Source organism: Mesoplodon densirostris, chromosome 14 (assembly GCF_025265405.1).
Source record: "Mesoplodon densirostris isolate mMesDen1 chromosome 14, mMesDen1 primary haplotype, whole genome shotgun sequence".
NCBI lineage: Eukaryota > Metazoa > Chordata > Mammalia > Artiodactyla > Ziphiidae > Mesoplodon > Mesoplodon densirostris.
This window is the reverse complement of record NC_082674.1, coordinates 80426221-80568899: the sequence shown is the minus strand read 5'-3', so window position 1 is coordinate 80568899 and position 142679 is coordinate 80426221. Positions and strand designations below refer to the sequence as shown.

At 48.9% G+C, this 142679-nt stretch overlaps 2 protein-coding genes and 1 non-coding gene across 8 annotated transcripts; 2 read left to right on the top strand and 1 right to left on the bottom strand.

Moving 5' to 3' along the window:
* The first annotated feature begins 1425 nt into the window (after positions 1-1425).
* On the top strand, positions 1426-34313 carry ATOH8 (atonal bHLH transcription factor 8). Of its 3 annotated transcripts, XM_060117511.1 has the most exons (4): positions 1426-2315; positions 11737-11928; positions 12644-12732; positions 33248-34313. In XM_060117511.1, exons 1-3 carry the CDS (start codon positions 1560-1562, stop codon positions 12722-12724), a joined length of 1029 nt encoding a protein of 342 aa, XP_059973494.1. In that variant the 5' UTR covers positions 1426-1559; the 3' UTR covers positions 12725-12732; positions 33248-34313. The 3 variants fall into 3 exon arrangements, with proteins under 3 accessions (XP_059973494.1, XP_059973495.1, XP_059973496.1); XM_060117512.1 differs by lacking the exon at positions 12644-12732; XM_060117513.1 differs by lacking the exons at positions 12644-12732; positions 33248-34313 and having other exon boundaries at positions 1426-2352; positions 11737-11883.
* Positions 34314-76751: 42438 nt separating this feature from the next.
* On the bottom strand, positions 76752-124693 carry ST3GAL5 (ST3 beta-galactoside alpha-2,3-sialyltransferase 5). Of its 4 annotated transcripts, none has more exons than XM_060117140.1 (7): positions 124508-124693; positions 100939-101062; positions 97500-97611; positions 86537-86880; positions 82887-83073; positions 81265-81423; positions 76752-77985 (listed from the first exon to the last, which is right to left on the bottom strand). In XM_060117140.1, the coding sequence occupies exons 1-7, from the start codon at positions 124596-124598 to the stop codon at positions 77737-77739; spliced, it is 1266 nt and encodes a 421-aa protein (XP_059973123.1). In that variant the 5' UTR covers positions 124599-124693; the 3' UTR covers positions 76752-77736. The 4 variants fall into 4 exon arrangements, with proteins under 4 accessions (XP_059973123.1, XP_059973126.1, XP_059973124.1 ...); XM_060117143.1 differs by lacking the exon at positions 124508-124693 and adding an exon at positions 123960-124019; XM_060117141.1 differs by lacking the exon at positions 124508-124693 and adding an exon at positions 123853-123929.
* Positions 87717-87789, top strand: TRNAY-AUA (transfer RNA tyrosine (anticodon AUA)). The gene has a single exon. It is a non-coding gene; the product is annotated as a tRNA-Tyr (tRNA).
* Positions 124694-142679: the final 17986 nt, after the last annotated feature.

Sequence of the window (142679 nt, the reverse complement as noted above, 5' to 3'; positions counted from 1 at the left end):
TACCGCAGAGAAAGGACCTGCGAAGAGTGAAGGACCGTGTGCTGGTCCTCAGGGCAGCCTCCGGGAGGTGCGCTCGGGTGAGGGCCCACGAGTTTGCCCTTTATTTTCCCCCAGAATCTCCAGTGGGATGGCACTGGGACCGAAGGTCTGCGCAGTCGACCTCTGTCCCCTGCCAATAACAGTGGGCACCTGCAAAGCTCTCACTTTGTGCCAGGCAGCTCTGAACGCTTTGCACATATATGCTCAATTAGTCTTCACAGCACCTCGGGAAGAAGGTACAATTGTTACTTCCATTCTACAGACGAGGCAAGGGAGGCACAGAGAGGTTCCGTGACTCGCCCAACGTCACTCAGTCTGTGACTGAGCTGGCACTGGAACCCAGGAAGTCTGCCTCTAGAAGCTATCCTGCCTCTGTTATTAATGATAAGAATAACCAAAGCTTCCATTTGACTGGTACCCGCTACGTGCCTGGGGCTGAATTCCCCACAGCAACGTAGCGGGCAACCTGCGGTGAGGTGACTTGAGATTCTCCCAGATGCCGCGTCTAAACCCAAAGCTTCCACGCTGCTCGGCCTCTTTAACTCGCTGCGTGACCGTGGGAAAGCCCGTTCCTTTTCAGAGCCTCAGTTTGCCTGGCGCTTAGCCCTCCTGCTCCTGGTCTCTCTGCTCCAGCAAGTGACCCGAGCGGATGGGGCTGCGGTGCAGGGGGAGTGGGGGTCTCGGGCAACCCCAGAGCCTTTCCCTTCCCTCGTCGACCTACCCCCCACCCCCGCCCCCCAGGAGAAGTCGCCATTCTGTTTCTTTCTCGATTGGCAAGCTGGGGTGGAGGGCTGGACGCGGAGGTGCTGGGTGCGGAAGGCGACGCTGCGTCACCGAGAGGTCAGCAAGGCCAGGGAGACAAGGCCCGGCTGTGATGTGGGGAAGGGCCGAAGGGCCCAGAAGGCACGTGCTCGGGAGCGGACTGTCCTCTGGGGAAAGAGAAGCGCCCCGGACTTGAGGAGGGGGCGGGGAGGGAGAGTCAGAGGACCAGGTTCTGGGCAGAAGGGATGGGGGTGGGGGGAGGTGGAGAGGACGCGGACAAAGGAGGCGGCCGGCAGCCCAGCTGTTTTGAAAAATGCTTCCTGTTTCTTTAAAGGCGCTCGCGGCTCGGGCGGCCGGGGCTGGGGAGGCTGCGGCGGGAGCTGCCTCCTCTCCGGGCGGCGGCGCTGACTGATCTCGCGAATTGGGCTTCTGTGTAAACTGAGGCTAAACAAACACAGATGGAGCGCAGCGGGCGTTCTCCAGAAATGCTGGCACGGCGGCAGCGACTTCAGATGACACTCTGAGCGCTCCGGGAACGGACAGCCCGGCGGCTTCGCGGAGCCGGCGGCGCAGCTGCCCCGGACGTGGGGGAGAAAGGGAGGGAGGGAGGGAGGGAGCGAGCAGGGGGAGAGCTGGAGACTCCGAGGCGCTGAGCGCCGCGGCCGCCCGGGCAGAGCCGGCGCGCAGCGTGTAGAGCGAGCGCGGCGGGCGCGCTTCCCGGGCAGCCCCACGCCCCTGCCTTGCGCGCTGCCCGCGCCATGAAGCACATCCCGGTTCTCGAGGACGGGCCGTGGAAGACCGTGTGCGTGAAGGAGCTGAACGGCCTCAAGAAGCTCAAGAGGAAAGGCAAGGAGCCGGCGCGGCGCGCGAACGGCTATAAAACTTTCCGATTGGACTTGGAAGCGCCCGAGCACGGCGCCGCCGCCACCGACGGGCTGCGGGACAGGACCCAGCGGCTGCAGCCGGTCCCGGCCCCGGTGCCAGCCCGGGTGGCGCCGGCCGTTCCCTCAGGTGGGGGCGCGGACACGGCCGGGGAGCGCGGGGGCGCCCGGGCTCCGGAGGTCTTGGACGCGCGGAAACGCGGCTTCGCCCTGGGCGCAGTGGGGCCGGGACTCCCCACGCCGCCGCCACCGCCGCCGCCTCCAGCGCCCCAGGGCCAGGTACCTGGGGGTCCCGAGGCACAGCCTTTCCGGGAGCCCGGCCTACGTCCCCGCATCTTGCTGTGCGCACCGCCAGCACGCCCCACGCCGTCGGCGGCCCCTGCTCCCCCGGAGCCCTCAGTGCGCCCGGCCCCCCCCACGCGCCCTGGGGAAAGTTCTTACTCGTCAATTTCACACGTAATTTACAATAACCACCCGGATTCCTCCGCGTCGCCTAGGAAACGGCCGGGCGAAGCTACAGCCGCCTCCTCCGAGATCAAAGCCCTGCAGCAGACCCGGAGGCTCCTGGCGAACGCCAGGGAGCGGACGAGGGTGCACACCATCAGCGCAGCCTTCGAGGCGCTCAGGAAGCAGGTACCGGCTCCCAGCCACACACCCTCACTGCGCCCGGGTATGACTGCGGGAGTGGGTGGGTGAGTGGCTGGGGGACTTTAGGGAGGATGAGGGCGTGGGTATGCGGCAAGTTGTCCCCGCCCGGTCGGCCCCAGGGCCCAGACAGCTTTGGGTCCTCCTGGGGCAGTGACCTTTGCCACAGCGTTGGTACGGCTCTTAGTCTGCAAAGTGGGGGTGAGGGTTCGAGACCTCTGGCTCGGGCACGCCCTGGTTACAGCCACCCCCATCCCCCCTGGGGTGACCCTGTCTGCGCGTCTGACTTCACCCCTCATAGTTCACGTTTATGGCAGCGAATTATTTGTCTCCCGGGGTCCCTTGGGCGCGGTGGGGAGTGGAGAGGGGCAATGTGGGAATCTGTCTCCGGCGGGGAAAGGGGGAAGACCCTTACCCTTCCGGCAGTTTGGCGTGGTCTTGGAGGCCCGGAATGCTGCGGAGGGGTGGTCCTGGTTTTGCCAGAACATAAGGGTCCCGCATTCCGCGGGAACCTGTCAGCCCCTCCTCAGCCTCCACCTCCCAGCAGGGATGCCCCTGAACTCAGGTTGCTTCTGCGCTCTGCACCCCTCGCTCCTGGTGTCCTTCAGGACCCAGGGTACAAGCCTGAGTCCCCTCTGCAGGGGCGGCCTCAGGAATTGGCTGGAGAGGGCCTTCCCAGGAGATCCCCTCCACTGCTGCCCACCGCCACCCGCCGCATGTTGAAGCAGGCAGGTCTGCTGAGGGGACTGATTGGTTCGGGGAATCTTCAGAACCTAGTTCTGGGGTGGGTTAGGGGCTTCTTAGTTTGGGACAGGTGGGGGCTGTCCTCACCAGACACTGTCTTCTGGGGCCGATGGGAAAGAATATTTGTCCAAGAATTACCCATAGTGGGGAGTGGCAGTCTTACAATTCCACGTAGACAAGATTGAGACTGCCCCGGGATTCTAGGCTGCTCATTTTCACAGAGCGGAGATCTAAGAGGAGTGTGGTAAGTGCCCCCTGCCCCCACCCCACACAGGGCATGGGGAAGGGTTGGGGGGGTGGATGTGACTGGTTTGAATGGTCAGGATTTTTGCTTGCTCTGCAGCTGACTTCCTGTGTGACTTCAGGAAAGTTACTCACCCTCTCTGGGCTTTAGCCAACAACAAAGGATTTCAGAAAACATGATCCTCTTTTTGGATCACACTCTCTCCTCTTCCTCCTGTGGGTGGGGCAGGGAAGGTGCCTGGGTCCATCCATGGGAAGGGAATTAAACTCCTGGGGAAAAGAGTTTCTATGACTTTTGAGCCAAAGTGTCACATTTGGGCTCGAGTAAGATGATTGGTCAGTGAGGTGGAGTGGAATGGAGGAGTCAGATAACTGTCATAGACAGTTGGGACCTTGGGCAGTGGGCCCAGTGGAGAATTCAGTTTCACCCTCAGGCAATGGCTCTGTGTCAGACGGTGGCAGCCTGGAGGGCATCCTGCTACCTACCGCCCAGGCTGGAAGGATGAGATGGCAGAGAGATGACTGTCCACCTGCTCACCTTGCAGCTAGGGCAACCCCTCTCAGATTGGGGAGGCCACGTGCCCAGAGCATCACAGCTGGTGAGAGGAAGGTCAGGGCTGGCACCTCGGTCCTTTAACTGACAGTTCAGTGTCCTTTTTACTCCTCCAGCTGCCTCTTTCAGTTCCGAGAAAGTATTCACGGTCTCTGTGTGTTCAACTACATCTCATTTGTCCAGTGGCTTTAACTTCTTTCAGGAACAAATTCCATCTTATTTGATCTTAACATCCCTGTCGGTTGAATTAGCTTTCCATTTAATGGAATGGAAAACTGGGGCCTGGAGAAAGAAGGAAGGAAACGCTTCCAAGATCACCTAGTGGGTTAGGGAAGGTGACAGAAGTTTCTGGAATGCCCGCCTGGCCAAATGCTTCTCACAATGTCAGCTGTATCAGCGCTGTGGGCCCTGCACTCGCAGTGTTGTTAAGTCGGAAGGTGGGTGTACACATGGCTGACTCTCTGAGATGAGATTGATAATCGTGGTTTCCTTTCACTTCTGTGCTTCTTGTGCGGAAGTTCTATATAAGAGGGACAAATTCAGGGAGAAAGCGCGCACACACACACACACACAGGTACACACAGCTGTACCTGTACACACGATCAGTACTCGTGGCCAAGAGCACACACAAATGTGTGATCAGAAGCGCCTGCTCTGGTTTGTTGCCCCCCTTGCCCAGTCCATCTGTCCTTTCCCCAAAAAGGCTGCTGGTGGGCACCGGTCTATTGTCTGCGAGGGAAGGAAATATCGCTAGGGCACACTCAACATCCACATCACAGCCCCCATCCGATGGGGAAAGTCCTGTGTCTCAGAGGCGCTTCTTCCTCCTCTGGACCTCAGTATCCCACCTGTAGACAGTGCGCACGTGAATACACACACACACTCGTGTGCGTCTGTGTGTGTGCGCCCCTATCCAGGCAGGCTGTGACTCTGGATCTAGGCTTAGGCTTGACTGTCTGAAATGGTCCCTGGGAGAGGAGGGTGAGGAAAAAGGATGGTTTCTCCTGAAATGAGATCACGGCTGTTGCAGCACCGAGGTCAGTTCTGGGATTGTGGCTCTGGTCTGGGGCTTCATTTCTCTGAGCAGCTTCCTGGTAGGGTGAAAAGAGCCCTGGGCGGGGAGTCCGGAGGCCGCAGTTTGAGTTATACCTCTGCCGTATGCGTTCTCTGTGACCACGGACAAGTCACTTTCCCTCTCTGAGCCTCAGTTGCTAAAGTTGGAAAATGGTGACAATGCTTACCTCATACAGCGCTTCTCTGCAGAGAGCGAATGAAGAAAGGAATGGGGGCCGTAGGAGGAATGGACGTTTCTCGAACGTCTGCAACGGCCTCAGTGCTGGGCAAAGGCCTTGACAGATGTAGAAATAAGAATTCTGTAGTCATTTTAATAATAATCATAGAAACTGCCATTTATCAGATGCTTCCTTTGTACTGGGTCGTGTGCTAAGCGTGTTATGCGTATTAGTTCATTTAGTGAAGTAGGTATTGTTCCCACCCCCATCCCCCCGCCCTCATTCCCACCCCTGTTTCACGGACGGTGAGGCCGAGGTTCAGGGAACTTCTGTAAGTTGGTGGAGGTCTCGCAGCCTTTGGCCACCGCATGAGGCCTCCTGGGTTTTGCCCTGCATGCCTCCCCGGCCTGCCATTCACTAGGCTTCAGGGTGCCGGCGCCCTCCGGGGCGTGGTGCAGTCACAGCCTGCGTGGCTGTGTGCCGCTGGCATTGCAGAGCCTGGATTCGAATCGGAGTCAGCGAGTCGCTCCAGGGCCCGGGCTCCTGACGGCCCCGCTTTTCAGCCTGGTGACCACCCCGGAGCTGTCCACCCCCAGCAGGGGGAAGCCAGACAGTCTTCTGTGTTGTCCAACCCATCACGCTCTCAACCAGGAAGGGAATGGGGTGGGGGGCCGCTTGGCCATGAGAAGTGCAGGTGGGGGAGAGGGAGACCCCCGGCAGCGGGGCCAGGGGGTGTGTATACGGGGCAGATGGTCCGGCCGCAGCACATGCCACCAGCCCAGCTGCTCGGGGCCCTCCCCGCCGCCTCACGTGAAGGCCATGTGTGCATAGCTGGGCCTGGCCCATGTGCAGGGCTGCTCCGGGCCGGGTGGGAGAGGGTCCAAGGGAAAGCCTGGCCTTGCTGGGCGGGTGAGGGGAGGGGCCAGAGCTGTGGGCCTCGGCCTCCCCCGCAGAACCTTCTGGTTCACAGGCTGTGCTCACCCTCGGGGCATTGGGTGTGTGTGCAGATTTGTGCAGATTTCCTCTCTCCCCGAGAAGCAGAAAGCCCCTCAGCATTGATGGAGGAATGGCAGCCTAGCCGGGCAGAGGCCTGGGGCAGCAAGGAGAAGCCCTCAGGACCTGCTGAAGTGTCAAGCCAGTGGCCTCCTCCTCTGCTGCGCCTGGAGTGTCCCAGGGAATCCTCAACAAGTGAACTCAGGATGGCCCAGGAGGGGGCATGAGGATGGCACCCCCAGCCCAGCACCTCCCTCAATCTCAGACCCCATAGGATGCCAGGGGCCCATGGCCCCACTGCACCCTGTACCCCCCTCCTCAGGGAATGGGGGACGGACCTGCTTGCATCCAGATGGGAGAGGGGTGACAGAGGCCTCTCTCCTGCCCCCTCGCATCCACAGTCACCAGGACAGCAGCTTGTTGAGCCTCACTGCACGGGGTGAAGTGCCTTACCTGGCCCTGTTGTCGTGCTGCCTTCCCATTTCACAGATGGGGATGCTTACAGAGGGGGAGTGAGGGACCAGGATTTGTCCTGTCTGGCCCTGGGCCACGGCTCTTAACTACTCAGTCCCAGGTTCTCAGGGTCCAGCCTCGTTGCTGTGTAGCAGGTTGGGATTTTGTTTAAATAGAACTTGACAAGGACCTTGAACAACTCTGTGTAGAGTGGCTTCACCCCAGGGAGCCAACGCTCACTGACACGAGCCGATTAGAGAAAAATTTCAAATGGGATCAAGTGCTGGGCTGTGTGCCGGGGATGCAGTGATGTTGGAGCTCTGTGGGTCCAGGAGTCCCAGTGGGCGTCTTGGGCTGGGTCTGAAGGGTGGGTAGGAGTTGGCACAGAGGCAAGAGGGTGGAGGGCTTCCAGGCCTCCCCTGCACTGGCTGGTTGGTTCCTGGCTTTGCTTCTCTGTAGCGCCTCCTTACATCTGCCCATGGCGGTTCCATTCTGAGGTAGCAGGTATTCTGATGCCCATTTTATTGGTGAGGAAACTGAGGTCCCCTAAGGTTGTGGACCTAAGATCACGTGGATGGCCCGGAGTAGAGGTAGGTCCTCAGAATCCCAGGCCGGTGCCCTTCCTGCTTTTTCCCGCTTGCTGGAGCCAGGAGAGGGTCCAGCTTGGGGTAGGTGGGATGGAATCTTTTAGGGGCACGTGGGACCTGGTGAAACATCCCCATACTGCACCTGCTTCTCTGAAGCGTAACAATTCTTGTGGGGCGAGCGTGAGGCAGGTGCTTTTCCTTTACAGGAAGTGTGGCTGCCTGTCAGGAGCTGGCGCCGAGCGGCCTTGCTGCCTCCTGTGGCTCCTGTCCTCTGCCCAGGCTGAGCAGATGACTGCTGTGTGGTCTCCGGCAGGTGTTGGGATGGCTGGGCTCTGGGCCTCGCTGTGGATGCTCAGACAGGTAATGCACCAAGGCTGGGGTCCCATGGAGTCCAGAACTCTCCATCCCCTGCTCAGAAGAGTGGGCTGCCCACCTCCCCACCATAGGCTATAGATGCTCATCCATACCCCTAAGCCGTTGCTTCTGGCTGATTGGAAAGAGCCCAGCTAAGGTGTGAGTTCAAAACCCAGCTCATCTTTCATCAGCTGAGAGATACAGGAAGTTCTTACACTCCCTGGGCATCAAATGCTTCTCTGTAAAGTGGAAATCATCATTTCTACCTCATGGCGCTGTTTAAAGATGAATTATATTCACAACACCCAGCCCTCTGCCTGGCCTTAGTAGATCACAAGAAACAGCAAGGGGATGACCTGGTTCCAACAGTCATCCAGGGTACCCAGGCATTATTCCCACTCTCCAGATAAGAAAACTGAGGCTCAGAGAGGTGAAGCTGCCTGTCCAAAGTCACCCCGCTGTTTGGGATTCAGACCAGCTCTTTCTGCCTTACCTTGACCTCCTAGAATCAGATCCTCATAGGCCAGGGTGCCTCTGAGCTGGGCTTTCGGCGGCCCAGCTGCTGTATCCTGGGCCGTGGGCGCCAGGATCCCCACCGCTGGGGGTCGGAGCTTGGAGAGCCCGCCTTCCTTGGGTGATAAACACACGAGCTTCTGGCTCCAACCGGGTCTTAGCTGAGTGACCTGGGGCCCAATATGTCACCTCTCTGTTTCCTCATGTGCAGATGGGGTAACAATCTTTATTTGGGGGAAAGTTTCAATGGGCTGAAACTACCTGTAAATAGTGACCACGGTGCCAGGTAAACAGCCAGAGCTCAATAGATGATTTTTTTTTTTAACTCCACAGTTGCTTCCTAATTTATTTTATTTATTTATTTATTTTTGGCTGCGTTGGGTCTTCGTTGGGTCTTCGTTGCAGCGTGACGTAGGGCTTTCTCTAGTTGCGGCGAGCGGGGGCCACTCTTCGCTGCGGTGCACAGGCCTCTCATTGCGGTGGCTTCTCCCGCTGCGGAGCATGGGCTCCAGGCGCGCGGGCTTCAGTAGCTGTGGCGCGTGGGCTTAGTTGCTCCGCGGCAAGTGGGATCTTCCCGGACCAGGGCTCAAACCCGTGTCCCCTGCATTGGCAGGCAGATTCTTAACCACTACGCCACCAGGGGAGCCCCCCCCCCCCGCCTCAGTAGATGGTTTTCTTGTTAGACCTGGACTTGGACACAAGCAGTGGGACAGAGTGACAAATCTGGGGCAAAACTGGCTCAGAACTTGGCACGGGAGCCCCTAGGTCGGCCTTGACCTCATCTGTTGCTCTGTGGTCTCGCAATGACCCTGGATCCCCATGTGCAGATCCCTTCCAAGATCCCTGCTCCCCACTGGCAGGGAAGCCCAGCTGCTCAGGGCCCAGGGCTCAAAGAGCTGGGTAACTCCCAGCATGGCCTCTGGGTAACAACACACTCGGCCCTGTGTCACAGAGCTGTGCTCAGTGTCCAGAGCCTCCACCAGGCAGGCACTCCCTCCCTGGGTGCAGGGGAGGCAGAGGTGCTAGGATGGTTCCTGAGACCCATGCCCCTGCCCCAGGGAACCTTTCTGTGCCACAGACCTTGTTCATTTGTTCAGGCTGATAAAGCAGGATTCACTGGACTCCGGATGAGAACAGGCAAAGTGCATTGTTCCTCAGGCTTTTCTCAGATGGGTTTGGAGCTGTGGCCAGGGCTGGGAGGGGGAAGGGGAATGCACAGGAGTTGGTGGTCCCTGTGTCACCTCCCTGCCCCTCCCTGCGTTTCCTGGCCTGGTGAAGGGCACCTCCTTGGCTGCTGGAGGATTTTGAGAGGTGACAGCCAACCTCACCTCGGGCCTACGGTCTCAGGACCCCCACGGGGTGGGGCATGAGCAGGCACTATGTCCTGGCTCCACATCTCCTGCTTCTCACCCTCTCTGGAGCCCCTCTTTAGAGACCCTCTGCAACACCCACCGTACTAATGTCACTGACTTGTATCAGGCTTTACTGTGTGCAGCACATATGCCATCTTCTTTAGTCCTTACCACGCCGTGTGGTCAGTCCTGTTAGCAATATGACAAAGACACCAAGGCTCAGAACGGTTATGTCTCTTGCCCAGGGTTTGTAGCTAGAGCCAGGAGTTAGCCCAGGTGACCCAAAGGTGTACGAGCTTCACCTCTGCACCAAATAACTAAATCTTTATCCTCAGAGAATTTTGGGAATTCCCTGGCGGTCCAGTGCTTAGGACTCCATGCTTCCACTATAGGGGGCGTGGGTTCAATCTCAGGTCCGGGAACTAAGATCCTACAAGCTGAGCGGCGTGGCCAAAAAAAAAAAAGAGAGAGAGAGAGAGAGAACGGTTTTTGAACCCAGTTCTAAACCTTCTGGAGTCACCTGATAGATATGGAGGGAGAGCATTCATCTGTTCATTCATTCCCTCAGTCAACAAACCCTTTGGAGGCCGGTGATGGGCAGGACCTGGGCTAGGCTCTGCATACAGAGGCCTTCCCCTGACAGCTCACACAGAGACTGACCATTAAATGAGTCACGGTAATCAAGAGTTAAGGACAGATGGCGGGCTATTAGAGCACCATCAAGGGGACGCAGCCCTAGTCCCCGGGGTAGGGCTGGGTGGGAGGTCAGGGGAAGCTCCTGGACGAAGTGAGCTTTAACGTGAGATCAAGATGTCGACGCGTTTAGGGTCCTCATCTGAAGCGGCTCTGTTTTTTGGTTTGTTTGTTTTTTTTTTTTGCGATACACGATACACGGGCCTCTCACTGTTGTGGCCTCTCCCGTTGCAGAGCACGGGCTCCAGACACGCAGGCTCAGCGGCCATGGCTCACGGGCCCAGCCGCTCCACGGCATGTGGGATCTTCCCGGACCGGGGCACGAACCCGTGTCCCCTGCATCGGCAGGCGGACTCTCAACCACTGCGCCACCAGGGAAGCCCCTGAAGCGGCTCTCTTGATTATGCTTTCTCGACCACAGCGCTGCTGACGTTTTGGGCTGGGTCATTCTTTGTGGTGGAGGCATCGTAGGATCCTGAGCATTGTAGGATGTTTAGCAGCATCCCTGGCCTCTGCCCACTACTGGCCAGTAGCCCCTCCCCGCCTGCTCCCCAGTGGTGACCGTCAAGAATGTCTGCAGACATGGCCAGCTGCCCCTTAGGGACAACATTGTCCCTGGTTGGGAACCACTGGTCCAGAACAGTGCCCGGCATACTTGTTGAGTGGTCCCTGCAAGGCGCCCCACTCTCTGTGGGCTGAGGGTTAGTACCAGGTAGCCGTGGTGGGGATGGATGCTGCATGTAGATCCTGGAGAGCCTTAGAGAGGAGGATACCGCAGCCTTGGTTGCAGTGCACGTCTGGGCCATTTAGGTGAGTGACGCATCAGAGCAGCTCTGTTGGTTAGCACCTGTCGGGTGGACTTTGTGGCGATGTCTCCGTGTTACGACACAGAACTCTGCTGCAGTCTTCGTAGCTTTTTGCTCAAGCAGCAGGAGCATTGGTGGACAATGTTAGAGATGCCATCGCTTCACCCATACAAACTCCTGTGTCATCAGTGAGTGTCTAGTTGGTGATGAATGTCAAGGCTGTCAAGTGTGGTTGGGGCTGTCCTGTTGCAATGCCCAGCAGCGCCCCAGGTCCAGAGGGCAGAAAGAGGAAGAGAAAAGCAAAAGAAAGCCAGTCATGTGTGGGCCCCCCAGCTGAGCACTGCCACTTTGCTTCTGGTCTGTTGCCACAGTCCCGGGCACCTAACTCTGCTCTGACGTTATAACATCTGTCTTGAGTGTAACTTCTCTGATGGCAGGCCCGAGTTATTATTTGTTGTTGGACCCCAAGTGCCCAGCAAGACAAGTGCCACTGAATGCATAAATAGACCCTCAGAGCTAAAAAACCTCGGTTCTCTCTGAGACATTCCTTCTCAGGGAGGGAGGTGGGTGGAGCTCTGTCCTGGGGGAACTTACTGTACTTCGTGCTCACCGACGTTCGGGCAAGAGCTAAGTCTCGGTTTCTTCCCCTGTGACACGGGAATGTGGATGCCTCCCAAGGTTGTGAGTGTGGAGACAGCGGGTGCTTAGAACAGGGAATAAAATCCGGGTTGTGGGATTAGATGGGCCACCTCTGCCGCCCCGCAGTCCCCTGTCTGGCGGTGCAGATGTCAGTGTGAGGGGCCCTACACCTGCCTGGCGGAGGTGCCCCCGGGCCGTTCTCAGCAGAGACCCTGGCAGCCCCTCCTGACGCCTTCTCACCCTCCAGGTGCCATGTTACTCATATGGGCAGAAGCTGTCCAAGCTGGCCATCCTGAGGATCGCCTGTAACTACATCCTGTCCCTGGCGCGGCTGGCCGACCTCGACTACAGCGCCGACCATAGCAACCTGAGCTTCTCCGAGTGTGTGCAGCGCTGCACCCGCACCCTGCAGGCCGAGGGCCGTGCCAAGAAACGCAAGGTACGTGCCAGCCACGCAGGCAGCAGCCTCCTGGGAAGACAGAGAGGTGGGGACAGGAACTTGGGGAGCCCCTCACTCCCCCAGGCTTCCAGAGGGACCGGTGAGCTCGGCCTTGAGGAGCTTTGCTGGGGTTCGTGCCAGCTTCAGGGCTCCTCAGGCCCCTGGGGTTGTGTGTGACTCGACTCCTGGTAATGGGGCTGCTGGGTACCTGGGACAGTCACCCTGGGCCTGCGTTTGTCCATCACTTCAGTGAGGAGGACAGCTCATCTCTGAAGCTCTTTCTGGCCTTACATGCTCTTAGGATGAATCCCCCATGCGACCCCTGATTGATGTCATATCAGGGTGAGATCTCCTGAACTGGTAACAGCCCAAGAGAGCCCTTCGGTGTGTTTTGGTAACGTGACTTGGCCTGTGGGTTACCTGAGGCCACGCATTAAGGCACGTGATACTCATTCATTCATTCATTCATTCTGAAGAGACTTACTGAGCCCCAGCCTTGTGCCACGCTTGCCGGTCAGGGGTATAAAAATGATAAACATATGGTCGCAGCACCCCTGCAGCTCACAGGATGCTCAGAGACCCTCTTGCCTGTGGCTGAGGGCAGAAGAGGGTAGTAAAAGTGGCCCCGGAGGCCTGTGCTGGGGTAGGGGAAGGCCAGGCAGAGAAGGGACCTCTCCTGCCCAAGGGAGTTTGAAAGGTCATCTTTGTGTAACAGGTGTTTGAGCTGGACACCCAGGAGGTCACCGGGCAGATGAAGCAGGAACAACATCTGAGGCAAAGGGAGCAGCCTGTATAAAGCCTGATGTGTGTGGAGAAGTATGGGCAGGAGGAAAGGTGTCGGGCACAGCTATGCTTCCCAGATGGCCTAGGCTTCCAGCATTTCCAGTTGGGGGTCATTGCCAGGCTGTGCAGAGCACGGCTTATGGCAACCCTCTGGATCTCTGTGCCCACGAGGCTAGAGGGAGAGAGACAGAGGGTGGGACCCAGTGTGCATCCATGAAGAGGGTAGAGGTGGTTAGAGATGCCTGACTCCCCTGGGCATCCAGGGGTGGGGAGTGGGGTTGGGGGGGAGCTCAGTGACTCTGGCTTCCTCCTTTCATTCCTTCCTATCACCTCCTCCTTCCTTCCTGGCCGGCCCCTCCCCGCATCCCTGACATTCCTCCCCCGGCCCCGCTTTTCAAGGAGGCCCCTCTCTGGGTTCTCCAGGTTTCCCAGGGGCCCCTTCAAGAGGCTTCCAGCCAGGGAGGCTCTCTGTGGACTCTCCTGCCCACAGCAGGGAGGGCCCCCGGCCTGTCCCCACCGCCAGCCACTGCCGCTGCTGCGGTGATGGCACGTTGAGACCCTGGGAGTGATTTAATGTGGACCAATTAGATGAAATCTTCATCAAGTGGGTAAGAGAGGAAGCGCCACTGGCTGCTCGCAGGGCGGCTTTCCTCTGGAGAGTGACGCGGGTAAATTAAGGGCCTGATTGATGGCTCCATGCAGCGCTCTGTGACAAAGGAGGCTGTAAACTCCCGGTGAACTTCCCCTGGCATTCGGTGGTGGTCGGCCGGAGGTGTGGATGGGCAGGGTGGGCAGGCGCCATTTCCCCCATCTCTGCCCCCATCCCCCCCTCCCCAAGTCCTCCCGTCAGCCACCAAAGGCCAGAGTGCTGGGCCCCCCTCCTTCCCTGTTCTTTGATTGGAGCAAGTGCCCTGGGCTGGGGAGGAAACTAGATGCTTGGGAGGTGACGGAAGAAGGGGGGTGGTGGGGTGACGATGCCCAGCAGAGACGAGCGTTTGGCTTCCCCTGAGATCACATCAAATCTAAGACACCTTAGAGACTCTCTGGTCCAGCCTCCCCATTGTCCAGATTGGGAGACTGAGGTGTTAGATTGTGGGTAAGAGCATCAAAGAGCCCTGAGTTCAAGGCCTGGCTCACCACCTACTAGCTGTATCATTTTGGACCCATTTCTTTTTTTTCCTTCTTTTTTTTTTGCGGTACGCGGGCCTCTCACGGTTGCAGCCTCTCCCGTTGTGGAGCACAGGCTCCGGACGCACAGGCCCAGCCGCTCTGCGGCATGTGGGATCTTCCCAGACCGGGGCACGAACCCGTGGCCCCTGCATTGGCAGGCGGACTCCCAACGACTGCGCCACCAGGGGAGCCCCTGGACCCATTTCTTGACCTCTTCTTGCCTCGGTTTTCCCCTCACTGAACGGGGATGGTGGACGCATCAGAGATTCCCAAGACCCTTTCTAGTCTGACTCCACAAGCCGAGGTCCTGCCTCGCCTCCGAAGGGCGAGGGGCCCCTTGCATCCTGCAGCCCCTCCTGCCGAGTGGGCCGTCCTGAGGCTGCCATCTCCCGAGGACCATGCCTGGACAACCACCATTGCCCAGAGGACTTAGAGGGAGGGATGGGACAGGGTCTTGGGGCTGCTGGGACATCGGAGGCCTTTTGGGCCCTGTAACTGCCCTGGTAGATGGGCAGGTCACAGCAGCACCCCACTCCTGGTGTGTGTGCCTTCCTGCATCTGTCACCATGCAGGTAGGTGAGTTTCAGTGTGCCCTCGGGGATGGCCTTCAGTGACCCGCCCAGTGGCCCTGAGGGCCTGGGATAGGCCATCATTTTGTTAACCAGAACCAAGGGAGCTGGTGTCCCTGGAGACGCATTCCTTCATTTGTTCATGCATTCATTCATTCAGTGTTTATCGAGCACCGGCAGTGAGCTCCGTGTTGGGGAATCCCATCCTCAGCACGTGGGCACTGTGATGGGTATTTGCGATGGTGCGGGCCTGACCCTCCCTAGTCCCTGTAGACAGGGCAGGTGGGTGTGAGGCTCAAATCAAGGCCCTGTTGCCCCTCCCCTGCAGCCATTCAGGGCAGCCTGAGGGTTTGGGGATGGGAGTGAGCCAGGCTTACATTTCTAATGAAGGATAAAGAAAGGAAGAAACTAGAAAATATGCTGATGTCAGTGACCAGCTGAAAGGAAGTCCTCCATAAGTGATCATGACCAACGCCACTGATGGCGATCTGAGCCATCCCACAGAGCGTGGCTCTCTCACAGTTCACGTGCCCCAGAGGCTGGGCGACCCTCTTCCAGAACGCCACCTTGACAGATTGTACTCAGTGTCCACTGATGAGCTGCCTTGTCCCTCCAGACCTGTGTTAAGAATGGGATTTAAAGTGATCCTTACTTACCCTCTAGGCCCCAGGCACATCCTTTTGCCCATCTCAGCCCTTCCTTGCTGGGGGTGGGGACCCATATCCCTTGAGGGGTGAGTCCTCTATATCTGGGCCTCACAGGAAGTGATTTTGAGGATCCAGGGTCCGTTTGGAAGCCCTGGTCGTGCAGAGAGGCCCGTCGGAGGCTGCCAAGCAGAGAGACAGGTGGGAGGAGTGGAAGGGCTCCGCAGATCTCAGCTCGAGCTCCGGCTGCAGCCCGAGATAATGCACATTAAGCACCTGGCTCTGGGCCATGTTTCCGCAGCTCCTGTTTTTAAAGCAGCAACTCCTGGGAGCTTCTGAGGCTGAGAGAAGGAAGAGCAGCAGAGCCGTTCCACACCTGGGCAGGGGGGGCATTGCCGGGCCTGTGCGATAGGAGAGGACCAGTTACCCACAGTCTAGGGCACTGCCTTCCAGTGAAGAATAATTAATAATAATCGGGGCCTCCCTGGTGGCGCAAGTGGTTGAGAGTCCGCCTGCCGATGCAGGGGATACGGGTTCGTGCCCCGGTCTGGGAGGATCCCATATGCCGCGGAGCGGCTGGGCCCGTGAGCCATGGCCGCTGAGCCTGCGCGTCCGGAGCCTGCGCGTCCGGAGCCTGTGCTCCGCAACGGGGGAGGCCACAACAGTGAGAGGCCCGCATACCGCAAAAAAAAAAAAAATAATAATAATAATAATAACAGCGGCAGCAGCTACTACCGCTGATGGCATAGCTTAAGCCCTGGCGATAAATGGCCAGTTAGTTCCTGCCCCCAGGTTTCTCACAGGCCCCCGGTTGGCGGGGTGGGGTGGGGGGGGAGAGATAAGTGCATTATGGTGCCCTGAGCTAAGGGCCCTACCAGACACCTGGGCACCGATTGGTGACCCCGGGGCTGTGACTGTAGCCGCGTGTGCCAACTGGGCAGGGAAGGCTGGCTCTGCAAGGCCAGAGGCTGCTTCTCACCCTGTGGGTGGTCCAGTGCCAGAGGAGGCACCGCGGCTGGCATAGGTCGACCGCGTCTTCTCTCTTCCTGCTGCTTTCTGGGTAGGGGAGGCTTTTCGTGGCGATGGCAGGTTCGAGGGTAGCCGGACTCCTGTTGGGAAGAGCATCTTGGGTGCAGACTTCTGTATTTTGGTGCTGGGGGCCAGCTGAGGTAGCGCATTGGTTTTGGGTTGCGGGGTCAGTGGGAGCCGAGAGGGTTCTGTCTGGGTGGCTGAAACCAGGCCTCGGACAGGACCTGGTGGCACCTGCTCTTTCTGTGGTCTGTTCCGGAGCCCCAGAGTATGTGAGGCAGGGTCTCCAGCACCTGCTCTGGCTGGATCCAGCCCCTCGTGGGCAGGGTCTCCTGCATCCCCAGAGTCCCCATTGAGGGACACCGTCCTGTCTCTGTCCCCACCTGCCACGTACACAGTCACCCCCATTGGGGCTTTGGTCTCCACTTCTGTAAGGTGAGTGGACCCCGGAAGTGATTTCTAAGGCCCCTTCTGGTCAGACTTTCCGAACGGAGGTCACCTCAGCTCCTTTTTCTGTCTAAATGACAACAGGCGTTTACTCTCCCATCCCCTCTGCCCATCACGGGCATTTCACACAGATCTGAAAGGTGCTCACAGAGACTGTTGGGACCCCAGTGCAGTGCACCCGGAGAATACTGATACTACCTGACGTTCTTAGAGCCTGGGTGCTGGTGCTTAGTACTTCTGACATATCACCCCATTGACTCCTCCCACCACCCCTTCAAGGTGGATCCTGATGTCGTCCCAGGAACAGTGAATCTGAGACTCAGAGGCCCGACGAACTGGCCAGTAGGAGAGGTGCCCGGGCCTCCTACCACTTCCCTGTCCTGCCCCCCGCATGGAAATGGGGTGGTGAGAGGAGGTCCTGTTTCCACATCCTCCAAGCCATGTTACTGAGTTAAATGCCATGTGCTTTCAAAGCCCATGGAGTCCGTCTATGCTGGGAAAGCAGGGGGGTGGGTGGGAAACCACCATCAAATTCCCTTCTCGTCGTAAAAATGGATGCAATTTATTTTTTCTGGCATTCCGATTACATAGACGTTTGTCGCCAGCTGTTTGTTCTAACACGGAGTGTTCTCTCAGCTGCCGTTTCTCCTCTCTCAGTTGACACCGTTAGTCCACACGGCTGGCAGGGACTGGGATGGAGGGGTCGTGGGCTGGGGAGCCCCCCAGGTTAGCTTGGAGCTGGCTTCCTTGGAACGCAGAACTTGGCCCTCTGCTGTTCCCCGGGTGGTCCCGAGGTGGGGGAGAGACTGGGGCGCTGCCTTCCCCTCTCCTTTCACACTGTCTTCACCTCCTCCTCCTCTCCCCCGCTGACACGCACTCACAGACCCCACCCTTCTCCCCACCACGCTGTGTATGAATGAAAACTTGGGGTCTCGGACAGTGAGAAAGAACCAACCTCTCATGCTCAGAAAGTCAGAGACGTGAAAAGTCCCCTCTGATGCCCTAACCTCCAGGGCACCTCTTCAAGCCAGGGTGTCCCGCTGGAAACCCCTTCAGAGGCTCGGTGGTCCAAGATGCTATAGGTGGGTGTTGAGTTGAGAGAACCCTACATACAGTTCCTTTCAGTTCTCTCTGGTGCTGTCGTTTAACTTTAAGGCACATACAACAGGGAGACCCTTGGCGAGACCATGAAGTAGGGGAAGGGTAGGCTTTGGCGCTGGAGACCTGGGTTCGAATCATGGCACTGGTACTTCCTACTCATGTGACCTCGGGTGTGTTACCTAACTTCTCTGATCCCCTGTTCTCTCGTGTGTAAAGTGTGAGCTTATAAACCTTCCTCGCCACCTTGCTGGAAGGATTAAAGGAGATCCAGTAGGGGAAAGGGCTGGCCTTTTCTCAGTGCCAGAAGGGAAATCTCATGAATTTACAGCCGCAAGGTAACAACTTCATATGGAATCCCAGGAAGGATCATCTCAGGAAAGGGCAGTGCCTGGAGTGGATGAATGACCAGACAAAAGGCAGATGAGGGCAAATAATTCTGAATGGGGGACTCCTGCTTGTCTAGCATTCGGGGCAAACCCCCTGGCCCTGCATCCTTAAAGGGGGGCAAGCACCTAGCCAGCCCAGAAATCCCTGGGCTTTCACAGTTCACGGATTCATACCAAAGAACATGCATAACGTGTGGCTGTACATGGTAATAATGCTAATAAACAGACTCTCACCAACAATCGCGCTGACCGAGTGGGGAGTGCCCACTGCGTGCCGAGCACCTCCCATACTTTATCTCTACCCTTTACGCTAACCCCACAAGTTAGTGCCACTTCCCCATTGCACGGAGGGGAAACTGAGGCCAAGAGGAGGGCGGTAGCTTGCCCAAGGCCATGCAGCGAGGCAGTCAGTGGTGGAGCTGCTTTGAGCACGTGTCTCTTCGCTTCCAAACTCCGAGCTCTTCAGCTGCGCCCGGGCCCTGAAGCTCACATACCGCCCAGCAGGGTGGCCTGCGCCCGGGGACCCCCAGCAAATGCGGGTGCAGGGCCTTGTCAGGAGCAGCAGCTCTTATGTAAGCAGCCGGGCTGCGGCGCTTGCAGGCTCCATTGAGCCGCGGGGAGCCCACAGACCGCTGGGGGTGGCAAGGGGTGGGCCGGGCCGGTGGTGGGGGGGTGTCAGCAGCCCCCCGCCCCCAGTGCCGCCGCCAGCGAGGCCTGACACGGGGTTAAGTCGCCCTGGCGGCCTCTGGCTGCAGCTGGGAGCGCGCCTGGTTCCCATTCGGGCGCTGTGGTTTTGATTAGCTGTTCCACAAGGCGGGCCTGGTGGCGAGGCCCTGGGAGCTCCGCTGGAACAGAGGGTCCCCCGCCCGGCCGCCGCGGCCCCCCCTCCTGGCAGCCCCAGACTCCAGATGTTCCGAGCGCTCGCTGGGAAGGCCTGCTGGCGCCACGGAGGGCAGAGGGCAGGGAAAGCACGCGAGCTGGAAGCCCAAGCACTCAGTCACCGCAGGCCCTGGCAGCCCGCCCAGCGCTCTGCTGGCACATTCCCCAGCTCTCCCCTGGCCATCTGTTCCCAAAAAACCCTTTCAGAGCCTCATCATCTCTCAGGATACAACAGCACAAGCAGCTGGTTTGAAGGCAGCAGGGAAAACCGTGCAAAAGGTCCTTTGTGAGAGAGGAAACCCGCTTATGAATAACAGGGCTGGACGCCGTAAAAGTTGGCGGCTGGAATCCGTGTTTCTCCGGCGCCGCTGTTTTCTCCCGACTCTTTATCTCTGCTCTTTATTTGGTTTCCCCTTGTTTTCTTTTAATGGTGTTTCTTCCCTTTCTTGCACCAGTTGTGACTTTTCTTCCTCCTCTAAGGTGCCTGAAGGCCACCTAATTAGGTATCCTGGACGCTGTCAAACTGTTTTTCCTTCTCAAAGCTCTTCAAATGGGAGATGGTTAGAAGTGACTCTTTTCATAAAACCCGGGCTGGAGGAGACGGGGCAGAAAGAAGGTGCCCGGGAGGGCACGGTGTGGGCAGGGCAGCAGAAAGTCGTCAACCCGAGGAAGGGTCGGGGGCAGAGAGGGTGCAGAGACTGCCGTCAACTCATCAGAAGGCAACGCGGAGACCCTCTGGAACAGCAGTGGCATGAATGAAACGCTCAGCGCCTGGCGCCTCAGCTGATTGCAGTATGACAGGAAGCCTTTTTTAAGAACCGCCGCCACCGCCAGAAACTTCTGGGAGATGTCTGCCTGGAATCTGGGCACCTCCTGGGAGCAGTCACCGGGTGGCCTGAGTGGGGCCCTTGGGCTGTGCTGGGGCAGGGCTGGCAGCTGGGAGGCCAGCGTTGGCGGCGGTGGGGAGGGGAGGGCAAGGCCTGGCCACCTTCCTCACCCCCTCCTGGACCCCTGAGGGGGAGCTGAGAGTCAGGCCCAGGGCTGCCAGGTGGAGGTGGGGAGAGGGACACCTCCCAGGTGTCAGATGGGCGCGACCTCATGGGGGAGTCACGGGGCAGGAGCAGGGGACTGGGGGCTTCCCCTTTCCTTTCTCAGTTCCGGCACCGCTTTTTCACTGCCTGCCCCAACGCTGTCCCGTGAGACCCAGAAGCTCGGCTCCCCCTCACCCCAGCAGTGGAAAAAGCCTGTCGTCCACATCGCTACGGGTGGCCGGTCCTCACAGGCGGAGGCTCGGGCTTTGGAGGGCGTTTCATCTGCGCTTCACTCAGGGGCCGTACTTCACTCCTTTCTCCTCTCTTCCCACTTTCGGTTGGAGAGGTAGCCGCTCTGGCAGGACAAAATATATATAAGTTTTATCCCAACTTCAGGGCCATTGATCTCCCCGTCTGCAGGGCTGGGCACGGGCCGAGATCCCCCCTCCCTGCTAAGGCCTTGGTGGGCAGCTACCCAGTCTGGACTCTGAAGCTGCTCTCGTCTCTGCCCGGGGGCTGCGTAACTGGGTGGCCTTGCTCAAGTGTCGTATCCGGGAGACGCCAGCCTGACTGCCCACCTCTCCAGGGGTCAGTGGCTCAAAGGATGTGACACTGTTTTGTGAACCCTGTCCTCCCTCCCGTGTCTCCTGCCTGAGAAGTTGGTCCCCGTGGAGCCAGAGGTGAGGAGGGCCTGGGGAAGGAGGAGTGGCCGCTGGCCCCAGGCCCCTGGTGATGATGTGCGGTCCGACCAGTGACCAGAACTTGCTTTCCAGCCCTGGGGCTTCCAGAGGAGCAGTGGGAGGAGAATGGAGGGCAGGGCTGCCCTCCCACTGGAGTGACCAGGCCTGTCCTGCCCACTGCCCAGCCTTGAGGCCCTGCCCCTGGCACAGTGGATCGCCTGGCACAGGGGGCGCCAGCAGGCCCTGGTCGTCTTTTTCTACCTGCCCCTGCAGGCCGGAGGCTGGTTCTAGGGGAAGGTGTAAATCCCTGCCTTCTTGACCTCCTAGTATAAATGTTTCTAGAGGGTGAAGCAGGGAGCCTTTGCTGCCTTCACGGTGCTTAGTTCTCTGCCCAGACTTCACGGCCACCTGGGGCCTGGCCCTGCCGCGCAGCTGCTCCCTGGCTCAGTTCATACCCACCTGAGCCCCTCGCAGCAGCTCTGCTGAAAGCCAGGTCTGACTGCCTCACTCCCCCTGCTCAGGACCCCTCAGGGGCTCTCCACAGGCCAAGGGTAGAGGCCAGACTCCCTGACAGGGCACCTGCCCCTCCCCGCAAGTGACCTGGCTCCAGCCGGTCACTCCCAGTGTCCCAGTTTACACTCCATCAACGCGGAACTCCTCGCCCAGAGGGGCTATTTTTGGCCTCTGTGCTCATGCCGTCCCTTCTGCCTGGAACGCCCTTGTACCCTGTCTGTCTGGCTAAGTCCTGCTCATTCTGGAAGGCTTAGCTCCTCCTGGAAGCCCTCCCTGACCCCTACCCCAGCCTCCACCTCAGGGCCCCATAGCATGGCCACCTCCCTGCCCTTACCACAGGGGTGTGTGGAGTCTAATTCAGGAGAGCATCCTATGATACAGTATGAAGTCATGATATAGTATGTGATACTCTATTATGTGAGACTTTAGAGCTCATTTTATGTCATTATATTATATGTTTAGGTGATATGTTACCTGATAAATTATGTGATATTAAAACTCTATACTACATTACATTATGTCACACAGTGTGTGTTCAGTACACCTCTCTAGCTAGACTGTCAGCCCTTTCATCTTTGTGTCCCAGCTCCTGGCACAGAGGAGGCTGCCAAACAATGCACAGCATTCCTTCCACGAAAATCCACGCACGCTGGGGCTGAATATTCCTGAGCTGAAGGCAAAGACTCTAGGGAAGAGTGAACTAGGGGCTTTAGGACACAGACAGGGAAGTGCCCCTGGGCTCCCCCAGGCTCCTGTTTGGGGAGTTTGGGAGTTTGGGCTTTTGTTGCCTTGAATCAGTGCAGAAAGCTTTGCATTCCAGATCACAGAAACCCCTCTAGCAGCAGCTTAAACTAACAGGGCTCCTGTTTCTTCCAGTTAGGAAAGGTGAAGTGAGGAGACTGTTCCCTGGCTCCAAGGCTCTGGTGATGCTAAAGCTTCGGGCTTCTTTCTTGGTCTTTACCTCATGACTGCACAGTGGCTGCCACAGCACCGGGCACTTCATCCACACGCTACATCCAAGGCAGGGCAGGGCCATGCCGGGAAGAGCGTTTCTCCTCACCAGTTCAGTCAGTCCTGTCCGGACCTCCCCTACCTGCCCTGGAAGAAGGGATGCTCTCCCTGAAACTGAGGAGGACATTGGGGCCTCTCATCCGGGAGGACAGCAGGGTAAACGGCCACGTGGCTCATCCCTGGACAGTGGACCCTGATTTTTGACCGAGTGGTTTTCTTCCCAACGGGGCTGACCAATGTCATAACCTCAACCACAGAGTCAGAACCCCACCTCTGCGAGTTTACCTACTCCTCCCCCCAGCCCCGCAAAGTGAGGGCCAGTAGCCCTGTTTTCAGTTGACAGCACTGGGGTGCAGAGAACCTAGGTGACTAGGCCAGGCCCCTGGTGACCTGGTCCCTCTGCACAGTGCTTTTCAGTTTGCAGAGCCTTCTCATGCCTCTTATCCTCCTGAGTTTTGCAGTGACCTCCTGAGATCCACATCACTAACCATGGGAGCTAGATGAGGAGGCTGGGACCCAGGGGGGTGAAGTCACTCAGTGCCACACAGCTGGGTGGGGCCGGGCAGGACCTAGGCTCATCCAGCCCCGTGAAACAAGCGCTCCTGAATCTAGACCATCACTGCCCTCTGTTCTCCCAAGGTGAGGGGGTCTAGCAGTGACGCGGGTCTGTCTCAGCGCAGCCACTCATGAGCTCTGTCAGCTCGGGCACTTGCCTTCTCCAGGCTTCGCTTTCCTCATGAGACATGGATAGAAATGTCCATGGGTGAGGAGGGTTCAAGGAAATGATGGCCATGAAAGGGCCACATCAACTGGATGCACTACGCAGTCACCGGGGCTCCTGGAGGACGCTGCTGTCCATCCGGAAGGTTGGCAGAGGGACCTCGAGTGTCCCCTCCCCACCCAGGGACTTAGACTGGGTGGACTTGACTCTGTTGCCAGGCAGCAGACACCGAGTCTGTCCTGCTGTGTGTGTGTGTGTGTGTGTGTGTGCAGGTTTGTTGGGGCATCTGTAGGCACTGTCTGCCAGGATCAGATGGAGGGCCTCCCACCTGGTGGACTGAGTGTCTGGCACTGGGGAGGTGCCCGGAGGTCTTCAAGGGTTTCAGAACTTCCCCTCTCCCCCAGGGGTCAGGATCCACTTGGGCACCCACCCCCTCCACGTATACACGCAGTGGTGCTTCATTTATTCAACAGAAGCAGAAAAAGATGAATTAAGCTTGAAGGACGCTGTACATTTATTTAAGAATAAACAGTTTTGAGTGTTTACTATGTGCCAGGCATTGTTTTAGGTGCTGGGTCACTTTGGAGAACAAAACAAAGGCCCCACCCTTTGGAACTCAGGCTGAACGACACAAAGGCCAGGCAGGAAAGCTCACGGGAGAGCCCTGCAGGACCTTCTTCCGAGCCCACTGTGCTCAGCTCTGCGCACAGTTCTCACAAGCCTGACTCCCTGCAGGCTCAGGTCAGAGCAGCTGAGCAGAAACCACCAGGAGACCAGCTCTTGAAGCAGGTGCAGCGACAGCCCCCAGAATCACAGCCAGTGGCCTGCTGGCGTGGGAAGAAACAGAGAACAGAAAAAGCAACACCAGGGGCTCAGAAGAGCCAAGAGGCTTGGAGCCATTTAGTGTCGGGGTAAAGGGCCCCAGAAGCCTCAAGGACCTGGGGAGTCTTCTGTAGACTGACGTTCCCGGGCTTGACCTTGAGTTGTCAAGAGGAAGCTGAAGTACATCCAGTAGCGTCTGACGGAGAATGCAGGGAAGTGCATCAATTATTGGGAACTGGGACCTGTCCAAGCTGTTTGGGCACAGAAAACACACGGCTTCCTTTCTCTAGGGAAACTCGCTCCTGCTCAGCGGCTTGTTCTTCTGCGGGGGCAGCGCTGGGGGGGTCGGGGTCCTTGTCTAGTTTGCTCACTGCGGGGGGCCCCCCATGCTCCGAATGGAGCCAGGCACAGTCTGAACACTCAGTACATGTTTGCCGAATGAATGGAGGCGTGAAAGCCCAAGCAAGTGAGGCGTTTCTAGCTGTCTTCCACATAATCTCATGGGCAGCTAGCTCCTCTCTGCCGTGTCCCCAGTGGGGCCCCGGCCACCTGATGAGGAGACACAGTTCCTGCCTTGATGAGCTGACGTGCAAATGGGGGGAGACCCCACACACACATACATACACACGTGTGTGTACTGACACGTGGCTGCCTAACCCTGAGTGCTTGGCTTCTCAGCCTTTGTGATCTTTAATCTTCTCTTCAACCTCAGACAGTAGACTACTATTGCCATTTTATAGGTGGAGAAACCGAGCACAGAGAGGTTAAGTAACTGATCAGAGTCCCACGGCTGGTGGAATGGGGAAGTCAGGATTCACCAGAGGCTGTCTGATGGCATAGCCGCCATATCTAACCACTACGCCGCACTGCGTCAGTGAGGGTGCTGTACGTCAGGGAGTGTATGTACGTGCGCTTAAGTGTGTGTGGGGGTGAAAGATCCGTTTCTCTTCCCAGTACTTTTGTGGTGTCACTGACGGTCAGGGTGGTGCTGAGTAAAGAGCCCTGACCAGAGATGTCCTACCCTTTCCTGAATCCCACGGTAGCTCCAGAATCTAGCTATGAGGGGCTTAGGGATGATGGGAAGGGCCAGAGGAGGGGTTTGCACACTTTTTTCAGAAATCATTTGGTTATTTGGGCTGTCCAGGGGCCTCGTGGCCTCTCCCAGCCACCCCATTATTGCCCCCACTGATCCTGAAATATCCACAGCTAGACTCTTCCTGGGGGTCTCCTGAAGACATGCTGTGGGCTTTGCAAAGGCTTGTGGGCCAGCACCTTAGCATGAATTGGCTTGTCTGGCTGGTGCCCCATCACTCCTACTGTCGCTTTGCTATAAAGATTGGGGAGGGGAGGGGAGGGACTTCCCTGGCGGTCCAGTGGCTAAGGCTCCGCGCTCCCAATGCAGGGGGCCTAGGTTCGATCCCCGGTCAGGGAACTAGATCCCACGGGCCACAACTAAGAGTTCGCATGCTGCAACTGAAGTTCCCGCATGCTGCAGCGAAGATCCTGTGTGCCACAACTAAGACCCGAGGCAGCCAAAATAAATTAAATTTAAAAAAAAAGGATTGGGGAGAGGGGAGGCACAGAGATATGCAGAAGCACGATGGGGGCCCCGGGGACCCCCGACACTGTGGTTGGGGGTGTGTGTATATGTGTAGTGTTGGCGGGGGGGGGCGCGTGTGTGAGGGTCATGAGTCGGGGCCCGAGGGACCCTTCCAGGGAGCAGGACCTTCCTCACCTGGCTGGGCCACCTGTCTGCCCAGCTGTCGGCTGCCCTCCGGCCCGGGTGCCTTCGCTGGCTATGGGGTGAGGGCAGGAGCTCCTTGAGCTTCTGGGGTCTGGACGGGCAGCGTGCAGAGAAGTGGAATTGGCTGGACAACGGCAACCAGATGGGAAGCTGCAGCAGCTGGGCCTCAGGCCTCACCCAGGCCAGCTCGGCCCTTGCCGTGCCCTGTACTGTGGGTGGGGTGAGGTGGGGACCTAGAAAGGCAGATAGGCTGACAGACGTGGAGAGAGAAGCAGAGGGGGGGCCAAGAGGGAGCTGGCACAGAGACGCGGCTGGAGCACGGAGAGAGAAGCAGAGATTGTCCGCCTGCAGCCCGAGGAGGGTCGGCCCGGCGGCGCCTGGGGTCTCCCTGCCCGTCCCCTGCAGGCGCGGGTTCTCCCGCTGAGCTCTGGCCCGGCTCTGCGAGCACGGGGCCTCCCACCTTCCCTTAGGCCCCAGGGGATGAAGGCTGAGATGTTCTTAGCACCAAGAGAGGTGGCAGCTGGGGGGACGGCTTGAGGACTTTCTAGTGCCGATTGCCAGTGAAGAAGCCGAATCCTCTCGGGACTGAGGGGTCTGCCTTGCTCTGCTGCATCCTAGCATGTGACCTAGGGCCTCCATTTCCCCATCTGCAAAATGGAAGCAGCGACAGCACCTCCCAAGGACTGTACAACCGCACGTGCAAAGGAGGGTGTTGGGCTCCGGACGAGGCTGCCCTCAGCCAATTCACCGACTTCTGTCCCCAGGCCTGGGGGGACAGGGAGCCGAGGACGACCTGGCCCCCTCTCGTGGTGGAGCTGTGTGGGGTGAGCAAGTGGGTAACGGCAGTTGCACCAACCCTAACTCGAGCACAGAGGGCTATAGGAGGAGTCGGTATGAAGTGCTTGGAGGCTTCAGAGGGGAAACACATTTCCCCAGACTGCAGTGAGGTGGGTCTCGGGGCAGGCAGCTGGACTGGAGCCCCCATTGTCCTGGACTGGGGACACAGCAGGGACACAGCCAGCAGAACCCTGCCCTCCTGGAGCCTCCGTTCCCGTGGGCGGAAGTAACTCCGAGCAAGGCTGTACTGGAACACAGGGGACGCCCGGGACTGGACGGTGCTCTCTTAGTGCTGGCCCGGGTGCCTGGGTCCCAGCTCCAGCTCCAGCATCTTAGCACAGGAGGGGTCCCCAGTGTTACTCAGTGGTTGTTTCCTACAGTAGGAAAGTTCTTCTGCATGTCCTTGACTGACCCTGAGGTCTGAACATAAATGTTGGCCTCAGTCAGCGAGCGCTTTAGACTGCTGGAGCCACCATTGCTCCTGACCTGGGCCGGCAGGGCAGGACGTCCTCCTAGCATCACAGGAAGCAATCCGCACCCTGTAGCCGGGAGCCCCTGGCAATCGTATTCACTTCTCTGATGAGTGGCCTGGAGGGACACGGGGTGGGCAGGGGGAAGAGGTGACTCGGCAGCATTTACCAGGATAGCATTTTGGTGGTTTCTGCTTTGCCCTGGGGTTAGACTGTAAGCTGCTGCAGGGCAGGGCCTCCAACCCTGTTGCCTGTCACAGAGCTGAAAGGAGGAACTCAATAAATCTTTGATGACTAAATGAATTTTTCCCCCAGTTCATGGTCCCCAGGCGGATTCTCCTGGCTCACAAGGGGCTCTGGCTATAACTTTGCAACTCTTAGATCCTGGCACCTTGAGAGCCCTCCCAGCCTGGACACAGTGTGGTCGTTGATTCACACTTATGTTCCCGCCCTCAGCAAAGAGCAGCCAGCTCCAACTGCTCATAAATTTCCTGCCTGTCACCCGTGGCGCCCAGGCCAGGCGAGGCGGGAGGCGCTGGGGGTGGGCTGGTCCATACCTGCTTCCAGTTCCCTGGGAAGTTTGGAGGCCAGAAGCCCAGGCCTATGCTTGTGCCCAGAATAACCTCAGCAGAGCCTGGCCCTTGGAGATGTGGAAGCAGATCTGCCAGATGCAAAGATGTATGGGCTGGAGTGTTGGAGAAAACACAAACATCAGCTTGCCGTGCAGTTTGCACAAGCTGATTTCACTCCCATGAAATCCAACATAGGTCTGCCTACGCATAGGAAAAGTATGTGGATGGATGGACCTAGAGATGATCATACTAAGTGAAGCAAGTCAGACAGAGAAAGACAAATACCATATGATATCACTTATTGGTAGAGTCTTAAAAATGATACAAACGAATTTATTTACACAACAAAAACAGACTCAAAGGCATAGAAAACAAACTTATGGTTACTGAAGGGGAAAAGGGTGGGAAGGGATAAATTAGGAGTTTGGAATTAACAGATACGCACTACTATATATAAAAGAGATGAACAGTGAGGACCTACTGTATATAGCACAGGGAACTATATTCAATGTCTTGTAATAACCTATAATCGAAAAGAATCTAAAAAGAATATATATATGTACATATATATGTATATATATATAATGGAATCACTTTGCTCTACAGTTGAAACCAACACAGCATTGTACATCAACTAGGAAAAAAAAAAGGAAAAGTATGTGGAACAGCAATCACCCAGCACTATTATGGTTTCTCTCATCAGGGAGATGGAGGTGATTTAAATGGTTTTCTTCTGTTCACTCTTCTGTGTTTTCTAACTTTTCTATAATTAACAAATACTACTTACGCGTTTACAAAAATTTTAACAGTTTTTTTAATTGTAAATTTATTTATTTATTTATGGCTGCATTGGGTCTTCGTTGCTGTGCGCGGGCTTTCTCTAGTTGTGGCGAGTGGGGACGACTCTTCGTTGCGGTGCGCGGGCTTCTCATTGCGGTGGCTTCTCTTGTTGTGGAGCACGGGCTCTAGGTGCGTGGGCTTCAGTAGTTGTGGCACACAGGGTCAGTAGTGTGGTGCACGGGCTTAGTTGCTCCGCCACATGTGGGATCTTCCCGGACTAGGGCTCGAACCCCTGTCCCCTGCGTTGGCAGGCGGATTCTTAACCATTGTGCCACCAGGGAAGCCCCAAAAACTTTAACGTTTTTATTGAGATTATAGTCTACCCATTTAAAGTGTACAATTCAATGATTTTTTTAGTTTTTTCACTAAAATGTGGCCATCACCCCAGCCAATTTTAGAGCATTTTCATCAACCCCCAAAGAAACCCCATATGCTTTAGCAGTCTCCTTCTCCCTCCCAGCCCTAGGCAACCACTAATCTGTGGATTTCCCTGTTCTGGACATTTCATGTGAATGGAATCATGTAATACGTGGGCTTTTGTGTCTGGCTCCTTTCACTGTTTTCAAGGTTCATCCAAGTTCTGTCATGTGTCAGAACTTCATTCCTTTTTACGGCTGAATAATATTCCATTGTATGAATATACCACACTTTGGTTATTCACTCGTCATGGATGTGACTTAAGTAATTTAATAGTTGTGCTTATTTTTAAAAAAGAATTCGTCTAAAGCAGATTGGCCAAGATGACAGTTGGTTCCATATGACTATTTCTGGTTACTTCTTTTGAGACTTTTCAGCCTATGATGCCATTTTATGTTTTCAAACACCAGTGAATCACACCAAGGACCCAGCTCTTTGCAGGAATGGGAGCTGATGCTTACACTGTGTACCAGGCCCTGCTGGGAATGTGGCTCTCTTGTCCCATTGATTCTTTGCAACTGAGCTAGAAAGTGGATACTATTACTGTGCTCATTTTATATTTTTAATTTTATTTTTTAAATTTTTACTGGAGTATAATTGATTCGCAATGTTGTGTTAGTTTCAGGTGTACAGAAAAGTGAATCAGTTATACATATACATATATCCACTTTTTTTCAGATTCTTTTCTCATATAGGTCATTACAGAGGATTGAGTAGAGTTCCCTGTGCTGTACAGTAGGTCCTTATTAGTTACCTATTTTATGTATAATAGGTGTATATGTCAATCCCGATCTCACAGTTTATCCCTCCCCTGTGCTCATTTTAAAGATGAGTAAACTGAGGCTTTGAGAGATCAACCAGCCTACCCAGGGCCCCAGAGTCCCACTGACTTTGGGGCCAAGATGAACCCTAGTGGTCAGCATTTAGAACCAAACTCTTTCTAGCCCATATATTGGTGTACGTAAAAGTGAAAGGTAGAATAATGCCTGATAGTGTGGGTCTTGAAAAAGACTTCTCTCATGCCCTCACTGCTTGTCTTTTATATTTTAGTTTTAAAGTAACATTTCAATCTGACTGCTCCTTTTAGGACAAACCATAAAAAACAAAAAACTCAGGATTTCAATCCCATTTGATGTCTTTTTCTACACATAGAAGGCTGTATACAGATTGCTTAAATACAGAAAGATGTATGATTTGAAAACAGTCAAAAATGGTTAAATAGGGCTTCCCTGGTGGCGCAGTGGTTGAGAGTCCACCTGCCGATGCAGGGGACATGGGTTCGTGCCCCGGTCCGGGAAGATCCCACATGCCGCGGAGTGGCTGGGCCTGTGAGCCATGGCTGCTGAGCCTGCGCGTCCGGAGCCTGTGCTCCGCAACGGGAGAGGCCACAGCAGTGAGAGGCCCGCGTACCGCAAAAAAAAAAAAAAAAAAAAAAAAAAAAAAGATGATTCCTGGGAATTCCCTGGCGGTCCAGTGGTTAGGACTCTGCACTTTCACTGCCGAGGGTGCGGTTTGATCCCTGGTTGGGTAACTAAGATCCTGAATGCCATGCTGTGGCCAAAAAAGAAAAAAAGATGATTTCTGAATGTGATCAACCCAGACACTGTGTCACCCTGACCAAATCACTTCAGTCGGACTCAGCACCTCAGACCTGCTGAAAGGGACCTGGGAGACGTCTTGTCTAGTCATTTTTAAAGTTTACATTAGTGAGCAGCAAGACCTGGGTTTAAAGGGCATCTTTTGTGTGGAGGGGTCATGCTGCAGCGGGCTCCTCAGGACGGTGAGAGCCTTACCCAGCCATAATCAGAGCCTTGGCCGCAGTGGGAACACCACCCACAAAAGGCCAGAGCCAGAGGGGACGCAAGAGGCCCTTTCAAGCTGTGCTTCTCACATGGACCCAAGCAGGATGTTGCCGGGAGTTACATGAGAAGGGGGTCTGTGGTGTGGTTGTCACAGTGGGGAGTATGTCCAGCCCTCTCCCCTGTATTTGCAGTTATGCTTGCATGTGTGCGTGCACACACATACACGTCCACACCTACACCTACATACATGCGTGCACGTGCACACACACACACACATACCCCACCTCTTCTGAAGGGATGGCATAGGTAGGTTTGTCTCCTGTCTCTCAGCCACACCAGATTGGTCTAGGGGAAGAAATCTGACTGAGGCTGGACCCACTGACTGCCTTCACTGGGGTTGGGATCCTGAGAGATTGGGCCCATTGCCCCTACCGAGGTTCACAGACTTTCCTGAGACTTTCCCCCGGCCCCTCAGAAATGCCCTTGTGCAGCCTTAAATAACGGGAAGAGCAGAGGGAATTTCTACTGCTCACAGTGCAGTTGAAGTCACACAGCCTAATGGGTTGGGAAAACACTGGGTAAGTAAAGCCACACGAATTTCTTTACCGTAGGACTTTTCACAGACTTTAATATGTTCATATACACAGTGACTTTCCAAAGTAGGGCCAAGGTCTGTGATGTTTCCCAAACTCATGGGATATACCTCACCTGGCTAGTATTCTGAAGAGCACCCTTTGGGCAGTGCTAATCCATGTACATGTACTTGCCGTACAGGTGAAGGAATTAAAGCACAGAGAGGGAGAGTCAGTTCCCCAAGGTCACACAGTTGATTAATTGCAAAAAAGGTCGTGGCACCTAAGGCCTCCCAGTGTTCTTCCCGCCACGCTCCGGTTGACATAAGGCTTCCTTGGACGGATGATGCATGTGCTGGCATTCCTGGACCAAGGTGGGTGGTGGGAACGCAGGTCCAGTGTAGACGTTAGGGAAAGGGTGGGGTTGAGAACTGCAGGTCAGCCTTGGCGAGAGGAACCCCTGTCTCCCTCGCTCTTGGGTCGCAGCCATGGCTTCAGTGGAGTCTGAGAGCCGACTGAGGGCTTGGGGCTGGGCCCGGCCAGGCGGCCGCCTTTACAGGGCAGCCAGTGGGATGGCTTCAGCTGCCCCAGCCTTCCGTGCCTTCCCTGACCGCAGGCAGACTGAACAAGGGAGGAACTCCGGGCCAGTCCTCGGCAGGGCCCGCCCAGGCAGCCAGCGCCGGGATGACGCGGCTGTAAATCACCCCGTGGACCACAGACCCAGTGCCATCCCCACGGGTTTCCTTTCCGCTTCTTAATCCTCCTCCTCAGACTCGGTAACAAAAAGCAGATTCCTGCTGGGGCCAGCCACGCACCATGGGCTCGGAGGATGTGAGCCTGGATTCACCACATCAAGATGCTACGTCCTCTCACTTTTCCTTTTCCCCTTCTTAGCCTCTGTTAGCTGGAGGACACTCCCTCCTCCTGGCTGGGCTCCCTCGCCCTCCCTGGACCCCACTTCCAGCCTTGCCCCGGCCTCGCACCTTGGCTGCCTGCCCAGTGCCGCCCAGGCCTGAGGCTCACCAGGGCCTGTGGTTAGCAGCCCCTCCAGCCTCGTGGTTGGGCTGCAGCCCGGCTCCCCGAGCCTCCCTTTCAGCAGGAGCAGGCTCTTTGTGGTAGAATAAACACTGCCGATCTGGATTCAAATCGTGCCGCTGCCAACTCGTAGCACTTACCTCTGAGCTGGGGACGTGAGAAGCTCCCTGGCATGTCAGAGGTGCCTGACAGATGTTTTGCTTCAAAACTAAGTGCTTAGCTGTTTGTTCAGGGTTGTTGCAGGAAACAGGAGAGAAGGATTTGGAACTGCGGTATTAGGGGTGTGCTGTGCCCAGTTAATGGATGGCTGTTATTCTCCTGCGTGTTCTGGGTGGACTGGGAGCCCCTGAAGAGCCTCCCCACCAGCTCTGACCTCCCCAAAAGCTAAAGCCCTGGCAGCCCCAGGACCTTTTCGCATCTCCGGTCCCTTCCTGTAGCAAATCACGCCCTCTGGTCAGTTTTCTCATGAGCAACACCAAGTTCAGCTGCCAGAGTGAAGTTTCCGAAGGTCAGGACTGCAAGGAACTGAAAGACAGTCTAGCCTAGGGGTTTTCCAATTTGCCCCAGAACACCTGGGTTCTCACAGCATCCCAGGCTCCACGTTGGAAGGAACACTGTAGACTCTGGGCTCCCCTCTCTCTGTGTCCCCTGTACTCTCCCGATCCAAATAGACTAGAACCGTGTTCATCCGTTTTCTGTGTTAGAATTTCCAGGTCAGACTTCATTTCTACTACAGCTGAGGACGCTGTCCTTTTTTTTTTTTTTTTTTGCGGTACGTGAGCCTCTCACTGTTGTGGCCTCTCCCGTTGTGGAGCACAGGCTCCGGACGTGCAGGCTCAGCGGCCATGGCTCACGGGCCCAGCCGCTCCGCGGCATGTGGGATCTTCCCGGACCGGGGCACGAACCTGCGTCCCCTGCATCGGCAGGCGGACTCTCCACCACTGCGCCACCAGGGAAGCCCTAGTTTATTTTTTTATATTGGAGTATGTTTGATTTACATTGTTGTGTTAGTTTCAGGTGTACAGCAAAGTGATTCAGTTTTATATCTATATATAATATATCTATACAGATATCTATTCTTTTTCAGATTCTTTTCCCGTATAGGTTATGACAGAGTATTGAGTAGAGTTCCCCGTGCTCTACAGTAGGTCCTTGTTGATTAGCTATTTTAGATAGAGTCGTGTGTATATGTTAATCCCAACCTCCTAATGTATCCCTGTCCTCCCATTGGTTGTTTCTTTCAGGAGTGACCGGCCATGGGCTTGTCCAAGGACGCTGCTGTGGGCCCTCTTTCCAGTCCAGCTTGAGGAGAAGGTGAGCTCGCCAAGTCCAGCCTTGTCGTCCTCTCTAAGTTGCCACCGGATGCTCAGACCACCACCTCTCAGGACAGGAGCTTGCCTGCCCCCCTCTCGCCCCCCCCCCCCCGCCCCCCGCAACCACTCCACAGACTTTGCACTTTGCTCTCTGCCTGGTGGGACGGGGAGAGCAAAGCCTTCCCCTTGCCCGGGCCTGAGGCCCACCGTCTGGCTGCAGAAATTCATTGCCAAAGATTCGACAGAGACACTGAACAAAATGGGGTGAGAAGACCCCCTAGTGAAAAGCCACACTGTTGCTCTGTGATGTTTACTCCTCCCGTTGCCCAGGTCCCATCTCACGCCAAAGACGAGTCAGCAGTTCCACTAGGAGCTCGTGGAAAAGATGGACATTTGGTGACTGTTGGAAGCGCTTGACCCTCTGACCCGGAACTCCCTTTCTACAGCTGGGCCCTGAGCTGGCTGGACGCAGATAAACCTTCTGGCTTATCTGTGCTAGGGAGGCTGTGATAGGGAGGCTGGGGGCGCCTGTGGGGAGTGAGACCTGAGATCCCAGCCCCCCTTACCTTCCCGCTGGCTACCCAGGCCTCTGACCCTGATTTTCCCATGTTCCCTGGGCCCAGGCTCCTTCTTGGGCCCTAAGCATCATGAGAAGTGAATGGGAGGGTGGGGGGCAATATTGACCACCCATACCTCACCTCAGGGACTTGCCCCAAGGTGACCCCCAGCCGGTCCAGCCAGCCACTCCTTGCCAGGGGCCCGCCCTCCTGACTGGGCACACAAGATGGCGCCCTGCCTGGGGGCCGGCGGGCTGTGATGGTTGTGCAGGGGGGCAGAGGGGAGGAAGGGACCAGGGGAATGGGCCAGTATGTGGGGAGGTGGGCATGTTCAAAGTCAAGGCCCGTTCCTTCCTTGTGCTCACAAGGCCAAAGCTGTTCACATCTGTGCTCAACCATCTGCTTCAAATTGAAGTAAAAGCCCCAACATGTAAAGAAAACACTTGCTTGTGTTGATGGACTCTGTGGGTGACCAGGACTTTGGCCGGTCAGTTGGAGAGGGTTGTGAGGGGAGGGAGAGGTTGAGAACCCTTCAGGAAGTGAGCAGTGTGTGTGTGTGTGTGTGTGTGTGCGTGTAAGGGGGTGGGGCCCTCGCCATGGCCTCGGCCTGGACTAGTGACCGGGAGGCCAGGTCAGGAACATGTGAGGAGCGTTCTCGGCTTCGTGCCTCATTTACTCCATACTGTGAGTTTATAAGGTGGGGACTGAATTTTTAATCCCATTGTACAGATGAGGACCCTGAGGCGGGGAGGAGACAGGGCCAGGCAGTGACGGAAACAGTTCTCACATCAGGGTGGCCTCACTCCACTGGCTGTGCTCTTAGCGCCTCTCCAGCCCTGTAGGCCAGCTCGTGCCCGGAGTCTTTGTGTGGCCTTGGCCTAAGACGGGCCATAATGGTTCAGTGGGGATGGGGGAGGGTTAATAAGAGAAGAACAAGGAAAGGACTGTCAGGGCAGAGGGCTGTGTAGGAAGGGCAGGGCTGCCCAAGGAGAGGGGAGGTGATGAGGGAAGGAGGCTGTGCCCTTGCAGACTACACACCTGTCCCATGGCTCCGGCCAGTGTCACCCTCTCTTGTCTACTCCCGGGCTCCTGGGCTGGGGCTGCAGTGTCTGCACCTCTTCTGGCACCGGTGTTTCCCAGACATGGCTCTGGCCGAGGACCGAGCTATGTGGGCTGGTCCTGGATCTGGGCCAGAGGCAGGGGCCACAGGCTGCTCGTGGAGCTCCTCAGAGCAACAGCGCCCTGGAAACAGGCCATGCAGAGTGGGTGCAGAGTGGGCTTGGAGTGGGGCGGGGTGGGGGGGGAGGTGGTCAGTCACCCCAGGCCTCTAGGCACAGGTGACAGACTCACTCTGGTGTCCCTCTGAGCCTCTGAGTCACACTGGTGGCATTTCCTAGGGAAGCAGGAAATGTGGACCAACTTGCATCAGACTTGTTGACCTAAGAGGACCCTGTTACTTACGGTTTGGGGAGATACCCCCGTCCTGCTGACAAGGGAGCAGACCCGTGGCCTTTCTACCCAGAAACCATGATGGTCTCTACCCCCCACCCCTCTCCTGCTCATGGCCTTCTTTACGTACTTCCCTTCCGTTCTGAAGCATCTATTGATCACCAGCTGCATAGCAGACTCTAAGCTGGGTATCAGGAATAGAGAGATGGATCTCACGCAGCGTCTTCACGGAGCTCAGAGTTCTGAACAGAAGGTGGGACGGACAGATAGACAAGCAAATAACTGTGATACAGTTGGATGACTAAGGTGTTGTTGGAAGTTTCGGGAAAGAAAAAGGTAACTCTCCCTGGGGAGGTATCATGAAGGGCTTTCCTAGAAAGGAGCTATGTGAGGTGGGTCATGAAGGTTGAATAGAAGTTTTCTGAGCAGAAGAAAGGAAGGACTTTCTATGCAGAGAAGTATTCAGCCCTCGAAAGGCATTGGAATCACCTGAGGAGATTTAAAAATACCGACATAAAGTATTAATACCAAAGTTCCATCTCTAGAAATTCTGCTATGTTGGTCTGGAGTGTGGTCTGGGCATTTGGGATTTTTAAAAGCTCCCCAAGTGATTCCAATGTGCAGGCAAGGTTGAAAGCTACTGGTTGAAGTGGGCTGAGATCTCTGACAAAAAAGTGACTTAGAATCACTGATATGGGATACAGGCTGTGCCAAAAATGTACAGGGATATGTGTGTGTGTGTGTGTGTGTGTGCGCACGCGCGTATACAAATAGACAAGCTAATAATTGTGATACCGTCAGACGACAGCATGAATGTACGCACACAGGTATGTGTGTATATGAGTGATTGAAAGTCCAGGCTTTTCTTTCCTTGTCCAGCTTCTCTCCCAATACAGCAGCTTGTGTTCTTGTGCACACATGTACACACACACACTCCTTCTTGTGTGCATATGCACACCCAGATACCCACTGTGTACATTCCCAGGGAAGGGAAATCTATTTCACAAGGATTCAGATTTCATTGACAGCCTTCTCAACAGTTTGTGTAAGCAACCATGCAAGAAGGCCCTCACCAAAATAAAAGTTATGAAGAGCCACCCTCATGGGGCCTTGACAGTGCCTGTCCTGGTCCAGCCGAGGGTGTGGTCACAGGGCCCCTGCAGATTTGTTTGCACACACACCCTCTGTGCTCTGTTGTTTGCTCTGGGTCCTGGCTCCACATGCCGGGGATGGCTCATCAGCCACCAGCCACAGAGAGAGGGTGTCCATGTTGGAGGCCACGTGTGTACACACGTGTCTGCACCTCTGGTGCATGCCTGGTTCCTGCAGCATGCTTGCTTCCTCCTCTCCAAAGGACAAAACCACAAAGAATGGCTCTGCGAGTCGGAGATCTCCCCAGCTCAAGGCTGAGCCTTCTAAGACTCTTCAAAAACTCCATGCACACGGGCTGCCCGCTGCTTCCTGGTTCCGGCCAGGAGAGAGGTGTAAATTCTGGGGAGGGCCTTCCACGCGTCCCTGGGCCCCTTTTTGGTCTCACAGCGTGGCCAGGGCCCCCGTGGATTCTGTGTCCCCACACTGTCCTTCCTCCCGGCCCCGTGGCCCACCGCGCTGTCCTGGACCTCCTCCTTCCCCCGCCCCCCTCCACCTCACCTTGTCCTGTGCTGTCCTATTTCTTTTCCTGATCCCTCCCGCCCATCTCCCCTTTCTTCCAAGCCAGTGAGAGAAGCAGGAGCCGGCAGGTCTCAGGGGCTGGGAACTGCGTAGCAGAGCCGTGAGCAGGGACCATGTAGGGAACTGAGGTGCAGACAGGGCTCCTTTGTGCCCGGGATACAGGGCAGAGACCTGGGTACCGCTAATTAGGCTGAGCCGTACTGTAAGGCAGCCAGGGCATTCCTGCTAGGGGGCTGGAGCAGGGGTTGCAATTGCCTCCCACCTTCCACGCTGCTTCCTGGGCTAAAAGGGACTGTTGCCAGCAGCCCGGCTGACAAATAGCCTGGCCTTCTCAAAGCCAGACTCAGCCATCTCCAAGTGTTTCCTTCAGTGGATTTGTGTAGGCTCCAGGAGGACAGGGAGGCATGGAGGAGACCCTGCCCAGGCGAGGGGTGGAGACGAGGGGGCGGCTGGCTTCGCCCTTTGCCCCAGGGTCCTCACCTTCCCACGGGTCCCCTCTGGTCCCCTGGACCCCAGACAAGCTATGTTTGCCTCCCTGAAGCCAGGCACTCCAAGGAACTTGGATTTATAAATAATGACTTTGTGTTACGGCTATGCGGGCATGTGTCTAATCTCCAGATGGCGCTATGAATTCCTAGAGGGCAAAGATTAGATCAAATACATCTCCAAATCCTTGAAAAGGCCTTGCAAAATGTATATATTGGTTTCTTTGTTGAATGAATGGATAAAAATGAAAAATATGGTAAGTCACGCATGTATTTTCTTCCTTCCGCAAATAACTACCAAGCAGCTAATTTATTCAAGACCCTGAGAGACTCGGACACAGGCCTTTGCCAAGGCTTCAAAGAGGCTCAAAGGGAGAATGTCCAGAGCAGAGTGGAGCCCAGGCTTGGGGCTTTTTGCTCTTTCTGTGGCTGAGCCTTTGAGGACTGTGCTCCTGCAAAGAGGAGAGCTTCATAGCACCTGCACCTGGCATGCAGTAGGTGCTGAATAAACATTTAGTGAAGGTGTGTGGATGAATGAATGAACGCTGCCCCACCCTCATGCCCCTCCTCAGACATCTCTAATCAATGGTGGCTCTTTTTCTCCCTGGTCCCTGAAGCTGCCTGAGTTCAGGACAGTGCTTCAGGCAGTCACTATTAATCCATTGAAGAGATGTGCTCTCTTGGCCATCTTGGTCTCAGGGCCATCCTGGAGTAAGTGGTAGGTGGGGACACCCTCAGACCAGCCTCCTGGGGCACCATCAGGATGATATGACTGAGGATATGTTAGGAGGTCGCCCTCCTTATGCCCATGGGGCTATGCGGCCACCTCCTGGCTGGCCTCCCGCTTTCTGATCTGTCCCCTGCTGCCCCTCCCTCCTGCTGATGGAGGTGGTTCCTGAAGCTCCTGCCCTGGGCCCACCGTCTCCAGGCAAAGTCCAGTCTCCTTAGCTACCTATAGGACTTGTCACGGATGGTCACATCCCCTCCTCCAGTGACTCCAATGCCTCCCCAGACTCAGTGACCCCCAGTTTGGACATCTAAGGATGCTGGCTGAATCCTATCCCCAGGTGTTAACAGCCCTTCTTTCTTACTCATGTCTCAGTTCCCTTTCCTCTGGCTGCCCACAAAGCAAGATTCTTTCTGGACCCTCATGTTTACTGCAATGGAAACAGTTCCTGTTTAATCTAACTTTCCTCTGTATTGCATCCACCCAGACCCCTGGTTCCCTAGGGGAAATCTAGGTTTCTCAATCCCAGAACCTGGACAGGCAGAGAAGCCCTGCTTAACCCAACAACAATGGCCTGGGTGCATGTCCTATCCTAAGGACTCGTCTTTCCTGTTCATATATATTAATCAGAACATCACTTCGCCGCCCCACCTTCATTGAGAAGCCAGCATTGCCCCAGATCTCTGAGGATTCTTGAGGGGCTTACATCCCCATGGTTATCTCTGCTTTGATCTAATTATCTCTCTCTCAATTGCCTCCTATGGCTGATCCCTTCTCTTTACTCTGCTTTAGTTCAAGGGAACACAGCCACTTTCCCTTGATTTCCCCAAAACATCACTCACACAAGGCAGTTGTGTATAGAGGAATTATTTTTCTCCTTCCTGATGATTTTTTAAAATGTTTACACTCACAGAAAACCAAATAAGACCTTGCCTTTTTCTTCCCAATTTATTTAGCTGATTTCATGTATTTTTGACAGGTTCATCATGCTTCCGGCAGTTATAAATATTTTCCCCTCTGGCTTCACTCTCTGACACTACATTTCTGGGCTGTGACTCACCGAAGTTGTCCCACAGCTGGGGCTTGAATCCAGTCTTTTTTCTTCAATTTAACGTCTCCCTACCCAACCCCAGGTCACCACCAAATCCCAGCCTGAACACAGGAGACTATAAAATATGATGCCCAGTGGAAAGGTCACAAGCACATATGACAGCTGTCCGGGCCTCTCACCCACACTCAGCTGAGCAGGCATCCAGGGTCTTGCCTCTGGGAGGAGAGATGCATGACCTGGAGAGATGCACATTCCTTTCCCCAGGCTCTCCTATAACCAAGGGCAGCTGACTGGTGATACCATGGGGAGGACGGGACAGGACAGAGCCTGCCCCCCTCCCCCAAGAGGCAAGCAGGGCCCTGACCTTAGCCCCGTGCCAAGCCCATACCCCAAACCACATTCAAAGCCATCTGGCCCACAGACAACATGCGTTCCTCCTCCGGGATTTCATTTCCATCCCCACAACCAGAAGTTTCTAGAGAATTTTCCTCTTGCAGGCACACATATGCATGCAACTCACACACTTTTTTTTTTTTTTTTTTTTTTAATAAAGAACTCAAAACCCTTCCAAGTCCCAGGAAATAAATTTCTATTTTTGGAGAAGAAAATAGAACAAAAAAATCAAGCTTCGGGTACGCTTTGGGATAGCTATGCTATGCTTTATTTCCTAAATAAAAATCAGGACAAAGGGTTTGACAAAGATTTTAGTGCCTCCTTCAGGTGTGAGAGGCAGCCTAGGAAGTCAAATGTTGTAACTTCGGGGGCAGCTTTAAGATTAATAGGGGACTTCCCTGGTGGGGCAGGGTTTAAGAATCCATCTACCAATGCAGGGGACATGGGTTCCATCCCTGGTCCGGGAAGATCCCACATGCCGCGGAGCAACTAAGCCCGTGCGCAACAACTCCTGAGCCCACGTGCTGCAACTACTAAAGCCCGTGATCCTAAAGCCTGTGCTCTGCAACAAGAGAAGGCACCACAATGAGAAGCCCGCGCACCGCAACAAAGAGTAGCCCCCGCCCGCCGCAACTAGAGAAAGCCCGCACACAGCAACGAAGACCCAACGCAGCCAAAAATAAATTAAAAAAAAAAAAGATGGGCTTCCCTGGTGACGCAGTGGTTGAGAATCCGCCTGCCGATGCAGGGGACACGGGTTCGTGCCCCGGTCCGGGAAGATCCTTCATGCCGCGGAGCGGCTGGGCCCGTGAGCCATGGCCGTTGGGCCTGCGCATCCTGAGCCTGTGCTCCGCAACGGGAGAGGCCACAACAGTGAGAGGCCCACATACCGCAAAAAAAAAAAAAAAAAAAAAAAAAAGATGAATAGGCTTTCTAAGAACAAAGTGTTCAGTGATCCTCTCTACCGGGAACCATAGCTAATATTTCTCCTTCATAAAGGCTCTGAAAAGTCCTGCACAAGGAAAACCCATTTAAATTTATTTTTTATTGAGTGAAAGATTCTTTAAATTCTATAGTGCTTTACAATTTTCAAAGGTTTTACACACATGATTTCATATAATCCCATAACAACATTTAAAAAATATATATTTAATTAAAAATTATTTATTAAAAATTTTTTAAATTAAAAAAAATTTTTACTAAAAAAAAATTTAATCCCCTACCCCTGTACTGCCCCTTCATTTAAATTTGAGGACACAGTGTCTCCCAAAGTTGTTTGAGCACTTACTCTTTAAAAAAATTTTTTTAGCGTGGTAAAATGTATAACATAATATTCATCATTTAAATCATTTTAAGTACACAATTCTGTGGCATTAAATATAGTCACAATGTTGTGTAACCATCACCACTATCTATACCCCAAACTGTTTCATCATCCCCAACAAAAACTCTGTACCCATTCAACAATAACTCCCCCTTTGCCGCCTCTCCCACTACACCCCTGGTAAACTCAATTCCGCTTTCCGTCTCTATGAATTTGCCTATTCTTAGTACCTCATATAAGTGGAATCATACAATATTTGTCCTTCTATGTCTGGCTTATTTCACTAAGCCTAAGATTTTCAAGGTCTATCCATGCTGAAGCGTGTATCAGAACTTCATTCTTTTTTCATGGCTGAATAATGTTCCGTTGTACGTGTGCTACGTTTGGTTTACCCATTCATCTGTTGATGCAGGGCATTTATTCTTTGTTTCATGCCCCAATCTCTCGCTGGACACCATGTGGGGAGGTCCATGGAACACAGTTTGGGGACTGCTGGTTAATGGGGATTTTGGATAGGCCAGGATTTCCTTACCCACATGGCTGCCCCAGGCACTGCCAGAGGCGCTCTGATCGGCTCAGTCTCGAAACTGAAGGCAGAGGCTAAAGCCCCAAGAGGTGAAGCTGTCTGGGAAGGACCCGGGAGGGGTGATCCGTGATCCGCGCTGGGGGAAAGCCAGGAAGAGCCCTGTCCTCCAAGCCTCACAGGATGGTGGCTGTGCTGAGGAGACCTGCTGGGATGACTGACAGCTCCGTGCTGGTGACATCTGTCAGGGCGGCCTCCCTTGGCTTTGATGACAGGACTGGACCAGAGCCAAGCCTGAGGGAGGCCCCAGCCCCCTTCTGGCAGCCTCACAGATGCACCCTGTCCTGCTCCTCAGGGAGCTGGACAGACTATTCCGAACCACTGCCCCTCCCGGCCCTTCCCACGGGCACTGGGAGTCAGCACTTCCCACGGGCAGACCTGCTGGGGCAAAGTGCCTGCCCTCTGGGCTCACCCCGCTCCAGAGGGCCTTCTGCTGTGCATTCTTCTCCCAAGCTCAGGGATCTGGGAAACGCAAGGGAGGAAACACCCAGAGCCAAGCCCCTTGTGACTGGGGGAGAATGTACGGTCCTCTGGGAATCTGGGGGCCCGGGGTCCAGCTTGGCCAGACCTTCAACTCCCCATGTGACCATCTTGAGTAGACAAGTAGACAGTGGCTCTGTGACCGCCAAGGTCCCTCGCAGCTGATTTCCATCCTGGGTTCCACACTGCCTTGTCCTGCCTGCATTCCTGAGTTCAAGGCTCAGATTACAGCTCCCCACATGGGCTCTCCCACCACCCGGAGCCTGAGGTTCTTCCTCCGTCTTGCTGGAACAGCTGTATTTCTCCTGAGGGATTACCTTTTGAACCAGAGAATTATTTGAAGGAGCAGATACCTTCCAGAGTTGTTCAACAAACACCAACAGAGCATCTTCAGAGAAATCACAAATACACACGTGGTCGTCCTTCTCCTCCGGGTACAGCTCACCTCCCCAGACCCCCAGACTCCACACCTGCCGCCTCAACGAAAGGTCCTGTAACCTTCGTCCAAACCCCACAGGCCTCGGGCCTCTCAGGACACCCACGTTTCCCCCTTCTGGCACCGTTGCTTGCCTCTCCATCTATGTTTCTGGCTTGGTTGTGGGCTCCTGGAGGAAAGAGAGTAGGTCTGTCCGTCTACACATTGCAGGACAGTCCTAGGCCCTGTGGCCTCGACGTACAGCACTGCTGGCCTGGGCTGGGAGGGCTCCTGGGGTTTCCTTGCCCTGGTGAGGGGCTTCAGGGTGAGCCCAGAGGGTCCTGCCCATCCCTCTTCAGCCCAGGTTGTCCTGCAGAGCCCAGCAGAGATTCAGGCAAGGGAGAAAGTCTTAAACAGGATGAGTGTCCTCAGCATGAAATAAATAAGGAGCGGACGCCAGACGGAACACACAGGGAGTGGAGCCCCGGGAGTACTTGAGCTTCTCCAGCCTGAAGGTATTCAGAGGATTGAAGTGAAATGGACGTGCCCACAGGCCGAGGTGCAGGGTGTTCGTCCCTCCCAGGGCCTGTCTGCCCCTCCCTCTAGGTCCTGAGCCCACTGAGACCCACCTTCTCACAGACCTCTAGCCCCCTCTCCCGCCTGGGCCAGGCTGTCCCCAGGGTCTTCCCCGCTCACAGAGCCCGCTCCCTGCTCCCTGCTCCCTCCTCTGCCCATTGGCTTCTGATGTCTCCTGCTTTCCCCTCCCCAGGCTCCTGTCCTCAGTGCATGGATTCAGGTGGCAGCCACCCCCTGGCCTGCAGTTTGTCACACGGGCCAGGGGCCCTGATGCTGGTTCTCAGCCCTGCTGCTCACTGGCTGTGTGACCCAGGGCAAATGCCTCCCCCCTCCGAGCCTCAGTTTCTCCATTTGTAAAATATGTGGTTTGAGGACATGGCGACGGAAGCCTCTTCCAGCGATATAGTTCTCTCTCTCCAGAAAGTATCACTCGGCACCAGGCTGAGTTAAAAATCTGTCTCATTTCTATTTTAAATTCACCCTTTTCAGCCTGCCCTGCCCCACCAGGCATCACCCACAGCAGGAAGGAAGAGGCATTTCATTCCATCTGCTTTTCTCACTCAGGACTGGCCCCCGCTGGCCTGGCCTCTCCCCAGGCACCCGGGCTCCTCCCAGGGCTGTGGCCTTCCTCTGGCCGGGCTCTCGGTCAGGGACTCATTTCCTCCTCCAGGCATGAGCACTTTTCCGAGGAGCCAGTGCCTGTCCTGGCGGCCTGGATGCTTCCTTAGAGGCAGGACCTGGACCAGGCCCCGCCCTGCAGCTTGGCAAGCACCGACCTGCTGTTGATGGGACTTAATTAATGCGGGGATCCGCTTTCCTCCCGGCCCTGGGTGAGAGGCGCCCTTCTCGGAGCTCAAGGACACAGGGCACTCCATTGTTCTCTGGAGCCGGCCAGCTGCCCCCGCAGCCCCTCATCAGGCTGCTCAGCTGCTGCCTTCTGATCCCCTCTGCTCTCGCTGTTCTGTGCCCCTCCCTTCCTGGGGGGCTTGTACAAGGGCCCACCCTCAGTGGCTGAAGTCCTCCGTCAGGGCTGGACCAGCCCGTCTCCTTCAGGATGTTGGTCCTTAGTCCTCATCAGACTTGAGACTTGACCTGTCAGCCAGCGCATTGGATGCAGCCCATCTGCCCTCCCTGAAATGGAGCCCAGTCTCCCTGGGCTGCTCCCTACCTCTCTGGTTGCTCGTCCTCAGCCTCCTTTGCTTGTTGGGATGCCCTGCGGCCCGGTCTTCAGTTCCCACAATCTCCCCCTCCTCCCTCCCTCAGGGCTGCATGCCCTTTGTAGGCTGCTGACTTCCAAATTCCTATCTGCATCCTAGAGACGGCTAGATCCCTCTCAGAGTAAAACCAAGTCCTTGCAGTGGCCTCCAAAGCCTGTACCACCTGTACCTCTATCTGGTTCTTGGACACACCAGACCCAGTCTGCCCCTTGGCCTTTGCATCGGCCGTTCCCCCACCTGGAATGCTCCAGTCCTGAATGTCCCCATGACTTGTTCCCTCCCCTTCCTCAGTTCTTTGATCAGATGCCACCTTCTCAGTGAGGCCTTTCGAGATCACTCTGTTTCAGAGTGCAACCCTCTTCCCGCCCCCCACCCCGCATACTCCACTTCCCCTAGCATTCTCTCCGTCTTTCTTCCCTGTTGTATTTTTCTCCATGTTATGGCTTTTAAGTTGATTCCTCCCTCTGCAAGATAAACTCGAGGGGATCGGGGATGTGTGTTTGTTTTATTCATTGTATTCCTAGTGCCTGGTACATGGTAGTTAATCAACAAATGTTTGTTGAACAAATAGGTGGGTGTTTCAGTAGATGTCCTAGTACATGTATCTTCATGTTCTGGGTTTTTTTACTTCTGTAGAGGAGATCCTGGAAGTGAGGTTGTTCTAAAACATGTACATATAGATTTATTTTTAATTTTCATAATCAACTCTAGATTACTTTCCCAAGAGGTTGTAGCAATTCATGCCCATTGCCCTGCTTGTGCTGGATGTTCTCGCTCTTGAATGTGTGATGTCAGCGTGCTGGAGGAGGGGGAAGGCATCTCATTGCTTTTTTTTTTTTTCTTTGCTGTACGCGGGCCTCTCACTGTTGTGGCCTCTCCCATTGCGGAGCACGGGCTCTGGACGCGCAGGCTCAGCGTCCATGGCTCACGGGCCCAGCCGCTCTGCGGCATGTGGGATCCTCCCGGACTAGGGCACGAACCCGTGTCCCCTGCATCAGCAGGTGGACTCTCAACCACTGCGCCACCAGGGGAGCCCCATCTCATTGTTTTAATTTTCATTTTCCTGACTGATTAGGGAAGAACGTGCTTCTTATTTATTGACCTCATGAATTTTTATTTCTATGAATTGTCTCTTTTATAGTCTTTGCTCCCCTTTTTTGTTGTTGCTGTTGGGGGGAGAGGTTTACGTTTTCTCATGAGTTTGTAGAAGGAATCCTGATTTCTTAAAAGAAAATCCCATACAATACTGATACTTATGGAGATTCTGGAGTGATTGGTCTAGAGTGAACATCTTCCTGGTTTGCCACTTCCTGTCATGCTCTGGGGCCCCCTCTGCATTTTGGAATTAAAGATGTTTTAAAGTTTTTTTCTTGTTGGTTCTTTGTCTCTTCTACAGTGTACTTGTGTTAGTTTTAAAAAAAAGATATTAAAAAAAGTCATAGGAAAATCTTTGTGTTGTATTGCCAAGTGGAAAAAACATTTATAATTAGGATGTACTTTTTGATGACAGCTACATAAAAAGGCTCTCTGTATATAGAAACTCTAGCAGTGAATCAGCCAAAGTGAAAAGGGGGGGATTATGGATAATTTTTCCCTACTATGGGAGACAGGCAAGTGGGGGAAGAGGGCGTGGTGCTGAATCCCCAGCGGAGAAGGATAAGCTGTTGGAATCATGGCACCTGGCCTACTCTCTCCTCTGGGCCTTGGCAGACATCACCAATCAATCACTTCAGTGGTTCCTCCTAAGCCTAGACTTAGCCTTAGAACCTTTCCCAACCCAGGAGTACAGGGAGCTACTCGTCATAGATCAGAGCTGGCAGGCAAGATTAAACCCATTCACCCATCCTTGCCCAGGCGGGAGGCAGTGCGGTCAGCACCAGCCCCACAGAGGCCTCTCTTGCTGGCGCAATAGCATGCTCCCCGGCAGCCTCCTGGTTGCATTGGGGCTGCCAGTTAGCTGCGTCTCCCCAGAAGTGCCCTGGCTGAGGTTCCAGGGGTCTTTTCAACCTGCATTGGCTCTCATCACTAATACCAAGCATCAGTTTCTGAAATCTCTTTTCCTCTTGTTCCCTAGGGCTCATTGGAACTGGGAACACTGTCTTCAGCCTGGATGCTTAGACTGTGACTTTGCCCAGACCCTGGCACATCCCCTCAGGCACCACACCTTGGCTGCTCCCACTTTTGGTCTGACTCTCTGTTCTGACTTTTGTTCTCACGGCATGCCTTCCACCACTGATCTCATGGTCTCAGCTGTGATTTCGTGCCCTGGTACTATGTCCACTGGCACATCCTCACTGTCTAACCAGACCCCTGACCCTTCCCCTCCTGCTGCCCTGTGCTTGGTTTGCCTCTGAACTGACAGATTCTCCAGCAAGACTCATGGCAGGACACCCAGGAGTTTCTCACCGACATTCTTTTTAGACCAGCTTGGGGAGGTGGGTTGATTAGAAAGGATAGGAAGAAATATTGTTTATGTCTTTTTCTATTTGGGGGAAAAATAGTAAATGATATAGAAAAATGACAGAAATGTATGAAAAAACTGCCAGTAATTCAGCCACCTGGAGATAAGCACAATTATTGTGCTGGCAAACATCCTTCCAGTCACCTCTCAGCCTCCGCACCCATTGAGATCTGCGTATATCAATTGTCTTAAATGGCATCATGCTGTTATTCAACCTGCGTTTTTCACTCGTCCATATGTCATGAGCATTTTCAAGGATGCCAATGATGAGAAACATGGTTTCCCTTTTCTAGAATGTAAATTATATTCCACAGGGTCCTTTTTTCACCTGGCATATCTGCATTTTTGCTTCTTTGGAGGCAGAAACTTTACTCACGCTCCATTTCCCTCCCATAGTAACAGACCACCCACTGGGTGTCCAGCCACTACCACAAAGACAATACATCCCAGCTCCTCTTGGACTGTGTTTGGTCATGTGACTGAGTTCTAGCCAATGGGGGGTGAGCAGAAGAGGAATATGTACAATTTTTTGGATGTGTCCTGTGGTGGTTTTACACATGTTCATAAATTCTTTGACACTCCCTTCATTAAGGTGAAATCTAATTCCCCTCTGCTTAGGTTTATGCTGTGCTTAGTGACTTGCTTTTTTTTTTCTGAATTTTTTAAATTGAATGAAAGATTCTTTAAATTCTATAGTGCTTTACAATTTTCAAAAGTTTCACACACTTGATTTTATATAATCCCATAATAACCCTATTTTCTCCCACCCCATATTGCCCCTCCCCCATCCCTCTCCCCACTGGTAACCACTAGTTTATTCTCTATATCTTTGAGTCTGCTTTTTTGTTATACTCACTAGTTTGTTGTATTTTTTAGATTCCACATATAAGTGATGTCATACAATATTTATGTCTTCCTATATCTGACTTATGCCACATTAGCATCATGCCCTCCAAGTCCATCCATGTTGCTGCATGCAAATGGCAATATTTTGTTCTTTTTTATGGCTGAGTGGTATTCCACTGTATATATATGCCACATCTTCTTTACCCACTCATCTGTTGATGGACACTTGGGTTGCTTCCAAAGACAATTGGCTGCTTCCAATTGCTTCCTTGGCAATTGTAAATAATGCTGCTATGAACATTGGGGTGCAGGTATCTTTTTGAATTAGTGACTTGCTTCTAATGGACAGAATTCGGCAGAAGTCATTGTGTGTGATGTGCAAGGTTAGGGCAAGGAAGCAGTTGGCTTCCTCCTTGCTTTCTCTTGTAATAAGCACGATGGGGAAGCCAATTGCCATGTCATGAGGACAATCAAGAAGCCCCTATGGAGTGGTCCACGTGGCAAGGACCTGAGGCTTCTTGCCAACAGCCACATGACGGAGACATTTTGGAAGCAAATCCTCAAGCCTCAGTCTAGCTGGCATTCAGATGATCACAGTCCTGCTGACATTTTGATTGCAACCTCTGAACTCCTGACTTGCTGAAACTGAGATAATAAATGTATATTGCTTGAAGTAACTAAGTTCTGGGGTAATTTGTTATGCGGCCACAGATAACACATGCTCTTAAGAGGATGGGTGGGCCTTTGTTTCCCCTTCGCCCTCTCTCTGTATGGAAGGTGGGTGTGGGTGTGCCATCCTGGATCTTTCAGATGAGGGCAACATGCTAAGGATGGAGGAGCAACAACATAGACAGGGTGTGGGCCCTTGATAGCTTCATAGAGCAAAATCACCATAATAACTCACTCTTCTATCTGACAGGGAAGTAAACATCTGTATTAATAAGGTCAGAGCTTTCCCACCAATGTTGGGCTTCCCTAGTGTGTGGGTTACAGGTGTGTGAAGCTACTGATTGCCTAGAGCCATCCCTGGGCCAGTAGAACTATATAATTGTGGTCATTTCCCCTGTGTGCCAGAGTGGGAATACAATCTGGGAAGCTTTGGATCTCGGTCACAGCAGCCAAATTTTATCCTAACGAAGACTCTCTGCAAAGTGAGCTTTTGTTTAGTAGCTTGACATGTGCTTCTCTCCTTGATAGGCCCCTGGGTGGTTATGCCCTGAAGGGGTCAGTCAGATCTTGGCAGGCGAGGCTGGTGGGTGCTATAGGTGGTTTGGCTTTCCCCAGGGGCAAGAAGCCCCAGCGTGATGGTCACTCCCCCTGCCTGCGCAGAGAGCTAGCTCAGGAAACCGGAATGACCTCCCCTCCCCAGCCTCAGAGAACTGCTTGGGTTGTCTTGGACTCCTCCTCTCTTCCCCCTGAGCTGCCTCCACGCCCCAACCTACCTTCTCTTCGGTCTCTGCCCGCCTCAGGAACAGAGATAGCAGCAGAGCTGAGGTGGGTGCCTTCCATCTTCTCATAGGCTGTTTAAGAATGTCGTTTCTCCCTGATGACAGTCATGGGTCACACATGACCCATGAACCAAGCCTCACTTGGACAGAATTCTATTAAGAGGGTTGGGCCTGGGGCTTTCCTGATTTCCCCACTCAGAACAGCAGAGTCTGAATTTTTATAGCTTGGTAAGGTTCCCCTGATCCAGGGCATCAGCTGAAGGGTCCTTCCTTTTGTTTAAACTCAGGACGATATGAATTCAACAAAAGGATTCGTTTTAGCATGAATGACCTCACGTTGTGACATGAGAATGCATTTTACGACACGGCTTATACAAACATAGACTCAAATCTATGTGACTAGAAATACTCCACAGTGCATTCTGGGCAGTGCCCAGAGGCTCCTCACTAATGACCAGAAGGAACCCTGAGGAGTGTGGCGGGGAGATGACACCGGCTTGGACAGGGTGGGCTCCTCTCCTGTGAAGCCCCGCTGTCCCCTTCCACCTTCCACACCCCCTACACGCTCCACTTCGTGCCAGCCCGACATTGCTGGTCTTGGGACCGGGTGTTGTCTTGTTTCTGGGCCCTTATTTTCAAATTAGTCTTATTACCTGCTAAGATGATGACACAAAGCTCACTTTGAGCATTAAGGGATTTTTGTCCCTCTTTTTGGAGGGAGATTATTTATTGGTGGATTAGCAAAAATTTACCATTTTAACGATTTCTAAGCATACAATTCAGTGGCATTAAATACATTCACAGTGTACCATCACCACCATCCATCTCCAGAATTTTTTTTATCACCGCAAATGGAAACTCAGAACCCATGAACAGTAACTCCCAATTTCCCCCTTCCCCAGCCCCAGGTAACTCTATTCTACTGCCTGTCTCCATGACTTTGCCTATTCTAGATTCCTTATATATGTGGGATCAGACATTATTTATCCTTAGTGTCTGGCTTATTTCACTTAGCCTAATGTCTTCAAGGTTCATTTATGTTGTAGCATGTATCAGACTTTCATTCCTTCTTATGGATGAGGATTGTTTTTAATCAACAGATTTTCATCAAGGATTGATGTTTCCAATACATTCTGCCAAATTCCCGCAGACATTTATTAAACCTGGAATCAACTTTTCTCTTTCCTACATCCTTGTTCTCTTTATCCTTGACATGGCATCTGACCTCTGACAGCGTCTGGGCAAGGTGTTCCATTCTGTTCTCTTGGATGAGAAGAGGGCTCTGAGGCTGGAGTCTGTTTTGGGAAAAGATGCCCTGTGGAGTGGCCTTTCTCTTTGGTGACAGATGAGGGACACTCACTGTTACACTCCCCTCCCAGGTTCTGTAAGCCTGCCTAACATCATGCTTTGGTTTTTCAGTGTGGCTTCACATTGCTTGTTTGATTTAACCTAAAGTCCATGATGTAGGCTGGGTGTCAGTAACCCTTTTTCACTCTGAGGAAACTCAGGCCTAGGGAGGTGATGGCTCTTGCCTGCCCAGGAGGTCAGTGGCATCACTGAGACTGGATGAGGGCACCCAAGTCGAGGAATTCTTCTATTACTTTGTCAGGCGTCTTGAAAGCAGCAAATGCTTCAGGCTCCCTTCTTGCATCGTGCTTCTTCCTACTGCCTTGAGGGGGTTGGATGGAATGATGGGGTTTGGAGAGCATGGACACATGGGGAAGAATGAACAGCTCTTCCCATCCCTCAGCTTGTGGCAAAGCCAGCCTTCTTTGGAGCTACAGTTAGGGCTGAGTCTGGCGCCCTCAAGAGGCAAGGGTGGGAAGGTGGCAAAATGCGTTGTATCACCTGGGGACTTACGGCTAAAGCTAAGGGGTTGGGAGCCTTCTCCTTACGTGTGCAACCTTCCTACAGGAAGTGCCAGCAACGGCAGCGTTTTTTGAGAATAAATGTTTCATGCACATGGTTCAAATATTATGCGATACAAAGAGAATGCAGGAAAGAATCTCTTCTCACTGCTGTCGCCAACACCAGTTCCTCTATTAGAGGCATCAATGTTTACTACATTTTTTTTACATCTTTATTGGACTATAATTGCTTTACAATGGTGTGTTAGTTTCTGCTGTATAACAAAGTGAATCAGCTATACATATACGTATATCCCCATATCCCCTCCGTCTTGCATCTCCCTCCCACCCTCCCTATCCCACCCCTCTAGGTGGTCACAGAGCACCTAGCTGATCTCCCTGTGCTATGCGGCTGCTTCCCACTAGCTATCTATTTTACGTCTGGTAGTGTATATATGTCCATGCCAATCCCTCACTTTGTCCCAGCTTACCCTTCCCCCTTCCCGTATCCTGAAGTCCATTCTCTACTTTTGTATATCTTTTCTGAGAAAAGTTATATATACCTGCAAGTACATATATACACATACATATATATGTGTGAATATGTGTGCATGTATATATATGCATATATATTCTTTTCTCACAAATAATATACTTTTTTTCACAAATAACAGCATATTATACATACTGCTCTGTGTCTCGCCCTTCTCCTCACCCCCGCAGTATATAATATTAATAGTGATGAACGTTTATTAAGTGCTTACCGTGTACTGGGTACTATCCTAAGAACTTGATACCTATTAATTGTCTTAATTCATTTCATCTTCACAATAACCTCATGAGGTAACATTATAATTTTTTCAACCTTACTCATAATGAAAACCATGCAAATTAAAACAACACTGAGATAGTATTTTTCATTCATCGTGCTATTAACGATCAAAAAGCTTGCTAACACACCATGTGGGAAAGGGTGTGGGGAAATTGACAGTCCATAGACTGCTGGCAGGCAATTAAGTGATATCATTCAAAATTATAAAGGCACATAATTTTGGCTCAGCAATTCCACATCTAGGAATTTTCCCTGCAGATACACTTCACCAATGCTGAGTGACTTGGGCACAAATTATTCATGTAGCGTTGTTTGTAACAGCAAAAGTTTGGAAACAATTTAAATGCGCATCAGTAGGGACTGACTAAGTACTTATGATATATTGCCATCCTTTCACTGAAATATTAGGTTGTGTGTTGTTTTTTTTTTTCTTGTTTTTGCTACACGCGGGCTTTTCTCTAGTTGCGGCAAGCAGGGGCTACTCTTCGTTGCGGTGCTTGGGCTTCTCATTTCGGTGGCTTCTCTTGTTGTGGAGCACAGGCTCTAGGCTCACAGGCTTCAGTAGTTGCCGTACGTGGGCTCACTAGTTGCAGCACGCAGGCTCAGTAGTTGCAGCACGCAGGCTCATTAGTTGTGGTGCATGGGCTTAGTTGCTCCACAGCCTGTGGGATCTTCCGAGACCAGGAATCGAACCCGTGTCCCCTGCATTGGCAGGCGGCTTCTTAACCACTGTGCCACCAGGGAAGTCCTTAGGTAGTGATTTTAAAAATGAGCAAACTCTTTATGCATAGAGGTGGGATGCTTTCAAAGATGGAGAGCGTCTTAATCTGTTGGGGCTGCTACAACAAGATACCACAAACTGGGTAGATTACAACCAACAGAAATTTATTTCTCACAGTTCTAGAAGCTGAGACTTTCAAGATCAAGAAACCAGCAGATTCACTTTCTGGTGAGAGCCGACTTACTGGTTCATGGATGTCCGTCTTTTCCCTGTGTTCTCACATGGCAGAAGGGACTAGGGAGCTCTCTGGGCCTCTTTTATAAGGACACTAATCCCATTCACAAGAGCCCCACTCTCATGACCTAATCACCTCCCAAAGCCCCCACCTCCAAATACCATCACACTGGGGATTAGGTTTCAACAATTAAATTTGGGGAGGGAGGGGTACAAACATTCAGTCTATAGCAGAGAGGCAGTGCAACGTAATGGTTAAGAATCCAGATGTGAGCCAGGCTCCCGAGGTTTTCCTTCTGGCTCTGTTGCTTATCAACTGTGCAAACTTAGACTGTTACTTTACCTCTCTACACCTCTGGTCTCCTCATCTGAAAAATGGGGTTTGTAATAGCAACTTTAGATACCCCCAGCCAACACAAAAACAAGTGGCAAATAAGGGCTTATGATTATATGCCTCAGGGATTTGTGGGTGTTTGGTATACAGCATGATTGTGCTAATAACTAACTGATACAAGCACATGGTAGGTGCTCAATAAATATTGCTTAATAGGAAACTAAGCAGGCCCTTTCCTTATAATGGGGAATTCACAGGTTACCTGAAGAGTGGCTCCATATAGGACCCAAAGAGAAAGCTCACAGTTAACATCCAAAGTATAACCAAAGCACTGGGGTTTTATTTATTCAACAGGCTGTGTTTTGAGTACTAGCCATTCTGGAAGCTAAAGCACATACAAATAGAATAAGGATTGACCCTTGTCCCCAGAGCTGACGATCTCTGGAAGGAAAGATTTGCAAACAAGTAATTACAAGGTGAAGTGCACTTGCTATAATAAAGGTGTGGACAAAGAATGCCAAGGAGGGTAACAGCACATCCACCCACGGTGGATGTGGGGTGACACAGGTAGTGGCTTAGGAAGGGGATGGTGCCTGGTGAGGAGGCAGGGATTTAAAGCTGCAAAGGTAAGCTGAATCCGGGGTGGGAAGGGCCTTGAGGGCCTGGGAAGGGAACCTGAATGTCATTCTTAGGGTCCGAGAGAAGGTGGTAGGATCTGGGGGCAGAGCAGTGCCACGTTCAGGTTTGTGTTTGGGGGAGATAACGCTGGAGTTGATGTGAAAGGTGCAAAAAGCTCCTGCTGCAGAGCCCCGGATGTGGGGCACTTAAATCTTACCTCCTGCTGCAGTCAGAATTGATCCGGGACAACTTCTGGGGACAGGATTGATCTGGGGCCATACAACCCCGGGTGAGGAAAGAGGAGAAGCACAGGCGTTGATGACCAGAAAAAGTCCTTTCTTCCAACTCCCCTGCTAGGAACTGTACCAGTTAGGAAAGTATTTGGCTGCAAGTAGCAGGAAGCCTGGTTATAGAAGTTTAAACACACAGGGGAGTCTTTTTCTCATAACAAGAAATCAAAAGGAGGCCATTATAACATTGTTGTTGTAGCTCAACGACTCTGAGATTTCCTCTGGCCTTTTCTTGTTTATTTATTTAACTGAAGTATAGTTGATTTACAATGCTTCAGGTGTACAGCAAAGTGATTCAGTTAAATATACATATATATATATATATATATATATTTCAGATTGTTTTCCTTTATAGGCTATTACAAGATACTGAATATAGTTCCCTGTGCTATAGAGTAGGTCCTTGTTGTTTATCTATTTTATGTATAGAAGAGTGTATCTGTTAATTCCAAATTCTCAATTTATCACTCCCTGCCCCCTTTCCCCTTTGGTAGCCATAAGTTTGTTTTCTACACCTGTGAATCTGTTTCTGTTTTGTAAATAAGTTCATCTGTATTGTTGTTTTAGATTCCACATATACATGATATCATATGGTACTTGTCTCTGTCTGACTTACTTCACTTAGTATGATAATCTCTAGGTCCATCCATATTGCTGTAAATGGCAATATTTCATTCTTTTTTTATGGCTGAGTAATATTCCACTGCATGTATATGCCACATCTTCTTTATCCATTCATTGGTTGATGGACACTTGGGTTGCTTCCATGTCTTGGCTATTGTAAATAGTGCTGCTATGAACATTGGGGTACATGTATCTTTTCAAGTTAGAGTTTTCATCTTTTCTGGATATATGCCCAGGAGTAGGATTGTTGGATGATATGGTAGTTCTATTATTTTATTTATTTATTTTTAACATCTTTATTGGAGTATAATTGCTTTACAATGGTGTGTTAGTTTCTGCTGTATAGCAAAGTGAATCAGCTATACGTATTCATATATTCCCATATCCCCTCCCTCTTGTGTCTCCCTCCTACCCTCCCTATCTCACCCCTCTAGGTGGACACAAAGCACTGAGCTGATCTCCCTGTGCTACTTAGCTGCTTCCCACTAGCTATCTATTTTACATTTGGTAGTGTATATATGTCAATGCCACTCTCTCACTTCGTCTCAGCTTACCCTTCCCCCTCCCCGTGTCCTCAAGTCCATTTTCTACATCTGCGTCTTTATTTCTGTCCTGCCCCTAGGTTCTTCAGAACCTTTTAAAAAATTTTTTAGATTCCATATATATGTGTTAGCATACGGTATTTGTTTTTCTCTTTCTGACGTACTTCACTCTGTATGACAGACTACATACTGTTCTCCATAGTGGTTGCACCAATTTACATTCCCACCAACAGTGTAGGAGGGTTTCTTTGGCCTTTTCTTCATGGTCTTCGATGGTTGGTACAACTCCAGGTATCATGCCCACATTCAAAAGAAAACAGAGACAAAAAGATGAAAAGAAAGGAGCCACGCCAGCTGAATCCATCCCCTTTTATCAGGAAAGCAGAAGCTTCTGGACTTAACGCTGTGAAACCCACTGTGTCTCCCCACAGGAGTGTCCATTCCAGACACTCGCCTCAGTGGGTCGCAGTTTATCCCTACCCCCCCTTACAGGGGCCATTAGAAGTAGATCCAGCCCCTGTGTCTGGGATAGTGATTGGTGCTACAGCACCATTGCTGAATTCCCTGTGGGCCTTTTCTGAGCTGAGTGAGTGGGTGCAAGGGGCCTGGGGACAGCTGCTGCTTGGAGCCTGGTGTCCTAGTAGCAGAAAGCACTAGCAGCAATACGCTGTAGGGGCTGTATTTTCCATATAACTCTATGGTTGGTGTCCTCTCCTGGCAAGTCCATAGTGAGGGGAGTAAGGGGCCCTCATTCCAACTTGGTGGCTGTATCAGTCAGGAGAGGCTGAGTCATGCTGCGGTAACAAATGGCCTGAAAAGTGTAATGGTTTAAACCCAAAGTTTATATCTTGTTCATTCTAAATGTCCATCACGAGTGCACTGCGGGCTCTGTTCCCTTTCTCTGCCCTCTGGAATGCAGGCTAATGGAGGGTCACCATTTTGAACTTGCTGGTTGCCGGGACAAAGGGAAAGGAAAGATCTGGGGGGTCTTGAAATGGCATTTAAATGCTCTGATTTGGGAGAGACTCATGTAATTTCTACTCACAACTCACTGGCGAGGACCCACCCAACCATAGAGGGACACCCGAGGAGTGATTCCCACCATGTGCCCGGAAAGGAGAGAGTGGGAAAGCAGCACTCGTGATGAACATAGTAATTTGGGGAAAGTCGTCTAGTTTCCCCAGGCTTCCTTTACTTTATCTAAAAGTGGCACTCTAAGGCAGAAACTGGGTATGGTCAAAACGGCTCTCATAATCCCTTTAGCCATTGGCTATCCACAGACAAAGGAATGAACCTCAACTTAACCCCATGCCTTAGACAAAAATCAACTCAAAATGGACTGTAGCCGTAAATGGGCTTCAACACAAAACTATAAAACTTGAAAAAGCACAGGAGAAAAATCTTTGAGATCTAAACCCAGGCCTGATCCACAAAAGGAAAAATGGAGAAACTGGGCCTCATTAAAAGGAAAAACTTTCCTCTGCAAAAGTCCCTGGTTAAGAGCCTCAAAGACAAATGCACACGAGGGAATTGCAGAGCAGTGATTGTGGAGGGCAGGCTGAACACCTCCATGCGTGGAGACCTGGGCGACCTGGGCTATGTCCACAAAGGTTGCTGTGCTCAGGGTGTGAGTGACCCCTGGAAGGCCTGTGACCAGTCCCCCGAGCATGGGGGTCCGGGGGTGTCCCTTCCTGGCCCTGAGACACATTCTTCCCCTTATTGCCTGGCTGTGCGGGGTCACAGCCCCCGCAGGAGGGGGCCAGTCCTCCCTGCCTCAGAGAGCACCTTGTCTACAGCGCAGACGGCTCACAGGCTCCTCGGACCCCAGGATGCTGGAGCTGGGGCTGGGGCTGCGGCCTGAGATAGAGCCGCATCAGCCCCTTTGTACAGGTGAGGGAATTGAGGCCCGGAGAGGGCGAATGAGCTGTGTAGTCTCGCACAGCCAGTTAGGGAAGGAGACTGAGTGATTTCAGACAGTGGCAGAGATGCCAGGGGCAGGTTTAAAAGCGGGGACTGGACAAGCCTCCCACCTCCCGCGGTGCAGGCTGGACCAGTCCCCCCAGTCACGGGGGAGCCCCTCCCCCCACCTCCTATGAAGTGAAAGAGGTTCCCAGCTCACCCTTTCTTCCTCCAGGCCAGCGGGGAGCACGGGGTCACGCGGTCCGGCCCTCGCCTCCCCCCATCAGTGCCCCAGGCTGGGGGTGAGGGGTTGCTGGGGGTAGGCTAGGCGGCCCGGGCGTGGGCATGGGCGCCCTCTGCCCCCCAGGGCCTCCTGCGGGCGCCCCATCCCTGTGTGGGCTGCTCTGACTCCGTGCCGGGAGCCGAGCTTAGGCAAACCACGCCGCACTGGACGCCATTCAAGCTTTTACAGGCCCTCAAATTGGGGCTGGAGCCGGAGAGGAAATACTAAAATCCCGCGTACACAACTTCTGTCTGTGAGCGCCCGGGCTCCGGGAGAATCAGGCGCGGCTGCGAGGGACACGTTTGTACTGTTTTAAGGGCTCCACGCCTTTCCCCCTGCTCTGCTTTGAACAGGCAGCACTGATGTGTCGCCTAAAACCGAGACTCCTGGACGTGGGCCCCGGGAGGTGTCTGCAGGGGTTGTGTGGGTGGGGATACTGAACTTTTCTCCTACCCCATCCAAGACCCACAAAGCTGCGTTCAGAATCCTGGGATCCATGAACCACAGGGCACAGCCCAGGCCCCTTCGCTGGCAGAAAGATGCAGCCAGAGGAGATAGCGGCTTAGAGGTCCCTAGAGCCAGGCAGGCTTGGGTGGGAGCCTGGCTCAGCACTTGGCAGCTCTGTGACTGTGGGCAAGGACACCCCCTTTCCCCATCTGTAAAATGGGTGTGATAATGGTAAGATGATGGTACCCCTGAGGTTTCCTGTGAAGGTTAAAGAGATGACATAGTTAGGGAAACGTCTCAGAGTCTGGTACATTATATGTGCTCCCCAAATGGCAGCCGTTGTTATTATTTATATGAAGTAATAGTAAGAGCACCTTTATGAGGCAGGGACTTGCCAAGTGCTGTATGCAGTTTAATTCATTTCATCCTCACAGTAGCCCCATGAAGTAGTAATTTAACCACATTTTAGGTGAGAAACGAGAACACCAACGGAATGACTTACCCAAGGTCACACAGCTAGCCATTGGCTGGGTTGGGCTTTGAACCAACCTCTGCTTCAGAGACTTAGGTGCTTTGCTGCCGCTCTGAACTGCTGGTCAGCTGTATGTGCCCATGGTGTCCTCATCCTGACACGAAGCTCCCCACACTTGGCGCCTGCCCACCTTCCCAGTTTCATCCCTGCTGAATGCCCTCAAGCGCTCCTACGCAGCCACCACGCATCTCCCTGGTTCTGAACCTGTGTTCCTCCTCCCACCTCTCAGCCAGGGCTCAGCGCCTCTCCTAGCGCAAAGCTCTGTCTGCTGACCGTCTGTGCATTAGGTCCTCCCAGGCTACCCTGGCCAGAGAGGCTCCCTCCATCTCTGAGCTGCCCCAACACTCGCCTCCCCACACCTTCAGGTCTCCCATGCCCTTGACCTTGGGCCACCTTGAGTTGTGGATGTGTTCATCTTCCTCATCTGGTCCCTCATCAAGACCCCTGCATGTCTGACCCAGTTTCTTGTGCAGACAGGACCTCGCATTTGGGGGAATTGAATTTGCACTGATGGTAAATCTGGGCTGATTGGCGACGTCACACTGGTGACCTGTGTGAGGGGAATAGAAGAGGGGCTCAAACCAGCTTGCTCAGAGGAGGTGGGAGACAAGGTGGGCACCAGCCCAACGTTGCTAACATATGCCACCGTCCCAGGAATCAGGCAGGACAGTGAGAGTGTGGCCTGGGCTCCCCTGCCCACCCCTGCCTCTACTTCCCCCTTAAGTGTCCTGTCATCAGGGTTTCCCAGGAGCCCTGCTCAGTCTCAGGTAAGGATGGACACCTCACAGGGGTCTGAGCTCATTCTGGCTGGGCTGCCCCAAACAAGCAGCCTGCAAAGGGCATCTGTTTTCCAGGCCTGTCTGTGCTCCATATGACACCAACCTCAGCTTGAGCACAGTGCATCTTCTAGCCCTCTGCCGGGCAGCTAGACCCACACACCCTCCCATGCTACTTCCCCCAAACAGCCAAACCCTCGGTGCCCACGTTCAAGAGACTCAACAGTAGGGGCTTCCCTGGTGGTGCAGTGGTTGAGAGTCCACCTGCCGATGCAGGGGACACGGGTTCGAGCCCTGCTCCGGGAAGATCCCACGTGCCGCGGAGTGGCTGGGCCCGTGGGCCATGGCCGCTGAACGTGCACGTCCAGAGCCTGTGCTCCGCAACAAGAGCGGCTGCGATAGTGAGAGGCCCGCGCACCGCGATGAGGAGTGGCCCCCACTTGCCGCAACTAGAGAAAGCCCTCGCACAGAAATGAAGACCCAACACAGCCATAAATAAATAAATAAAGAAAGAAAGAAAGAAAGAAAGAAAGAAAGAAAGAAAGAAAGGTAAAATTCCTTTAACTCAACAGTGCTGTGAAAATCACATGGCCTTTGGAATCTGGAGGTCTGGGTTTCAGTGCAGTTCCATGAGGTCTTGGGCAAGTCACTTCGCCTATCCTGAGCCTCAGTTTCCTCATGGGGGTGATGTTCTCCATCTCATTTCCTCGAGATTAAGTGACAGCAGGAGTATGAGAGGGCCTGGCACACTGTGGGAACAGAAGTGTTGGTGGGGTTAAGTGGAGTCACACAGGTGAGGTGACCTGGACCCGCCAGACAGTCTGGGACCTGAGCCTGAGTGGATGACCCTGTCATCTGGTCCCAGCTGTGAGACTGCTCCCCTGAAAGGAGGATGGATGCTGGACAGCATATCTGCTCCATACAGCCCTCCCTGAGCCACCCATCCCGCAGGCTGAAGCAGGAACAGTCTACACGGCATGGCAGCGCCCTCTGCTGGCCAGGCTGGGCTGGCACTGGCTGCTCCTCAGCACAGGGTGATGGTGACCCTAAAAGCAGCCTCGGGCAGGGCCTCCACACCCCTGTACTGGGCAGGCAGGCCAGGCCCCGGCCCAGGAGGGACCCTGGTAGGTGGGAGGCCCATTCCCATTTTACAGATGAGAAAACTGAGGATCAGAGAAGTGAAGTAAACTGCTGTTGAATGGTCGAGCCAGACCCACCCCACAGTGTTCTTCCTCCTACTCCAGATAAAGTCATTTTGTGTGAATGTAACAGAACAGGCATACTGGAAACAGTGCCCTTCTTTATTTCATTAAAATCAAATTAGACCTGGGTTGGGGAGGGATAAATTAGGAGGTTAGGATTAACATACACACACTACTATATATAAAATAGATAGCCAACAAGGACCTACTATATAGCACAGGGAACTCTACTCAATATTTTGTAATAACCTATAAGGGAAAAGAATCTGAAAAAGAATATATATATATTCATATATAACTGGATCACTGTACTGTACACCTGAAACTAACAGGACACTGTAAATCCACTATACTTCAATAAAAAAAAAATCAAATTAGACCTGACACCGCCTTTCCAGGGCTGCAGAAAAATTCACTGTTACTTGCTTTTGGAAGTGGGAGTGGGGTTCCTCTCCCCTAGGCCCATGCATGGACCCAGGAGCCTAACATGATGCCAGAAAAGGGGGGAGTGTGGGGGAGGGCAAATCTTCAGTATGTTAGGGCCACTGTGAGAGCTTCATGTCTAAGCCTCCAGGAGGCTCTGCTGCTTCCTTGCCAAGATCAGCAGCCCTGGGGCCTGGGCCCACTCCCACATGCTCCCCGGGCGCCCCACACAGCGCAGCCTTGCCACCTGAGGTCCTGTCTCTTCCTGGTGAACACTGCTACTCTGGGTCACCGCATTCTCCCCAAACTACCTCTTTCTCTTCTCCCCAAACCCCCAGCCCAATCCCCTTAAATTGCTCAAGATCCTGAAAAGAAAAGCAGGAAAAGTAGGTTGAATAAGGGGAGGAAAGTAGATCAAGAACAAAGGGTAAATGATTATCTCGAGAAAAGTTCCTGCCCCTCTAAACTCTGCCCGGCAGCAACTTGTGCCTATGGGAAAATGCTATGTCCTTGGAATGACCTTCTTGCTGCAGCTGAAGCCAAGAAGACATGGCTCAGACAGTGAGCAGGTTGGTTGAATCCAACTGAAGAAAGCCTGGGGGAGGGGTTGGTCATGAGGAATGGAACATGTTAACTCATGTCCCAACTAAACCGATAAAAGCTTAAAAAGAGGTTGTGGAAAACTGGGTAAGGGGATAAATACCCAGGGAGCCTGGGTTGCAAAGCCATTCCTATCTGAAAGGGATGGACTTGGGGTCCCTGTTGTCATCTCAAGTATACAGAGGGCCTGGCGGGTCCAAACTGCGGCCCTCTGGACTCCGCAGTTCCCAGATCCACAATACGGTCTTGAAGTTCTGACCAAAAAACATCCACTGCTTGGCCATAAACTAGCAGCTTAGTGTCACCAGTTCCCTGAGGGTGGTGCCCATGGCCTGCTAGAGATGGTGCATCTGCTTCCTCAAGGGCCCTTTTCCAATCTGGGAAAGTTTAGGTTTAAACATGAAGATGATGGAACAAATTAAGGATCAAACTATCATGTTAAGTTTAGAAGTAACCTGTCTATAGTGGTTTCTTTAAAATATTGTAATGGTTAAGAGACTCTAGTACGTTAAAGACTGACAGATTAACTTGATGTGTTTTAAATATGTAATAGAATTTAGACTTGTGACTTTCAGTTGGAAGGGGAAAGAAAATTTGACTTCATTTTGGGGAATACGATGAGATTTTAAAGAAAACGGGTGCTTCACTATATTAATACATTTTATTTCTTAGGCTTATAAGAATTTATTACTTGGAGATATTTTGCTTTGTCAGGCAACTGAAGTGCTTACAAAGGAAATGTAATATATTAAATTTATGATTGCAGTTCAAAGTGTTTAGGGGAATTTAATTAATTAAGTTTGTAAATGATTTTTCAAAGGAGCTTAGGGTCTTCAAGTTGAGTTAATAGATCATCAGTCAAAGAGAATCGAAGGTCACTAGTCTTATCTTACCATATTTATAAACAGAATAACAAGATTTGTAAACGGAACATAACTGCTTAAGGGTAACTAGGTTATTTCTATGTTATGAAGGGAACATTAATTTAAAATCTAAGTAACTCTAAGTGGTCCTTTCTGGACTGCCCTCAGATTTAAAAAACTAATTCACAGGAACAGCTATTAATGCTAATAGCTAATATTTATGGAGGGTTTTACACGGACGATCTCATTTCATCTTCCATTCTAGATGAGACCCTGGGAGGTCAGGAACTTGTTCAACGCCACACATCTAGGAGGTTGTACAGGTTGGACTTGAGTTGGCTCTTCCACTCCAGAGGTTACGGTATTATTTTTTGGAGGAGAAATTCTGCATTCTCCCTTTTTTTTTCTTTTTTTTTTTTTTTTTGGCCTTGCCGCACAGCATATGGGATCTTAGTTCTCCAACCAGGGATCAAACCCATACCCCCTGCAGTGGAAGCTCAGAGTCTTAACACCTGGACCACCAGGGAAGTCCCCAGAAGCTACAGTACTAACCACAGTGCTGAATGACCTTTGGGCCCTGGGTTACCAGGGTCTGCACCGAGGTCCCTGGAGAATGGCTACACTTCCCTAACTTATACCAGTGAATGCGAGCTTGTCAGGGCCCCATCTGCCCAGCTGCTTTGGTGCTCAGCAGAAATAGGGAAGGGACTTTTTTTTTTTTTGACATCTATTAATTTTTTTAAAGTAAATTTATTTATTTATTTGTTTTCATTTTTGGCTGTATTGGGTCTTCGTTGCTGTGCGTGGGCTTTCTCTAGCTGTGGCAAGCGGGGGCTACTCTTTGTTGCGGTGCGCGGGCTTCTCATGACGGTGACTTCTCTTGTTGCCGAGCATGGGCTCTACGCTTGCGGGCTTCAGTAGTTATGGCACGTGGGCACAGCAGTTGTGGCTCGCGGGCTCTAGAGCGCAGGCTCAGTAGTTGTGGCGCATGGGCTTAGTTGCTCTGCGGCATGTGGGATCTTCCCAGGCCAGGGATCGAACCCATGTCCTGCATTGACAGGTGGATTCTTAACCACTGCACCACCAGGGAAGCCCTATTAATATTTTTATACATACACTTTGTCCCATTTTCCCTTAAAATGTATGTCTTCAGGATTTTTTTTTAATATTGAGCTATAGTTGATGTGCCATATGTTTCAGGTGTACAACATAGTGATTCACAATTTTTAGAGGTTATACTCCTTTTACAGCTATTATAAAATATTGGCTATATTCCTTGCATTGTACAATATATCCCTGTGGCTTATTTATTTTATACATAGTTGTTTACACCTCTTAACTCCTTACTCCTATCTTACCCCGCCTTGGGGAAGGGACTTCTGAGTGGCCAATCTGAACCCCTAAGTACGATTTGTGGAACGGCCATATACTTGTGTCCTGTAAACACAGAACTTCTGACAACAGCCATGGCCTTGTGACAGGTGTGAACCAGGAGCCAAGCATATTTTCTTCCTTGTTGTATACATTAGTCCTTTTCCCTTGCTGTCCCTCTCCTAACGATTTACATAAGAAATGGTGGTGTTTAACATTACAGCATCATTTCTAGGTAACAGAAAATTCAGGTGGGATTGGTGATTGAACTAGAAGAGAAATTAACATTGCCGAGAGATGGAGGCAGAGACTAGTGGGACTTGGTGTCTAAAATTGTGTAAAGAGAGTGCGTGTGTCCACATCTGTATGAGTGACAGCTGCATTCTGTTAGGCAGCAGTGTGAGGGTGTAGTGGTCCCTGTCACTCAGAGGGCTGGGCTGGGTCACATCCGCTGTCTCCTGATCGCTTGTCTAACCATCCTCTCCGCGGAAGGATTTGGAAATCTGAAAGCCGTGCTCCCTGACTCTCTACCTGTGAGGTTCTGCTGATGAGAGGCAGTGGTGGGAGACTGGAAGGGGGAGACGGGAAAAGCCTTTTTAGGGGCGGGAGCTTCTGATAGCAACTCTCCCGGTAGCAGTGATAGCAGTGGTGGCTGCGGTGGTGGTACCGGGTAGCACTACTGCCCTTTTGCTTCCTGCAGGTACGAATCTGTAGGTAGCCTGAACTTCCACTTTTGTTCCTCCAGCAATTCCAACCCCTTTATCACTAATGCTCTGTGTTCAATCCCCTCTGTTTAAAATGTTTATGGTGCTTTCCATTTTGTTGATTGGACTGAAACAGATCTCATGCTCTTGTTTGCTTTTTGTGCTCAGCTCTTTGATTTGAAGAGAATCCATCTTGGAGCGTCTACACCAGGTCTGTCGCCTCTAACTGCTGTGTCGTGCTTCATGGGGTGTGCACGGACCACACTGGACCTATCTCCTCCTCCAGGGTGGACACCCAGATTGCCCCCCAACATGCTGTGATAAATATTCTTATACATATTTCCTTTTTAGACCTGTGTGAGAACTTATCTGCAATTAAAACATATACCCAGGACCGAAATTGCTTTGTCATAGATCATAGGTATGTCCATACTACATTTGACTAAGTATTATAAGATCGTGATCCTGAATAGCCACACCTCCCCAAAATATAAGATAATGCGACATAGACGATTCTGTAATTAAATTTCTCCCACTTTAGGTCAGACGAAAATTCAAATAATTCCAACTAGGGAAAAATTTTTTTAATTAACGTGCAATTATAATCAATTCTACTGAAACAACAGAAACAGTGTTTCGGATAACAGCTTCTAGAACGAGACTGCAAATTCCAGCTTCACCATGCACTAGCTGTGTGACTTTGGGACAGTTGCTTAACTTCCCTGTGCCTTGTTTTACCCACTTGTAAAATGGAGATGATAATAGTACCTACCTTATTAGGAGGTTGTGAGAATTAAATGAGATAACGCACATAAAGTGTTCAGAATACTGCTGTTGGCTATTATTGTTGAACATTTAGGGAATATACATTTTTTTGGCTATTTCTCAACAATGCTGCAATGAAGTTCAATATTTTTTATTATGACTCTTGCTGTTGTAAAAAACACATAGCATTAAATTTATCATTAATAAATTCACATCTTACTAAGTGAAATAAGTCAGAGAAAGATAACTATCATATGATATGACATACGTGGAATCTAAAAAAAATGATACAAATGAACTTATTTACAAAACAGAAATAGACTCACAGGCACAGAAAACAAGCTTATGGTTGGTTACCAAAGGGGAAAGGGTGTGGGGAGTGATAAATTAGGAGTTTGGGATGAACAGATACACACTACTATATATAAAATAGATAAACAGCAAGGACCTACTGTATAGCACAGGGAACTATACTCAATATTTTGTAATAACTTATAAGGGAAAAGAATCTGAAAAAGAATATATATATATATAATATATATATATATATATATATAACTGAATCACTTTGCTGTATACCTGACGCTAACACAACATTATGAATCAACTATACCTCAATAAAAAATTTCTTTTTAAATTTATCATTAAAGTGCAGGATTCTTAGACTGCCTGACTATTGCACTGGAGTTCTGGCAGAAAATGCCAGCCTGAATTTAGCAACCTTTTGGCTTGGGACACCTGGGTCTTTTTTAGAGTAACAGGATGTCTGCACACCGTTTGCCCCACTGCTGCATGATCTAGGCCTGTGGCTGGGAGAGCCCTTCCTGAGGTTCCCTGATTTCTGCAGAGCCAAGGTCCTTACCAGGGACTTCCTGAGCCCTGGGGTGGGTGAGACAGGACACTAACCTCCGGTTAGGCAGTGGAGCATCTGTACAAGGTTGTGTGCCATGAAGGGATAGAATTGATTCAAATTCCACAACTCTACCATCTGTGTGATCTTGTGCAAATGATGTCACATCTTTGGTCCTCTGTTGCCGCATCTGTAAAATGAATCCTGGCCTCGAGACTCATCAGCAATGTGGCTTGGGTAAGTCATCTTTTCCCCTGGGGTCTTAGTTTTCCCATCTGTGAAGTGGGGTATCATCGCCTTTATAGGTTTACTGTAAGGATTAGGGATCATGTTTGCAAAGTGCCTGGCACAGTGCCTGGCGGAGATTCTGTGGCTGGTAGACAGTTTCAATACTGGAGATTCTGTCTGCTTGACCCTATAAAGCAGTGAAATGCTCTGGAAATTCTGACTCGTTGGCATCCAACCTGCGCATCGAACATAAGGTCCCCAAAGCCCCCCCATGCTTATGCTCCAGTGTCTCTCTGAGTCTGTAAACCCTCTTTCTGCATGCCCTGTGGGAACATTAGGCAGCCTTCTCTCCCTAGTACTGGGGCCACAGCCGCAGGATCCCTTCTGAAACCTCTTCCTTCTCTTCTGTCCCTATCTCCATCCCATCTTTATTTTCCACACTCCAAAGGCAACCTTTTTCCTTTCCAACATGAATGGATGAAGACATTTCATCTACATACATTCCCAAGAGCACCCCGGGAGGGGGCTGTCTCTACTTCCCCACCTCTTATTTGTAACTCAAAACAGCAAATCGGGGGACCCCAGTCTGAGCTCTGAAATCTTGGAAGTCGTTGCTCCCATCCTTACAGCAGGAGAAAAGGTGAACAAACTGACAGATCAAGGAGACAGAAAATCAGTAATTACATAGTTGAGCTAAAGAGCACCATCAGTTGTCTGGATCTAATTGACACTTATAGACTACTCACCCAACAAGAGCAGAATACACATTCTACTCAAGCTCACACAGAACACTCACCAAGTGTTTGTGTCTTCCCCAAATTCATATGTTGATGCCCTAACTCCCAGTGTGGCTGTATTTGGAGATGGGGCCTCTGAATTAGTAGTTAAGGTTACAATGAGATCATAATGGTGGGGCCCTGATCCAATACAATTAGTGTCCTTATAAGGAGAGACATCATGTGAGCACAGAGCAAGAAGGCAGCCATCTGCAGGCCCAGGGGAAAGCCCACACCAGACACCTACTGGCAACTCCCTCTAATTTGCAGTTCCAGTTTCCAGAACTGTGAGAAAATAAATTTCCATTGTTTATGGAACCGTGCCCCTAGAATGAACAGCAGCTGATAACAGAAATTCTTGAACTTGTCTTACCTAACAACAGATAAAGGAACAACTTGTTAAAAGTCCTTTGCTTGTAAACTGCCTTCGCTGATTAAGTTCACTTTAGTTTTTTTCTTTCTTTTTTCCCCCCTCTCTTTAATTACATACCTTCCCAGCTTCACACAGCCCAGCTGTTCTACAGGAACTTGGAGTCAGCTCCTATTCAGTGCAAGCTGGCTGGGGGACGACTGGGACCGTGAACCCTAGACCTGGCCTGTGCAGATGTCCAACCAACAGCCTTTTGACATCAGAGCGCCAGAAAACTCCACCCTCAGATCATGCTAAGCACATGAATATGCAGAAGCATGTAACCTAGATGCACCTTCCCAAACACCAATTACCTCATCTTTTTCCCATACCTCCAATCACCTTTCCCCACACCTAAGGCCACCCTGCTAATCCTATAAGTATCCCAATGCCCTCACCTTCCTTTCTTTTGTTGTTCATGACTTTGTTGTCATATCTAAAAAGTCACTGCCAAATCCAAGGTCATAAAGATTTAACCTTATGTTTCCTGCTAAGTTTATTTATTTATTTATTTTTATAATTTTAGCTCTTATAATTAGGCCATTGATCCATTTAGAATTAGTTTTTTGTATGTGGTGTGAGATAGGAATCCAACTTCATTCTTTTGCTTGTGGAAATCTAGTTGTCCCAACAGTATTTACTGGGGAGACTGCTCTTTCCCTATTGAAAGGACTTGGAACCCTTATTGAAAATCTGTACAGCACAGGGAACTTTACCTAGTATTCTGTAATAACCTATATGGGAAAAGAATCTGAAAAAGAATGGATTAAAAAAAAAAGAAAAAAAATCAATTGGCTGTCAGTGTCTGAGTTTATTTCTAGACTTTCAATTCTGTACCATTGGTTTATTTAACTATCCTTATGCCAGTGCCACACTGTTTTGATTAACGTCACTTTATTGTAAGTTTTGAAATTCGGAAGTGTGTATCTTCCAACTTTTTTTTTCTTTTTCTAGATTACTTTGGCTACTTGTGTTTCCTTGCATGTCCATATGAATTTTAGGGTCATCTGATCCATTACTGCAAATCAGGCATTTGGAATTTTGATAGAGATTGCACTGAATCTGTAGATCAGTTTGGGAGGAGTGATTTTAAGTTTTTTGATCTATGAACATGGGATGTCTTTCCCCTTATTTAGGTCTTCTTTAATTTTTCAACAGTGTTTGGTAGTTTTCAGACTATGACTTTTGTACTTCTTTTGTTAAAAGTATACTTTTATATTCATAAGTATTGTATTCTTTTCGATACTATTGTAAATAGAATTGTTTTTGTAATTTCATTTTTGGTGTGCTCAAAGCTATTATACAGAAATATGATTGATTTTTATAAGCCGATCTTGTATTCTGCAAACTCGCTGAACTCATTTATTACTTTAATCATTTTCAGTGGATTCCTTAGAATTTTCTATGTACAAGATTATGTTATCTGAAAACAGAGACTGTTGTAATTGTTCCTTTCCAATCTGGGTGACTGATATTTCATTTTCTTGCCTAGTTGCCCTGTCTAGAATATCCAGTTTGGGGGAAAGCATTTAGTCTTTCACCATTAAGTGAAAACCCATTAGCTGTGGGCTTTTTGTAGATGTCTTTTATCCAGTTAAGAAATTTCCCTTCTATTCTTAATTTGTTGAGTGTTTTTTTTTACCATGAAATGGTATTAGATTTTGTCAAATGATTCTCCTGCCCCCATCTAGTGGGATGATCATGTGAATTTTGTTTTTTATTCTTTTGATATAGTGTATTACAAAAAGTGTTTTTTCCAAGTTAAACCAACCTTGCTTTCCTGGGATAAACCCCTGGTCATGATGTATAATTCTATTAATAGAGTGCTGGATTAGATTTGATAGCATTTTGTTGAGGATTTTTGCATCTATACTCATAAGAGATATTGCTCTATAGTTTTCTTTTCTTGTGATGTCTTTTCTGGTTTTGATATCAGGGTAATACTGGTCTCACAGAATGAGTTGGGAAGTGTTCTCTTCTGTGTTTTGGAAGCGTTTGTGAAACATTGGTATTGATTCTTTAAATGTTTGGTAGAATTCACCAATGAAGCCATCTAGGCCTGGGCTATCCTTTGTGGGAAGTTTATTGATTAATTATTAACTTGATCTCTTTACTTGTTATAGGTCTATTCAGATTTATTTTTCTTGTATTAGTTTCAGTAGTTTATGTCTTTCTAGGAGTTTTTCCTCTTCATCTATTATCTAATTTGTTGGAATTCAGTTGCTCATAGTAGCCGCTTATGATTTTTGTCTATAGGAAGGTCGGTAGTAATGTACCCTTGTTTATTTTTTAATTTAGTAATTTAAGTATTCTCATTTTTCTTGATCAATGTAGCCAGAGGTTTGTCAATTTTGTTGATATTTTCAAAGAACCAGCTTTTTGTCTTGTTGATCCTATAATTTTTCTAGTCTCCATTTCATTAATTTCTATGCTAATCCTTGTAGTTTCTCTCCTTCTTCTTGCTTTGGGGTTAGTTGGCTCTTCTTTTTTCTAGTGTTTCAAGGTGGAAGGTTAGGTTGTTGACTTGCTATCTTTTTTTTTTTTAAGCTTTATTTATTTATTTATTTTGGCCACACCACACGGCATGCGGGATCCTAGTTCCCCGATCAGGGATCCAACCCACGCCCTCTGCAGTGGAAATGTGGAGTCCTAACCACTGGACCGCCAGGGAAGTCCTGAGATTTTCTTTTTTAATGTAGGCATTTACAGCTATAAATTTCTTTCTAAGGACTGCTTAACTTCATCCCACAATTTCTGGTACATTGTGTTTTATTTTCATTAATTTCAAAGTATTTTCTAATTTCTCACAAATTTTTTCTTTGGCTACTCAGTTGTGTGTCATTTAATTTCCACATCCTTGTGAATTTCCCTAATTTATTTCTTTGACTAACTTTTAATTTTACTGCATTGTGATTGGATAACATTCTTTGCATCTATCCATTGTGATTGGATAACATTCTTTGCAATCCTTTTAAGTTTATTAAGGCTTGTTTTATATACATTGGATAGAACAACTGGGCAGAAGGCCAACAAGGAAATACATGACTTGAACAACACGCTACAATAAATGACTTGAACAATGCTCTACACAAACTAGGCCAAGCAGGACATTTTCTAGAACAATGGCCAATTAACCACTGGACCACCAGGGAAGTCCCAGTATGTATGTTTAAATGTATCAGTATCTCCAGTGGATGTGTATTATTTGTACCATAAAGAAAAAACACAAGTAGTGTTTCTTCCTGATAGCGGGTCTAGGAGTCAGCAGTTGTGGTGGGCAGGGACCAGCAGATCAAGGAAGTGTCAAGGCCAAGCTGGGCTCTGCAGGGTCTGTAGGAGCTCCACTGCCTCCCAGAGCCTCACTCTCCCAAACCGTCCACTTAACAAGGGACAAACTTGGATGTAAGAGGTGTTGCAAAGGCAGAATCCACCTGACCTTCCACCTGAAACTGGAGGACTCTGGGTCATGGTACCTGTGAGATTCTGCCTATCAGAAACTGAGTCGTTCAGCAGAAGAGCCCTGGAATTTTTGGCATTTGGAGTCTGAGGTCCAGGGTAGCTGGGCAGGAGGCAGTGTCCTGAAGGAAGTGGACACGCTGGGCTGTGGCTCTGGAGACTTCTCCCACTGCAGACCTGGGTGTGAAGTAAAGAGAGGCTGTATCAAAGTGTGACCCATGGGAGTGGATGACCCTCCAGGGAGAAACAACGGGAAGGGGAAAAGAGGATCAAGGCCAGAGGCTTGGGAGGAGGAAGGGGAACCCAAAGAGAAGTGGTCAGAGATGGTGCAGGAAGGAGGGAATTAGCCCAGCCGAAGAAGAGGCCTGACATGCAGAGGAGTGGGTCCCACCGGCCGCCCTTGGGGCTGCTTGGTTCTGAGAGCCGCGCACGCACCGCATGACACTAGGCGGCGCTGTGGCCCATTCTAACAACCACTCCTTTTCGTGTCGGGGTTTTCTTCTTTTTAAAGAGAAATTAATGTGTGCTGCCCGCCCCCCATTTCCTGTTTAACAGATGAGAAGCCCAGAGAGGGGCTGTGGTTCTCCACAAAGCATACAGGGGTGTCATGGCCGGGGTAGGGCCACCTTGCCCACCAGGCCCAGCCCTCCAGCACCACCCACTTTTTAGTCTTGCCAACAGTGAAATCACCTTCCTTGGTTTTCCCAGCCTTTCTGTTTCCGGTTCCCCATCCTCCCCACCCCCATTCTCCTTCCACCTGCAGCCACAGAGACGTGTTTCAGTATAAACTGAATCAAATTGCTCTCCCAGTAACACCCTATAGTGGCTCCAGGTTGCTTTTTACCCTGACATTCATCCTAGCCTGGCCTGCAGGGCTTCATGCCTCTAGAAGCTTCACCCTGAGCCTATGTATACTTGCCTTTGGGCTTTGCTCTGATAAAGCTGGTCGTGCTGTGTCACCTCCACCAGTCTCTTCACTCTGCTTCCCCACTCCTCCCGTCTCCTCTAACTACCCCCTTGGTCTCAGGCTGACTGCCCTGGCATCCTCCCCATGCTCTACAGTGCCCTCCCCTGTGCTCTAATGCCTGCGTTGTCATGTTTATGTCTTTAATGTTTTGTCCCCTCTAGACTGAACTCCAGGGCAGTAGGACAGGGTGTCCATTTTGTCTGCAGCCTGTCCCTCAGGGTCCAGCCGTGGCTCTAGGAAGGCTATCGCACCAAGGGTGACCTTGCTGGCAGAGCAGGAGAGGAGTGAGCACCAGGTGTCTCAGGGCAGGATCTTTGGGGCAGGCCCATTGAGTACTAACGTATAGCCAAGAGCATCTGTCTGGAACCGTGGGCAGACCATCAGCTGTTCTCAGCGTTTGAACAAATGGTGTTCCATACAGAATGGTTAGCCAGAGCCACAGAATCGAGCCGGCAGAAGGGGCCCCCACTGTTGGTCTCACTTTTGTATTCTAGGAGCTGGTATATCTTAGTGTTTTTAAAAATAGAACAATCAGGGTTTCTGTTCCAAGTTTTGGAGAATGTGGGGCTGCATCTGGAGCAGGTAGGAATCAGCATGGCCTTTGTTCTCACCTGGTCAGACCTCTCCCAAGAGGCCAACAGACCCTTGAGCCAGACAGTGACAAAAATGTGGAGGCACCCAGAAAGCTGATGGTGGACCAGCGCCCCGCCATGCCGTCGCTGTGGACATTACCAACTTTGGGCTGTGGGCCAATAGGACCAACATGTCAAAATATTTCCCTCTCCTTTCTCTCTTACAACAAAGCTGTAGCAGTGGGTGCTAATAGAGGTTTTGGATTTCCCCAGTGCATAGGCCAGCTGCAGGGCTACTGAAACCCAAGTTTGTTATGCAAAGGAGGTCATACACAGAGACTTCAAAAAGCCTGAAGAAATGAAAAATGATCTAAATAAGCCTTTCTTCTTTCTATTTCATACCTCAATGCTAAATGATATTTAAAATCCTGTTATCTTTTTTCAGGAGCATTCAAAATTGGACAATAGAAATTAGATAGTCCTTTGTTTCTGCAGGAAGTTTTGACACAAGGCTGTGGTTTTTAAATCTGGCTCCTAGCTCCAGGCCAGAATCTCCTCAGTTGTCAGCCTAATTTTGCAAACTTCCTAAAGAGGAAGGATTCTTTCTAGTTGGAGAGAAGCTAAATCAATGTTTAGTACAGGATGTGAACAGGGGGTGGGGTGGGCAGAGAAAAGGGAGTGGGGAAGAAAATCAGGACTGGCTCTTTATAGAGAAAGGTTTGGGGAAAATTCTGGAACAACTTTGAAGTAGCTTCAGGCTAAGATGTAAGTGGTCAGGAGAACCCCTTCTGAAAGTTACTCCAACTGTCTTGGCATAAATACTTTAAAAAACACAAAATAGGTCACTAGGAATAAGTCTATAAAGCAACGAGTATGGTGATTATACTGTTTAAAGTCAAAATCAGGATATTTGACCAGCTAATTGGACAGTATAATTGGAACTGAGACTGCTCACCCCTTCCAGATGAGGGGTGCCAGGCTGGCATGCATGAACCCTAAATGCTCAGCTGTGAAGCAAGAGGTCGACCAGATGTTTCCTGATTCCTAGTCCTGCTTCCGGATCATGAGTGGTGGTGATGTTTGGAGAATAGGAGAGGTTAGTAAGAGAACAGAGGGTCTGTCCCTCTGACTTCTCCTCAGCTCATCCTCCAGGATCACGGTACACACCGTGTTCTTAAATTTAGGTCAATTTAGAGAAAAGTGACATAGTTGAGCCACAGGCGAGACAGAGGGGGAAAGGCCGCTGCTGGGACATTCCACTCAACTTTTAACTTTAGGACAAGACTTTTGGTTTACACTGGAATCTATAGTTGTGCCTGTTTGGAGCATGTGTGTGTACGTATGTTTTTTTTTTTTTTAGTCTTCCTCTTCATACTAAATATCACACTGGAAGAGGAAGCAGCTCTAGAACAAAACCTCATAGTCAGAAAGTATTCTGTCCACCATTTATTGTATTATTTATTTATTTGTTGGCCACACTGTGTGACTTATGGGATCTTAGTTCTCCCACCAGGGATTGAACCTGCGCCCTCAGGAATGAAAGCGCGGAGTCCCAACCATGGACCACCAGGGAATTCCGTCATTGTCTTTAATGTCGTTTTTCTTGAAACTGATTTTCTTTGATACATAAAAAAATATAAGCCAGGTAACAGAGAACAGAGTGGAAATACATTGCTCCTTTAGAAGTTACAAGTTTTTAGTGTACAAACAGTTATTGCTGTTATGACATATCTCCTGAATAGTCAGTTTCTTACTGCACATTTTCTGAAAGTTCACTTTGTTAACATTTCCAGCTACACAAAGGCTGTAATGGCTACATCTGCCCAGTCTTGGATGGCTGCCTGACACCAGAGCAAAACTTGACATCTCATTTCTGCTAGACAGAGGGAAACTTATAAACCTGTCATTCTTCTGACATGTCTTATTCACACAGCTCATTGGAAAAATCTGCTTTTAAAATAGTCATAACTAAATTTCACAGCATGTAATTTATTCTCCTATCACCACAGCCCCGCTGAGTGGTTACTTTTCCTGTCTGCAGGATGGGGGAATTTAATACTGGGAACTACTCAAATCGAATCATGTGGGTAATGAAAGTCCAACTACGAAGACTGCAGTTTCCTTTTGGGGAACACTACTTTCTTGTCAAAATTTGAATGTGCGTGTGCATGAATGGTTCTCCTCAATTTACTTCAGTTTTATGTTGTGTCGGTTGTAGGTAAATACAGATAAACACCTTGTTCTGTGAACACAAAAACAGGCTAAAATGGCATTGGGATGTAGGAAAGAAAAGACAAGTTTGGGCCAGGGTGCCTGGCCCTCCAGGGGAGGGCAGGGGGTGCGCTATGTTCTGGGGCTTTTCCCCTGTTGTGTGCACTTTAGTCTGAGAGCTGAGGGTGTGGTCATCTGGGCAGCCTTCAGGGAGGGTCAGCGTCTGGGAAGACGGTGTCAGTCCCACGGGCAGCAACACAGAGTCCTTCGTTTGAGGGAAGCATTTTGTCACCGTGTGCATGAACGGAAGGCAGGCCCCGTGTTGCACAGTTTCTGCCTGCTACACAAGCATTCTAAAAGCTCACTTCATTCTAAGGGGAATTCCGCTAAATCACAGAACTAGTCCTTTCCTTCTTTCTCAATGGACTTGACTGAAGTGCACCAAAGAAAGGAAGAAAAATTAACCCGCACTTGGATGCTGTAGACCTGCCAAGAAGAGAACCCATTTCAAAATCTTCCTAGGATGCTGGTCTAGAAGTTTCTCCTAAGACAGAAATAAGGCTAACGTAACAATCCCTTTGATATCAAGTCCCAAAGCACTGGAGTTAGAATGTAGTTAAAATAAAGAGGTCCTTGGCTTCAGAAATATTTAATACCCTGGGGAGACTAGGGTGCGACTACTGCTTGTTTTCTTTTACAATCAGCCCATGTCTGCACACAAACCAGGTTGACCGTTGCTGGTCAAGAGGTCATAGTTCAACAGGAACAGTCCAAAAAGTGGGCTTGACAACTTATTTCAACTAATGGGTCCACAGATGATGAGACCCGCCCTTGCCCCCAGATTTGTGAGAATAGACATGGTCAATGCCTTATTAGTACATTGTTGGGAAATTTTAGAAAAACAACAACACCGTGACACAAAAGTATCAGTGAAGAAGGCAAGGTAACACCTAGAGAAATGAAGTTGTTCAGAAGATCCCAATTTATCTTTGCCTAGAAACATGGCACACATCATCAGGAGATACTCATCCTGGTCCCCAAAACATTTTTCTATGGCCAGCCTAGGTTTCTGGAGAGAATAAGCTCTCTGTAGGAAAAAACAAAAAACTAAAACTCACTGAAATTTTCTGTGGCTCAAAGTTCTAGTGAGAAGTATGTTAAAGTACAGAACATGTGTAAGTCATCCTAAGTTGCCTCAAAACCAGTGATTACATCCATGTAAGAGCATGTGTGCCTATAAGGCTGCACAAAGTTGAAAGCGTGATGGAGGAAACTCAATTACTGGACACCAACCTTGTGACACCCTGGGGCACCTGGAGGTCTGTTCCCAGAAAAGCAGGTGGAGACACAACCCTGAAGCAAAGAAGCAACTTCTAATGAAAACTGCCGAAGTGCTTAAAGTTCTCAAAGATGGTCTCTGGCCAACTCTGACTGGTGGACACCATGAAAGGTCATTGAAAAAAATACGCCTTTTTATTCACTTAGGGCACTTACTGCCTGCCAGTAATTAAACGTTGAGGGCCACAGGTAAAGCAATGTAAAAATGAAAAAAAAAAAAAAAAAGACACACAGAGGAGGAGGGGAGGGATGAGGCCAGGTCTGGTACTTGTTGAAAGCTGAGAAAGTACTGGACTGGCTACTTCCCAGCAGCTGTGCAAGGCAGGGGAAACCAGACCACGAGACCACGCGCACCCGTGAGCCGATGCACTGGGAAAGCTTTCCAAGTGTTGGACCCTGGCTGTTTCTTGTCTTTTCTAATAAGCATTTGGGCTTCTCTAAGTAGCCCCTGAGGGATGAGGGGGTGGAGGTGTGTGGCGCAGGCCTGGCCTCACCTGAAACACAGGACAGTTGCGGACCATTTTCCTGAGTCTCAATATTCAGAGCTAAGTCTCACCATTTAACAGATAGGAATTTGAAAGCATTTTTTCCTCAACAGTGTCTTACAGAGTAGAAAGCAAAATCCATAGAAAAGTTTAAGAAAAGACATAAAACCAGAGAAATCCTATTTTGCTACGCAGGCTGCTCTGAGCTTGACCCCAGAACTCTGGAGATCCAAGGGACTCATTCAGAGCTATGACCTGGCTCCTTGCCCCGCATTATGTCGAGGAGCTGGCAGATGTGGGAGCCATCGGCCTGGCCTGGGAGTCAGAGCTGCACCGGGGCTGTGGGAGAAATAGAATTCGGGGAGGGGCGGCGGCAGCAGCCAGCGGAGACCCCGTCATCCTCCGGCCCTCCTCACAGGCCTCTGCAGTGAGGTCCTGCCTCGCAGTGGCATCCCAGAAGGACATGTTAGCTAGACGTATAAACGTATTTTCTAGAAAAAAAAAAAAAAAAAAAAAAGCACTCAAATTAACTAGACTGTAAGAGTTCCTCAAAAGCTTTTATTCTTTTTGGACCAGCACACTGCCTGGTACACACTGCCAAGGAGGCATTCAAAAAAAAACGTTTTTTCTTAAATAGGCAATTTATAACACTGGGAAGACTTCATTTCAGTGTTTCAGAAAACATGATTATTCCTGGAAAGAGTTTATCCCTCTACGACTCCGGAGCACAGAGGTTTTGTCCTCATTTTTATAAGCCACCTCAGACAGTGGAATACTCTGGGTTAACATTTAAGTGTTTGGAAGGCAGTGAAACACTCTCAAGAAATCCAAGAGTTGTCCTAATTGCGGGGAAGACCGTGGCTTCTACTGTCTGGGGCAGCTTTGCAGTACTTGGAGGACCCAGAACATGTCTCTTGTGTCCCTCCGTGACCTGGGACCTGCAGGACAGCTCCCCTGCTTGATTCCTACAAGTCTTCCTGCAGAAGGCAGATCAATGGAGAGGGACTGTGAACCCCTCCGACCGGCCCCAGGCCTCATGCAGCAGCATGGCCCGACCAGTCCCAGTGGTTTCGCTACCCAGCACGTCACCCTGGAGGTGCTTCTGACATCTGTCTCACCAAACAGACTAACGGAGAAGCAGAATCAGGCATCCAGGGCTGCCATCAAAGGAGTCGCCTCCCTCCTTCCACGTAACGACCTGGGATTCTATGTGCAGTAGACATGAACGGAGTTGTTACAAATTAAATAACAAATTAACTTTCTTCAAATACAATAAAACATCATTACATACAATTCTCTTTGGAAAGTCTTTCCCGTTCTCAAAATGAACTTACACAATTTTGTGCAAAAACACTGGCTTCAAATAAATAGGGTAAAAAAAAGTGGGAAGAGCAGAACTTTGTGTATTGTTTTTGTTTTTTAAATTAAAAGTTACAAAACACCAGCTGCACTTCAAAGTTCTTGCAGGATGCGTCAAGAAGGCTGTGAAAAACAGCCCTCCGGGTCAGAACTGCATTTTCAAGTGAGGTTTTCTGGGTTCAAAATTCACAATGGATGCCTCCGCTGAGATCCCTCACCACGCCCTCTCTGACCAGCTTCAGGAGGAACCCGGTCTCTGTCGTCACATTGTGCATGGTCTGGAAGTTCATGGCAGCCATACAGAGATTGTCAAAGTAGTGCAAAGGTGTTCTGGGTTGGCTGAGGTCATAGCCAAAGCCCGCCAAGCTGACTTCATCGCACAGATGCGTGGCTAAGACAACGGCAATGACGCCAATCGTGGGGACGTTCTGGAAAGGAGAAAAGACAAAAAAAAAAAAAGGTCTTAGCACAAGTCACTGCTTTACAGGTATGCTACGTGCCATGCAAAGTGATGAAAGTGGTACTGGGGGCTGCAATTTTATACATCACACAATTTCAAGTCTCATCCAATTCTAAAGTCTGACTTGCCATCCAAGTCAGGAATCTAGACTCTAAATCATGGTCTGTGATGTGAATTCTTTTAACACACAAGCAACAGGCAGCCTGGCAGGTCCTGTTGCACCAAGCTAAAGGGTGTTCTTTCTAAAACTTCCACCCACCGGTCCTGCACAGGATGACCATAATAGCAAGACTAACCCATTTCCTCTCTCATGTGACAAATGTCTACAAGGTCTGCTCTGGGACAAGTGGCCAAAGCCCTTCTCCGGACGTGGTTTGGGAACCCGTCCCGTCCTGGCTGGCTCCTGTACAGCCTCTGCCTGAGAACAGAGCGGACTCGGCTCTCGCTGGTGAAGACTGTCTTCACCTCTTACTTGTGAAGACAGTCTTACTTCACCCCTACTTGCCTTTCTGGCAAATAACACCCCCGGGCCATTTTCACATGTCCTGCAGCTCAGCCAGTTTCTGCTCACTCTCTGTTCAGGCAAGTACATTTTTCGCCTCAAATTACGGGCTTTCACATTTGTTTTTTCCCAAAATGTACCCTTGCTGACTTTGGCCTAGAATGCCAAATGTCCAAAATTGTGAATTCTGACTGTATCACCACTCCCTCTTCACGTCCAGCATCCTGCCACTTGTAAATCTGGAATTGGTTCTCTGGATCTCCTTCACAGACTTGGGTAAAGACAGCACACAGGGCGGCAGACAGGAACACAGAAAGCCCTGCAATGCCTAAGCCTTCCTTGGAGACTGCTGCCCGTCTAGTACTTGATATTCTTTTGTATCGTCTTTCATGTGCAAATATACCTCCTTGGCTCATCTCAGCCGAGTCTGTGACTTCCATACACAGCTCTCCTTTTCTGTAAACTGGAACAACATCCAAGCTTTTTCCTATGCAACTATATATATACATTTTTAGTTTTTAAACAAAAACGGGATTAAATAAGTGTTCTGTAACTTGATTTTCTTGCTTAATACACTGTGGAGGTGTTTTCATATCCATTAGTTTTTCTTCATCCTCAACGGTCACACAATATTGCATCGACTATACCATAACGTTTAAACAGTTCTTTAATGATGAATGTTTAGGCTGTTTTTAGTCCTTTGCTATCAATGCTATGATGAACATCCTAGAAGAGCCTTGCAGATTTTCTCTGATTTCCTTATAATAAAATTTTTAGAGTCAAATTGCGGGGTCAAAGACGATTCATATTTTAAAGTGATACACGTATTGCCAAACCACCCTACATTCCCGCCAAACAAGGACATTATCAAGTTTTTAAACCTCTGCTAAGAAAACAGGCAAAAAATGTCACTGTGGCTCTAATTCGCTTTTACTTGATTACTGGTGAAGATGAACATTTTATCATGTATACCTGGGCCGTATTAATTTCTTTTGTGAAACGTCTGTTCATATCCTTTCCTCATTTCTTTATTGGCTCATCTTTTTCTTTTACATTTGATAAGGTCTCTAAATGCTTTGAGAATATTTACTCTGCGATTTCTATGATAAATTTTCCCCCACTAACTTTGTTTCTGATACCCTTCGCCATTCAGCAATTTCGTATGTCACATAATTAAACCTGTCCATTTTTTAAAGGTTATTTTTAAAATAAAATCGACCTGCAAACCAACAAATGAACATCTGCCTGTGTTTCAAAAAATACTATGGAATCTAATAAAGAAACAGGGCAGTTTAAAAAATACAGAAATCTAAGTGCATTTACAGTGAAACCTCTTTATAACTTAGTTTAAGAATCTTGCCAAAGTAGGTTGTCTTTTTAATAAAATTGTTTTGTTAAAAGTGATGCCAACAGGTTAAAAGTTATAAGCCCACGTTCTGGAGGGACCCACGTGCTCTGTGTGTGGGAGCCCAGCTAAAGCCAATCAGAGACCTGACAGTCCCTGGTCGGGGGTAGGGCTGCTCTCCTAGGAGAGGGAAAACACATCATGGGTTCTGGACACGTTCCTGCAACAGGCAGAAACTACATGGCCCTCCTGGGCTCCCCACGGATGGAGAGGCCAGAGCCCTGGAGGAAAATGGCGGACTGCGAAGGGAACAGCTTCCACTATGTGAACCAGTTCACCCGAGATGGGTGTTCAAGCCTGAAGTTGGAGCCAGAGTTGGACTTAGCTCTTACTGATCACAGTGAAGAACCAGGTTTTTATTTTAAGGAGACGATTCAGGTATTTGTTTTCCTTAACAAGCACAGAATTCTTCCTTTAAAATTTACACAGTTGTGTTAAAGCATCTTTCTAATTAGAATTTGATTCAAAGGGCAAATAGAAGACCCTGCTCATCTGCCTATTGGATGAGGACCCCTGAGGCTAGCTCTGTGTTTGCCAGTTGCACCCTGGACAAGCCCCATCTCCTAGGAGGCATCTCAGGCCCCCAGTGTGGGTAGCAGTCCCCACGTTTCAAAATTCCTTGCTTTTCCTTAAATATAAATGTTTTGCTTAAACGATTTCCACTGCTTTTAAAAAGTTTTATTTAAAGACACAGGTTTAGCTGTTCAGATCAAGAAGAAACAGGTAATAAAGGCATCTCCCCCCAGTAGCAACACAGGCTAATTGCAGGTAAAGAATCTACTGCAGTGAACAGCCTATAGCACCAAGGTTCTCAAAGCAGGCTGAAAAATAAAAATCACCCAGGGAACTTTGAAAATCCCAATGTACAGACCACAACACAGACAGATTAAATCAGAACGTCTGGGGTGGGCTCCAGGCATCCACTGAAAAGCACTGCTCTAGAGGATTGCTTATTTACTATCACCTATAAAGGGATGATAAACGTCAATTTTCACCCAAGTGGCCTGTAGAGTTAACATGTAAAGAACTTTCTGACCACCAAAGTTCCTTTCAGTGTCCTGCAGCTAATTATATGGAGTCCTGGAGTAAGAATACCTTAAATAATATCCCAGTGACCGAAGTGCTAACATGCTGACTATACTAATGAGATGAGCCACCGGGAGTGGGGGGATTAAACAGTGGGGAGCCCTAAGGTGAAGATGCAGAGAGGGAAAAACACATGGAACATCTAATCAATGACTAAGTTTCATCCCTGGAAGATGCTTCTAACTGAAAGTTGTATAGGTGTCTCCTTTCCAGCACAGAGAAGAACAGTTAAGTTTCAGTAGCGACAAAAATACCTTATCTCGGCCCCAGAACCTTGACTGAGGCTCTGAGTATTGAAGGATGTCAAAGGCAGTCTCTTTGATAATAACTGGATTCAAAATCCGGAACTGTTTGGGCTGTAGTGGGATTTTTTCCGCCACCTGCTTCCAAAAGAAGAGTCGCACCCAGAACGGCTAAGGAAAGAAAGCAAGCAATCGTTAGGGGGATTTAATAAAGTTATCTCATCAGTGGAGGGGGGAGAGTGCATCCCCTGCTAATGAGGCCAGAACCGTGGTGTGGCCCCTTGTGGGTCTGTGTGCTGCATTCTGTGGCAAAGTCACAGATCTATGCAAATCCAGTACCTCAACTCAGACAAGCAACTCTACGGATCTGATTTATGAAGGTGGCACTGGACAAGGAAAGGAACTGCAGAAGCAGCTCTTATTGATTTGGGGAAGAAATTCTTCAGGTAATGACCTGAGATAGTCAGCCTTTTTAGGATCCAAAGCCACCATTTTGCCCAGGGAAAACCAAGCAAACAGATCCAATTCGAGGGCATGAAGTGTTCTGGGTGCCCCGCCTGTGCTCAGGCCCCCACCATGCACCCCCTTCTCCACTTACTCCACCTCCTAGTCCTGTGATGTCTCTTGGTAACTGACTGTAAGTCATTTCATATGTGCTTCATCTTTCAACTAGAACTACCCGAGAGAAAATCCAGAGGACCACAATAACCTGTACGGAATCGAGCTTTGGAGATACAAATTCTCCAGCACATGAAGCTTCTGTGAAAAGTCTGATATGTCCTGTTAACTTTACAGTCAGCTGGTTTGTGCAAGTGCATATAAACGCACACACACTGCTTAAGAGCTGAGCTCTGGAATTTATTTCAACATAATGTGGGGGGTTGGGGGACTATAAAGTAAGGTGATGGATTACTGTAAAGACAAAGAAAAGGAATATGACCAAGCTGGGGCCGTCTCCTCCACATCTGCCCCTCTGGAACGCTGTGAATTGACTCCAACGAGAACACCACCAGGGGCTTCCCGGGTGGCGCACTGCATAAGACGCCGCGCTCCCCATGCAGGGGGCCCGGGTTCAATCTCTGGTCAGGGAACTAGATCCCACAGGCATGCTGCAACTAAGAGTTTGCATGCCGCAACTAAGGAGCCCGCCTGCCACAACTAACACCCCGCGCAGCCAAATAAATAAGTAAACATTAAAAAAAGAAAGAAAAAATAAAGAACACCACCAATCAAAGCATTTTTGGAGAATCTCTTTGAAAATACTCTTCAGAGAATTTATGTATATTCTTCTGAATAGCCTCAATAATGGTTTATATTCATGCACATAAATCTAATTTCTGAAAATAGTCAGAAGCCATGTAAATTCAAGTCTGGTGAATGAGGTGGGTGGTCAACCTCAATAATAGCCATTTTGGTCCCAAGCTTGTTATTTCCACTAATGATCCCAGTTTCCACATGTGACTCAGTCAAGTTCTGAAAGCAATTTCCAGGGGAAGTTCTGAGGGGCTTCTACAAAGGGAGTGTTTATTTGAAAGCATGTGTGTTAGTTTAAAAATAAAAACCTGTTAATTCCAATCAGAGACCCCTTCGCTTTTTACGAAGGCATATCTGATAGCTGAATTTCTAGTGCTTACCAGGGTTTCATTTTTGACCATCGCCTGAAGCCAGTTGAAGTCAACACTCTTAAATAAAACAGCAACAAACAAGTCATTGGAATAATATTCAAGGTCAGACAGTGGTGCACCCTCTGGATAAGTCATCCTTATAGTAGTTTTATTTCCAACATGCTCTGAATATCCTTCAACCGGTGCACTGTTTAACCTATTTAAGTAAAAAGGACAAAGATAAATTGACATTAACCACTTTAACACATGCCACATTCCTGCAGCGTGTTTTCCACATTTTTTTAGGACTGGGAACGAGGGTGTGGTTGGGGGGTAGGGCACCGTGGTTGGGGGGTAGGGCACCGTGGTTGGGGGGGAGGGCACCCCTCCCAGCAGCCCTGTCATCCCTCAGCTCTGCCCTTTCCAGGTGCCTGGTGAACGCCAGTCTCCAGTCTGCAAAAGACTCCCGTATCCAATTTCTGAGTGACAAGCAATTCCATCTAGTCCTGTCACTTTAAGCCAACCCAAACACATTACACTCTGGGCACTAGTAATGTTTCCTTGAAAGCTTCCCATTGTGCTTAGATATTAGTGGTTCTTGCCAGAATTTCAAAAAAGGTAATCAAAAAAGAAAACCTAAAAACCGGGGAAAGGCAGACACAAACCATAGTTATATAGACAGGGTTGGGCCCGAGGAGGGCACTGGGTCCAAGTGCAACCTGGTCGTAAATTCAAGCAGGAATCTGGGGCACTAAGAACTGTTAGATCAATGAAGGCTTTGCCAGGGTGGATGCTCTGGGGAAAATGCTAAGAATTCTTCCCAAAGCAGTACCACTCACACAGGTACACAGTTTTGAAATCTCAAAAAAAGTCTGTTTGGTTCTTTCCCTGTATTATCACACCTGTATAAACCTTTCTTTTCTATTCCACTGCCACTTCCTCTTCCAGATCTCAGATACCTAACTCCTGGATTATTAAAAGCTATTATTAGACATGACAACGAAATGCACAGCATGATCCTGGATGAGCTATTTTCTTTTTCTTTTCCTTTCTTTCTATTTTATTATTTATTTATTTATGTATTTATTTTTGGCTGCGTTTTTTTGGCCTTTGTTGCAGCGCACAGGCTTTCTCTAGTTGTGGCGAGCGGGGGCTACTCTTCATTGCAGTGCACGAGCTTCTCATTGCGGTGGCTTCTCTTGCTGTGGAGCACGGGCTCTAGGTGCGCAGGCTTCAGTAGCTGTGGCATGTGTGCTCAGTAGTTGTGGCGCACAGGCTTAGTTGCTCCGCGGCATGTGGGATCTTCCCGGACCAGGGCTCGAACCCGTGTCCCCTGCCTTGGAGGCGGATTCTTAACCACTGCGCCACCAGGGAAGCCCTCTTTTCCTTTCTTTTTAAATAATGGACACGACTGGAATAACTGGTGAAGTCTGAGTAAGGACTGTAGCTAAGGTCTGTACTGCATCAGTGTTAACTCCCTAATTCTGAATATCGTCATGCGGCTCTGTAAGAGAATGTCCTTGTTCTTAAGAAATGCACACTGAAGTATTTAGGGGTAAAGAAGGAGTTTGAGATTTGCAACTAACTCTCAAAGGGTTCAGAAAAGAATAATAGTATATAAAGAGAGAAGATTATAAAGCCAGTGTGATACAGGGTTATCAACTGAGGAATCTGGGAAAAGGGTGAATGGGGGTTCTTTGTACTACTCTTGCAACTTTCCTGTTAAGTTCAGAATTGCTTTAAACCTAAAAGTTACCCCAGGGGGGAGAGATAAATTGGGAGATTAGGATTGACATATACATACTACGATATACAGAACAGGTAACTAATAGGGACCGACTGTAGAGCACAGGGAACTCTACTCAGTACTCTGTAATGACCTATATGGGAAAAGAATCTAAAAAAGAGTGGAGATATACATATATATACAGCTGATTCACTCTGCTGTACAGCAGAAACTATCACGGCATTGTAAATCAACTAAACTCCAATAAAAATTAATTTTAAAAATAAATAAATAGAAGTTACCCCCAAAAAGTTTTTCAGCTGATCTCCATCATAATCAGGCTAAGTCCCCTTCCTTGGTCCCCAGTGCTCTGTGGCCCCCAGTGCCCGTGCCGGAAGTGCATGCTGTCCAGTCTGGCCTCACCATCACGGGGCATCAAGCCACCTGCCCAGCCCCCCTTCCCTCTCCCAGGCCCTCGCTCCTCCTGCCAGGTAAGGTTCCCCATCCAGATCTCCTGCCCACCTGCTTCCTAAAGGGCTAAATCCCAGCATTCTTCAAGGTCAGCTCAAGGCCGCCCTTCTCTTCCGCTACATCTCTCCTCTGGGCCGGAGTGCGCACCCCAGTTTCTTACCTCCTCTCCTCCCGTCTATCGGTCGGTCGTACACCATTAGAAGGGCATATGGGGTCCTGTCTGCCTCCCCCAGTGCTGCATGTGCACGGCTGATCATTCAGCTGCTCACACAGAGTCAGGGTGAGGTTCTGGAAGCCTCAGAACCCTGCGTTTGGAATGCTAGGCTCTGGCCTGGACCCTGTGCCCTACAGTGTCTCTGTGTCCTCATGCCTGACACTGGCTAAGGGGATGGCTTCACCATGGAACGAGACCGTCCAGAGCACGTGACAGTGTCTGGCACACAGGAAGCACCCAGAGAAAGGAAGCAGTTACCTCCTGCTTCACCCCACCAACGTCCACCACCCCACTCCCACACCCTCACTTCACACCTTTCGCCTTGAAACATAGTTCTTCCTTGTTTCTTCTATCTCTTGGCCCTTACAAAAGTCTGGTTCTTTCTTACAAACATCTTACACCCCGTGTCCTTTCCTCCTTAGCTTCCTACACGTTCTCCCAAAATAGCTGCTAACATGTACTGAGCATCTACCCCAAGTCTGACACTGTTCCAAGTGCTTTACATCTGGATGTTAACTCGTTTTGTTTTCACAGTAACCCTGTAAGGTCTGCGCCATCACCGCCCCCATTTACAGATGAGGAAACGGAGGCACAGGACAGCAAGGAACCTTGCCCGAGGTCGCAGCTGCTGGGGATAAAGGCGTTACGTGGAGATGGCACCACTTTGAGGCTCAAAATATCTGAGATGGATCTTGTCATCCTCCCCCACTAGCCAGAGATTTTCCTCAACTTCTCCGTTTCTGACAGCGGTCCCACCAACGCCTCAGACCCCAGACTAGAAATCTTGGTGTCCCCTGACATGACCGTCAAACTACCAGAAACTCCTGTAATGTAGGATGATTGCCTATTGCCTGTTACGTGGCTTTCAAACACCTCTGTGTGCTTTCTGGTCCCAGCCGGTGCCACCTTCCGGGGCTCACCCACCCCAAGCCCTGCTCCCAGGAGCCAGGCGTCCCACCGACTCAAGCTCCCTGCACTGAAGCCTCCTCTGGGCCCTGCCTGGCACAGCCTTCCACCTTTGCTGGCTTATCTACCGATCCTTCCAACCTTCACCCCCTCTGAAAGGGTTTTTACCAAAATTAGGGTCAGTGATGCACAGTTCGGGGCGTCCAGTCCTTTCATGTCTTTGTTTCAACTCCTCAAACAGTGAGTCCCCTGAAGGCAGGGACATGTAGGGCTGCCTGGGTCCCTCCTGTTTTGGGTGCTGCCCTGACCCACAGCAGAGAACTAAAGTCCAGAGGGGAGAGGATGGTCTGAAAGCCAACGTACCTTATCACAACATCGAACTGGTTCAGGGCCTGGCCCAGCTCTAGTCCGTGGAGGATTCCACCACTTCCAATGACCACACAACGCCTGCAGCTCTTGGCTTTCAAGTGTGCAGGAAAGTCGTGCTCGGGCAAGAGTTCCAAGAGGGTCTGGACTTTCTCGGAGAACTTGCGGAATCCGAAAGGAGGGTCGTACTGGTACTCTGCCTCGCTCCCTGCGGGGGCCTTCGTCACGAAAGGTGGCAGGTCCGAGCTGTACCTGTGCCTGAAGAGCTGCACCATCGACCTCTTGGCAAACTGGGGCCGGCATTCCTTCTGCAGGACTTGCTGGGCATATTGCTGGGCTCTCTGGAATGAAGCACACAGACCTGAGTTTCAAAGGCTCTCAGGCATCAGAAATATACTCTGACAGGTGACACTTTCTCCTGCGATGTTTGATGTAGCTCCCTTGTGGATGACTGTCTTGTAACACAAAACGTCTGCTTTAGGGGGCTTCCCTGGTGGTGCAGTGGTTAAGAATCCACCTGCCGATGCAGGGGACACGGGTTTGAGCCCTGGTCTGGGAAGATCCCACATGCTGCAGAGCAACTAAGCCCGTGCACCACAACTACTGATCCTGTGCTCCAGAGTCCTTGATCCACAACTACTGAGCCCATGCGCCACAATTACTGAGCCCACACGCCACAACTACCGAAGCCCGCGTGCCTAAAGCCTGTGCTCTGCAACCAGAGAAGCCACCGCAATGAGAAGCCCTCGCACCGCAATGAAGAGTAGCCCCCCTCTAGCCCGCGCGCAGCAACAAAGACCCAACGCAGCCAAAAGCAAATAAATAAAATAAATAAATTTAAAACAACAACAACAAAAATCTGCTTTAAAGAGTTAATTTATGCTAGAAACTTGAGGGGGAAACCTGGGAGAATCACATGACAAGGAGACAAACTCAACAAGGATATTTATTTCAAGGCACAAGGAAGGACCCCCACTTCCTACCCTCCTAGCCTAAGCTGTTCAAATAAAGTTGGGGTGTTCAAATAAATTTTGAACAAGTTTTGAAAAAAATTGAACAAATTTTCAAATAAATTTTGAACAAATAAATTTTGAATAAATTTTGAGGTGTTTATTTTAAGCTGTTCAAATGTGAGGTGTTTAAGATTTCATGTTTCATAAAATCCTGACATGGGAATTCCCTGGTGGTCCAGTGGTTAGGACTCTGTGCTTATAATGCCAAAGGCCTGGGTTCGATCCCTGGTTGGGGAACTAAGATCCCACAAATCGCGTGGTGCGGCCACAAAAAAAAAAAAATCCTACGTGCGCTACAACATGGATGAAGCTTGAGAACATTATACTCAGTGAAATAAGCCAGCCACAAAAAGACAAATACTATAGGGCTCCATTTAGAGACGGTATCTAACACAGTCAAATTCGTAGAAATAGGAAGAACAGTAGTTCCCAGGGGCTGAGGGGGAAGGCAAATGGGGAACTGCTGTTTAACGGGCAGAGTTTCAGTGCTGCAAGTTGAAAATGTTCCAGAAATCTGTTTCACAACAATGTCAATCTACTTAACAGGGCCAAACTCTGCATTTAAAAATAATGAAGCCGGTAAATTTTATGTGGGTTTCTTTTTTAAACACAATTTTAAAAAAATGATTTCCAGGGACTTTACTGGCGGTCCTGTGGTTAAGACTGAGAGCTCCCAATGCAGGGGGCATGGGTTTAACCCCTGGGCAGGAAACTAAGATCCCACATGCTGTGCAGCACAGCCAAAAGAGAAAAAGATTTCCTATTTCAGGTTCCTATCTAGTTGGATGAGAAACAGGCTTATTTATCAGATGGAGTAATGAGCTTCACGCAGTCTGGAATGGGAACCGGGTGGAACCTGCAAGGGTGTCCGGTCAACAGAGAAGTTGCCTTGGTTTTGTATACCAACTTCCCTGCACGTTAATATTTTCCATCCACAAGAAATGACTGTTGAAGGCCAAGTACGCTAGCCCGGCTGAACACGGCAAGACACGGAGAAACCAGGGACAGACCCCCACGTGCCCCCCAGTCTGCCCCTGGGCTCAGTCTGGCCAATTGCTGCCTCGGGATCATCTGGCAGCGTCACTGCGTTTCCTGTCCTCATAGCCACGTGCAGCAGTCTTGGCCCTACCTTATCCCTCCTCTCACCACGCTGTGTGCGCGCGTGCGTGCGTATGTGTGTGTGTGTTCCTCTATTTTATTTGCTGGGATATTTATCTTTAGGATTGAATATGTCTTTTGAACTGTGTCAGTACTATTATGAGGGTTATTATTGCCATATACAGTTTTAAATGTTTGTCTCAACTATGTTTTTCCTCAAAGTCTTGTCTGAGTTTTGTATAATAAAATTTTTGTAGAAATAATAATCTTACTGCAGGAGAACCCCACTCCCTTCTCTTTAAATTACAGCTTCAAAAAGGTCTTAGTACTGGGAAGAGCACGCCGTCTACATCTTAAGAATCTGGCCCCAGGTCTGAAGAAGGGAATGGATTTTCTTTGAGCCTCAGAAGATGCCGCAGACACGACGTGAGGTCACCGTCTGAGGTCACCGGCACGACACCTAGGACACCTCGCAAGACGGTCCTGAGTGTCTTCGCTTTATGGGTTCCAGGTGGCGCACCCAGGAAGAGGGCTGAGCTGGCAGGCTCACGGCGCCTGATTACCTCCCAAACCCCTACAGTCCCAGCCTCTGCCTACAGAGAGCAGGTGACAAACACCACCACTGATACATATTCTGATACACCACGGATACCTCGCAAATGAGCATCTTCGTGAGGAATCCAGGGGAAAGCTAAGCAGGGAATCGGTCGTAACCCAGAACAGCCCCTGAGTGGAGGGCTCGCCCTGACCAGGCCTCCAGGTTGGTGACACTCTGCACCTACAGGCACTTAATGCCCAACTGGGGGGCAGGGCAAACAGAGGAGCCACATGTACTATCCCTACTTGTCTCTACACCCCGGGCCTGGGGGTTGTGAACAAGTGTTTAGAGAACAAAAGGTCTAATTCTTCACTGTGGAAGGACATCCCAAGCATCTTGTTTTACAAATCTCCTGGGATAGAAATGAACATCCGAGAAGTGCCAAAGACAGAAGCTTAGTGCCTGACTCAGGGCTGGAACGAGAGGTTCGGTGACGGCGCCGGACACTGAAGCGTGACTCTGCTGGGCGCCAAATTTTCTAGTTTCGTTTGGAAGGAGTGACATTTCATTCCATTTCCATTCTGGCAAAGAGTTCCATCTCAGGCTTCAAACTTAATCTTCTAGACTGTGGGCAGAGCATCTTCTGATGGTGACCCCTCCCGTCCCTCCGCAGGTGCAATAAATCAATCCCAGTGACAAGGTTCTAAATGCCACTGGAAATGGCCAAAGCCACAGCAATTCCTTTTCTTCTCTTGTTTCAACTTGTTTAAACATGTAACACGCCCCAGAGGTGTCTCAGCCTGCCTCCTTCCTCTTTCAGGTTTCAAAGCTCAGAAGAAAAAATGCCTCGGGAGGACAGCTCGCTGCGTGGAGCTGCGGTCAAGACCGCAAGCATCTCGACCTTCCTCTTCTCCACTGCGGACAGTGTCAAACCTGGGAGCCAAAGCAGGCTGGCGAGGAAGGACGCAGTGGGGTCCGGATGGCATCCGTCTCGGATGAGAACCACTGGGAACCAGAGGACTGGTGACCTCCTCAAAGATACAGGAACCCCTCTTCCCCCAAATCGAGGCATGGACACAAGAGCTTCATTTTTTGAAAGGCTTCAAGGCTGAGCTTGCTGGCTGCCCACAATTGAGAATAAACAGACATCAGGCAGTTTCAGCTGTCACTGATGTGGCGATGTGCCATGGAAAACCACAGTGAGAATTCCCTGAAGGATATTAAAAAATGAATTTCCCTCAGTAAAAATCTCCATTTTCATTTCTACCCCATAATTTTTTAGGACAATCCTTCTCAGAAATATAGGTAAGTGGCATAATTCTTAGTAAAAGGCAATGTTTTCTTTTATTTATTGATTTAAACCCAGGACAGGGCACAGCATTTGGGATGAAGGAGAGTTTGGGGCCTGGAGCTGACTGGACCTGGGTAGGAGCCCAACTCCGCCACGGACCACATGAACCGAGGGTATGAGTTAGGCAACGACACTTTCATTTCCACGTTTGTCAACTCTGGTTTAACTTCCATGAGTTAGCTGTCTATAACTTTTACCTGGTTAAAAGCAGAAAAATCTGAATAAACAAGTCACAGAGAGAATAACACAGTAAAATCTCAACCGGTCAATGGTTGCCTCGGGCTGGTAGTTGAGGGTAGCGTTTGACCACAGAAGGGGTGAGAGAGAACTAACTTGTGTGATGAAATGTTCTAAATAGGATTGTGGTGACGGCGTAAATTTAACTGTAAAGTTACTAACACTCCTCCAATTGGATGCTTAAAAGGTGAAAGTCTTATGGTATGTATATTTTACCACAATACACGGTTAAGAAGCAAACAATCAGACGATCTGGATCTAGACCCGGTTTCAGATCTCTTTATCAGTAGTGTAAACTTGGTTAAAGCATGAACTTTAAGGCTTTTCAAGCCTTCAGTTTCCTCACCTCTATGAGACCACTGAAGGATGGTCTGGGAAAAGCAACAGCAGCACCCAGGAAAGAAAGGGATCGGTTTGGAAGCGCGAATGTCTGGACTGATTTAACTCAGCCCAGGGTTACTCTGCTTACTTTTTTTTTTTTTTTGGCCACACTGCACTGCTTGCAGGATCTTAGTTCCCCGACCTAGGATCGAACCTGTGCCCCCTGCACTGGGAACGCAGAGTCTTAACCACTGGGCCGCCAGGGGAGTCCTACTCTGCTTACTTTGGATACGTGAGTGTAGGTCTATGGAGTCACAGTGAAGACGTAAACTTGGCCATGATGAACCACACAGCCCAGGATGCAGCCCCCAGGGCCATGTGTGGTCTTTAGTTCCTGAGAGAAGGCCAAGTTCAAAATGGTGCTACCATGAGGTCTGAACCTCAATTGATGTGAATGTGCTCTTGTCTCTCTTCACACGTCTTTTAAGTGCAATTTCACAGCTGCACCACACTCACACTATCCAAGCATCCCTGCAGAGACCACTGTTTGTCTTTTTTTTCCACAAATGGCACCTTCCGGGACATCTTTAAATAGAAAATAGAAAACCCACAGCAAACATGGCCACACTTCCGCTGTATACATACAGGCAGAATGCAACCAGGTGTTCAGAGTCCAACAGGGCTGTTGACCTTGCAAGTTGTTGAATGTCATCAACAAAGCTCGCAGGGCCCCGCTCTCACGACTCTGAGACCCTCTTCTGCTAATACACAGCCACAACCATTCAGATGCGTCCAAACTCTCTTGGCAGTAAGGCTCAGTCTCCACCGAAGCCTGGAGACAGGGTTTCTCTGTCGAGAGCTCATACTGAACACCATCTCCCAGCCCTTCCCACCAGCCGGCTTCCTGGCTATTCCCTCTATTCTGGGGACCTGAGAGAGGATTCCTCTTCTTGCTTAGGGATGTGTGACCAGATATCAAAGTTAGGAACTGCTCAGTGTGGCCCTCAAGGCCTCTCACGCTCTGGTCCTGTCTCATTTGCAGTCTCCTTTCCTGCTACTCTCCACCCCAAATGCTCAGCAGTATCTAGCTCTTGCTGTTCCTCTACTTTGCAAAGCCCGCTGAGACATGTGCTTTCTGCACACGCTGTCACGACCACTGTGAAAAAGCAGGGCAATTTGACAGAGTCAAGAGTGCTAAAAAGCTACATTTTTTAAAAAAAGTCTCAAGCACTAGAATAAAAGACACCCCTCCTTCCATCACGGTTAGAGCAGGCTTTCACTTTCTACTTTATTAATTTCTGAATGGAGACTTGCACAAACCTGTTTGACTTCACCGTGCCCCCATTCCTCCTCCTTTCCGCACCATTACGGGGGACTTTCTAATTGGAAAAAATAATGCTCTTTTAAAAGTCTTTCAGAAACGGGTTGATGTGGCGGTCACCGTGGGCTACCTCCTGGGTCTCCACTTCCTGCTCCTTCCTCTTCGGGAACCGTAGTGTCCTGCGTTCAGGCAGCCGTCACCCCTCCTCCACGCGGGCAGTGGGGCTTGGGAGGCTGATCCCACTCGTCAGGTCCTTCCATCCCCCCATCAGAGATGAGTTAGGAATCCTTACTGGAGCCAGTCGGGACAGGGCACTAGCACCCATGAGAGGCTGTTACTGGCCCAGTAGTGAACTTAGGTTTAAAACTGGTCCCACCAGCCTAAAGCGGGGGGACTCACATGCCATGGTTTAGGGGGCAAGAGAAGGGAGAGTCTGTTTACCGGGGGATATGAAGAGTTGGATAGGAGGTATCTGTCCTATTCCTCAAAGGGATATTAAACTTAATGTACATAACTGAAAGTCCTCAAAGAACTGCCTGTTAAAATTTAACTGTGGATTTTCTGTACAATCTGAGTTCAAAGATGAGACACCGTGCTGAGATCTGAGTAATCTCTCTCCTCCCTCTGGAGTTCAATACGTATAAGTACATATTCGTTAATGTAAAATGTTATCCCACAATCCCTATCTCCAAAGGGCTTGCCTGGAGGACAAGTGGGGAAGACAAAACAGTTAAAGTACCACAGTGGTAACTGTCAAGATTAAGGTATGAGGGGGGCTCCTAGAAGCCAAGAGAGAAGGATGATCGGAGAAGGATCTTAGAAAAAGGAACCCCCGAGCTGAGATTCGATGTAAAAGATGAATAACAGAGAGGCAAAGGGCTCCAGGCAGAGAAGAAAGAATGCAGCAAATACAAACTATTACAGAGAGAATGGATAAACAACAACAAGGTCCTACTGTAGAGCACAGGGAACTATATTCAATATCCTGTGATAAACCATAATGGAAAATAGGAAAAAGAATGAAAAAGAATATATGCGTGTGTGTGCGTGTATGTGTGTATATATAAAATATATAAAACTGAATCACTCTGCCATACAGCAGAAATTAATACAACATTGTAAATCAACTCTACTTCAATAAAATAAATTTAAAAAAAAAAGCACAACGCAGCAAACACAGAGAAAAGTGTTCAACAAAGATGCTGGGACAACTGGAAAGCCACGAGCAAAAGAATGAAGCTGGACCCTGACTTCACATCATATATAAAAAGTAGCTCAAAAATGGATCAAAGGCCTACATATAAGAGCTACAACTAGAAAACTTCTAGAAGAAGACATTAGGCAATGGTTTCTTAGACATGACATCAAAAGCACATGGAACAAAATGAAAAGTAGATAAACTGGACTTCATCAAAATTAGAAACTTGTGTGCTAAAAATGATACCATCAAAAAAAGTAAAAAAACCACCCACAGAATGGGAAAAAAATAGTTGCAAATCATACATCCGATAAGGAACTGGTATCCAGAATAAACAGAGAACACTTGAACAACTCAATAATAAAAAGACAGCCCAATGAAAAATTGGGCAAAGAATCTGAATAGACATTTCTCCTTAGAAGACCTACAAATGGCCAATGAGTACATGAAAAGAGGGTCAACATCATTAGTTATCGGATCAAAACCATAATGAGGAAGAAGGAAGCTCACCAAGGACCTGTGAGGGGGTTCGTGCGCCTGATACAGGCAGGGCTGCGAAGGTCGCGGTGACAAAAGGGGGCTGAAGAGATCGGCAGGGACCAAGTCATGAAGAGCCCTACAGGCCAGACTAAAGAGTGTGGATAATCTCCTGAAGGTAAAGGAGAGAAATCCAAGAGTTTGAAGCAAGGAAGCAACATGTCAGATTCAGTTATTAGAAATACTACTTCCGCCATAATGAGCATGCCTGAATGCAGAAAGGAGGGTAAGGAGACACTGAACTGGGGCAATGGAGAGAACAGAGGATTTCAAGGGCAACCCTGGATCATTATTCCTTTTTCCAGAATCCTAGAAACTATATATTTTTATAAGCACAGCCCCGCTTCTCAAATAACATACTTTAGATGGGACAATGAAATGCTTACACAAACATTCATAATACCAGATGGAATCTGGTAAGTTTCAGAGGAGCTTCAAAGACCACTGAGGTTCAGTTTGAACGTCACTGAGTGGGGAGTAGTGGTGTCACGTGCCTGCATTCAGAACAGGAAAAAACCCAGGTTACGAAACCAGCCTACACTTTCCAGCCAGGTGCTAGACGGCTGCAGTGAACCACGGAATTCCAGGGCTGGAAGGGGTCAGAAGGCCCCTGAGCCACCAACTGTCTGATGTCCGAGTTCTACCCCAAAATAGTTATCCTGGCTTTGGTCAAAGACCTCCAGAGGTTCGCCACAAAGGCAGCTCATTTTTTCCATCTTTGGACGTCGTGGACCATCAAACCCTTCTCCTTTCAGCTTGGCTGTCACCCTTGACCCAAAGTTCTTCCAGTGAGGCCACCCGGGCAGGCTGGCTCTCCCCCGGGCCAGGCCTCTGGCTTGTTGGCATGTGTCCTGCACTGGTCTTCTCTATGCAGATGTTCACATCCCTTCAAAGCTTCCTCGGGGACAAGGTCTAGAATCTCTTCTCTGGGCCTTCTCAGAAATCTCTAGGGAATTCCCTGGCGATCCAGTGGTTAGGGCTTGGCGCTTGCACTGCTGGGGGCCCGGGTTCCATCCTTGGTTGAGGAACTAAGATCCCGCAAGCCACGAGGTGTGGCCAAAAAAATTTTTAAAGTCACTAGAATTCCTTAGGGGAAACTTAAAGAGCCATAATGACCAGAGAACTTGTCTGAACACGGCAGGTTTGAGCAGACCACCACTGGTTTATTAAGGTAAAAAATTAATGTTTTCTAAAAAGAAAACAGCTGTAAGCAGTCACAGCACAGTTGACGCAGACAGCGCTGGCCAGGCACGAAAACCACTCAGTTGATTTCACCCAAGGTGTTACCGAACCACATCTTCTCCATCCACCTCACAAGTGCACACAGTGTACTTGCACAGAGAGCTCACAGCTCTCCTCAGTTAGCCCAGACTCGAGGGCAGTGATCTCTGCTGTTGGTCAGAAGGTCAACGGCCTGATGAATGAAATGGACAGGACAGAGGGGACGCACAGAGAACGTGGGGAAGTATAGCAAAGGGACGAGTTCACAGATGCCGGTCATCGTATATCACAGTATCAAGTGTCAGCATTTCAGGGTTTTTCCAGGAGACAAAAAACAGAGACAGGTTGTCTGCAGAGTTTATCCAAGCGAACTGTGGAAGGCCTTGGAATTGAAAGGGATTTGGGAATGTCTGCAAGGCCAGCCGTTCGGGAGGGAAAGCCCGGGCGGATGATGCGGGACCACATCCTGCTCCAGCAGAGCAGAGAGGCTAATGCGGCCGAGACGAACCGAGTCGGCCAACATCTGAGGGACAGAAACAGCCGGGGAGGAAGGCCCCGTGATCGGCAAGACCCCTGAGACACGGGGGTTCTGCACAGGCCAACCTGTGCATTTAGTAACTACAATACACTCCTTTCATCTACATGTTTATACCTGTCTGTACTATGAAAAATGTGAGGTACTTCAAAGCGTATACAGAATAGAAACACGTGAATAAAAATCAGGACTAGGAAAGGAGCTTTGTGCATACTATCTTTTTTTTTTTTGGTTTTTTGGTTTTGTTTTGTTTTGTTTTTGCAGTACGCGGGCCTCTCACTGTTATGGCCTCTCCCGTTGCGGAGCACAGGCTCTGGACGCGCAGGCTCAGCGGCCATGGCTCACGGGCCCAGCCGCTCTGCGGCATGTGGGATCTTCCCGGACCGGGGCATGAACCCGTGTCCCCTGCATCGCAGGCAGACTCTCAACCACCGCGCCACCAGGGAAGGGAAGCCCTGTGCATACTATCTTACTGGACTTTGATGACCACCCCACTGCACAGACGTTGTTGTCTACACCTCACAGTTGAGGAAACTGGGACTCCCAACGATTCAGTCACTTGCCTCAGGTCTCACTGTTACGAAGTGGCATTTAGATTTGAATCCAGGTCAGAAGTTTAAGCTTTCTCCTCTGCATCGTGCCACCTATAACTTCTGGCTTCCTCTCTGTGGACGCTTCCTACCCCAGCAGAGAGCAGGGTCATCAGGTGACTGGACTCTGAAACCACACTGCTGGGTCCAAGCCTTCACACCACCACTTACTTGCTGAGATAACCTTCGACAGGTTACGTAAGGTTCTTCCCTACCCTCATCTATGACGTGGGGATAATAACAGTAGCTGTAGCCCCAGGACAGTTATGAGGGTTAAGTGAGTTTCTATTGCTAAAGCATTTTCAGAACAGCTACACAGTATATACTAAACTAGGTGAACTAAACTAGTTAACTAAACTAGGTGTGAACTTGGGCCGGCAGCTTAACCTCCCAGGCCATCATCTGTAAGATGCAGAGAACCCTGGGATATCTCTCAGTCATGATGATCACTAAATGAGATAATATATGTAAAGCACCCATACGTGTCGGTTATCATTATTACCATGCTACTTTACTTAAAATCATCTGCCTTTTGTCCAAGGCTGAACAGTATCAGATAATTTACAACTCAAACCATCAGTGAAATCAAGATTTAATAGGTCAATTGATTAAAAAAATAAATACACGTTGAAGGAAAAATCTTGAAATACAATGGGAAATCATAAAACGAAAAATAAAACACAGAAATGACAAATGATACTAAAAGAATTTCTTCCTGATCTGCTTTAAGAACAGGTACGCTGGTAGCATCATGGTGTATTAACTCCAGGACAGGTGCCCTACAGGGTCAAATGGAACTCACCTCACCCCACGGCTTCAGTAAATGGGAGAAGAACAGTGAGTGTTAGGTGGGTGTTTTTTGAAGTGCTAAGGTTAAGTGTTTTCCCTTCTGCTTATAACTTTCATGAACATTTATTTATAACACTTGAGAGACAAGATTACTATTTAAGCGTACACTCGGAAATATTCTAATTGAAACCACACTGATGGAATATCTAACCTTTATGCGGTTGGGGTCCACATAATGCATTTTTTTCATGTCACATTCTTCAGTAGTATAATTTAACTTGAGGATATAAAGGATCCATACTCCAAACACAAGCAATGTACACCTAGAAAAAAAAAATCAATTACATTTAATGATGTCGTCATGTGATAATCCAGAGAGATCATGTGAAATAACTGAAAACCTAACCCAAATAGAGTCTGCCTGCCACTCAGCATAAAAGTACAGTCTTTAAGATGACCTCCTAACTTAAGGCAGCATTTCTTATTTTTCTAACAAGATAAATTAGTCATTTATGACTGTCTTTGTTATAAGCAAATATAGAAAAAACTTTTTTCTGCAAAGGTACCGCAATAAAATCTGAATCACAATATAGATTACTGGACTTAAAAAAAAAACCTAAGTAATAAATTTTGAACTATAGAATCTCAGCTTTAATTTTTTACCACTTTAAAATAGTCAGTCCTGAAGATGGCTATTTTGAGACTTTAGTCTGCCATCTTCTCAGATGCCTGGCTTTTGGAATAAAGTCATATTCCTTGCCTCAATTGAAAAAAAAAAAAAAAGTCAGTCTTGGGACTTCCCTGGTGGCGCAGTGGTTAAGATCCTGTGCTCCCAATGCAGGGGGCCTGGGTTCAATCCCTGGTCAGGGAACTATATCTCACATGCATGCTGCATTAAGAGTTCACTCTGCAACTAAGGAGCCCACGTGCCACAACTGAGGAGTGGTGAGCCACAACTAAGGAGCCCACCTGCCGCAACGAAGACCCGGTGTGACCAAATAAATAAATAAATAAATAAATTCTATGTTATGTTATTTTACCACAATAAAAAAATTAGGAGAAAATACAGTGAGGTCTTAACAAAAAAAGGAAAACAAAATAAACAATCTACTTATTATTCTTATTCTTCTTCTAAACAATTCTACTCAGAAATGAGGCTGAGTTAAGACAGTAACACCAGTCACCTTTAAGACCACCTATGAAAACTATTTTTAAAGATCTGATAAATTCAAACTATTCTACAGTTTCAAACACATGTGAGCACGCACACACACACACTAGGAGAAAAGAACTGAGTCTAGTCCTGGTTCTAGAAATCTCATTTTTAATAAGCTCCCCAAGTGATACTGGCAAAATAAAGATTAAAAAAAAGTTTAAATCAAGTTTAAGAACCAGTCCTTTAAATAAGTTGCGTTATTGAAAAAATGAAGTCAAGGAATAACCTTAAGGGGAAAACATATTCTAAAGAAAAGGGCACTTTAAAAACTATAGCATCTAGGGCTTCCCTGGTGGCACAGTGGTTAAGAATCCACCTGCCAACGCAGGGGACACGGGTTCAAGCCCTGGTCCGGGAAGATCCCACATGCCGTGGAGCAACTAAGCCCCTGAGCCACAACTACTGACCCTGTGTGCCACGATTACTGAAGCCCACGTGCCTAGAGCCCGTGCTCCGCAATAAGGGAAACCACTGCAATGAGAAGCCCACGCACCTTAACAAAGAGTAGCCCTCACTCGCCGCAACTAGAGAAAGCCTGCACACAGCAACGAAGACCCAACGCAGCCATAAATAAATAAATAAATAAATAAATAAAATTTTAAAACTTAAAAAAAATATATATATATATATAGTATTTAGCATAGTATACCATACACAATAGATGCCAAATAGTTCTTAATATTTGAGGATTATGTTGCAAGAAAGTATTGCTAGGAAGTGTTTTCAAGACTTTTTGATTCTCATTTCAATAGACTCTACCATGAAAACTTGGACAAGCATCTTAATTCTTTCCTGGGATCAAATACAATGCTAAGTGAATGGGATGCAACCATTTGCATAAAAAAGAGAGGGTCGGGGGAGGGGAATACACACACACAGTATTTCTTACATACACAAGACTGCTAATATTGGTCATCTTTTTTTTTTTTTTTTTTTTTTTTGCGGTACGTGGGGCTCTCACTGCTGTGGCCTCTCCCGTTGTGGAGCACAGGCTCCGGACGCGCAGGCTCAGCGGCCATGGCTCACGGGCCCAGACGCTCCGCGGCATGTGGGATCTTCCCGGACTGGGGCACGAACCCACGTCCCCTGCATCGGCAGGCGGACTCTCAACAACTGCGCCACCAGGGAAGCCCCTATTGGTCGTCTTTAAGTGGAAAGAGGAAATGTGGGGGGCAGGGATGAGAAGATGTTTTACTGAGTACCTTTAATACCTTTTGAATCTTGTGAATGCAGTATGACCTATTCTTTTCTCCAGCCCCAGAAAAGGTATTATATTCAGTGCATTCATAATTCCCTTATTTTGATTATAAAAGAAAAAAAAGGGGGAATTCCCTGGCGGTCCAGTGGTTAGGACTCCGAGCTTTAAATGCAGGGAGCACGGGTTCAATCCCTGGTCAGGGAACTATACAATCCCGCAAGCCGTGCAGTGTGGCCAGAAAAGAAAAAAAAAAAGGAAGGAAGAAAAAGTTAAAAGCAGGCCCAGAATCTACAGCACTGATTCCGTTGTTCTGTACTTCCTGGTTGCCAGTCTGTCTCAGCCACACTGTAAGCAGCACGGGGCCCAGGTCTATCTCCCGTGTGGCCAGCACCCAGCATGGTGCCAGGCATATGGGGGCCTCGATAATTACTGGTTGATGACAAAAGGAGATGGAAAATGATCTGAGTGTTTATTAACATACATTTCCTTTCCCACCTTTCCCCTTCTACACCTCCCGAATTAGTAATATGAGATGGGCGGCTAGATTTCAGGGCTGGATTTCTACCTGTCGGCATGAAAGGAAGGGTAGTTTACCACCTAGTTTGGCTGGTACCAAGTAAAACTGACGAGTTCCTCCTTTAACAATTCTATCTCGGGAGTTCCCTGGTGGTCTAGTGGTTAGGATTTGGCGCTTTCACTGCAGTGGCCTGGGTTCAATCCTCGGTCGGGGAACTGAGATCCCACAAGCAAGCCTTGCCGAGTGGCCAAAATTAAATAAATAAATATAATATTTTAAAAAAACAAAAAAACAATTCTATCTCTTACTAGGATGTACAGGTGACCTGGCTGGTACCCCTCTCATCCTTTTTAGTGTTTGATATTCAATGTTATTCAAATGCCTGTAGGGGACTTTAATTAACTGTATTTTTACATTCACTGGAAATAGCGAAGGCAAAGGGGATAGCCCTCTTGCACTAGGCAGCGGCTGGAAGGGCTGTGCACTGGAAGCTGTGGGGCCTGGAGGCTCCCTGGCTGGCGCTGTGCTGCCACAAAGCACAGCCTGATGCACACGGCACCTGTGCTCTGAGCCTTGACTCAGATGTGCCTTTAAATGATCCCTGAACATGTGTGACCGCGGATGAGAGCCATCTTCAGAGCTCTCACTGAATTTTTCCCCCAGTTCTACCCAGTTGACCCAAATCAGAGGTGTCTTGCGGGCTGAGGGCTCGTGCTTACTTGAGGATGTCTTTTAACAACAAGCTGGGTCTTCTCATCTTGTTCTGAGCACGGGTGTACCATTGCAGGGAGGGCCCCGAGCAATCGCTTTTCAGCTTCACACGGTTGTACTGGCTTGGCATTGCTGTGAAGAGAGGAGAGGGCAGGAGAAGGGAAAGAGGAAAGTGAGTTCAGCAGATTATGCTTTTAAAGAGCTTTTTTTTTTTTTTTTTATCCTGGCCTCTCTGCGCAGCTTGCGGGATCTTAGTTCCCCGACCAGGGACTGAACCTGGGCCCTCGGCAGTGAAAGCGCCAAGTCCTAACCACTGGACTGCCAGGGAATTTCCTAAAGAGCTTTGATGTGGTATAGCCATACCATGAAATACTACTCAGCCAAAAAAAGGAGCGACCGATTGATACACACAACTGGATGAATCTCGAGGCAATTATGCTGAGCCAATACTAAAAGGTTACATGTTGCAGGATTCCATTTATATAATATTCTTGAAATGACAAAATTACAGAAATGTAAACAGATTAGGTATCAGGGGTTAGGGAGGGGGTGGTGCAATGGCTATGGAAGGGCAAGAGGAGGGGTCCTTTTGGGGATGGAAATACTCTGTATCTTGAGTGTACCCCTGTCAATATCCCAGTTGTGCTATTCTACGGTTTTGCAAGATGCTACCATTGGGGGGAAAGTGAGTAATCTGTGTTATTTCTTACAACTGCATGTGACTCTACAACTATCCCAAAAGTAAAAGTCTAATTTTTGTTGAGTCTTTAACAATTAGAGGTACTTATGGAACTATTTACAGATGAAACAGGAGAAATGAAATCTGCTTCAAAAAAAAACCAGGAAGGGGATAAGCGTTTGTGGGAATAGCTGACACAAGTTGAGCTTTAAACTGCTATAGAATCTGGGCAATGGGTACATGGGGCTCACTATACAATTCTCAAAACTATTTGAAATTTTCTATAATAAAAGTTTAAAAAGAAAGTGGTATATTAAAAAACAGGAAGAGGGTTACACTAAGAAAAAAGAAAAAGAAAACATGGCAATTTAAAAAAATTTTAATGGCAACTTTAAAAGAGGTCTTCTTTAAAAAATACATATGTTCTCTGGTATGCTTGCCTACTTATTCTTTTGAATTAATTTTATTCTCAAATTTTCAATTTTTAAGCAATATTACAAGGGGTATTGTAGTAGAAATCAAAACATCTCCCCTCATATCAGTTTTCCCCTTCCTCTCTCCTCTGGATTTTTAGCTGGGCACATGGCCTCAGAATAAGGACTACATTTCTCAGCCACCCTTGGAGCTAAGTACAGCCTTGTGACTAAGTTCTAGTCAATGGGACACAAGCAAAAGTGACCCAGAGAACTTTCAGGGTGCTTTCCTTGGCATACGCCCTTTTCTCCTTTATCTCCCTTCCTGCTGGCTGAAATACTGACGCTTGATGAGCCACTTTGGACCACACAGTATGTCACCCAAGGGATGGAGGAGCAACAAGAGAGAAGGGGCCCGGGTCCCTGGACCACCCCAAGGACAGAGCTGCCAATCCACCTTAGACTGCCTGCCTCTGGACTCTTACATGACGGAGAAATAAACCTCCATCTTGTTGAAGCAACTGTTAATTAAATCCCAGCTAATATAGGCACCGATTGCGTTATGATATTTACATATTAATTCAAGAAATAATGTCTTTACTATACTTAGTCTTAAAGCCAGGAGGAAGTTATATCTCATTATTCACTTCATTTCCCCCATTAGTGCTGTGCCATTTTCTTTGAAAAAAAATCTTTTATCAAATTGACATCCAAGTATTTGATTGCTTGCTACTGTAAACACTCTCCCTCAACTGCAATTTTAACTGTGTAACGCTAGAGTACAAGAATTTTCATAGACTTGCATCACTCCTTTTGAGTAGTTTCAAAAAACTGAGCCAAGGGCCTCACTAGTAAACCTCTGCTGAAGAATCTACTGAATTCTTAAAGGAGAAGCGAGATCAACTGAGACCCTGGAAGGTTTTCAATCACCACAACTTCGTGGTTACTTAGATGCACAGTCAGCCAAGCGGTGGGTCCTAGGTTCCTGCCTATGACCCGGGCATCTATTAAAAGGAAGATTCTATGATGCCCGTGTTTTTATGACCAGAATGACACTTCACACCCGCGTGGGCCTCCCGAGAACAAAGCAGACGGTGGTACTGGAACCGGGATCCCACCCTTGCCCACGGCTGGCGCACTGGACGGCGCTGTGGGCTCTGGGCTGTACTCTGGCCCCTCTTTCTCATCTGCTCTGACACTCAGGCTGCAAGTCTGCAAACTGCATTCCCAGACTCTCTCTTGTGCCACCCAGCTTCCTGAGGAACTGTGATTGTGTGCCGTCTGGGTGGAAAACTGGAAGGCAAAGGGAGGGGGCAGCCTTTCATCTCTCTATGGTTTCTGGTTTCCTGCTGGATACGGACTGGGACATGACTCTCTTCTGCTACTTTTAGGAAAGTGGAACCAAACAGGAAGAGGCTCTGGAGGTGAGAGGAGGGTCTACAGTCCTGGACTCCTTCCTCTTCTCATCACTACTGCCACACAACACATGCCCTCATCATTCAAAGGCTCAAAAAAAAAAAAAAAAAAAAAAAAGAGAGAGAGAGAAACAAAAGAAAGGAAATAGACAGTTGTGTTTTTGTTTTGTTTTTCCTATCACACTGGAGGGGATCTCAGGAGAGACCCCTAGGCTCAGCTCCTCCACCTGCCACCTGAGAAGTCTGGGGCAACTGACTCTAACTCTTGTAGCTCAGTTTCCTCAACTGAAAAATGGGTCCATTATTACCTACCTCCCAGGATTCAAGTGGGAATGGTGGTTGCACATAAGAAGCACTACCTCGGTGCTGGCTGTTGGTACTGTTACACAGAGAGGGAACTGACAGGCATTTTATACAGCTATCTGACAGGGCGTTAAGACATCTGCATCCTTTAGGCACTCTCATTTCTGGCCACAGGTTTCCGCTCCAGCCCTATCAGGGGCCTGTCTTCGGTCCTATCCATGTCCCTTCCTGGGGATCTCTGGAGAGGCAGCGTCCTCCCGAAGCCCCTCCTGCGCTCACCCAGTCAGGTCCCAGTCAGTCTCTCTCTCCCCAACCCCTTTCTAAACGTCCAGCTTCCTTCACCGGCCTCTCCTCCCCACCGTGACGGCCCAGCGGCTCCTTCACTCGGTCTGCGCGCCATGCCAGGTGCCTTAGAACCACGTTTCCCTCCCGACCTCTGCAATGGTAAACTCCCCTACACACGGTGCAGGACTCCAGGGTCCCGGTTCCCACCCTCAGCACCATTTCCTCCTCGCTCACATATATTCACTACAAGGTTCACCACTTGCCTTTTACTCACCTCCTCAAGGGATCAGACCCCAAATCCATCTCCCTGTGCAGGCCTCTCACCCAGCTCAGACCTGTCTAGCTAACGACCTGCCTGCTATCTTCTTCTCAAACAAAATCACAAAGCAGAATCTTTTCTCACATCACTTGGTAGCTGTACCATCCACTCAGTCATCCAAGCCAAAACCCGCAGGTCGGCCCCAGACTTCTCCTTGGAAGCCCCAGGCCCAATCAGTCCCCAGGGCCTCTCAATCATACCTTCTTGAACTTCCCGGGCCCACGGGCATTCTCTTAGTGGAGGTCCCTTACCCAGACTCCCCTGTCTCAATTTTGTCCCTTCAAAGCCATCTTTCTAAAATATGTATCTGCTTAGTGGCTCCCAGCTCATCTCAGGTGCTATGACTTCAGGTGACAAACTTGTCTGTGACACTCTAGCCACAAAGAAGTACTGTTAGAAGCCTGGATGTGCCACATTGTTGCCTCCATGCCTTTGTACAGATGCACGCTCAGTCTGGAATCCTGGTGGGAATCCTCCCCCCAACGATCTGCCTGGTGAAGTGTCTCCTTTCATCCTTAAACCCTTCTCCTTCTCTGCGAAGGTCATTTTCAACGCCATAACCATCCCTGGGCACTTCCCCATCTCTGTTTACCACTATGAACTGAAATGTTCTGCGTACATTTTGGGTCTCCTCTACCTTTCTGCAAGCACCTGGAGGACTGAGCTGCAGGGCCGGGGCTCTGCTCATCTTTGTAATCCTAACACCTAGGATAGGGCTTGGCACACAGCAGGCCCTTAAGAAACATCCCACATGGAACGGAATGTGCATGACTCGCCTATGGTCTGTTATCAAACAAGATAAACTCCCCCACATCAAGTGTACTTTCCCAATGATATTTAAGATTAAAACTAAAACTGAATGTTAACAGCAATTCTAAGAGCAAAGAGTAAAGTGTAAACTCTACTGAAACATCTAACGTGCAGCAACAGGGAAATTAGTGGTAAATTATGCTGCAAACCACTTAGCATACTCTGCAGTTGTTAAAGCCTTTGCTACATGAAGTGGAATCTGTGACCACAGCCTGAGCGGCAGCTGGGAGCACGTGAGACATGCAGAGTCTCAGCACTGCCCCCTCCATCTGCTGAATCACAGGATTCATATGAACGTTCAAGTTTGAGAAGCACTCAAGGTATTCGGTCCATACGTTTATTGGCACAGAAAGATACTGCAAGAAAAAAGCAGGTCTGTAAAAATTATGTATATATACCTATAACCATGTTCTAGGGTGCCCCTACTCAAGGTAGGAGAATCTGATTTCCCGTGAAGTCACTGAATCCTCCTACTTGGGTTGGAATGTCTTCTTCCAATCTAGAAGGGACCATTTGGATTCAACACGACAAAAGGAGGGCCAGGCAGAGTCATCTTCACACACGTGCAATTGATGTACGGCTGGGTGGCCTTAAGATGCTCCCTCGGAGAACCCGGGGTTTACGTATTTCTAGTCCTGCTCATCTGTGCACCATCTGCACTGTGTCCATTCATTGCTTTTGTCTTTAATGTGCTGTTTGGTGGAGGATGGGTTGCAATTAAAAGTTCAATTAAAATGTTTAGCATCATGAGACACATTACACGTAATTTTTGTCTTTTTAATATACATTTGTCTCTTGGCTTCCCCACCAGAATGTAGATTCCATGAAAGCAGGGGTCTTTGTTTTGCTCACCACTGAGTTCCCAGTGCCTAGGGGCACACAATAGGCAACTAATACATATTTACTGAATAAATACTCAAGCTTCTTATGAGATTTCAGAGGTGATGCTGGTTTCAGGCATTCCTCCAAGGACGTGTTGGCAAGCCATCACCATCTGTCCCGTGGCACTCTCCTGGCCCTGCTTCTCCATTTCCTTCACGGGTAGGTCGTCCCCTACCACTTCCTTCTAAGTGCTAGGATCCCAAGGCTCATAAATGTGTCCCTCCTTTCATTCAGACTGCCAGAGGAAGAGCCTCCACTAACCCTTTCTATGCAGAAAAGGCCTAGCTTTCAAAATTATATATTTCTACTCACGTGTAAAACTGTAACAGATGCTTCTCAAATGCTTGTATACCTGATGAAGAAATCATTCTTATTAAGGCCCTAATGAAGAAATACTAAGGCAAGGTCCAGGCCTTCAGTCCACTTGTAGAACTGGCACTAACATTTTCAAATTAAGAATTAACCATAGGGGCTTCCCTGGTGGCGCAGTGGTTGAGAGTCCGCCTACCAATGCAGGGGACACGGGTTCGTGCCCCGTTCTGGGAGGATCCCACGTGCCGCGGAGCGGCTGGGCCCGTGAGCCATGGCCGCTGAGCCTGCGCGTCTGGAGCCTGTGCTCCACAACAGAAGAGGCCACAGCAGTGAGAGGCCCACGTACCACAAAAAAAGAAAAAAGAAAAGAATTAACCATCCAAGATAAGAATACAACAGATGCTGCAAAGCAGTACATGACAAACTGTCAGATTAACTGTACAGCTAGTTACTGGTGCAAGAGAGGGTAGGACATTAATATTTATTGGGAGGAATAAGCCTACACACGATATCATTAAATCCAAAAAACACCTTCTTTGGGGACTTCCCTGGTGGTCCAGTGGTTAAGAATCCACCTTCCAATGCAGAGGATGCAGGTTCGATCCCTGGTCAGGGAACTAAGATCCCACATGCCACGGGGCAACTAAGCCTGCACGCCACAACTACTGAGCCCACCCGCCCTGGAGCCCTCGCACCACAACTATAGAGAAGCCCGCATGCCACAACAAAGATCCCACGTGCCGCAACTAAGACCCGATGCGGCCACATCAATCAATCCATATTAAAAAAAACCAAACACCTGCTTTTTTGAATTGCTATCTGCATTTAACCTGCCGAAGGTCACACATAGACAAGTAGGGAGCTGAAATTTCCAACCAACATCTATCCATGTCCAAGTCCACGGCCTTCCACCTGGGGGTACTTAGGAAGGGTAGATATTGGAATTAGGTGGGTATGCCTGTATGTGAAGGTTTTTTTGGTTCTTTATTTTTTTAATCATATAGGCACACCAAAGCACAAATTATTAGAAACAAAAACCTGAAACTGACAAAACAGTAAAAAACCCAACACAGCTGGAGTGGACAATCTGGGAAGACGAGCAGGTACAGCTTAGATATTAACACGGCAGCCGAAAGAGCATGCCCTTCAAGGTGGAAGGTGTCTTGAGAAGGACTTCACAGCAAGAGAGAAGGAAGCTTCACCCTAGGCTGTCTGGGGACAGCGGGGCAGGACACTGGACGCTCGGGTGGAAAGGGCGCCTGAGGCCCATCCTGGTGAGGAAGAGGATGGGATAAGGATAGTGATCGATCAAGAAATGATGAAGGGCTTCCTTGGTGGCGTAGAGGTTGAGAGTCCGCCTGCCGATGCGGGGGACACGGGTTCGTGCCCCGGTCCGGGAAGATTCCACATGCCACGGAGCGGCTGGGCCCGTGAGCCATGGCCGCTGAGCCTGCGCGTCCAGAGCCTGTGCTCCTCAACGGGAGGGGCCACAACAGTGAGAGGCCTGCGTACCGCAAAAAAAAAAAAAAAAAAGAAAAAAAGAAATGATGCAGACTAGCGCCAGAAAGAAGTAGGCAAAGGTCAGTCTGGGTCCCAGTTATGGAAAGAAATAGGATTGGAAGTCAATTTTTGTAGTTTAGTGATGATGAGGTGATGAACTTGAGATGATAAATAACTAGACAAAGATGCCCAGGATGCAGCTGGACTCGCCAGAACGCCCATCCCTCCAGCCAGCCTTTCTTGGCAGGTCCGAGAGTGATTAACTTCTCTCCTGTGAACCTCGACTGGTACAAGTCACACGCCATCCACGGGGAAGTGGAGAAGACAGTCACTCAAATCATGCTTGGATTTTATGTTTTAGATGAAGAACTGGACTTGATAAAGGAGGACAGGAGACAAGCCAGAAAGCCTGCCTCAGGGCGAGACGGCTTCGGAGTGCGCAGAGAGTAAACATCTCCCAGGGCCAAGGATGACACAGCCAGCTACAGCAGGGGCAGAGGGGGCTGGGTGAGGAGGGGAGACCCACCCCGTGGGCAGCAGGAACGAGCAAAGCAGAGGCCTGGGGAGTCCGGAGAGCGAGTGACCAGGTACAGCTGTGAAAGTATGGCCGGGGGTGTGGGCGCAGGCAGGAGCTAAGGGCAATACTGTGGTCTCGTCGGACACCCCGGGGCTGGTGCCGCATCTCGGCTGTGAGTGTTGACTGCTGACAGCACACCACTGCCCCCTTCTCTGAGGATCTGCCCTCTGTCCCCAGCCAACGACTGACTGACAGGGGGACAAAAGGCCTGGGATGACCCTGGAGAGCAAGTCAAGCTCCAGAGCTCCCTGGGGAAGCAGCTGAGACCACAGTTCCTGTTCCAGGCTCTGCTTCTAGAGGACACGACCTAAGACCGGTCAGCAGGTCAGCAGGGTCAACATATGGACGATGGCGGAAGGTCACGGACGATCCTGAGAAGCCCTTGAGGATTTTATCCAGGGGGGTCACGAGATGTGGAGGAGAGTCGCCGGGGAGGCAGCAAGGACGTGGTGGAGGGGGAGAGCCAGAGGCGCAGAGCCTGTGCCCCAGCCCCATGCTGTGGCCAGGTGGGCAGGAAGGCCTTCCAGCTGCAGAACAGACAGGGCTTGAGGCAGGTCAGATGTGGCAAGCCGGCAGGCGGGAGGAGAGCTCAAGTGTCAGGGAGGCCACAAGGAGGACGTGTGCCCTTGCCACGTGTGCCCCCAATGCCAGTGGGCCATTAGGCTGGTAAATGCCAGCGTGGAGCCCTGGGGAGGGATCTGAGCTGGAGTATCAGTCAGGGGTGCACTTGGTCGCACGTAACAGAAACCTGGGTGCCAGCCAAGGCTTTCAACCAACTGGGGGTGTCTCTTTTTTTTTTCTTCTTTTTTTTTGGCCATGCCGCAAGGCATGCGGGATCTTAGTTCACCCCCACCCCCCGCAACCAGGGATCAAACCCGTACCCCCTGCAGTGGATGCTTGGAGTCCTAACCACTAGACCGCCAGGGAACTCCCCGGGTGTGTTTTCCTTACAGAACAGGCGCAGTGGCTCTGCAAAGCTGTCCAAGTCCCACTAGCCTCTGCTCTAAACTCCAAGCAGGAAGGAGAAGAGGGATGAGCCAGAGAGGAAGGGGAGGCACCTCCATCAGGAAACGAAAAGCTTCCCCGGAAATCCCTGACCAGCTTCCAATTCCATCTTGTTAGCCAGACCTGCATCACGTGACTACCCCCAGCCGCAAAGCTGGCCAGGAGCTTTTCACAAACCGGGCAGTCTGCTTCCACACAAAATTAGGATTCTGGCGGTAACGAAGGGGAGAGAGGGAATCTCTGAATCAGCAGCAGGGCCAGCCACAGCCGAGATAAGGGCCTGGGGCTATTTAGATAAAGGAGCCATTAACGCTGTTCTAAAGAGATTAGATCTCCAAGGGGAAGAACAAAAGGCAGAGCCTTCTAGGGGTTGGAGAGGTGAGGAAGAAGCACAGAAGGTACTGCTGGAAATCACAAAAGGAAACCTTAAGTAAAATCTGTGACAGTGCCAAGCCTGGGTTCCATAACACTCCGGAAATTCAACTATTTAAGAAAGGAGCACAACAGTTCCTAAAACAAAATGCACTTTGGATCGCTTTAACCTAAAAAAGTAACGTGGGTGCCCCCACTGTACACAGAAAAAAGGGTGACTTCTAATTTCATCAGTTCCTCCAACATGCTCTGTGGGAATGCCAAGATGAAATGGATTAAGTCCCCGCTTTCTAGAAACCCGAGGTCCAGGGAAATGACAATAGGAACGTAACTCCAACGGCGTGGGGAGGGCTTCAGGAAAGGAGGCTGTTCACAAGCGTGGTGCCTGACATCCAGCACAGACACAGACTCGGTGTGGCCTCCCCAAAGCCCACCCACAGGTACTATCACAAAAGCCACGGGGCTAGGGCCCAGAAGCTGGGAAGCAGTGGGTCAGGGTGAAGTTCTAAACTAACCTTTCTTCTGCCCCCAGCCAACAGGAAGGAGAAGTGGCGGGGGGGGGGGGAAGATGGTCTAGTTGGGAAAGTTCAAGAGCACACCAGCCAGGGCCTTACCTGGGGCTCAGAGTGTTGGTGACCTGTGCTCCCTGTCCACCCAAGCTGACTGGCATCCTCATGTAATCTAGGTGGCTAATTTCAAACCAGTTTCAGCCGTGGAAATCTTTTTGTGTTTTGTTTTGTTTTGTTTTGTTTTGTTTTTTTTGCGGTACGCGGGCCTCTCACTGTTGTGGCCTCTCCCGTTGCGGAGCACAGGCTCCGGACGCGCAGGCTCAGCGGCCACGGCTCACGGGCCCAGCCGCTCTGCGGCATGTGGTATCTTCCCGGACCGGGACACGAACCCGTGTCCCCTGCATCGGCAGGCGGACTCTCAACCACTGTGCCACCAGGGAAGCCTCTTTTTGTGTTTTAAACAGGAACACTCACTTAGAATCCTAACATATAACACAGATAAGAGGCATGGAGTTGATCGCTTGCAGGCTTTCTCTGCCTCGGCACTACTGACGTTTGGGGCTGGGTAATTCTTCGTTGTAGGAGGCAAAGAGGCTGTCTTGTGCATTGTGGGATGTTTCATAGCATCCCTGGCCTCCACCCACTAGATGCTGCTAGGATCTCTGGTCCTTGCCCTCTCTCCCAGTTGTGACAACCAAAAATGTCTTCTGACCTTGCCAAACATCCCCTGGAGGGCAAAATCGCCCCCGACTTTACCCATTGGGATAAAGTCACTATATATATTAAAATCTCAATACTGCTGTATTTTTTAAAGTATTGCAGGTAATTAAACAATGCAAAAACTGAAAATCAAAGACTGTGGGCTAAAAACTGACGTTACTTGACCTTCAGTATCCAATCTTTTTCTAGATTTGGTGTGGGTTGCATAAGCTCACGAAATCCTGATTCAGCAAGATATGTGGTCGTGTTCTCCTGTGTACAATGGAACAGGAACCAACTGGCAGGCACAGCCCTGCGTTCACACACCAGCCTGCTGAGGCGGGTGCACAGGTGTGCATGGGGGAGGAAGAACAGCTTTCACTCCTGGATCCACGCAACTCAAGCAGATCACCTTAACCATCTCCGTCCACGCCCCCCAGCAAAGGGTGCAAACCTCTGCTCTATGGGACCTTCCTATTTCTGCTGGGTAGGCAGTGTCTCATTTCTAGTTTAGCAAAATGTGAGATTTCACCCATGATGTCAAAACCACAACAAAAGTGCTGGTGAGAGCACTGATGCTGAGATCACGCTCAGTCATCTCCCCAAAGCTTCTAATATTTGTTCCATTTAATCGATCAATGCCTCCACCCGTCTCAGCCTGCGGTTCTCCAACCTGACCACGCACAAGAACCACTTGCCGCTGTAACGTATGCAGGTTCCCAGATCTCATCCCCAGAATTTCCCACCTGGCAGGACCAGGTGAGGACACCAAATGTGCATTTTAAGCAAGCTCCCCCGAGTTATGTGGGCATGGCCCTTTAGGAAACCTTGCTCTCCAGCATGCTTCTCACAGCTGTGATCAACAACACATTTTAGCCTAAAGATTTTCAGATCCTCCTGCAAACTGCACAAAATTATGAGGACCTGTCTACTGAGAAAGGAAATAAAAGTGTTGCTCTGCGAATATGTAGTCTACACTCTACTAATTTTGACCACCTACCAAGATGCAAGCAACTGCAAGATGATTCTGAGGTATGCTTTTTAATCTACTTCTAATCAACTGGTATAGCTCCAATGCGGAGAATAAATGATGACTATCATTCAATCGCCTGCTTTTTATATGTTTAAAATTGTTAAAGGCAATTAACCGAGCCCTCACAGTATGTAAACATTTTCCAAAATGAGAACATGCCCGGCAACTGCAGATGGTATTTCTCCAAGGTTTTACTGAAGTGACAAAAGATATTAACAGGACATCGACTGTTGCAGTGTCAAACCTGGAGCCCTCTCCCCGTCCCCGCACTCTCCTCATCACTCTCCTCTTCTCTCTGCTTCAGCCTAGCAGGCCTCCTGCTGTTCCTCAAGGGGTGGGGAGGCCATCCCCACTTCCACTTCAGGGTCTTCACTGGTGGTTCCCTCTGCCCCTCTTCCAGAAGGCTCCCTCCCACACCATCTTTATCCTGGTTTTTATTCAGAAGTCGCCTCCTTGGACTTCCCCGGTGGCGCAGTGGTTGAGAGTCCGCCTGCCGATGCAGGGGACACGGGTTCGTGCCCCGGTCTGGGAAGATCCCATATGCCGCGGAGCGGCTGGGTCTGTGAGCCGTGGCCGCTGAGCCTGCACGTCCGGAGCCTGTGCTCCGCAACGGGAGAGGCCACAACGGTGAGAGGCCCGCGTACCGCAAAAAAAAAAAAAAAAAAAAGTCGCCTCCTTGATCACCCTCTGTAGCACTGCATTCTCACCCTAAGCCCTGTGATTCACTTTCCTGCTTTACTTTACCTCATACACTCATTACGACTCGTACATATGTGCCTACCGTCTGCTCTCTCCACTACAACATACGATTCCTAGACTGTCAATGTTGTTCACTGTTGTAACCTCAGAACCTAAAACAGTGCCTAGCATGTAAAAGGCACTTAAATACTTGAACGAATGAACCAATGAATAAATGAATGCACTGGTCAGCAGCCTGGACCCAGATCCCCACAGAAAAGCTAACCTAAACTCAGCAAGATCCTAACAGGAGGCAGACATGAAGACCAGATCCTTCCATGCGTCCAGATATCACAATCATTGGTTGTTTGTACAGTCTCCAGGGCACACCCGGCATACAGAGAACAGGGACAGGAATCCTTTTTCAAACAAGAATCACTGTGTGTGTAAGGTGAGGAAGGGTGAGGGAGGGAGATAGATGATTGTCCCACCCACCACCAAGGAAATAAAAGAGCAACTGGAACATCACTTACATGTGGAATCTAAAAAAGCCTAACTCATAGAAACAGAGAGGAGAGTGGTAGTTAACAGGGGCTGGGGGTGGGGGTGGTGGTGGGAGAAATGGGGAGGTGTCAGTGCCCAGTTATAAGAATAAGTTCTGGGGATCTAATGCACAGCATGGTGATTATAGTTAATAATACTGTATTGCATACTTGAAAGTTGCTAAGAGAATAGATCTTAAATGTTCTCACCACAAAAAAAAAAAAAGATAATTATGTGCAGTAATGGATGTTTTAGCCAAGGCTATGGTGGTAATCATTTGGCAACATACAAGTGTATCAAGTCAACATGCTGTACAACTTAAATTCATACAACGTTATATGTCAATTATATCTCAATAAAGCTGAGGAAAAATCCAATTAAAATAAAAGAGAGACTGGATCTATTTTGTTTTTCAAGAAAAGAGGGAGAAAATACTTAACTGTTTGGCTGTTGCCTGTTTCACGGTGGCCAAGTCACCTCTCTGAGGATGTCTGCTAACATGTAAGAAGCAGGTTGGGTGATAATGAAGTTACACTCTGCCTGGGAAGCCTCTTTCGCAGGACAGCTGGAGGTCTAGTCTCAACCAGGCAAATGTGTGCATTGGAGTTGGTTGACCAGATACCCGGGGATGACCAGCAGGAGTGATGCCTTCTGGGACAACAGTGGTGGCGACATCAACAGGAAGGTGGAGAAAGAACCTTCCTGTCAGGTGAAACCACACGATGACCAGCAGGAGTGACGCCTTCTGGGACAACAGTGGTGGCGACATCAACAGGAAGGTGGAGAAAGAACCTTCCTGTCAGGTGAAACCACACTGAGTGGTCTCTATCCTGTATTCTACAAAACCAATTCTGAAGAGAGCTCAGTGCTGCTGGAAATGATTCAGTAGCAACCCTGGAAAGGGCAGCCACTGAGAGCGCTGGCCTCCGATGCTACACGGGCCGCAGCACCATGACCTGGAGGCTTCTGGGATTTTAAAACTTTATTTTTGGACATAATCTCAAACTTACAGAGAGATTGCAAGAAAACTACAAAGAATTCCCCTCAACCAGACTACCCACTCGCTACCATTCTACCACATGTGCTTGGTGATTCTATTATATGATGCACATACTACTTTTTTTTTTTTTTTTTTTTTTTTGCGGTACGCGGGCCTCTCACTGCTGTGGCCTCTCCCGTTGCGGAGCACAGGCTCCGGACGCGCAGGCCCAGCGGCCATGGCTCACGGGCCCAGCCGCTCCGCGGCATGTGGGATCTTCCCAGACCGGGGCACGAACCCGTGTCCCCTGCATCGGCAGGGGGACTCTCAACCACTGCACCACCAGGGAAGCCGATACTACTTTTTTAACCACTTGAAAGTAAGTTGAGGACACAATGACATTCACCCCTAAATATTTTAGTATTTCCTAAAAACAAGGACATTCCCAGACACAACTGCAGTATGATGATAAAAATCAGGAAACTACTGTTACTTTAATACCGTTCTCTAATTTAAAGACCTCACACAAATTTCTTTAGCAGTCCCAATAATGGCCTCAGAGCAAAAACAGGATCACATGTGGCATTCAGCTGTCATATCTTTGTACCTCCTCTAATCTGAAACAGTTCCTTTATCTTTCATGACCTTGGCATTTTTTGAAAAGTACAGGCTAACTGTTTTGTAGAATGTCCCTCAGTGGAGATCTGTCCGTTTCTTCATGATTCCAGTTACACATTTCCGGCAGGAATATCACAGAAGTGGTGCTGGTCTGTCCCGGTGCATTTTCTCAGCAGGCACCTGATGTTGCTTTGTCCCATTACTGGTGATGTTAAATCAATTGGTCAAAGTTGTGTCCCTCAGTGGAGATCTGTCCGTTTCTTCATGATTCCAGTTACACATTTCCGGCAGGAATATCACAGAAGTGGTGCTGGTCTGTCCCGGTGCATTTTCTCAGCAGGCACCTGATGTTGCTTTGTCCCATTACTGGTGATGTTAAATCAATTGGTCAAAGTTGTGTAAGGTGAGTTTAACTACTGTCAAGTTACCCTTTTCCCTTTGTAGTTAATAAGTAACTTGATGGGAGATACTTAGAGACTAAGTAATTACCCTGTTCCTCATCCAGTCTACTGGTTTCAGCACCCAGGATAAGGATAAAATTCTGTGTGAGGTCAAGCAAGGTCAAACTTCAGGAAGAAAATCCAGGGCTGGTTGAGGCAGTAGCTGACGAGCAAGAATTAGCATTGAGGCTCCTCTATCAGACTTAATTCAAATAACCACAAGGTATGTTCACTCTGCGCTATTAAGAAAAAAACCCCTCTAGATTTGCTTTTGAGAGTATTCCATGAGTGCCCATGACTATGCCATTTTCTCTTACGTTGAGTCATGCCTGCTGGACACAGCCGTTCATTTACAAGTGTCCAGTGGCAACACCCAGGGTCAGAGGGCTGACAGCTAGCCATCCTCATGTGGAGGCCTGGTTCTCCAGGGGCAATGCTGAGGGGTCAGCTCGGTGATTTCTGGTCCACTATGGCATGGCACAGGGAACTATATTTAAAAACAAAACTCCAACTCTCCATTGCCTTATATTAAAGCACAATCAGGTTTAGGAACTCCGATTTGGATTACTCAAGAAACATTAAACAACAACAACAACAACAACTCTGTTATCACAAAGTTAGAAACTTCAGAAAGAACATTTTGAAATCACACACCGGTTGTTACACTACAGTGCAGTGATATCCACTGCTAACCCTCTGGTCTATATTCCATCTGCCTTTCCTCTTTGCATATGTATATTTTATCAGGTTTGGGATCATATTACCCATACTAGCCTTCTTCAGGCTGGGTCCACTGGAGACTAAGCCCTACAGAAAAGGATTTGAGTGTCTATTTTCTTTTAAGATTTTTTTTTTTTTGACGTGAACCATTTTTAAAGTCTTCACTGAATTTGTTACAATATTACTTCTGTTTTCTGTTTTGGTTTTTCAGCTGCGAGGCATGTGGGATCTTAGCTCCCTGACCAGGGATCAAACCCTCACCCACTGCCCTGGAAGGTGAAGTCTTAACCACTAGACCGCCAGGGAAGTCCCTGAGTGTCTATTTTCTTAATTCTCCCAAGGATGGTATATAACTAGAATCACTCCAGAAGCACAGGAGAGAAGTTAATTCAGAGTATACAATGGTGACCTTAGCGCATTAGGGCTTAATTCTCTTGTAGAGAGCCCCAGCTGGGGAGGGCTGGTCTGTACTGTTGTATAATTTGCTTTGTTCACCTAATAATCCTTTAAACAGACATTTAATAAGCATACACCAAGCACTGGGAATATAAAGAAAACTAAGACATAGACTTTCTCTTGAAATGAAAAACCCAGCCTGGGAAAGCAAAAAATAGTTAAATACTCAAAATGCCAAAAAACAGAGGAGGGCTCCCCTGGTGGCGCAGTGGTTGAGAGTCCGCCTGCCGATGCAGGGAACACGGGTTCGTGCCCCGGTCCGGGAAGATCCCACATGCCGCGGAGCGGCTGGGCCCGTGAGCCATGGCCGCTGAGCCTGTGCGTCCGGAGCCTGTGCTCCGCAACGGGAGAGGCCGCAACAGTGAGAGGCCCACGTACTGCAAAAAAAAAAAAAAGAAAAAAAGGGGCAAATAACAGAGGAACCTGGAGCGCCCCGGGCCAAGGGACCACTAGCTCCATCAGATGAAATCAAGGAGGCCTCCCTGAGGACATGATGTGTAAATGGATCCTTGAGGGATAGGCAAGACCTCAGAGACAGAAAGGAGAGCGAGCAGGCACGCCGCATGGAAGGAGGGGCATGTCAAGGTGCCCAGAGAGGGCTGCTCAGGCCAGGTCACAGGGCACCTGGGGGAAAGTGGCAGAAGATGAGACAAAGAAGGCACCAGGCCCTCCCAACTGGCCCCAGAGGGGGAGGCGGCCTTAAGTGGTTCTTCAGCAGGGGGGCGGAGAGCTCACACTGGGAGGTAGGAGGCCACGGGACGGAGTGGTCAAGGGGCTGCTGTGACCACCGCAGCCAGGGGTGACGGGGCAGCTGAGCCAGAGCAGGGACGGCGAGGTGGGGGCCGACAAGAGTGCTGGAGGAAGAAGAGGCCACGGAACTTGGTGACCGACTGGCAGGGGCTGCTCTTGTCGCACCCAGCCAGCCGAGATCCGGCCTGCATAACCAATTCAGGCTGCTAACGGGAGAAAAAAAAGAAAAAAAAAAAGCAAAGTATGCAAGAAGGCTCCACCAGCTGCCACCATTCCACCATCCACTGAGATGATTTCCCGGCCGAGGTGTGGGCACCCATCAGAGAGGAGGAGGCCAGAGGGAATAAGACAGGACACTGGCATAAACTGAGGAAAGTGCCCAGAGAACTGCCTGTCCTCCTTGGGCCCCTCCAAGCTCTAACAAAACACCTTACGTAACAGCTCTCTGGCGGTGGGCCTCCACGTGACAGCAAATTAGACATGCAGAATATGCTACAGCAGAGCACGTCTGTGGCAACCTCATGAGTGCCATAAATAAAGCAAAACCTAGAAGCTACCTTTTTTTTTTTTTTTTTTTTTGCGGTACGCGGGCCTCTCACTGTTGTGGCCTCTCCCATTGCGGAGCACAGGCTCTGGACACGCAGGCTCAGCGGCCATGGCTCACGGGCCCAGCCGCTCCGCGGCATGCGGGATCTTCCGGGATCGGGGCACGAACCCGTGTCCCCTGCACCGGCAGGCGGACTCTCAACCACTGCGCCACCAGGGAAGCCCTAGAAGCTACCTTTTTAATGGGAGATTTCCCTCTTAATCTAAAGGAAATACAAATAGTCAGGCTGAATAAATAATACTTAATAGGAGAAAGTGAAAGTCAGTAGAATGAACAGTTAACAAAAGCAACTCTGGGACCCAATATAAACAAGCTCCAACATGGGGACCTTCCCCCAAACAGGAGTATAAAGGAAAACACCAGGTATGAGATGATGCAAAAGTGAGTGTGCAAATTCTAAAATAACCAAGATCCCACCCCAAAAAGAAAGGGTAAGGATATGGGTTCTTAAGGTTTGGGATTATGAAGAGACATCCCCAAACAGGACTTTAGCAATAGTCCTCAGGGAGCAGCTGGCTGGTCAATGGGGAAGGGAAGGTGGAGGATTCGATAGGCAGTTTATGCACTAATCTGGTGCAGTGGTCCCTCGGTATCCACAGGGAATTGGTTCCAGGCCCCCCCCCCTTGGATACCATATCCATGGATGCTCAAGTCCCTTATATTAAACGGTGCAGTATTTGCATATAACCTACGCACATCGTCCCGTATACTTTAAATCATCTCTAGATTACTTATAATACCTAACACAATGTAAATGCTCTGTATGTAGTTGCCAGCATGCGGCAAACTCAAGTTTTGTTTTTCGGAACTTCCAAGAAAGTTTCCGTTTTGAATATTTTTGATCCACAGTTGGTTGATATGGAGGGCTGGCAGTATTCAATAACCCTCTTTGTCCTACAGGAACAGAAGAACCATACTAGTCATGTAAAACCCCAAATCCATTACCAGAAAGTGGTAATGACCCCAGAAAAGGAACTGGAGGGACAGTGACTGGGAACAACGTGGAGGCTGACAGGCCCTGGCAGTGGAGAGACTTGAAAGAGAGGGAGCAACCACAGGAGACAAAGGAAAGTTTTGTTTGGGTCGCTTTAAGCCCAGAATAAGTGAAGCATGTTTGAGTTCCTAAAACGGACAACATGTATTTAGGTCTGTAAGAGGCGTGGCTAAAACATACAGATGCCTTTTACACCCCTATCACATGTCCCTTTTACTCTCTGCTCCAAAAATTTGGGAAACCAGCACTTGGGCAGGCTCCCAAAAGGGCATACGGTCATTCACGTAACCCCGTTTTTAATCAGGCAGGGAGGATGTGCCTGGGGGTTGAGCAAGAAGCAACACAGAAACAGCCTCTTCTTCTAAAAGCTCTCATCTCATTTTCAAAATCAGACAAGTAGATCTAACACCAATGTAATTATTTTCCTCATTTTTCTTTTTAACTCACTCCGCATTGGACATGAGGGCAATGTTAGGAGGTATTTTACATTTGGAGGACGTGTGTATGTGTGTGTTTGGGAGGGGCTTAGAATAGGCTCACCCCCGCCCCAGGAAAAGAATGGGTAGGACTTGCTGGGGGTGGGGAGACAGGTGCCGCCTGAGCAGGGCCAGTAGGCGTTGAGGGCAGTTTCTGAAGGTCTAGCCCCAGAGGGAACAACGTACCCAGAGGCTGGGAAAGGAAGCAGGTCATGCCATGGCGGGTTGGAATTTTATCCTAAGATAAAAGAAGCAACTGGGGGTTGGGGTGTGGATTTGAACTGGAACTGGAGTTTGGAGAGACGTCTCTTGAGGCAGGACTGGAGATGGGGCAGTCCTTTTGTGAGGTAGGACCCGTGAGGAGGTTGTCATGGAGACCCAGCAGAGTGACAGTGCTGTTGCCTGGAAACGCAGGAACCTGGACCAGGGAACAGAGCTGCTTCAGCCACCTCAGATCCTCCTCTCAGGAGCCCTTCTGAGGGGTGCGGTAGGAATGCCCATGCGCTGCAAAGACAGGGATGCATTTGCCTCATCTACCCGCTCCAGGCCAGACTGCCTGAGTCTGGACCCTGGCTCTGTCCCCTAGAGTTTCTTAACCTCCCTGAGCCTCAATATCCTCATCTGTAAAATGGGGATAATAATGGTACCAAACTCATATGGCTTTTGTGAACATTAAAAGAACATATATATATACACACACACACACACATAATATGTAACATGTCTAAAACAGGTAAGGACAAAGTGGGTCAGTAGAGCATTTATCTTTATTTCTGTCCTATGTTTTGTAGCACGTCGGTTTGTTGGGGGGGGCGCGTATAAGGTTTTCAAAAAGAGCCACCCTCTGCCAACCACAAAACCCTCTTAGATTCACTTGGCAGATAACTGAACCCCATTGCTGTTAGCTCTGACTGTTCTGTTTATCACCACAAATCTCAACATTTACAGGAGGTGAGGACACGATAGTCACATGTGGCTGCTGAGTAATTCAAACATGGCTAGACCAAATTGAGATGTGCTCTAATAAAAGTATAGGATACACACAAGGCTTTGAAGACTTAGTTTGACCAGGAGAATGTAAAATAGCTCAATAACAATTTTTATATTGATTTCATAATATATTATACATATTGGGTTAACTAAAACATATTATTAAAATTAATTCACCAGTTTTTTTTAATTCCTTGGATTTATTTTAATTGCTGTGTTCCTAACTTCTTCCTAATTTAGCGACTAGCTCATTAGTTTTCGACTATTTTCTTGCTAATATGAGTAAGACTGTGTATTTCCCTTTAAATACTGATATAGTTGCATCCCACAAGCCTTACGTGTACCATTCATTCTACTAGTTTTGATATATATATTTTCCCTGTTCTTACTTCTTTATCTTTCATATTCAAATTTTTTAATTTTTTAAATTATATTCTTAAATTGATACATAATTTAGTTTCACTGTGTTCAGAGAACTTGGTCAGTACGATACTGATTATGTTAAATATGTTAGGACTTACTTTATGACCTGGTATATGTTCGATTTTTGTAAAAGTATAATCTTCACTTGCTGGAACTATGTTTTCTATTGAATCAGTTTGATCAAGCTTATTAATTGTGTTGCTTGTTGAATCAATCCCTTATTGGGAAAAAAAAATCCCTTACTGGTTTTTAGTAAGCTTGTTCTATCAATTATGGAAAGAGATATATATGCTAAAATCTCTCGCTATTACGGCAGGTTTGTCAACTTTTTTTGTCATCTGTCACTTTTTACTTTATACAGTTTGAAGCTGTGTCATTAGGTGCGTAAGAGTTAGAAGGTTTTTTTATCTTCCTGGGAAACTGAAACTCTGATCCACCGGTTTCCTTTTAAGTTTTTAAATGTAGCTACTAGAAAAATTTTAATTATATACATGGCTTGGGTTATATTTCCATTGGACAGACCTGGTCCAGAGGAAGAAAAAGCAAGAAAACCAGCTACCAAATCCTGGGTGACTAAGGACTTGACTGCAGAAAATGACAAGCAAAGCCAGGAGAGTACTGGCAGCCCTGCAAAAGGACCACAACTCTGCCCTCCTCTCTTGCTGCTGAAGTCTAGACTGGAAATGGGAACAAGACGTTTGTGACAAGCAGAAAGGAGTTCATGAGCTCCATACATATAAGCCTTTAATTATGAAAACGACACCTAGTCTTAAAGGCAGACTTCATGTTCAAAACACAACCTACTCTTCCATCAAAACACATTTGTTATTTGTATCCATGTTTCCCTGTTTAAATTAATCAAATCCTACCACCTGATTCTGAACTATTAATTCCAGATATTTAAAACTTGAAAGGGGAAGAATTCATGGGTATAAGGAGTTGATGAACCATCCAATAACTGAATCCTGGATATTTTTCCACACTCTAAAGGGGGAACAAAAACGTCTTACTGAGTTTGGAAAATCTGTTGAACAGTAGTATTCTTATGCCTACTTGCCTAGTATGTATGCTATACTTAGAAAAACAAAGAAAAAGCTGTCCAGGTAAGGAAAGCCTGGCAGTGTCCTTGTAGCCCTCCAACCTCGTCTTTTCTCCCGCTCCCCTATCCCTCCTCCTCACTCCCCCGCTGCACGTGTGCTCAAGCTGGGTCTCTCTCCCCGGACAGCCTGCGTGTCACCAACCACAGTCATGCAGTCATGGCTCCCTCCCACACTAGGCCAGTGATTCACCCATTTCTGGATGCCTTTGCTAACTTATACCCCTCAGACTGATCCAGCCCTGGCTTCTCCTTCCTCAGCAGTTAGGGAGTTCGTACCATCAGTAACGTGTGTATACTCCCAGTTGCTTTAATTCTGCCAAGGCTTCCCAGCTACACCAGAAACACAGAGCATGCTCTCTGGGAGTGTCTCCACAGGCAATTCAGATTAAATGGATTAAATCGCTTCTCAGGAACTAGCAAGGTGTGGAAAGTGAGGTTTGACCCTCTTCCAAGACTCCCCCTTCTGCCCTCAGCACCTGGATGACTCCCACAGAGGACCCAGAACGTTTTTTACTGTCCCACTCACCTCCCGAGAGCCAACCTGCTAGATAAACTCCTGCCAAACAGATCAGCAGGGAAAGCAGCGAAGGACTGAAGGAGGCACATCAAAGAACAAAGGGTTTGCTCTTATCCTGCCTTGAATACAGTCTTAAAATTCAATACTATTACTCAGCCATAAAAAAGAACGAAAGAATGCCATTTGCAGCAACATGGATAGACCTAGAGATTGTCATACTAAGTGAAGTGAAGTCAGACAAAGACAGATATCATATAATATCACTTATAGGTGGAATCTAAAAAAATGGTACAAATGAACTTATTTACAAAACAGAAATAGAGTCACAGATGTAGAAAAGAAACTTACGGTTACTAAGGGGGGTGGGGGGAGGGATAAACTGGGAGATTGCGATTGACATATACACGCTACCGTATATACAACCGATAACTATAATAGGGATCTACTGTATAGCACAGCGAACTCTACTCAGTACTCTGTAATGACCTATATGGGAAAAGACTCTAAAAAAGAGTGGCTATATGTACATGTATAACTGATACACTTTGCCGTACAGCAGAAATTAACACAACGTTGTACATCAACTATACTCCAATAAAAATGAAATTTAAAAAATTCAATGCTAATCTATTGTGGAAATATGAAACCATTTGGCAGTCCGTGCCAAAATTATAAGCATTTTCAAAATAGGTAGTCATAAATGTGCATTTTTAGAATTTCTGCCTGTTGGCCCTCTCTGTCTTGTACAAACACCTTCATGCCTTCCCACCTCACCCATTTCTTTTCTCGCCTAGAGGAAGATACAGCTACTAATCATAACCAAGGTTCATTTCATCTTACAGAAACAGCGGCACTCAGACAACGGACAGACACATGAAAAGGCTGACGACATTCCAGTCACAGGGCTCTGCCAGTTCACATTAGTCTCTCCTGGTCCCAGCACTGACTGGAATTTAGGTGATCCCCTGGCTCTACGACTAGAAATTTAAGACACTCTTCTAAACCATCAAGCTTTCAGGATTGTGTGAGTGAAACCACAACCCATCCTGACAGTTTTGAGTCTGTGCCCCTTCACTCAACAGACAGGATTCCTCTTCCAGGTTCAGGATAGCGCACTCTTCTGTGGAAGAGGATTACCAAGAGGAGGGCTCAGCTTAACGCCAGAGGGCAGGAGATGCGTCTCCTTTCTCTTTGTAACCCAGCATGGTGCGTGGCCTAATGAGCAGGCAACCCGAGGGTGCCAGATGACGGGGAGCAGGTAAAACCATTTTCCCTTTTAAATGAACGATTCCTAATGAAGCAACGTCATAAACATGAATTAAGACATGAGGACATACATTTGTCTTTCAAGTCAGCTAATGAGTCTGCAGGACCCTCTTCACTGGTGAACACATTTTGCAGTCAGAACCACAGAACCAGGGGCCTGAAAGGGGCCTTGGCCATCAGCAGATCAAGCCTCCCAGTACAGATCAGGAGATGGAGTCCTACAAGGGGATCAGTGTCCGCCAAGGTCACCCACCTGATGCGGGGTTGGGCAGGACCCCTCGCCTCTTCCTATTCGAAGATGCTCTCCGAAAATCTTGCATTACTTACACACTAAAGGCTCATATGAATGCCATTGCTTACAATTCAGGAGAAACCAAAGGTCACCAAAACGTGGCTCTTCCGCAGGGCTGGCCGCAGAGAGGGAGCAGGGAAGATCACTGGCGAATTTCTACCTGCAGACACCGCACGCTTTCCCGATGGATGCAAAGGACAGTTTCCGGAGCTGCTAGTCATAGGGTCCCCCAATTCTGTCCCGGGGAAATGAGTTAACTCGGCTCTCCTGGGCTCGGAAGCTTCCAGCAATGAATTAAACCCCAAGTCGATGTGAAAGACTGAGGGGAAAGGGACACCGCGCCTGGACCCCACGTCCCGGTCGTTCACCCCTCCGCCTCCACCGCGTCCACACTTGCGCGGGCCGCGGCGCCTCCCGCCGGTCCACTCCGCGCCGAGGCCACGACTCCCAGCCCGCGCCCCCGCCAGGCGCGTTTGGGGGAACCGTGCCCTGGGCGCTGCCCGCGGGGGCTTGGGCGGAGTCTCCGGGCCCAGCCACGCGGGGGCAGGGACGGATCTGCGCCGCCGCCCCCGGACCGCGGGCCCCGTTACGCAGAGGAGGGGGCTGCGCCACGTACCTCGACTGGCAGGTGCCGCCGCCGCCACCGCCGCCTTGGTCCGCGGCTGCAGGGGACGCCGCTCCGCGCCGCCCTCCGCCTTCGTCCGCATATTAGGGAGCGGGCGCCAGCCTGCCACCAGTCCTGGGCCCGGCGCCCCGGCCCGCCCCCTGCGCCGCGCTAGCGCCCATTCAGTCTCGGACCGTCCGCTCCCCAGCTCAGATGCGGAGGAGGGGCGTGGGGCGGGGCCTGGAGTCACGAGCACACGAGAACCAATCGGAGCGCGCGAGGGCCCCAGAGGCTGCCCTGCTCCACCGTTGCTCCACCCTGAGGGGGTTAGGGGAGCTGATCACCCCCAGCCAGACGCCCGTAGCTGGAAACGCGCTTGGCTGTGTGCTGGCCCGGGCGAGGGTCCCGGGCACCCACCGCCCTCTGGATCTCTGCGTGCGGTTAGATGGCGAAGGAACAAAAGGTGTTTATAGGCTGGTTATAGGCTTTTATTGCACAGAGGACTCGTAGATGCGGAGCCGCTGAGTGAAGGGGCTTTATGTAGTCACGTGCTTTATTCTCTAGGACGGACCCGCAGGCAATACTGGTTTGGAGTTCCTGGAGCCCTCGACACAATGAGAGCAGCCTGAGTGTGTCTGGGCATTTGCCGAACAGCTTTCTGTTGTTCCACGTATCAGAAAAAATCGAGGGAGCGCTAGTTTCACAGTTGGGTAATTGAGACCCAGAGAGCAGAAGTGAGTCACCCTAAATCATTAGGGCATTTAGTGGCAGAGCCAGGATCAGAACCTGTGCTTGGAGCGCCCATTTCCATAACTCTGGAGTCCCCCTCAATTCTGGAGCGGAAGTGTCATACAATTTTTTAAAGTGTGAATATTAGTGAATCCCCAAATTCAGGAATTAAGAGGACTTGAAAGCACGGATATGTTATTTCTTTAGCACAGGCAGGTGTGTATAATGCGCCTGGGACATTTCTGTGCCGTGGGACTTGTTGACTCGTCAGTAAAGTCAGTGAAGTTGATCGGCTCTCATAATTTCCTTTCGGGTCGGTGAGCACAGAGCATCGCAGTCCTGTGCCTGTGATACCGGTTCCAGTTCCCGTTTGAAAAAGAAGATCCTAGACAAGGAGCAAAATATATTTGCATACACCGAGAGTCTTGTCACTCTTTTTGTGCAACAGCTTGCACACGGTTTGTAGAGCTGCAAACTCTGTTTGGAGCTGTCTGTGTTCTTCCCCCGGTGCGGGCAGGGGTGCTGGGGGAAAAAAAAATTGTGGTATCTGGGTAACAAAATCAGGAGGGAAATCTCGGAGAGGAAGGGGTGGGAGGATTCTGCCTTCACACCTTTCAAAGGGATTTTGTAGTAAAAATGTTTCTGGATTATTTTAATTTGAAGACACATGAGCATTTTGAAAATGTTGGAGGAAAAGCTGTCACTAGGAGATCTGAATCCAGTGTGTTGGCCAAGGCTGGCCAACAGAGCAGCAGCCTAACTGTCTGTTGTCTGTGGGGTCAGTGAGAGCTGCCAGGAAAATGCTGAGCACCTCACCCCCTCTCTCTTGGAGACCAACAGAGGCCTGCCTGATTATCAGATACTCTTTACCTCTACTTGCCTCAGCGGCTTTTCCCCTTTTCTCCCAGATACTTCTTGTCCATAAAGCCAGACCTTGTTTGAAAGTATTTATTTAGAGCAGGAACAGTTGACCTTCCAGTCAATCCACCACTAGCAGAACCATGATGAGGCCTTATCACCACCATTGTCCTCTCCTGGACAGGACCCTCAACCATCCACCTCCGCATTTCAGCCAGCCCTGAGGCAGGCATGACCCAGACACCCTTTATGGCTGGCATGGGGGTCAGCAGTACTCTGGCTTGGAAGGTAGTGAGAGAAGCTGACCCACTTGTGCAACAAGACAAGCCGTGCCCTAAGCATCCTTTCCACTGCTGCAGGGTCACCCTTAGTTACTTTTGGCCACGCCACAGGGCATGCAGGATCTTAGTTCCCCGGCCAGGCATCTAACCTGCACCCCCTGCAGTGGAAGCGCGGAGTCTTAACCACTGGACCGCCAGGGGAGTCCCCGCCACCCTTAGTTACTACTGTTCAGGGTTAAGACAGAGATCCCCAAACGGTAGATGAGAATCAGCCACCGGATCTCAAAGCCTCAACTAGAATCTCTTCAAGTCAGTGACTGATCTCAGAAAAGCCTTTGGACCCTGACTAGCAAAATGGTGGGGCTATTTGTGAATCTGGGACAGCACCCATGATTTTGTAATTCGTTAGTTCCTTATGCTCATTACTTTGGTCATTCTCCTAGCAGGCACTGCCCCCAACATCCATCCCATCTTCCCCCTCTGTGATGCAACATACGGTTTAGGTAAGTCTGCCCCACTCTTAGCTCTATGACTGGGCTGCGATTGGTCTAAGTGGGTGGTTCTCAAAGTATGGTCTGCAGACTCTTGGCTGGGGGGGCAGGGGTGGGGAGCAGATCCCTGAGGACCTTTCAGAGTATCTCTGAAGTCAACATTATTTCATTATAATCTAAGACTTTATTTACCTTTCTCACTGATGGTGCAAAAGCAAAAGTGTGCAAAAGGTATGCAACTGTAGTAGTATTTTCACCACCACACATTCATGGTGAAAAAAAAATGTGGTTTCATTTAAGAATGTTCTTGATGGAGCAGCAAAAATGTGATTACCTCATTAAAATCTCAATCTCTGGGACTTTTCCTGGTAGTGCAGCAGTTAAGAATCTGCCTACCAATGCAGGGGACACGGGTTTGAGCCCTGGTCCAGGAAGATCCCACATGCCGCAGGGCAACTAAGCCTGTGAGCCCCAACTACTGAGCCCGCGTGCCTAGAGCCCATGCTCTGCAACAAGAGAAGCTGCCACAATGAGAAGCCCACGCACCTCAATGAAGAGTAGCCCGCAACTAAAGAAAAGCCGCGTGCACCAACGAAGACCCAGTGCAGCCAAATAAATAATTTAAAAAAATCTCAATCTCTCTTGAGTACACACCTTTTAAATATTTTATATGGCAAAATGGAAACTGCACATAAAACACTTTTGCTGCAAACTGAAGTATGATGGTTGTGTAAGGAGAAGCACTCATGCAATCATTTGAGTTGCAAGCTGAACTAGCTGGTTGGTTTTTGTTTTGTTTTTTTCATGGAACACCATTTTTGCTTGAGAAAACAGCTGACAAATTATGGTTATTTCAACTTGAGTATTTGGTAGACATTTTTTGAAAATCAACTAAGCAATCCTGTCTCTTCAAGGACAACAATTGACTACTTGTTGCCAACGGTGAAAAAATTCCAGATTTCAAAAGGGATTTGGAATTTTGGAAAACTTGTATCACCATCAGCTTGACAGCTTGTCAGTATTTCAGGACTTTTCTGATGTGATCAATGATAATATAAATGAAGGTGATTTTTGGACATTGGATAATGCATTGTGTGCCAATATTTGGAAGACCTGCATTTACTCAGTGAATGGATGTTTTCCAAATGGCTAATGCATGATGTTACAAAGTCATGTATGGGTAAAAGATCCATTTTAAATGCAAGACAGACAATGGGTTTTATTTTATTTTATTTATATTTTAATATAAAACAGATTTTACTTGTTTATTTATTTACTGGCCGAGCCATGTGGCATACGGGAATCTTAGTTCCCCAACCAGGGATTGAACGCCTGCCGCCTGCAGTGGAAGCATGGAGTCCTAACCACTGGACTGCCAGGGAATTCCCCAATGGATTTTAATTTAACAGTATGAAAAGTTCATAGATAAGGTTTCAGATTCCACAATGCAACACACTTTTAAGAAATCACCTCTTGTAGAGTTTTGGTGTACTATCAAAGAAGAATATCCACAATTATCCTAAAAGGCTATTAAAATATTCTTCACTTTTCCAATTACATGTCAAAGTGAAGAGGTTTTCTTCACGTACTTTAACCAAAACAATTTTCAACAGATTGAATACAGAAGCAGATATGAAAATCCAGCTTAATTCTATTAAGCCAGACTTAAAGAGACTTGCAAATATGTTTTTTAAAAAAGCCATTCTTCTCACCATCTTTTTGTTTTGGAAAACATAGGCTTTTTTGCCAACATATTAACATGTAATTTTGTTATTTTTTATGAATTATTTTATTATTTTTAAAGAATTTAATTTTTTCTTCCAGTTTTATTGAGATATAATTGACATACAGCACTGTATATATTTAAGATGTACAACATAATGCTTTGACTTACATACATCATGAAATGATTATCATAATAAGTTTAGTGAACACCCATTATCTCATATAGATACAAAATTAAAGAAATAGGAAAAAAAATTATTCCCTCAAGGTGAGAACTCTTAAGATTTTCTCTCTTAACAGTGTTCATATATAATGTACAACAGTGTTGATTATATTTATCACGTTGTACATTATATCCCTAGTACTTATTTACTTTATACCTGGAAGTTTGTACTTTTTGACTGCTCTCATCCAATTCACCTCCCCCCCATCCTCTGCGTTTGGCAACCACAAGCCTGATCTCTTTTTCTGTGAGTCTGCTTGTTTATTGTTTGCTTGTTTTTAAAGTATAATCAACCTACAACACTGTTAGTTCCTGTTATACAATATAGTGGTTCAGTATTTCTATACATTTCAAAATGATCACCATGATAAGTCCAGTTACAATCTGTCACCGTATAAAGATATTAAATAATTATTGACTATATTCCCCACACTGTACATTTCATACTCGTTACTCATTTATTTTGCAACTGGAAGTTTGTATCTCTTAATCACCCTCACCTATTTCTTTCCTCCCTTCACCTCTCTCCCCTCTGGCAAAAACCTGTTTGTTCTCTGTATCTATATCTCCGTTTCTGTTTTGTTATGTTTGTTCATTTGTTTTTTAGATACAACATATAGGTGAAATGTCTTTTTCTGTCTATGTCTTTTTCTGTCTGACTTATTTCACTTAGCATAATACCCTTTAGGTCCATATATGTTACCACAAATGGCAAGATTTCATTCTTTTTTAATGGCTGAGTAATATTGCAGTGTGTGTGTGTGTGTGTGTGTGTATCTCACATCTTCTTTACCCATTCATCTATTGATGGGCGCTTAAGTTGCTTCCATATCTTGGCTATTGTAAATAATGCTGCAGTGAACATAGGGGTTCATATATCTTTTTGAGTTAATATTTTCATTTTCTTCAGATAAATATCCAGGAGTGGAATTGCTAGGTCATATGGTAGTCCCATTTTCAGTTTTTGGAGGATTCTCCATACTGCTTTCCATAGTGGCTGCAACAGTGCACAAGGGTTCCCTTTTCCCCACATCTCCGCCAAAAATTTGTTATTTGTTGTCTTTTTGATGATAGCCATTCTGGCAGGTGTGATGGTATCTCTTTGTGGTTTTAATTTGCATTTCCCTGATGATTAGTAATGTTGAGCATCTTTTCATGTGCCTATTGGCCATTTGTGTTTCTTCTTTGGAAAAATGTCTATTGAGATCCTCTGTCCATTTTTTAATCTGTTGTTTGTTTTCTTGATGTTGAGTTGTATGAATTCTTTGTATATTTTGGATATTGACCCCTTATTGTATATATCGCCTGCAAATATCTTCTCCCATTCAGTAGGTGACCTATTCATTTTGTTGGTAGTTTCCTTTGCTATGCAAAAGCTTTTTAGTTTGATGTAGTCCCATTTGTTTATTTTTGCTTTTGTTTCCTTTGCCTGAGGAGACATAGCCCCCGAAAATTACTAAGACTGAAGCCAAAGAGTATACTGCCTATACTCTTTGACCTTTCAGGTCTTACATTTAAGTCTTTAATCCATTTTGAATTTATTTTTGTGCATGGTGTGAGAGAGTAGTCCAGTTTGGTCCTTTTGCGTGTAGCTGTCCAGTTTTCCCAACACCATTTATTGAAGACGTTCTTTCCCCCATTATATATTCTTGCCTCCTTTGTCAGAGATTAATTGCCCATATAAGTGTGAGTTCCTTTCTGGGCTTTCTATTCTGTTCCATTGATCTGTGTGTCTGTTTTTGTGCTAGTACAATATTGTTTTGCTTACTGAAGTGTTGTAATATAGTTTGAAATCAGGGAGCATAATACCTGCAGCTTTGTTTTTCTTTTCCAAGACTGTTTTGGTTACTTGGGGTCTTTTGTGTTTCCAAACAAATTTTAGAATTATTTGTTCTAGTTTTGTGAAAAATGCCATTGGTATTTTGATAGTGATTGTCTTGAATCTGTAGACTGCACTGGGTAGCTTGGTAAGTTTAACAATATTAGTTCTTCTAATCTATGAGCATATCTTTCCATTTGTTTGGGTCATCTTCAGTTTCATCAGAATCTTATAGGTTTCTAAGTAGAGGTTGTTCACCTCCTTAGTTAGATTTATTCCTAGGTATTTTATTCTTTCTGATGTGATCGTAAATGAGATTATTTTCTTACTTTTTCTTTCTGATAGTTCACTATTAGTGTATTGAAATGCAACAGATCTCTGTGTATTAATTTTTTATCCTGAAATTTTACCAAATTCGTTGATGAGTTCTGGTAGTTTTTGGTGGGATCTTTAGGATATTCTGTGTATATTAGCATGTCATCTGCAAACAGTGACAGTTTTACTTCTTCCTTTCCAATTTGGATTCCATTTATTTCTTTTTCTTGTCTGATTGCTGTGGCTAGGACTTCCAATACTATGTTCAATAAAAGTGGCAAGAGTAGGCATCCTTGTCTTGTTCCTGATCTTAGAGGAAATGTTTTCAGCTTTCACCATTTAGTATAATGTTAGCTGTGAGCTGGTCATATATGGTCTTTATTATGTTCAGGTATGGTCCCTCTATACCCACTTTGTTGACAGTTTTTATCAAAAATCGATGTTGAATTTCATTAAAAATTTATTCTGCCTCTATTGAGGTGATCGTATGATTTTTATTCTCCAATTTGTTAATGTGGTGAATCACACTGATTGATTTGTGGATATTGAACTATCCTTGCACCTTCGGGATAAATCCCACCTGATCATAATGTATGATACTTTTAATGTATTGTTGAGCTTAGTTTGCTAACATCTTGTTGAGGATTTTTGCATCTATGCCCATCAGTGATATTGGCCTGTAATTTTATTTTTTGTGTGGTATCTTTCTCTGGTTTTAGTATCAGGGTGATGCTGGCCTCACAGAAAGAGTTTGGAAGTATTCCTTCCTCTGCAATTTTTTGGAATAGTTTGAGAAGGATAGGTGTTAACTCTTCTCTAAATGTTTGGTAGAATTTACTCATGAAGCTGTCTGGTCCTAGACTTTTGTTTGTTGGGAATTTTTTGATTACTGATTCAATTTCATTGCTGGAAATTGGTCTGTTCATATTTTCTATTTCTTCCTGGTTTGGCCTTGGGAGATTGTACATTTCTAGGAATTTGTCTATTCCTTCTAGGTTGTCCTTTTTATTGGCATAAAATTGTTCATTGTAATCTCTTATGATCCTTCGTATTTCTTCGGTGTCGATGAATTTAATTTCTAATTTGGCAAGTATCAATAGATATAATCTCCATAATTTTCATGAGATTCTTTGGGGGCTTCCCTGGTGGCGCAGTGGTTGAGAGTCTGCCTGCCGATGCAGGGGACACGGGTTCGTGCCCTGGTCCGGGAAGACCCCACATGCTGCGGAACGGCTGGGCCCATGGGCCGTGGCCACTGAGCCTGCACGTCCGGAGCCTGTGCTCCACAGCGGGAGAGGCTGCAGCGGTGAGAGGTCCGTGTACCACAAAAAAAAAAAAAAAATTCTTTGGTTGCCTCGTTAATTTCTGTGAGTGTAAAGGGGTTCTGAGACTATAGTTTAAGACCTACTAGTTTCAACCACCCATGGTTGTCTCATCCTCCTTGCCACTAGGATTAGTTTATGGGTGGCCATAGGAACAAGACTGATCCAATCAGAGGAGATCCCAGGAATTTATCAAGTAGTGAGAAAGAGATGCTCTCATATCCTGTTAGACAGGAGCCAGGCAATACGTAGTCTTAGAAATTGCTGATAAGGCAGCCAAGTAAGAAGAACTTACCTTAAGAAGAAAATAATGTTGTGGAGAAAACAGAGAGAGGTTAGAAAGAAGCCATTTCCTTTTTGACATTTTGAGCCACTTGATCAAACCAGCCCTGCAGCCCATCCTACTTCTACACATTCCAGTTTTATGAGCCAACGAATTCCACTGTGGTTAAACTAGCCAACCTCAGGTGCCGCAATTGATGCATTATGTACCTGTTTGTGTGTATTTCTTTTTTTCCTCAACAGGTGCCTAAGGCCTCAGGATAATATACTTTCTAGGGTTTACTCATTCAGGCCTCATCACTGCAACACAAATTAGCTTCTAAAGTGAACTTGGAAGGCAGAGTAGGGTCTGGGAGGAAAGGAACCTAGCACAGATGAGTGACGTCAAAACTGACAACATTTTTGAGAGGAACAAGGAACAGTGCAGCTGATCTTGAATAGGAAGATTATAGCAGATTTTTATTTTCTTTTGCTTTTATGTATTCTCAGATTGGATAACATGAGCATGTATCACTTTTATGTTGAGAAAAAAGTAGAACTATATTCTTATTTTTTTCATAGCCTATCGAATGGGGGCAAGGCTTTGCAGGTTGGGATTGGAGAGCAGATTTCTCCCACGGCGAGAGAACTCTTGGGCTAAAATTGCTAGCAGGGAAGTAAGATCTGTAAGGCATGCAGATGGGCCTAGGAAACAAACTTCCTTTCATTTCCAGCTTTGCCAGGAGTCAACTTCAAAGATTCAGGGGAGTGAACAACATCCGGTAGGGTTAAGGAATCATTAATTACGCCTCAATCAAATTGGTTGGAATATTTGCAGTTAAAAAACAGAGAGAGAGAGAGAGAGAGAGAGAGAGAGAGAGAGAGAGACAAATGTGAAGATTATTCCAACACTGGAAAAGGCTTAAGACAGAACTTAAGTGAAAAAACAACAACAAAAAGAGGATACAGATTGTATGCAAATTTCTATCATGTGGCCAAAAACTGGAAGATAACTTGGAAAAAGAAACCAGCTGTGGCATTAAGGTGGAGAGATCATGAATAATCTTTTCTTCCTTTTTAAGGAATGTCCTTCCATGTTGCTAAATGTTTTTTACAATAAATAAAAATGCGGGGAGTCATTGGTTCAAATTACCGAGGTCTCAGAGGCCTCTCCAGATGGCCTGTTTCTTTTCACCTGCCAAATGGCTCTCATCTGACACCAAGACAGAAGCTGTGCCTTCCCCAGGGCCTGACATCCTTGAAGGTGTTCGTGGTGATGCTGATGCAACTCTTTTGTAAGCGGCCAGAGGGAAAGAAGGGAAGGAAGTTGTAGCAGCCACGACTGAGGATGAAGGTGAGGTGAGGGTTCAGGAATCCCTCGCCCTCCACCACCACCTCACGGGGGTTCTGGCCCAGGCACTGTCTTTGTCTTTTCCCCCTGGTGTGCTTCACCTTCTGTTCGACCCCCATCCGAGTCCTCCGGAAGTGCTGTGCCTCCCGCAGCCCCAAGGGGCTGGAGCACGGCTGCAGCCAAAACAACACAGACTCTCTCTGCTGCCCCAAAGCACAAAGAAAGTTGGTCCCTTGAGGTTTTACTGGGAATGTTTCCTGTGAACAATCAAGGGAGCAGCAGAAGTAAAACACAAGGGAGGGAAAGAGACGTTCCATCAGGAGGGGCTGTCTGTTGGCAGAGGGCGGCTTATTGAAGAAACAGTTCCGCCCAGACTGAATCCTTTTGGAAGCTGTGGGACACGTCTTCACACACAGAGACTCAAGCAGGCCCTCATTCCGTCCATCCTCCACCCCTATGTGCATTGCACAAACATTTGCCAAGTGCCTATTATGTGCCTTAATTATTAGTAGTATATGGTATTATGCTAATCAAGGTGTTGGTCAGGGCTGTGTTTTATCTTCACAACTCCCCTTTGAGGTGAGGGATGTCTTATCTAAGGAAGCTGAGGCCTGGGGAAACTTAGGGAAAGGAAATAACCTGCACAAGATCACATGGCTAAGAAGTAGCAATGTCAGGATTTGAACCCAGGCTATCAGACTCCAGAGCCCACCTAAGACATGGTCCTTGCCCTTCAGGACCTTCAGGACCTTCAGGACCAAATGGTCTAACTAAAGAGAAAGACACTTGAGAAACAAATGAGCAAACAAAACCAGTCATGCCACGAGATATAAGAGAAAGACAATGAACAAAGCGCCAAGGGAGCATGAAGGGGACGTGGCTGGATCTGCCTCAGAGCTCAAGGACATCTCTTGGAGGGGTGAAACTTGAATTTGGCATCAAAAGGTAGGGTAGGTAGACTGGCAGGTACATTCATTTGGGGCTGTATTCATTTTCTGTTGCTGCATAAATCACCGCAAATTTAGCAGATTAAAACAACACCAATTTATTATCTCACACTTTAAGTTCAGGTACAGTGTGACTGGATTCTCTGCTCAGGATCTCACGTGACTGAAATCAAGGTGTTGGCCTTGACTGCAGTTCTCATGTGGGCTCTGGGTCCTCAGTCAAGTTCACTGGTTTTTGGCTGAACTGATTTCCTTGCAGTTCCGGGGTTGTGGTCCTCATGTTTTTTGCTAGCTGTGGACCAAGGACCACCCTCAGCTCCTAGGGGCCGCCCACAGTTCCTTGCTTTGTTGACCCCATAGGAAGTTCACAACATGGATGTTTGCTTTCTTCCAGGCCAGCCAGAGCACAGCTCCATGACTATCCCTTCTGCTACCAGTCAGATAAACTCTCTGCTTTAAAAAAACTCACGTAATTAAGTCAGGCCCACCCAGAAAAATCTTCTTATTTTAAGATCAGCTGATTTGGGGGACTTCCCTGGTGGTCCAGCGGTTAAGACTCTGTGCTCCCAATGCAGGGGGCCTGGGTTCAATCCCTGGTCAGGGAACTAGATCCCTCATGCCTCAAAGAATATCCCACATGCGGCAATGAAGATCCCATGTGTTGCAACTAAGACCCGGCATAGCCAAATAAATAAATAAATATTTTTTTTTAAATGATTAACTGATTTGGGAAATAATTACATTTGGAAAATCCCTTCACAGCAACACCTAGATTCGTGTTTGATTGAATAACCAGGAGAAAGTGTGTGTACACGAGAGGCTTGGGATTTGGGGAGCCATCTTAGAATTCTGCCTGCCACAGTAGGATTTAGCAAATGGAGAAGACGAGGAAGATCAATCCAAGAAGAGGAAATGGGATTAGCAAAGGATTCCGAGAGACTGTGGGAGAGTGAAAATAGAAAAGTGAATGCCATGTTTCCAGCAACATGGCAGGCTAAATTCTGGAGAAATCTGCCAAGTCAAAAATCCTTAAGATGCTGGTGGCGCAGTGGTTAAGAATCCACCTGCCAATGCAGGGACACAGGTTCAAGCGCTGGTCCAAGAAGATCCCACATGCCATGGAGCAACTAAGCCCGTGCGCCACAACTACGGAGCTTGCGCTCTAGAGCCTGCAAGCCACAACTACTGAGTCCGTGTGCCACAACTACTAAAGGCTGCTTACCTAGAGCCCGTGATCCGCAACAAGAGAAGCCACCGCAATGAGAAGCCCATGCACCGCAACAAAGAGTAGCCCTCGTTCACTGCAACTAGAGAAAAGCCCGCACGCAGCAATGAAGACCCAATGCGGCCAAAAATAAATTAATTAAATAAATAAATTTATTTTAAAAAACCCTTAAGATGCTGAGGAAACTATCAAAGGCGTATTTTTACAGGAAGGCTGAGCTGCCCCTCTGAGGCAGAAACAATGGAAAAATGTGACTACAGAGAGGTGAACGGGAACCAGAGTTTGCCTTGGAGCCATCTGTTAATTCTTGTCAAGTAGATGGAGAGGGGAGACAAAACCTAGGCTGAAGCAGAATGTGAGATTAGAATGGCGATCCTTATGGGTACCCCAGAACCCTCAAAGGGTAGATGTTTCAATGGGTGTAGTCAGATTTCGCTCCCCAAGGGAAGCAGTGGAATACTCACTATAGGTAATTACTTGCCTTAAGATACCTAATTTTAGTTCAGAGTGGAACCAAAATAAAAAGGAAAATTTCCCCTGAGAATTCTCAACCAAAAGCCTGCACTCATACAGGTTTGGGGCTGGAGTTCATATCACCTTCGGAACCAAAAACCTTTTAAAGTGGTCCTAGGTTGGTAGTTCTCTCAGATCCCTGTAAGAAGCAAATCACCTCTAGAGACATGCTTTTTAGACCCAAGCCTAAGACAATTCCCATCAATTTCCTTCAACCATCAGGGACATGTCACTTCTGCTTATCCCAGAGGGACAATTCATCCTTTGTGGCCATTTTACTAGGATCAACAAGGGAATAATCACAGCTTTTCTATTTTCCATACACTTAAAATTAAACTTTTTACTGAAGTATAGGATACCAACCAAGAAGTTCAAAAATCACAACTGTACAGCTCAGTGAATTCTGACTCAGTGAAGATACCATGTCAAGAAAGAGAATGTAGCCTACATTCCCAAAGCCTGCCTCACGACTCCTTTCTGGTCACCACCTCCACCCTCCCCTCTGCAATGTCAGCCACTCTTCTGATTTCTACCTCATAGATTTTAGCCTTTTTTTTTTTTTTGCGGTACACGGGCCTCTCACTGTTGTGGCCTCTCCTGTTGCAGAGCACAGCCTCCAGACGCACAGGCTCAGCGGCCATGGCTCATGGGCCCAGCCGCTTTGTGGCATGTGGGATCTTCCCGGACCGGGGCACGAACCCATGTCCCCTGCATCGGCAGGCAGACTCTCAACCACTGCGCCACCAGGGAAGCCCTAGCCTGTTTTTGAACTTTATACAAAAGAAATCCCACTGTATGGACTCTGTGCCTGGTTCCTTTCATTCAATGTTAGGTTGGTGAGTTTCATCTGTGTTGCCGAATGCAGCTTAAATTTATTCCTTTTCATTGCTGCCTAGTGTGGATATATGACAATTTTTTTTATCCCTTTGATTGACATTTGGATTGTTTCAAATTTGAGACTATAACAAATAGTGATGCTGTAAATGGTCTTATTCATGTGTTTTGGTGGCCTTGTGCCTTTTTTTAACCTTCAAGAAGAGGAAGAAGAGTCTTAAGGGAGTAGTGAAGTCACTAGGAGTCCCGCTATCATCCCACCCTGTCACTCGTGATCACAACATTTTACCAAACCTAGATGATCTGACATAGTTCTTGTACTCAGTATAGCTACATGGAGACACTTAGAAACTCAATGAGAGTCAGAGGTGGAAGAAATCTTATATATCATCCAGCCCAGAATTACCCAAACTTCAACTGTACAAATGCCATCGCTGTGATTTTTGCCATGTTCTTGTACCACGTTACCATCACTTAATATTTTTCTTTCCACTGTCTAACTTTTTATCATTTAAAGATCTGCTTCCGCCTTACCTTAAGCAATGACAGCTGTGAACAGATAGCTTTGATGTGCTAGCTATGCTCTTTCTATTACACATTAAAATAAACACATGGGGACTTTCCTGGTGGTCCAGTGGTTAACAATCTGTCTTGCAATGCAGGGGATGCCGGTTTGATCCCTGGCAGGGGAACTAAGGTCCCACATGCCACAAGGCAAATAAGCCCTCGTGTCACAACTAGAGAGAAGTCTGCGTCCTGCAATGAAGAGCCCGCGTGCCTCAGTGAAAGATCCTGCGTGCCGCAACTAAGACCCAACGCAGCCAAAAAATAAATATATTTTTTTAAAAAGCTTAAAAAGAAAGACGACAGTTTCAAATAACCTCCTCTTCGAACATGAGACAGATATTTAAAAAAATAAACACATAACTATTTAAATAAATTTGTCAGCCTGCTTCCTGTGTGATACATTCTCCGTGTCTCCTCTTGGTCCAATCCCCGCCTTGCTCTGTCTGGGAAGCTGACCCTTGCAGACTGCCTCAAGCAGCTCCCTTGTCTTCTGGCTTTTGCGTGTGTTCAGCTGCGAGGCGTTGGAGGGTAGCTAGAGGTCAGGGTACTCATGCCCCTGGCCTCTGCCCTGCCCTTCCCCAGTTGACAGTGGCCACATTCTCTATCAAAGGCCGCAGATCTGGTCAGGCAGACCCTCTCTCACAGCTAATAGTTTCATCTTCTTGCCCCTTGTGATGAGAAAAACAACTTTTTTTTTTCTGAGTTACTGCCTAGACATTTTACAGTATGATGACCCTGCTCACACCCAGAGTGTGGACATTTTAGTTATGGACTTGAGTTTAGGTTGCCCGCCCTAAGTTCCCGCTTTGCGAGGCAGTTTTTTTTGCTTGTTTTTGTTTTTTGTCCATGCAGCATGGCTTGTGGGATCTTAGTTCCCCGACCAGGGGTCGAATCCAGACCTACAGTGGTGGAGGTACAAAGTCCTAATTGCTGTATCGCCAGGGAATCCCCAGAGGCAGCTTTAAAATAACCGTTTAGAGTTAAGCCCCGGAAAGCCTAGTGACCTGCACCCCAGCTTGCTACCCTGCTCTCTCTGTCCTGCTTGCTCATGACCTGGGATGTAGGACTGCCCCTCCCCCAGCTTCTAGAATCTTGTGAATAATAAATCTTATGACTCTATTTCCTTCGTGTGGGTGTATTAGAACTGTGCCTTCAATCAAGCTGACCCCACGGGTTTCACTTCTTTGAAGTGGGAGCTCAGATGCTGAGGGAGCTCCAGGCCATGCCCCCCTGAAGAGTGGTTCTGTCTCCTCATTCAGCAGGTCATAATTGGCATATTCTTTTTTTAAATTAATTTATTTAAATTTATTTATTATTTCTGGCTGCATTGGGTCTTCATGGCTGCGTGCGGGTTTTTCTCTAGTTGCGGCGAGCTGGGGCTACTCTTGGTTGCGGTGCATGGGCTTCTCACTGTGATGACTTCTCTTGTTGCGGAGCACGGCTCTAGAGCGTGGGGGGCTTCCGTAGATGCGTCATGTGGGCTCAGTAGTTGTGGCACGCGGGCTCAGTAGTTGTGGCTCGCAGACTCTAGAGCGCAGGGTCAGTAGTTGTGGCACACGGGCTTAGTTGCTCCGTGACATGTGGCATCTTCCCGGACCAGGGCTCGAACCTGCGTCCCCTGCATTGGCAGGCAGATTCTTAACCACTGCACCACCAGGGAAGCCCCATAATCGGCATATTCTTAATTCAGTACACCAGCTTCTAGCTTCTCAACACATCCCTTCAGGTCGAGGAGTGGTCATGGCTTCCAGATGTTGCAAGTCCCTGTCATTTTACCGCCTCCTGTTGGCACCCTTAATTGTGCCCATCCCTTTGTCAACAATCCCTTCCCTGAGCCCTCCTCAACTTCTCCCTTTCATGGGGCCACCTGCTTCCTGCTAGGAGGGATGCGATGTCAAACATCACCAATGGTACCTGTACAGGTGCTAGCTGATACCCAGGGGGGAACACACTCATCCAAGGTCCCCCAGCTGTGAGTGCCAGAGCTAGGAATGGTCTCCCTGATTCAATGCACTTCTCACTGTAAATGTTACTTCTCAGGGGAGAAACTGGTCAGTTCTGATAACAGTGCCCGAGTGTTCAATACAATAAGTCCCCTACATATGAACCTCCAAGTTGCGAACTTTCAAAGATGCGAATGTGCAGCTGGTTCCAGCACGGAACCAGAACCTGTGCCATCAACGCGAGGCGTGAGTGACATTGCAGCTTGCCCTCCGTCTCCTCTTGCTGAGGATCCTTCAGCTCTACCATCTCCCACCTCCCCTCCCTCCTCCGGTCAGTAACTCTTCTTGCCTGTTCACTCGATGCCAGCCCTGTATTATGCCAGCTGTTGGACTGTACTACTGTACTTTTCAAGGTACTGTAAGATTAAAAATGTTTCCTTTATTTTTTGTTTGTTTTTTATGTATTATATGTGTGAAAAGTATTATAAACCTACTACAGTACAGTGCTATATAGCCGATTGTGTTAGCTGGGTACCTAGGCTAACTTTGTTGGACTTGCAAACAAATTGGACTTAATGAATGAGCTCTTGGAATGGAACTCGTTCGTATGTAGGGGACTTACTGTATTGTGAGTCCCCTTAGTAACCTCTCTCTTACACACCCTTCCCTGTCCTGCTCCATCTGTTGCAGGGCCCCAGATGTACCTAGATCACAGCTGGCTCATTCCTTCCTTCCCCTAACCCGACACTCACGTGTGTCCTGCGTCTACCCTCCCAGAGTACTTGCCTTTTCTCAGACACACCTGCATTTCACCTCTCTGCTTTGATCAGGGGGCCTTCCCAGGGGAGGCCCAAAGGCCTGACCCAAACACCTCTTCCTCTATATATGCTCGCTGCCTAACTTTTCTCCTCTATCCATGAATCATGCCTCCCCTATTCTCCCAAAACTCTAACTTAACACTGGCCTGAATGGTGACTCGTTGTGTATGTGTTTTCCTGACGACACTATGACTGCTTCTACGAATGGTCTTGCTGGATTTCTCTTTCTGACTCAAATAGCCCCTTCATTGTGCTATGTCGAATTAAATTGCATTCATGGGGCCCATCAAGAGCATCAAAGTGTGAAAGATGCTCTGATGAGTCCAAGGTGAATGCCTATCCTGGTCATTTTTAGTGATTATTTATTTTCAAATGCTATATTGATAAGATGGCCTGAGTCAAGGGTGGGATCCCGGGGGGGCCTCTTCCCATTCTCTTATTCTTCCCCTGGGAGGCCTGAGGGAAAGGGGCAAGGAAGTGGTCATCCAGTTTCATGATGGGTCCGGGGTCCTCTAACTGAGGTCCTTAGATGGGCAGCACCGGGCCGATAAACCCCAGTAATCATGTGCAAACTGTTGAGTGAGTGTGTCCCCTGGGGAGTGGGGTGGGGGAGGGTCGGGGGGGAGCCTCAGAGCTCTCCTTGAATTCCCAGAGGGACTCAGCTCCAAAGAACACTTTGGCTTCCCCGCTTCCTTCCTTTGGCCTTGAAGAGGAAGGTGGCCTTGTTGAGCTCCACGTCTGAGGTTGGGTCAAATCCCCCGCAAGTTATCAACTATTCTTGCTGGGCTTTTCCTGTCTGTATGGATCTCCCATGGGGGCCTTGAGGAAGGGTCGTGTTGGCCTCAGAGGCAGCTTATTTGGGATCTAGGTGTTTGAATCCAGAGTCATCGCCATGTTATTGCCTCTTTCAGACATCGTTCCTGTGAGCGTCTGTCCAGGGCCTGAGCTTGGGGGGCAAAGTCCTTTCTGGAGAGCATCCAGAGCGGCCTCCGTGTTTACCACTGATGGTGGGCTGACCCACGGTCAGTCAACTCCCTGCTCTGAGCGCCTCAGGGACCTTGGACTGTGAGCTAAAGTGGTCACACGTCAGGAGGACAGAGTTCCCCAAAAGGGGCCAAGTTCTTAGACAGCAATATCGGCTCTGGCAGGGAAATCTGGAGCGTGTAGTGATTGTAGGGCTGGCTCTCCAGGACTGTTTCCTTTAGAGGAAAAGAACTGGGTTGCAGGGTGGGGTTTGGGGATTGATGTGTGGCCAGGTTTTTACTGCCCACTATTCTCTTCTCTTTACTGTGTCTCACTCAGCTGAAGGAAGAGGCCTTGGCAATGGGTGAAATTTAGAGGAGCCTAACTGTGGCTTCAACCCTAGCAGGTGGTGGTGTGCCCAAGGTCCTCTGGACCCTTCCACCACACATAACCCAGACTGTCACAGCTCCTACCACCTCCACAAGTGGGAAAGGGCACCAAACTGGACATCGGGACCTCAAGTCCTAATTCTCCCAACACCAACTACTTGTGTATTCTTGGGCAAGTCACTTAACTTCTCTGGGTCTTGACTCTCTCAGCTGTCAGAGGGAGATAATAATCCTATAGGGTCCTCAGTGTGACCTTGAGGATCGAGTTGATAAGTGTGAACGTCTTCAATTTACTCTAAAGCCTGATCAGTATATGTTACTAATATTTACTCTGGAACCCTTTCCTTCCTTCTGGCCCTGCTACATGAACCAACGTGTGAATGGTTAGTAACGAACTTCTCATTTCCGTTTCCGGACAATTATTTGCATTTGTAACCAAGACCTCCCATGTCTTTAATCAGAGAAAAGAATAGGGAATAAATTTCAAGTTTGCAGGCAGGTGGAGAAGAGGGACTTCTGAGGGTCCTGCTTCCTTCACGGGAGACTTTGCTGGCATTGCCATCTCTCTCCTCATGAAAGGACAGACCTTGTTATCTACGTCATCAGGGAA

Bases quoted from the DNA above. Each gene is read 5' to 3' on its own strand.
- ATOH8 (XM_060117511.1), top strand. From the start codon at position 1,560: ATGAAGCACATCCCGGTTCTCGAGGACGGGCCGTGGAAGACCGTGTGC. The intron at 2,316-11,736 runs GTACCGGCTCCC...CTCACCCTCCAG, and splicing joins TCGAGGCGCTCAGGAAGCAG to GTGCCATGTTACTCATATGG. The intron at 11,929-12,643 runs GTACGTGCCAGC...TTTGTGTAACAG, and splicing joins GCCGTGCCAAGAAACGCAAG to GTGTTTGAGCTGGACACCCA.
- ST3GAL5 (XM_060117140.1), bottom strand. From the start codon at position 124,598: ATGCGGACGAAGGCGGAGGGCGGCGCGGAGCGGCGTCCCCTGCAGCCG. The intron at 97,612-100,938 runs GTAAGCACGAGC...TTTTTTTTCTAG, and splicing joins TTGTTAAAAGACATCCTCAA to GTGTACATTGCTTGTGTTTG. The intron at 81,424-82,886 runs GTAAGCACTAGA...TTCTTTCCTTAG, and splicing joins TGGTCAAAAATGAAACCCTG to CCGTTCTGGGTGCGACTCTT.